This window comes from Tachypleus tridentatus, chromosome 7 (assembly GCF_004210375.1).
Source record: "Tachypleus tridentatus isolate NWPU-2018 chromosome 7, ASM421037v1, whole genome shotgun sequence".
NCBI lineage: Eukaryota > Metazoa > Arthropoda > Merostomata > Xiphosura > Limulidae > Tachypleus > Tachypleus tridentatus.
Window position 1 is genome coordinate 51,682,768 of NC_134831.1, and position 144,179 is coordinate 51,826,946.

The 144,179-nt window shown below is 31.9% G+C and overlaps 1 pseudogene across 1 annotated transcript; it reads right to left on the reverse strand.

Moving 5' to 3' along the window:
• Positions 1–50,022: 50,022 nt before the first annotated feature.
• On the reverse strand, positions 50,023–70,786 carry LOC143255644 (octopamine receptor beta-2R pseudogene; annotated as a pseudogene). Its single transcript, XR_013030775.1, has 2 exons — positions 69,259–70,786; positions 50,023–52,679 (listed from the first exon to the last, which is right to left on the reverse strand). The product of XR_013030775.1 is annotated as an octopamine receptor beta-2R pseudogene (transcript).
• Positions 70,787–144,179: the final 73,393 nt, after the last annotated feature.

A 144,179-nucleotide genomic window follows, 5' to 3' on the forward strand; every position in this document is an offset into this window, starting at 1 on the left:
TTCTAATACCACGAAGGTTTTTCTACTTCCTTACTGCTCTTGATCTGTGACAGAATGTTCAAGAGTGACCTAACTAATATCTGCAGAATACATTAATATCTCATATTTATTTTGTTTCGTGTTTGAGTATTTCATCAGGGGAAGTGAGTGATACGTTAGAATTAACAGACATGTACAGATGCAAACATATAAGTATACACACACACATATATATATTACATAATATAAACCAAATAAAAGAGCAAATATGAAAGAAAAGGCATACGAGTTTCCAATATATGTGTATTCTCCAATGTTTATATTTCATAAAAGTTAAGTCTGCACCGACAGTAATCAATTAAAGGAAACGTATGTGTCCACTATCATGGTTTCGTAATGAATTATATCGTTCTGTGCTTTTTCGTCAATGATCGAGCAAAGAAATATTTACCTGAATACTAATCCCAACGTATCGACTTGAAATCATCAGTATGGAGAACTTTCTATAAAAAGATATTAGTAATTTATACACGGAGACAGACAACTACTGGTATTTTCATGCATGTACACCGATGCTGAAGTCGCTTTCTCGTGAAGGTAAATCGATCTTTAGCAAAGCCGGAGAGGAAGAAATACGTTCTACACCCACCTACATCAACAAAGAGAATCTATGCATAAAATCAGACAGCGGATCATATAACGATAACACGGCATAAAGCTTCAAAATGTGTTGTTCTCTGCATTACATTGTGAAGAGACCACTCGAATCTTTCTTCCTGCTTAAAATGTCATACGAGGCTAAAAACTTTGCACAGTGCGTAAAGACAGCAGAGAAAAAGAACATGTGACAATCTAACAGTTTACTAACACGAACAGTTTTGAAACTTCCAACATGAAAATTATAATGTTACCGCTATATTATTCTAATAAATAAAGAAATTATGAAAGGAAGTTTATTATAATCACAGAAAAAACTTTTAGAAAGCATGATATTTTACTAAAGAGATATATTTGAAACTTAAATATATTTCTTCCTCAAGACATGCGCTACTGTGTATTTGTTTCTTTGTTTTTGAATTTCGCGCAAAGCTAAGCGAAAGTTATCTGCGCTAGCCTTCCATAATTTAGCAGTGTAAGACTAGAGGGAAGGCAGCTAGTCATCACTACCCACCGCCAACTCCTAGGCTACTGATTCACCAACGAATAGCGGAATTGACCGTTACTTTATAACGCTCCCACTGCTGAAAAGGCGAGCATGTTTGGTGTGACGGGGACTCGAACCCGTGACCCTCGGATTACGAGTCAAACGCCTTAACCCATTTAGTCATGCCGGGACTCGTTGCTGTAGAAGTAATGGTTTGTTAAAGCGAAAAGTTGAATGACAAAGAGCTCTTTTTGTAGTGTGAGAAAAATATCAGAAATAATGAACTTTCAAAGAAAAATGTGATATTAAATCCTTAATCGAATATGGCTTAACTTTAAGGTTATTAGGCTTAAATAGAATGATTGAGTGGCGACATTTTACCAAAATATAGAGAGCTAACAATATGATATTTTCATAATTAAATATGTATTTTCGTTTTCTTATAGCAAAGCCACAACGGGCTATCTGCTGAGTCCACTGATTCATTATTAAAACAAAATGTTAAAGAATTTTATTTTTCAAAATGAAATTACTTTTATTATAAAGCAATTCTTTAAAGCAATTACAGGAGAAAAACTTTATCGGCAAAAATAATTTTGTATGCGAAACAGTTACTTACGAAAAAGAAAAAAACAACAACATATTACATTTTATTACGTTAGGTCGCTATAATGGACAGACATTTTTGTATATATAGTAAAAAGTGTGATGATAAGAAGGTAATTTTATGAAAGTAGAAACTTTGACGATATCATGCTACTTGGAGTAGTAAATGGCGCAAAAATTTCATATAAATAAAAATCAGTTTACAGGAGTGTGTGAGTGTTTTCTTATAGCAAAGCCACATCAGACTATCTACTGAGCTCACTGAGGGGAATCGAACCGCTGATTTTAGCGTTGTAAATCCGTAAACATACCGTTGTACCGGTGATAGTTTACAGGAATAGAGTATTTTATGTTTTTTGAAAGAAAAGAACTCTTGTGATTGCATCAGTAAATAATTTAATTTCAAATTTAATGTTTTTGGTAATGTTTAATTGAGACACGAATTTCCAGGATCTATTCAAACAACTAAACACTAATTAATAGTAATGTGAAACAGTTTTAATAAATTGGAAATAATAAAAAACTTATCCAAATTAATATTAAAAGCAAAAATGTCTTGCGCTAATATGTTGATTTCTAGTCTTATTAACTAATTTATATGAATTATTTTAGTGCTCAAATGTCGTAACTATTTTATTAAGAGGATTGTTGACACATTTGATTGGTGATGCAATACTTTGCCAAAATATTTGTATCAGTCGAAGAATAATTGAGCCGTTGTATTCTAAGTACTCTATGCTGGTTACACTAAGATGATGTGATTTTTTTTTCTTACCAGATTGACCCTTATATAAACTTTTGTTACTGCTTTGATGTCATATTCTCAACAGTTTTATTTTTATTAAATAATGTTAAGCGTTTAAATTAGGATTGCAATTTTATTTTAATGGTTTCGATTTTTTGTGAGCTATAAGATGTTATTTTTAACATTGTTTCAGAATCTTAACAATGCATTGAAATAAAAGTTGAAATATAGTTTTTTCACAATTACTAGCACAAATTCAGCATATATTTTGTTATTAAATTACATTAAATTTTATACAGAGGAGGAAAAATAATTTTTAAAACATTACGAAAACTACAGAGATATAAATATCGTAGCTCATTTTACACTATAAATCTTCATAGAAAAGTAAACCCAATGCATGAACTATAGCTAGAAACCATACGACACTTAATTCTTCTAGAATTCCGTTAGTTTTTGGATATATTGAAGCACGTAAAGACAAAAGAGTAAGATGCTGTAAGGGATTCTGATGATGATGTGTGGGATTAGTACTATTTTACCAGAAGAGCTAGAAAATCTGGTTAATCCAAAATAAATCTTCTTAATGACACGTTAACCAACTACTTCAAGATTTTCTGAACGTATGGATAAAGAAGGTAAACAGCAATATATGTGGGAAACACCTTTTTTATAGCAAAAAAAAAGAAATTCGAGACCGTAATCTACAGACTAGTAACGGGTGGAAATGATGAAAACACCACCCACACACAGATGTTTTGCGACACACACACAGCTGAAAAACTCGTTGCTGTAAACGCCAAATACGTGAAATATTACCTTAATATACTGACAGATCGAAGGCACTTCTTAAAGTTTAAGATTATATCAACATTGTATCAAAGTTATTAGTGTTTTCAACATAAGCAACAAGCAATTGATGTCAGTAAACGTCACGAGTTGGAGAAAAACTCCATTTTGCCAGTAAGTGTAACTTTCTTGTCAAGAAGAAGAATTGTTTTGTTGGGTGTGTTAATGCAAAGTTAAAAACGGGTTATTTACATTCTGTTAACAGCATATGAAATGTTTTCTTGTGTAATAGTGGTTTGATACAAACCATACATACTGTTCAAATTACTTCTTTAAGAGAACCATAAATTGTCTCTCTGACTTGTAGTTAAAAATAGTAGATCTTAAAGCCAGCATGAGTTTTTAAAACTGCCTCTGGACAACAGTGTAACATAATGGATATACTGTATGTACATTGCGTACATAGGATTGTATTGCACTAGTTTACGTAGCAATATTACATGTTGTTACCCTGATTTTCTATTATTTTATCCATGACACTGGATGATACACCGGGTATTATCTTCCCAGAAAGTGCCCTAACATTTGTCGCAAAGGAATTCATGGGAGAAGTTTGCAGCAAATGTTTTGCTTCTGTACACTAATCAGAACCCCCTGACATTGAACGATCAGCTATGCATGCTGACACTTTAAACATTCCAGTCAACCAACTAACATCAATTGTATATGGCCTATATCTAATGTTAGCTTGCAGCGTTCAGGCTGGAGTGTTGTATGAGTATTACTGCTATTTGAATGGTACTTCTTTATCAAGAAAATTGGTTGTTCCAAAATTAACATCGTAATGCGCCTTTCATTTTGTGTTTATATAAAATCCTAATTTCTATATAACTAAGAATCAATCATCTAGTAGTAAATTTATGAGAACAACAAGAACGAAATATATTTGCTATGAATCTTAAAAACTTATTTCGTCCTTATGTTATGCAGTCTGTTTCAAACCTCCAAAATGGATATGTAACATTCTCTGCCTATACTATGGGAAATAATAGTGATACGTGATACAAATTGAAATGTACATAGCTTATACTGTTAAATCCGTATTGCGAAATTCCTGCCCATTCACTAAAGTTGTAGAAGCTTCTCGAGTGTAAAAATCAACAATGTATATATGTATGTAAACGCTAATGTAGGATTTTTATTGCTCCCTAAACTAAAGTTAAAGGGAAACTATCCTCACGCCTATAAATATAAGCAATGCGACATGCCAAAATATAGTATATATAACTGATTTGCTACGTTTGATATACTACAAACATTGGAAGTTATAACTATGATTAACGTTTCTTAATCGTGAACTTCAATTATTTTATCAGAACTATTTATACATTTCAAACATAACAAATCATTTAACTTCGGCAGATTCACATTGGACAGTAGTATCTTACGAATAAATTATATAAATTAAGCGGTGAAAAACTCAACGTGAGATTAGAGAAGAACGCAAAGTAGGCTAGGTAGCTCCCTATTAAGTGAATTGTACTTATATCAACTCGAAATTAACTCAGTCCTCATGAACCCCGAAAAATACACGAAAGAGGTTCCCCGAGCAGAAAAAAGACTCGATATTATTGTTTAACTTTGTAAAACTTTCGTACATAGATTATTATTTATAATAATCTTTATTATTGTAATTGCTTTATTGTTTATATACTAAAATATATTTGAATTAAAAAAGAAAACTGCGTGGATGTTGTTGGTACTTATCGTAATTAGGATACATATCAACATGTATTCAACTTCTAAATATAAATTACAATTTAATTCAGTTATAGCCTATTTTAAATTGTAATACGTAACAGCTACGTTCAACTAATCGAAAGTGAGAAAAATCACTATAATGGAAAACCTTAAGATTTATCATTACGAACATAATCTTATGATTTAATATCAATCCATTACGATTTATCGAATTAGAGAATAAAGAAAGTAGATAATTTGATTATTAATGGGATAGAGAAATAATCAAACATTGTAAATATAATTTATTCTCTACGTTAGGAGTCTTTTCAGGAAAGTGACAAGAATGAACTAGTATATTAAGCTCTTACAGCCTCCCACTGTATTTGTAGAAAGTGTGAGAGCAAACTCCAATGAATATGTTCTACACTTTTGAATATTTTTTTAATAATTTACTGGCTAAAATAATTGTGTTACAAATGGAAATTAAATTCATGTACTGTGATTATTCTGAAATAAAGTATATAGTGATACCTTTACTAAAGTTTTAAACTTACAAGTAATAGCAAAAAAAAGTGTTTATTAAAATCTAAAATATTTGTTTGAGACCTTAACTATTGCAAGATGAAAGTAGACTTGCTTGTGAATATCATGTAGTTTCATGTTCATTTTAGTGCTTATTGAAAATATGCTAAATGATTTTAATTGTACTAGCTATTGACTTAAACATAATCTTCTAGAAACTGAATATCACACCAAAACACATTTGGTATTAAGGAACAAAGACATTATCATTAGTGAGATGAAAAATCGAATCAAATTTGTTTTTGCCTCTCGGTTTAACTATAATACATCCAATCGTCAACTCGTGAGCTTCTTTAACTGAATAGTGGATTCGACCACCATTCTAATAATGTACCCACTCCCCAAAGTACGCAGCAAAATTATTTTGTGGATGTATTTTTGTGGTAACGGGGCGCGAATCACGGAACCTTGAATCGGCTGTCTGGTATTTCAACCATTCGATTACGCTCGACCAGTTATTAAGCTACAGTGAGTAATTTGCAGTAAATCAAATTCTGGCAAGGTCTGGTTCTTAGGGCGTTCGGGTTGAAATTAGTCGCTCGAGCGAGTAAAACCTGGATACGATCATACTTGCCTTTTAAGCCAATGAAGTGTTATGATGTGCTAGCCGATCTCACTATTTGTTGGTAAAGATTAACCCAAGAGTTGGCTGTGGGTGCTGCTAGATCATTGCTCCTTATTTGGTGAGAGCTCAGAGTTAGGGACAACGCACTATAGCCTTAAACCTTTTCTATAAAACTAGACAAACAAACAAGCAAGCATCAAATCAAAGATCAGAAACCTTTGCCATTAAAGGTATTTAAAAATGAACAATAGATCAATATATTTATCGTATCTTTAGTATACAAAAATGATATAATTACAGTTAACACATAAGAACTACAATAGAATTAGTTGTCCAAATATAAAGTACTGCAATATTGAAGAAAAATGTTAAGAATCTAAATGATAAATATGAAATTTAAATGCGTGAGAGAACAAATGAAATATGATACAGTCCCGAAAAAGTAACAACAATACATTTTTTAGCGAATTAAGATGATGTTAAAACAAGGTTAATTGAAAAACAGTGGAGTTATTATTTGACGTAAGTAGGTATACTCTGTTTAATCATTCAACTCTTTTAGTAGAAGTTTTAAGTGTGTGCAACCAAAAGACAGAGCATTAGAAAATTACTGACAAAATTACAATCACAATAGTTTGATTTTGTATGTGGACAACAAAAGTTCAGGAAACCGATGGGTCGCCATTTCTGAACAAATTACTCACAGGTTCCTGAAAATGATCAAATAAAAATGTTTGTTTTTACTAATGTATGAATCAATAATTTAAAACGAAATGAAGTCAACTTACAATTCTTCAATAGAAAAAAAAATTCTGGACATCGAAGGTTAAAGAAAATATTCAGTTAAATTTGCCAAAATATTCAGTAATAGTTCAGTGTATTGATTTTTAAAAATTAATCTACCTAAGTAGATTTTGATTTAAAAGATAAATAATAATGGTTTCAGGGAAATAATGGATATTTATTTTATTTTAAATAATACTTTAAAATTTATACTTCAATGTATAAAAAGTAGTACTAATAGAAACACCAAACACCGTATTAACTAAGCATACTATAAAGTAACTTTAGTAATTAGGAGGAAATAAAATAGAAGTTCCATTAATGTCTTTTATAGAGAATGGGTTTCAGTTTTTTCGGAGATATGTCAACTCATAATATAATGTCCATTTACCAGTAAAATGAGTTATCTATACTTTATTACAACGAATTTTATACATTTATAGTCTTGCCGCAGATGTGAGATGGGGTATTATGAACAACATGTTTAGCTGTTGCAAATTTAAATCACAGTAAATTCCAAATCATTCAACAGTGCAATAGAATCAGGTCCTTTTGTGATGTATAGCCCAACAATAATAATATTTCGCATTAGAAACTCTTCAATATTCTCTAGCCAAATACAAAACTGACTCAGGATAGGTTTTAGAAACAGCAAACATGCTTTAAAACCAATACCCCACACAATTTAGAGCAACATTATTATCATCACTCGAAGTAAGAAATTTGGTTACAAAAAACAACAAAAACATTGTGATAAAACTGGACACACTTTCTGGTAGAATTTAAAAGAATGTAAACAATATTCCATGTTAAAGTAGGCATAAGTCAAAATTCTTAAGTTTTAGTCACAACTCGAATTAAAAGTATGTGTTGAAAGAAAGGTACTTGGAGAAACTCCATAAATCACAGCATTTTCATTCAATCACACGTATGTCACGATTTTTTTTCACCCAATTCTAATGAATGTTCATCTTTTACGTCTGGTTAAGAATGATTTTTGAAAATCGATGCTCATATAACATAGAAGGTCTGCGAATTTGTCAAGATTTATGCCAAACTGTCTTTTCCATTCTCTATTAAAACAGTATGAAATTTGGGATATTTTCCCTACAAAGCGCATTTAACCTAGAAACCAATAAAAAAACTTATTACTGCTTATTAAGATATATTTAACTTCAGTCAGAAGTAATAATAAATTTAAGCCACATTTATTAGGAAATACTGTTTTGTTGTTAAACCTTTATAATATACACTATATATCTCAAGCAAAAGTTGAACAAGTGTTAAGTTTCATATGTTGACAAATATTAAATAAAGTTATATGCAACTAGATTCTAATTCGTGATAAAACAAATTCTGATATAAGTTAGCATAAGCTTTTGTTAGAAGACTAGTACAGAAATAAGAACTTTCTGCCATAAATTTTAGAATACGGTAAATATCGTCAACATTTTTGCTATTTAGGAAATCAGTCACTCTTTCATGAATTTAAACTTTTTCTAAATATCTGTTTATACATGCTAGTTAAAAAGCGGTTAGAAAGCAGTAATTTCTACAATATATATATATATCTACAATCCAGAAGGAAAACTATTAATAGAACATCCACTTGTAATTAAAATCAAACAGTTTTCTTCAGCTTCTACAACCCCCAACTTTAAGAAATTTTTATTCTGTGTCCATATAGATTTGTAATAGGGGTCACGTTTTGCCTCCGTCACGAAGAATTTTATTTTTATCCATTCCCAGGGTGCAGATATGACGTAATTAAAACGTCACAACCGGATCTAATCCACTGACGCCATCTATATAAATATAACAATACTGTCTGTTGTATGTCCTTCTAAATACTTCGGAGGATGTGGATGGGTTTTCACCAAAACTGGTGTGGAGTTTTATTAGATCCATAGAGAATTACCTATACATTTCCAATTTTGTATTTTTCAGTTTTTAGGAATGTTTCTGCGTGTTTTTTTTATCGCTACTTCGCTCTTTTTGATGGATATTCACCATATTTGGCATGAAGATTTGTTGGGTCCATGAAGAGATACATACAAATTTACGGTTTCACATTTTATGTTTTGCTGTTTTAATGGGCGTTTTGGTTTTTTAAAATTATATATAAAGAAAACAATTTTTCATATACTGAGATAACCTTTCATTAGTCATGAATTTACATAACGGTCCCGGGTTCCCCAGCTAGTTATGATAAATATTTATTTTAACTTCAAAACGCGCTCTTTTATTAAGATAATCTTGAAAAATCAATATGCTACTATAAATTATCTTTACTTGCAGTAATATTTTAAAAACTGTTAATTCAAAATGTTGTAATTTGTTAAAGGCAGGATATTTTGTCACAATATCCTTCTTAGTGATTTGTAGTGTAAATCTTTCCTGGCTACGATTAGAGCATTCTTAAGATCACTTTACAACTGTAGTTCTATTATACTTACACAACAGAGCACAGATCTTTCCTTGCGTATTATGAAACAAACATTTACGTGCTGAATGGTTTTTCTAGTAGAAAATCGAAACTTATAATATTTGGTATTAATTGAGTAAATAACTAACTAAGTTCTACAATATCTAGGGATACACTTTGCTGTAAGAGGTAAAGTGTTTTAGTGTTGGTACTTGTATATAAAATTATGGCATGTAATTCACATTTCAAAGTCATAAAACGAATATCAGTATGAACTGATATCTAAAGAACAGGACTGTAAAAGTCCATCAAATGAGAAACTGTTAATATTTATTGTACTTTCAGCACAAATGACAGAAAAATGAAGACTTTAAAATAATTATATCAATTTTAATTGATTCTACACGCTTGAATGGTTTGTATCATATTCCAAAAGACCAAAAGATAAATTCAAATAAATTGAATATATTAAGAGTGTACAAGTTTAAATCATACCCCCTTTTTTGAACTTTACAAGGACAGGTTTCATAATATGCGAGTTTTTTTAAAAAAATGTAAAATTGAAAGAAATAAACACATGGAATATTACTCAATATCTATAAAACACAAGCCTGCTATAAAGAGACATTTCGTTCAGTACTAAATCGACTGAGTAATAACACAAAGCTTTGAACGAAACACTATTTCTACTAGTTACGTACAATATATCAATTATTAAGGTACGAAGCAGCTTATGCTGGAGAAGGGTAATAACAAACAATTAATAATTTTAACACGTCGACTGCGCATAGCGTGAAAACAAACCAGTGATGAGAACAGCTATTTAAATATAATTTTATCAAGTTCTTATAAAGATTAGAATCAATTGAGCACATATACTGCTATTTATATCTTCAATGTTATCTCAATAACATATAAAACGCCAATATCCGAATTCAACTGATGTGTTTTGTTTTTAGTGAAAGAGTATTTTCCGTGACTGGATAATTAGTTTCGAGCTGTTTCAAGAAAATCTGAGTTTGATTTAAATTTCGCGCAAAGCTACACGAGAGCTATCTGCGCTAACTGCCTCTGATTTAGCATTAGTTAGGCTATACGGAATAGTTTACATCACCCATCGCCAACTTTTTGGTTACTCTATTGCAAACGAATAAAGAAATTGAACCGTCACATTATAACTCATCACGGCTAAAAGGGCAAACATGTTCGGTGTGACCGCTATTCGATCCCTCGACCCACAAATTGCGAGTCGAGAGTCACCAGACAATGATAAACCCAGAAATATAATTAGCTAAAATAAAAAAAAAACATTTTATCGTTTCTTGCTATGATCTGTTACGAACGAAAATTCCAGTCCAAAAATATATAAATCTTCAACTTTTGGGCTGAAGTTACCTCCAATATATATTTCTTGCATTGATAACATATTCAATAGACGGAAATAAAAGTTTCTTGTGAATAAAAGCAAAAGACAAGAGCAAAAAAAGTATTTAAAACTTGAGAAACGGCTACAGACATTTAATACTTAAAAGTTAATACACATATTCGATCTTTAACAAGCTATATTGGATAAGTAAGATGTAAATATTTCTAAATTTATAAAGATACAAAAATTTTCGGAATGTACACTACATTATCATAAAACTGTAATGTGTTTCTGTAAGACACATTCTTTACCAGTCATGTTACACGAAGATTTTAAAAGTTTTCATAAATAGATTCTCGTTGTTGAATGAAAACAAAATTTTGACTGCTTCATCGGGGGGAAATGATGACGTATCTAATATAAAAACAACAAATTATTCATCATCAGTGATGTCGAGAAAACCCACTTGTAGAAAAATATATATGTAAAAACGGCTCGTTTGGGTTGAGAAAATATTTCACGTAGAGGAGCGAACAACGTTTCGACTTTCTTCGGTCATCGTCAGGTTCACAAAGAAAGGATAAGGTAACTGACCGGAAGCTGACCACATGTTTGAAAGGGGTTGTGTAACTAAGTGTCGGAATGTAGAGGGCGTGCTTAGATTTTTCAATATATAATTTTATATTATTTATTTTATTATTTTTAATATAGGTATAAAGATGTGTTTCTTTTGTATTGGCTTATTTTGGGTTTAAGTTGTTGTATAAATAAGGCTTCTTTAATTTTGCGTTTGTTTATGTTTGTTTCTTTATTTAGTATTTGAGTGTTTTCTATGGTTATATTGTGTTTATTTGACTTGCAGTGTTCCAAAACGTGTGAAGGTGACATTTTATGTTCTTTGAATCTGGTTTCCATTTTTCTACTTGTTTCGCCAATATAGAAGTCGTGGCAGTTATCACATTGTATTTTATAAATAATGTTGGTGTGGTGTTTGTCAGTGTAGTTTTTACATAGTATAGACCTCAGTTTTGTGCCTGGTTTTTGAATAAATTTGGTATTAACTGGAATGTCATATTTTGTTACTAGTTTTTGCCAAATGTTGGTTATTTTTCTGCTGATGTCAGGAATATATGGTATACAGCAGTATATGGTTTCGTGGTTTATTGATTCGTGAGCTGTATTTACTTTAGTTGGTTGATTTTGCTTTCTGTCTAGGTGTGTGCGTATAATGTTTTCTACGGTTTGTGGAGGAAACTTATTGATGTTGATGAAGTATTGTTTTATTTTGTCTAATTCATCGTTAATTTTATCTGGTGAGCATAGTTTTATGGCTGTGTTTATTTGGTTTCTTAGTATGTTGAGTTTTTGTTTTGTTTCATGTGCTGAGTCCCAAGGAATGTATAGTCCAGTATGGGTGATTTTTCGGTGGATTTCTGTTTTAAATTGTTTATCGGTTTTTGTAATTTTGAGGTTAAGAAATGATATTTGATTGCTCTCTTCCTGTTCACATATGAAGTTAATGTTGCGATGTATAGAGTCAATGTGATTGAAAAAAAATATGTGTGTGTTCTGTAGATGTGAATCCCACATATCTGTACCAATTTAGTGGTAGATGTAATGCTGTATTAATTGCTTGTGCTTTAACTTGCGTCATAAAAATATTGGCTAGAACTGGTGATACTGGGTTGCCCATGTTTAGGTCATTTGTTTGTTTATAGTTGTGGTTGTTGTACATGAAGTTTGTTTGCATCGTGGTGAATTCTATGAGGGTTGCTAATTGGTTGCTGGGAATGTCTATAGATGAGTTAGGGTCTCGGATATAAAGTTCTAAGGGTATCTTGCAGGCTTCAGTGGTTGGAACTTCTGTAAAGAGGGATATAACATCGAAACTGGCCATTAAGATTTTATGATTAAGTTGATTTAGATTAGACTTGAAATTAAAAAAGTCTTTGATGAATGAGCTGGCTGCTGTTACATATTTGGAGAATGCCCATGCTATGTATTTACCAAGATTGTAATTAAACGATTCATATGTGGACATTATTGGTCGTAATGGACAATCTGGTTTATGAGGTTTGGGGATGCCGTATATTTGTGGTGTGCGTGAGTCGGTTTTATGTATATACGTATATACCATGTAAAAACTACACTGACAAACACCACACCAACATTATTTATAAAATACAATATGATAACTGCCACGACTTCTATACTGGTGAAACAAGTAGAAAAAATGGAAACCAGATTCAAAGAACATAAAAAGTCACCTTCACACGTTTTTGAACACTGCAAGTCAAATAAACACAGCATAACCATAGAAAACACTCAAATACTAAATAAAGAAACAAACATAAACAAACGCAAAAGTAAAGAAGCCTTACTTATACAACAATTTAAACCCAAAATAAATCAATGCAAAGGAACACCTTTATACCTATATTATAAAATAATAAAATAAATAATATAAAATTATATATTCAAACATCTCACACTGCCCTCTATATTACGACACTCAGTTACACAACCCCTATCAAACATGTGGTCAGCTTCTGGTCAGTTACCTCTTTCTTTCTTTGTGAACCTGACAATGACTGAAGAAGGTCGAAACGTTGTTCGCTCCTCTACGTAAAATATTTTCTCAACTCAAACGAGCAGTTTTTACATATAAATTATTCATCAAATTTAGACCTATCATAATATATTTATTGCTGTTAAACCTTAATTTCCTTAAATATGGTATAGTATTTATGGACTACGTGTTGAACTCATTTTTGAAACAGCACAATTTTTACATTCTCTTATTTTACTCCGTATACGTAGAGTTTTATTGCATGATTTACCAGTAACTTGTTTAGTTCATTTTCAATTAATTTTGGAATGTTTTAAAAATTCCGATTCGTGCTTATTTACATATATGCCAAGTTTACCGTCAGCAAGGAGTTCTATTATTTAATACATTTTTATTGTTGTATGTGTGTGTTTACTTATAGCAAAACCCTATCGAGCTATCTGCTGAGCCCACCAAGGGGCTTCGAATCCTAAATTTTAGCGTTGTAAATTCGTAGACTTACCACTGTACTAGGGGGGTTGGTTTTTTATTGTTAAATATTCTGCTGCCAATAGATATTTTTCAAGAAAAGCTAATAATTAAGTGTTTAATTTTCCAAGTTTTAAGTGGTGTGTGTTTTTCTTATAGCAAAGCCACATCAGTTATCTGTTCAGCCCACCAAGGGAATCGATTTTAGTATTGTAAATCCGGAGACATACCGCTGTACTAGCAGGGTGCTTTGAGGAGTAGTTAATAACTGTTATACAGAAAGGTCTTTGACTTGTATAATCCAATATAATTAGTTGTATACTTTTGTCAATAAAGGAAACTATAAAGTAAACTTTATTTTATGTTCATTAGCTGTTTTTTGTTGGTTATTTTGGCTCTTCTTACTAGAAACTAATAAAGGAAAATTTTGTTTAAAACTATTATTTGTTTTATTGTGATGTAATGTGACAGAAGTTATCAAACTATACATTACACTTCGTTGGTGAAAAAGTTGGTCTGATGATCCCTGATATGAAGGAAAAGACCTTGTATGCACTGATTACAGCAGTAACATTTTATTTTGGATATTATGACACATTCTATTTTGCTTTCGTTCGTTGTTTCTTAGAATTATTAATACAATATTTTCCAGTTTCTGCTGTGCTTGCATGATCTGTCCCAGGAACAAACAAACTAACCTGCTGGTTCGTCAGTTCTTGTGAATAGTAATGAAGTTGATTCAAATAAAACAGTAATAAATAAATAGTGTCAAAATAAAATAAATAACACTATGATTATTTTTATGTAAAATCTAGATTGTAAATGACTCAAATAAAATTTTATAATTACCATGCACATCCTTAATCTAAATCACATTCAAATAGTTGTTCTGCACGGAAGTTGATGATACAGATAAAGACCTAGACTACTACTGTGTCTGTCATATCCCACCTGGCTTGATAAATGCTAGTATTAGAAGAAAGGCCTCATCGGAAGTGGATATAGTAGATTTACATAGCTTAAATATCATAAGTTATTATAATTTTCTTTTATTCGTGAGTTCTTAGAAATAATAACATAGGTTAGCTTTAACTGTAGCATAATCATGTTTTCTGTTAGGTTGCTCAGAAATAAATGTCGGAATTCTTACGATGACGTTTAGAAGCTAAATATTGAGTAACTTATCGTTGGTGTAGTCGCTAACAAGGTGTCTTAACTGTCTGCTGTTTCAACTCTACTCAGAATAACTTTCGCAATCCCTAAGGCAGCATGGACAAGAAGGACTTTCGTCTGATTTTCCTTCATGATTTCAAACTTGGACGAAAAGCTACCAAAATTACCCAGAACATCAACCAGGCATGGATCTGTTACTGAACATAAAGTTCAGTGTTGGTTCAAGAGGTTTCGACATGAAAGACTTGAAGACAACGAAGGTCGTGGAAGGAAGCCATTCTTAGATGAAAACACATTAAGGGAAGCAGTTTATACAGACCCTCGCACAACAGTACGTTAACTTGCAGAAAAGTTAGGCACAAACAAATCAAGCATTACCAACCATCTGAGCGCGATTGGAAAGAAGAAGAGGTTGGATAAGTGGGTTCCGTATGAATTGACTGAAGATCAACAACATGGTCTTATGAGACCTGTGAAGGATGAAGCTCCAAAAAACTGAACATATTGGGAATCGAGGTTCTGCCTCATCCATCTTTTTCTCCATCTCTTTTCCCTGCAGATTTTTATTTTTTCAAGCACTTTGACAACTTTTTGAACAATAAACACTTTCAAAACTAGATTGCTGCAGAGAAAGCTTTCAGGGAGTTCACTGACCATAGAAACCCTGATTTCTACAGCAGGAGCATAAACAGCATCGTTACACGTTGGTAAAAGTGTGTTCAAGCAAATGGCGCTTAATTTGATTGAAGCATGTTGTACAACACTGGTTTATATTATACTTTTCCAAACTTCGCAGTTCAAAAACGACATTTATTCCTAAACAACCTACTATTAAGTTATATTTTTCTATTTTTAAGGTCATAAAATTGACATAATCACAGCTATCTAGCATATAATTAAAATATACTCTTGAAAACAAGAAACGCAAAAGGGATATTTTTGCTATTTTAAAGAGAAATATATCTAATAACGTTACAAGCTCACAGTATGTGATGTTACACGTGTTAAGGCACTGATTAACAGACCAAAATGACAATAAAAGTTGTGTACTTTGAAAACGGAGGAAAACATCGTATTTTTCGCCAAAACGCATGCGTGTCCAATAAATTTGTTTGAGAGATCTGCATGTTCTGCAAGTGCAACATGTGCAAAATCCCTATAAAAGTGACGGGTTCTCGGTTTCCATAGCTCAGTGTTAAGCCACCGACACGCAATACAGTTACGCCAAGACTGACTGAAGCACAACGCAACAACGCCATTGATCGCTTGGAAGCAGGCGAATCTCGATCAGATGTTGCCAGAGCTGTGAATGTCCACCCAAGCACCATCACAAGGCTATGGAATCGTCACCAACAACATGGATCAACTCGTGACCGTCCACGATCTGGCAGACCTCGTGTGACCACGCCCGCACAAGATCGCAACATCCGGTTACGTCACCTTCGGGATAGGACCACCACTGCGACGTCTACTGCCTCAACCATACCAGGGCTGCGTAGGATTTCCGATCAGACCGTATGCAACCGTCTACGAGATGCAGGAATCCGACCTCGACGTCCAGTCAGAGGCGTCATCCTCACCCAGCAACATCGTCAAGCACGGCTGCAGTGGACTCGGGCACATCGGGTATGGCCTCATTGACGATGGAGGCATGATTGGTTCAGCGATGAATCACGTTTTATGCTTCGTAAGCAGGATGGAAGGACCCGTGTTTACCGTCGCCGAGGTGAATGTTTTGCAGCAAATGTGTGCAGGATGTTGACAGATATGGTGGTGGCAGCGTCATGATGTGGGCTGCCACCGCCTACAATGCCAGAACAGACCTTTTGCACATTCGAGGGAATCTTACGGCTCAACGATACGTCGACGAGATTCTTACGCCCCATGTGCAACCCATCATGGCGAACGTCAACGACGTTTTTTCAACATGACAACGCCCGTCCTCACACAGCCCGACTCACCACTGTCTTCTTGAGACACCACAACATCAACGTTCTTCCCTGGCTTTCCAGATCACCAGATTTAAACCCCATCGAACATCTCTGGGACGAGTTGGACCGACGTCTGCGATGGCGACAATCTCAATCGCAGACTCTACCTCAGCTTGCAGCAGCTTTGCAGGCTGAGTGGACAGCCATTTTACAGGATGTGATTCGTCATCTCATCGCTTCCATGGGCAGGAGATGCCAAGCAGTTATTGATGCTCACGGGGGGGCATACTAGTTATTGATGTTGAGTGACGTTAAACTTCATTTAGTGAGCGTGGACTTCGCCTTTGCAGACTTTGGATGTTCAGAAGTGAATGTGCAAAGTTTCACACATGTCATACAGAACTACCCGGAATAAACTTGTTAACAATTTGTCTCATATTTTGCCTTTTGCGTTTCTTTTTAAGAGTATACTTTTAATACCAAAAATATCTTTTTTCTAAGCTTTTATTTTCCTTACTTATTATGAATAATCTGTGAAAATTCTATTTTTAGTGATTTTATAAAATTTTAACATAGAACTGTATTGCATTTTGACCAACAAGTTTTGTTTAACAATGAACATCATATATTATAGAAATGGACTAAAGGTTAATGGAAATTATAGTAAAGAGCATTACTGCTCAGAAACCTGAACCTGTTGAAAATAATAGTTATAATATGTGTTAAAAGAACCATTTATGTCCTCAAAAATAATGTGGAAAAATTAGACAGACTGTACAAAGCAATTAAAAGATTATTGAAAGTTATGATGTTAAAGCTATGACAAGGAAAAAATACTATTATAAAATATCAATTACTCCTCAGCTTATTTCTATACAAATATGACATCCGTTGAAAAGCCATGTGACTGTTAAGCTTAAGTATGAGATTTTACGTGAATATAGAATATAGTCTAAAATTTAGACTCATACTCTATCAACTACCTGAAGGAGCTGTCTGCAAGGCACATTTAGTTGCAGTTGGCACTTCATATAATGCGATGCATTTCCCAAGAACATTTCCTAAGTGTTCAGTTAGAGTAAAATAATGTACAAACCCCTTTAATCAGTCAATACTACCATATTCGAGTAGAGTGTTTTGTGACTAGTTTAGTTACCACCCAATGCAATCGTAGCACATTTTTATTATGATATGTATAATTCACAGTGTGGTTAAATATGCCTATCAGTGTTTATGTCTGTCCAAAATGAACTTCGATCAACACAATGTTCCATATTCCTGTATGAAACGTTTCTTGGCAGCATGTAAAGCTTGACTCATTTGTATAAAATACTGCACCAAGTAGCGTTGGGAATTCAAACACGTTATTCACACTATTGCAAGCAAACTATATAATCCTTTACTCTCAACGGAACACATCTCATAGGGTGTCTAGCACACAGATTACGCTCATAAATTATGTTTTTAACCACGTGCTCATTTACACGCTGTATAATAGTGGCTGCAATTATATGATTGAGCTTCGACAAAGATATACTGTTACTGTTGTAGTCAGCCTGTAGGGAGAGAAATGGTCTGTTATGTCCAGGTTTCCGAAGAACTGTAAAACTGGTATATAAGCGATTTCACATTTTGTTAAAGATATGTGAAACACTTTTGCTTAATTCGTAAGACATGTCATGGTTAGCCAGCTTCGATTTATTCAATTACTTTTCCCATAATTCAACGAACAATAATTTAAACTATAACATGACCTGGTGGTTAGAACACTCCACTTACAATATGCGTGTAGCGAGATCAAATTACGATACCGAACATGTTCGTCTTTCTGCTTTTGGGGTGTTATAATTAACGGTCAATTCCACTTCTTTCCTTCTAGTCTAGTACTTCTAAGTTTAGAACGGCTATCACAGATATGAACAAATATGTAATTTTTTTTTTTAAATTTGTTCTGCAGACTTAGATATGGTTCACAAAAATTATGAAGAATTTTAAGCTATTGGATTCTCTTCATAGTGATTAGTGAGACAATATTCGTGAGGCTACAACATATCTGTGTTTGTTTGTACATCATGTTGATTTATCAATCGTTTGCATTTTGAATTTTGTCACTGAAAATGACATCCATGATTCGGATAACGTTGAACTGAGGGGAGTGTATGTGCATTTAATTTTTAAATGTTCTATGCAGTATATATGTTGCTAAGGTAAACGTAATGTTAATGTGAAGTGGTTTTTATGAAAAGTTAAGAAGTTTACTGGATTGTGACAAATAGAACAGAAGGAATTTAGGTTTGTACTAAAACATTTATAGGAAAAGGAATGCTGCAATTGTTTGTTAGATTAAGATGTAGTAGCTAAACACAGGTATTGATTTTATAGAAAAAGGAGAGATCAACTATTTAATATAATGTAAAAGATTCAAGAGAGATAATCGTATCTATTCTTTTTACACCATCGAAATTAGCTTGCTTTGATAGATGTTCTTGTAATATGTTAACCAAAGATAAAACATTCCATAGGTGTTAGAAACAACAATAACACAATAAAGGACAAACATTCAGTTTCTTAAAATGAAGTATTTTAGAAAAGGCTACTGATAGACGCTGAAAATCACTACTCGTGATGTCTTTATTTTGATCATGTTTTAGCACTAAAGAAGTTTTGCAACAATTTACTACTAGAATGGCAGGAGCACATGCGTATAAATATATCCAGAAAATCAATGAACAGGAAATTGACCAAACAAGGTTAATTTGCAAGAAGTGGTTATTTGCAAACCAATATTAGATAATTCACTGCTGCCACCTGTTACTTTGGCAAGAAATTAAGCAACATGCAGTTATAACATTAGCGAAATGTCAGTTTTTCAGATGAGTACTGTTTTCGGCTTGTTAAAGCTTAAGGTAAGATTCGTTCGTTGTTTGTCTGGAAATCATATTAGGGACAACTGTCTTTCTTAATGGAAACACACAGTAAGTACGCCAGTTCCTTGTTGGGCAGCTATTCATCATGGGGGAAAACAACTCTTAATATATTTTAGGAAAACGTTAATGACGCTTACAAAAGACATCACATGCAGACGATATTTTTCTCATATCTAAGGAAAGGTTTGGCATATTGTACAGGATTATTTCGATCAGGAGGGCGTTACAATATTTGTCATGGCCAAGACTGTAGCCTCATTGATAACTGTTGTACAGAATTAAACTGGACAAATGCTAATCGCGACACTAAACCAGCTACTATGGCTGTATTGCAAAGCTTTTACGTGAGAAGTTGGTTGAAACCACGGATAATTACATCAGTAACCTCATCGACAGCATACCAAGTTACCTTTGGGAGGTTATTAGTGTACTAGGTGGAACAAACCAGAACTGAACGTTTAGTATGAGCTAAAATAAGGTTAAAGACGCCATTTGTAATAATTTGATGTTATATTCTGTGATGATACATGTTTTGGTAAGTTTTTATTGTGATAGATGAAATGCTTAATTACACTTCTTGTTACAGGTGTCTGATAAAATTGTTTGTTGATGTAATTAAGCATTCATGATGTTCGTAAAACCTGTCTTTTATACAAATTACCATATATAGGTGTTTAATAAAACATGCATTTCCCAGTTAGACAATGTTAAAAGTATTTATATTCCATCTTAATAATAATGATCTTATTTGTTACAAAATATGAGAGATATGGCCAAGACTATATTCTAGTAGTATCAAAAATACGATTATATACATGTATTTTTATGCATAGTTGAAGTTCACAAAACATTTTTATAAACAGAGCGTCAAATAGTTGTTAATGTGAGTTCGACTGTCTGCTAAGATTTTCTATCTTCTAATGTGAAATAACTCAGTTGTCGTTCGAAATAATAAGGCTAAAAAATGAAACTATAACATCAATAAAACTTTGCCTGTTTTAAAACATCTACGTAATCTCCAGTGTGCATCTTGTTTGATTACAAGAGTAATTACAGTTCTTTAATTAGATTCTATGTTTTTCTGCTTACCGTCAACTATTTTACCTTGATATACGTACCTTTATGGAGAGCTAAAGGGAAGAAGTACCACTCAGAAGGTTATATCATGAAAGAAATAAAGATACAAAACTCTTCACGTATATTTCCTTTGGTTATTTATTACATTTACTTTTCGTGTGTGTGTTTTTATTTGCTTTTTATACATAAACACTTTGAAGGAAGTTAGATTTCCAAATTCGTAGGGAATCTAATTACGGATTTTAGCACTGTATGCCCAATATCTTACAGATCATTCAATTACAAGAACCCAGGACGTTAAAAAGATAGAGAACAACATATATTTGTGAAATCATTATAATAATAATGACTGCAAGTTTAGACGAGCGAATAAGATATGATAAAACTTAACTAATTAAATCAAAGTAATATGGACGAACTTGAATTTTCAAGTATTACAGTATGTTTTCTTAAATATTACAGTACCTATCTAAGTTTCGTGTTAGGAAACACTCCGATCACAAACGAGTTACCAATGAAATAATTTGTTTGTCTTTAAAATGTTTAGTGTTTAAAACTTTATTTTTGTATTTATAAAAGATATTGCGTATATTTATCAAATTTTAATATGTGTATGCATTTAAAGAGACAGAGGTTACTTATATTTATGACGTACTAATCTGGTTCGGTGGTTATAAATATAAATAGCGTCAGTTTCTATAAGACCCAGCATAGCCAGGTGGGTTAAGGCGTTCGACTTGTAATCTGAGGGTCACGGGTTCGAATTCCCATAGTACTAAACATGCTCGCCTTTTCAGCTGTGAGGGCGTTATAATGTGACAGTCAATCCAACTATTCGTTGGTAAAAGAGTAACCCAAGAGTTGGCGGTGGGTAGTGATGACGAGCTACCTTCCCTTTAGTCTTACACTGCTAAATGAGGGACGGCTAGTGCAGATAATCTTCGAGTAGCTTTGAGCGAAATTCAAAAACAAACAAACAGTTTCTATAAATATGTACGAATATTACGATTTGGTATTCGTGACACATTAATTATGTTTATATTAAGTCAATAGGATTCATTTATGCTAATGATACTTCAAGAGTTCACAAGAAATAAAAAACGTAAGAATACTGCCAGATACAAATTGAGCCTCAAAATCATTTGTATTTGTTTGTTAAAGAGTTTGAGATAAGTAAAAATGAGTTATAAATATTTGTAGTGTCATAGCGTCTTAGTCCACTATATATATACATATCTACCAGCTCTTGAGAAACTATTGTAGATGCGGAGGTGAAGTTTTATTGTTCGTAGTATTGTATACACGAATACTGTTTCCTTCTTCATCTATACTGGCATAGTCTTTTCTAAAGTTATTGATTATATAATTTCCACCCTATCATGGTTACAGCTCATGATCCGACGTGTCTGACATTATCTTCTTTTAGTCGCATTAACCCTTTATTATTTAGCTAGATGACTTATCCTACTAGGCTGAGTTAAAACTAGATTGAACTGGAATATCGTTTGCTGACTGGATTTCAACGTCAGTTAGATTGATTAGCTGACTAATAAAATTATAGAACAAGGGTCAGAAGTAACGTTGACTGCCGAACAAAGAAAACAAATTATTGTTTGAAATCCATGAGTTTTTGTATCACTATACTTCTGGTTATGTCAGAAAAAGACCTCCTAGAGTTCGTTCAGCCTTTAGTGTTAAGGTAATATGTATTGCAAAATGGTGGACTTCACGACTTAACTTCGCATGACTACATGTGAGGATTGTCTGTTATCATACGTGGATACGAGTTTTCTTTCTGCCAGTAAAGTTTTTCGTTTATTAAAAAAATTATTCAGCCTGTACATTTTCGCAAAAAAAAATCAAACGAACACTCAGTTCAAATACCTTTAATGACTGTAGTCTTGTCGGATTCTGTTATTATTGCGGTTAATTATCCCTGATACTTACAGAAACCGTTTTTTAATTAAAATAACAGAAATAAAACTTCAACAGTTTCAATTACCTTCCAATAGTAGATTGAAACAGAACATGATAATTTTAATGCTTATGGAATAAAAGAATAGTACATGACAATTAAATGCATGAAACTAACTGTTAGTAGACTCTATTAAACTACAATAACAGAAATATAAAACTTCAAAATACTGTTAAATGTTGAAGTTATGAGACGTGATTCAACTAACGCTCTCTCAAAAAGTTTGTAATTTAGATCTAGTTAATTGTATGGATATATTTAGAGCTTCTACCTTATCTAAACTGTCCTGTCTCCTTTGAAAAAAACACATATTTAGATATTTTCTTAATAGTTTTCTTTCTCTGTTTTAATACACCTTCTGGATCACAATGTCGCAACTACTGCCCAAGTTTACATCTTTTATTTTACTGTTACATGTTTATATATATTTGGGAATTCAATATAAGTATTCTATTCATTGTATCGAACATTATTCGCATATGAATAATGTTGTTTTTAGTTGGCAGTGGTTTATGAAACGATATTTGAAATGAAATTATTTGTTCACCCTTGAAATATTTCATATGATATTATCTTTCTAACTCTACCTTTTGATTTTTTTTAAATTATCAACTTATGTGCTTTACAATATTACTTTGTGACAGGTAGTCTGGTAAACTATTTTTTTCCCTAGCTCTAAAAACAAAACGTTCATTGTGCATCCGATTACTTCTGTATCAAGTAGTCAAGCTGTCAAATACAGACGTGTTTTAGTTTAGGATAGTATCACTGCAAATTTGAGAGATCTCTTGAAACTGAAGAGAAAAGTATCCTTTTAATGTGCTAAAGAAAATTTTATGCTTAAAGAAATACCTGTTTTTCTCTGATTTTTTTATAAAAAGAAAATTGCGTATAGCAAGTTATACATGGATTTACTATGAATATTGTTAAAATATGTACATATATAGAATCGTTGGTCTGGACAGTAATTGATAATTTCAGGGTCGGCCCTTATGGCCTCTATTTCATGATAATGAACATCTAACATATTTAGATGTGTATTTGTTTGTTGTTGTTATGAAAAAAGGCTACAGAACTGTCATTACAAGACTTCAAAGTTATCGGTGAGCCAATCTTACTTGGGAGTCGTTTTGGTTTAAGATCTTTCAAGTGCCGAAGGGGCTTGCGAGACAATCAGGGGCTCTCCGAAACTTTTGTTTCTCTTCATCCACACGCGCAGAAAAAATAAACTTTGTGAAGTAGAGACAAATATTACGCTTGCTTAAGGAGAAGATAAGGACATGATTACTTGAGGGAAGTTTAAAGGTATGATAGTATGACAACAAAAGCAACGGGGGGCGCATGAAAAAAGGTATGGAAGAAGCGAACAGGAGAGGTCAGGAAGGAGGGCAGGCTTGGCCGGCAGTCTTACGTGATTGAGTAAATCAGCGAGATCCGGAAAAGACAAAGGCTGTGATGAAGTAACGAGTTCCTGATTTAAAAAAGTGATCGTAAAACATGGCTGGCTGAAAAAATGTAAAGTATACAAATATGAATGACTTTAATTTTTCATTTGGATTTTAAGTGACTGAAATTTACTATTAGATATTAAACGCAACACGGCACCTTTTAGAGCGGGGGGTCATCGGATCCAACAATACGAGGCAAAAATTTAGCTGCGGGGAGAAACGGGAGTCACCTGAGAAAATCCACTTTCATGATCAGGGAACAATATGAGAGACACTGAGAAGCTAACTTTAAATGAATTAATAATTCAATTATGCAGAGTCTAAATTGATACAAACTGTCCGAAAACCTTGCTTTTATTTGCATCACTTTTTAACATAAGTACTATTGTGTGAATAATAGTTACAATTTGCACCATAAGCGAATATCATCATGCTATAATGAGAATCTTGCTTAAATGATACCGAAAAGGTTTTTATTACGCGTGTGCAACCCACAAATTCGTGAAATTTTCATTCTATGTGCATGTAGATTTGCAGTAAGGATCAAAATTTTACTGTTTCGCCTCCGTTTTCCGTCACGGAGAACTTTACTTTTCCCCATTCTCAGGATGCATATATGACGTAATTAGTACGTCACACGTGGATGTATTGCACTGACGCCATGGGTAATTAAAAATAATCTTTCCACTTACGAAATAGTGGAACTGATCTTTCAAAAAAATAACTTTTAGACTAAATAGGTAAATCTAGAAACATTATTAAGATTACTTGAAACTCGCCATGACAAGAATGTGAAGGTTTTGAATCCAAAACGAACGTTATTTACTTTTATTACGTAAGTAGAAAAACGTGAATCTTCTGCTGTCTATAAAAGACAGTAAGAAGAGGATGGTTTTATCGAGGTAGAGCAGAGTTATTAGTTTGTCTTTCTAATTCACTTCTTTTCATAGCTTTCTATTTAGAAAATTGTTGTTGAAGATATAAACTCAAATGTACTTATGATCGTATTCATCAAGTACAGTGTTATAAATGGACTTATAATCGTATTCATGAAGTACAGTGTTACAAGTGTACTTATGATCATATTCATCAAGTATAGTGTTTCAAATATATTGCATATTTTTTTTTATTTTATGTGCAAGAAGTGACCTCGAAATTTTTCGCATGAAAACATGAAATCATTATACTATCTTGTAAAAAGGTAAGTTTTTTTATTTTTAAAATTATCGATGTAAAAGTTTTTGATAGGTTTATTCATAAATGAGCAACGTTATAAGATATCTCGAAAATATAATTAATATAAAATAAGTTAAACTTAATGCACTGGAAAATGAACAAAAATAACCATACAAGTGAAGAGCCTTTATTTTTAACAACATGAGATACTTTTTTTTTTCTCTTCCAGTGGCACAGCGATATGTTAACGGACATACAATGCTGGCAATCAGGTTTCGATACGAGTGGATGGCACAGCACATTATGTTATTTTGTGCTCAGCATTTATTCACAAACTAATCAGACTTTTTTAATAACTTACCTCAAGGAAAGTCTTATTATACAAAATCTCAGTTTTATTTGATTTAGTAGAATTCAAACAAATAATAAAATATCAAATGTTTGTTCTTGAGGTGAATATATTTTTGCTCTCTCCGTTAAAATATAGTTGACAATGAATATACATCACAATGAATGTTACTTGGTGACTGGCGTCTAAATCTTATTAGACTCATTCAATAATTTAGCAATTTTAAGTCTTTTGGTGCGTCTGCATACGTTCTACCAAAACACCTCGTAGCAAACAAATAGCATTGATCATTAAACTTAGAGAGCTTTGAACGGATTACAATAGTCATTAAAGAGTTAATTTTTTATACAATTTATATTTTAATGTCATATATGTGTGTGCGTTTTAAATAAAATGCTCATATAAAAATATAAAAGTTTTCAAGTTCATGTTAATTTTAAGTAAGCCTAACATTAATAATAGAACATATTTCAACAGTGTAGTAACGCTACAAATGAATGAAAGATACTTTTTATTTGTTGAATTTCACTCAAGCTATTCGTTATTAATTTTAAAGTGATAGACTGGAGGAATAGCAAATAATCAACAACACCCATTGCCAACTCATGAGCTAGTGTAATTGAATAGCGAAATTTAACCTACGCTCTTATAACATATCTAAATTTGTAAAATGTTGATATTTAGTGGTAATGGAACGAGAACCACGAATACACAATCAAGCTCTCTGACCTTTCGTCCGCGCTACAGTGTACTATTTGTATTAAATAGGAGCTTAACTGGTATGATAGCTAGAGTGCTCGATTCGCAGTTTACATGATCGAAACCAAGTGCCGAGTACACTCACCCTATAGACAGGACAAGATTATAATGTAATGGTCAATCTGGTACCCTAATAATTGGGCTGCACCCTACCCTTCCTTATTTGAAAAAAAAATATGCATATTTTAAAATATCAGTAAATATGTTATCAGAATTTATAACGTACTGATTATCACATTGTACGTATTAACGCAGCAACCCTATTTACTTAATTCTCTTTCGTTTTCGATGCACTTATTTTTCTCATAAAAATTCGTGGTTTGGAAACACTTAAATATACCTTATACATACTTCGATTTTATGACATCTCCTGACTTCAGTTTAATAACATTCTAACTTGAAAAAATTAGTGTGTTTGGAAATAGTCAGGCCTATAGTGGTTAAATTGGATTATCAAAGAAAATACTAGGAAGAATTATTATAGAAATTTACATCTCTAGATATTAAGGTCGCGATTCATTTTTATACGCTTCAGTTTCTGATAATCCAAACCCACTTTAGTAGCAGCCAGAACATTGTTTTGAAAGATATGTTTTTAAGTTTGCTAATTTGCTGACGTGACTAGAATCCGTTATTCACTGTTACAATGCATTTTCATTTATATTTTAGGGATATATTATATATTCTATATTCCTGTTTTTAGAATTATAAGTCCACAAACTTAACATTGATACAAAGACGATTACTTTTTCATATAAACACAAATTTTTAATTGAAAGACAAAGTTTGTTATTATTTCTGTGAACAAAACTTATTAATGTAAAATACAAATTTTGGTAATAATTTTGAAAATAAAAAGAAGAAGAAATAATTATATTAAACCTAAGGACCAAATTTATACTTTAGAACTCGAATAATGATATTATTTCTAACAACAAAATATTGGTTTAAAAGATACAACAGTTGTCTTAAAAGTGAAAAAGTTTGATTTGAAGTATAAACATGGTACCAACTCTGATAAAAATGTTAATTTACAAACCTATAAACAAGGTGTAATGTGAACGGTTAGAGATGCTGTTAATTGTGACACAACATTTTTTTTTCAATTTGAGAGATAAATGACTGTGTTAAGTGCGAGAAAGAAAATCAAATGTAAAAGACAAACAAAGATGTTAGTTCTGATGACAAAATGTAGCTTTAAGTAAAACAATAGTATTAATCTTAATAAAAATATTCTAAATTTAAAGGTAGACGATGATATATATGCTGGAAATATGTATTTAAGTTGGAAGAAGAGTGACGGTATTACTTCTTGTACTAAAAATGTAATTTGAAGAGCAATCAATGATATTAATTCTGAGAGGAAAAATCTAATTGTAAATATAATCTATAATCTATGACACCATTTCTAAAAATACAAATTATAGTTAAAAATAAATTAATTTGAAAGACAGACGAGGTTATCAGTGCACAGAGCAAAAAATCAAATGTCAAAAACAAATGAAGGTAGACATTCTAAGCATTTTTGCTTGTTGATAAGTAAAATGTTACACTGCCAAATATAGGTATTAAAACCTGACTCATAGTGTGAAAATTCACAAGAAGTCCAAATCTTACAATGCAAATTATAATTACAAAGTTAAACGATACTATGAATTATATCAACAAAATACTAATTCTGGCAGCAAAAATCAAATTTCAAATGTCAATGATGGTATTAATTCTGAGAACAAATATTTAATTTGAAAGACAGCGATTACTATTAACAACATAAGTATAAATTTTGGTAGATAAATCATTGTATTAATTTACAAACCAAAACGTCTTGCTTGATAGACAAACTATGCTGCTGATTCACACAATAAGTGGTACTTTTTAAGACAAACGACTTTATAAATTCTGAAAAAAATATAATTCTAAAGGCGAGGGTTGTTATTTATTCTGAAAACAAAAATTCGTATTCCAAAGGCAAATGCAGTGTTAATTCATAGAATTAAAATTCTAACATGAAAAAATGATGATATTTTATCTGAAAACAAAAATCATAATTAGAAATATATGTTTACTTATTATTAAGCAATAATTTGATATTTAGCATTACAAACTCTCTGATTAGTTTACTAGAAAAGAAATAAATTTTAACTATAAAGCCAGAAATCTGAAAAAAAAAAAAAAAGATAAGACCAAAAAAATTAATTCGAGAGAAAAAAGAGAATACTATTTCTGACCACAAAAATGCTAAAGTAAAAGATATGTAATGGTATAAAGTTTGATCGCTCTAGTGATTAGAACGCTCGACTGGTAATCTGAGAGTCGCGGATTCGATATTCTCTCACACCAAACATACTTGCTTTATCATTCATGTTGGAGTTATAATGTGACAATAACTTCTCATATTCGTTAATAAAATAACATCCAGAAGAGTTCACGGTGGATAATGTTGAATAGTTCAGTTAGTCTTTGTAACTTTGCGCGAAATTAAAAGAAAATCAATTAAAATTATCAATGAAAATTTGAAGGCTTAAGAAATATATTAATTCTGAGAAAAATATTAAAAGACAAAAAACGTTATTATTTCTAACAGCAGAATGAAAAAATAATAACATTATTACTTTTGAAAACAAAATTTATAATTTGAAAAAAACAATAATTATAACTTAAATTATTAGTGATGCTATTAATTATGAAAGGAAAAAGTATAAACTATCTCACTTAAAAGAAATTTAATATGGACAACTCAGATAATATTGATGAAATTAGTAAAAAACTTTATAAAGAGATTATAATTTAATATGTTAGTAAGGTCGCATTTATGGGTGATTTTAATTTCAGTCGTATAGATTACGCATACTAGAGTCAAATCATGGGAGAGAAAGATTTTACGAAACTGTTCAAGGTAATTGTTCTTCACTAATTTGTCAAGGAACCTACGAAAATAACATTATTTTAAATTAATTGTTAGTTTCTAACACATTAGCACTTACAGTATTTATTTGATAAAATATTTAAATTTGAAAGATAAGTGGCATTATTTGTTATATTGATATAATAATTCAAAACTTAAATATAATTTGAAATATAACTTATATTATTAATTCCAAGTTCAAAATAAACACTTATATTTGTTTAATTATTGGAATAAAATTTTTCATTCTAAAAACAAACGACAATTTTAGTTTTTAGAACAAAAATTCTAATATTACACAAAATTAAAGCATTAATTACGACGAAAATCTAATTAAAAAAATTATGTTACATCTGACAAAACTATAATTACATATATATTTTTGCTGTTAAGCACAAAGCTACCCAATAGGCTATCTGTGCTTTACCAATTTTAGGTGCTCAAATAAAATTTTAAGTATTATAAGCTCACCAAAATTACCATTGATACATAGAGGTTTATGCTTTTGATCTATGAAACTGTATTATTTCTGGCAACAGGCTCGGCATGGCCAGGCTGATTTAAGCATTCGACTCGTAATCCGAGGGTCGTGGATTTAGATCCGCGTCACACTGTTTGCCCTTTCAGCCGTGAGGGCGTTTTAAAGTGGCGGTCAATTTGAATTCGAATTTCGAAGTTAATGAAATGTTAATATGTATCAAATTTACGGATTTGAAAACAAGATTGATACACGCAGTTTTTAGTAAAATATATTTTAATATATAAATAAACAAAAATACAATATATAATTATGGTTATTATTGATAGCTATTAGAAATGATAAATTGTATACAAGAATTTTACAAACTTACAAACGATACTGAGTCTTATATCCAGTCTGCAACTGAATATTTTATTGATGATCCATGTCCACGACAAGCAAATTAACACACAGAGCACGACACAGAGTTGATTTTGTTACACCTCGCCTAAGCTAACAATGCCTTTTCTTAGGTAGCCTCATAGCGGGTAAAAGCTGACTCCTTTCAGGGAAAATATCTAATGTTCTTGTTTAAATAATAATTTCTAGGTAATTCACTGAAGTTGAATGATTTGTAATATTTGAAATATATAAATGATTATGGTCCAGTTCTATAGTTCTCCGAATACTAGATGTTAATCACAATTACAACTTTCTAGGCCTATAGCGTTCTACCTGTAGCTGTCCAATAATATTCTTCTTCTTCTATCTCTCATTTAGCTGCTTTTAATAGGAATCACTCGAGTTTTTAGAAATTTCGACAATGTTCTAGCATGCTTTCGTCAAACAAGTATTGTTGATTTTTACACTCAAGCACGTTCTACAAATTTCGAGAACTGGCGGGATTTGCGCAATACACTCAAGAATATAAGTCACATAAAAAATAAAACTATACTAAAACAAGCGAAGGTGTTAAAATAAATATACAATGGTAAATTGTAACAGACAAAACACACTATTACGTCACTGAACAAAAAGAAAATTAATATGAAAAGTATATTTGGTGATAATTCTGAAAACAAGTTTTACTTTGTAGAATTAATAAATGTATTAAACTAGAGAAAAATAATTATAATTTCAAATACAAACAACGATATTATATCTAACAACATAAACTACTATTAAAAGAGAAATAATGGTGTTATATGAGTAAGAAAATGGTATAATTGAAACTACGTTTAACAGAAGTAATCATAAGCATAAAACTGTTAACTTTAAGAAAAAATTACATTATAGGTAAAAATATAGTATAAATAAAAATTATATTTATTAATAGAAATAATTAATTTTAATTTGAAACACGATACGAACATTTGTTCGGACATAACAAAATTCAATTAAAAAACAAGTAAGGGCAATACTTTTTTGGAGTAAAAATTTTGATCAAAAAGACAACTTATGAGAACAATCAAATATAAAGTAATAAAAAATCAAACGTTAAAGTTAAATAAAATTTTATTTCTGATAATAAAAATCTTAGTTTGTAGGATAAATGATAGCATTACTTCTGAGAACCAAAATTCTAATATTAATACCAAACCATGATAATAGAAACCCTAAATTAAAACATAAATAATAATATTTATTCTAAGATAAAAATTCAGATTTAAAAGACAAACTATGGTATTATATTGAGAAAATGTTAATTTGGAATATAAAGATCATTATTAATTCTGACAGCAAAGATAGTAATTTGAAAGGTAAACAATGGTGTCAATTAATTTGAAATGCGAATTATTTTATTAATTTAAACATATTGTAGCACTACGGATAAGGGTTGTTATTAATACTGAGAAAAAAAATTGTTTTGTCAATTACAAACAATATTATTAATTTTAGTGTAAAATTTTAACATGATACAGGAGAAGAGAGTGTTAATTCCCTTAGAAAAAAATTGTAGTTTGAAAAATTAACAATTATATCACTTCTTATACCACATATGTTTTTATTTCAAATATAAATGATTGTATTAAGAATGAAAAGAAAATTTTTCATTTGAAATTGAAACAGTTACATTGTTTATCAGAATAAAAAATAATTTGAAAGACAGTTGGCAGAATCAATGCTGAGAACGTAATTTCTTATTTCAAAAACAAGCAACATCATTATAGAACTAAAATTCTAATGTAAACGAAAAATTATCACATTAATTCTGAGTATGAAAATGTAAACTTTATTGACAAACACTAGTATCAAATCTGAATAAAAACTGTAATTTTAAGGATAATTAAAATGCGAAAACAGAAAACAAAGCTTCTAATTAGAAAGATAAATGGAGATATTAGATATAAAGAAATATATATAATATAAACAATAGGATTACTTGTGGCAAAAAGAATTCTAACGATGCTATTTTTCACAAAAGAAACTATTATGTGAAAGACAAACGGTGATATTAACATATACATGTTTTTAAGAGGTTTCAGTATAGTTTTTTTTGCCATATCTTCAATAACTTTCTCAGGTAATGAAAATCAGAAATAAATTTCAAAACGTAGTTGTAGATTATAATTTTTTGTAAACGTTAATCCAAGTCCATTTCACATATTTGAAATAATTGTTTTGTCATTGCAAATCAGGAGAGTAATAAAATATGTGAAATATAATTAACAATTATTTTACAAATTATTGTTTTGTGTAATTTAAATTCAAGCATTTCTAAGTTGAGAAATTCCTATTTATATCTGTCTCTACACACACCCATCATGTATATAACAGAAATTTTCAAATATGATTTGTCACTTTCACACATCATTGACCAATCAGGAACATTGCATCGACTGCATAATTAATGTTCTTTTCAGAGTGATTGAGGATTGATATTATAACAAAGTAAGTTGGTTGAAGGTCTTCTTATTAATTTCGTTATTCCATACTTTGCTATCACCATTATTGATTTCAAAACAATGTAATATAACAAGTAACAACGTTATATATTTATTAACTGATTACATCAACATGCCTTCTTCGTGGATGTACAATAATGATGATGTGACAGATATGATGATGCAAAATGTTTCTTAGAAATTTCATAGTTTTATGTTAATATATAGAATTTTCAAAAGGTTCAAGTATTAAAGTTATGTCGTAGGTACTTTAAGATGTTTCGTATATATAAAAGTAGTTTAAATTTAAAAGTTGACTTGATTTATATAACATATTTAAATACTTTTTTAAGTTTTATGTTCTATAAGACTACATTTAAATTTCTTAAATTATATTTTTTACAAACTATTTGTATTTTATTCAAAACTAAAAATAAAAGTCCTACAAAAACACATTAATGTTTTAGGTAACTGTAGTCGTTGTTATATAAAAAGTCTTATATTAAAATGATTAAAAGCATTGGAAAGAAGACACCATTATTGGACCAAATTTCATATCATAGAAAATATGTCGTAACTTATGTAAGAAAGTATATATAATTTGTCAGTTTAGTTGGCATCTTGCATCTTGAATGAATTACGTGACCTACTGGAAATTACGCTACAGAACAGAATATTTTGATATAAAAAAAACTTTACTAAGTAGAAAGGTTAAAGTTCCGTTATAACAGGAAAAAGTGTGAGGCAAAATTTATAAGTTGTTGTATGAAGGAATCGTAAAAATATTCTATCGTATTTGACAACTTGAATGTTTGCTATAGCTTTACTCTCTCAGAAAGACAATAATAGATAAATTAGTATTTTTAAGCAACAAATCTAGCATGTCTCAGTGAAGTAATTATAGTAACAAAAACAATAAATTTTAATGTACTTTTTTCTCTTCTAAACATTAACATATTTACTCAAATTGTGAAATTATATTTTATAACAATAAACAATGGGTATTTTTATTATTTCGAATAGCAATGTGTGCTATAATTAACAAAAATACAAATGGTATTGTACCTGATTCAGAAAGCGCGGATAGGCCCTCTAGTACACCTCTGTATTTCGGAACTGGCGAACTGGACTCAAGCCCATGTAACACCATAAAGTATTATCCGCACTTTAAGTGTTATGCGTCATGAGAAATACCCAACACGACTAAAGTGAAAAAAAGAGTGAAGCTCAATCTCTTAACTTTTGAGTTGGGTAAATAGGGAACCAATAACTGGCTGCCCTCCGTCTGGTCAGTAGTTCAAAATTAAGGTAGGCAGTAACTAGTCTTATCTTGTAACTTTGTCATAACTAAAAAAATAGAAAAGGCAACATTTTGATCAGGATTACGTACGACGTCATAGATGTGCTTCACAAGATTATAACGATTCTTTACGCCTCTTCTATTAATAGCCCTTCTAGACATCTAAAGAAACATAGCTAAAGAAATAATTCCTTAAGAAAAACATGTCTGTATCTACCTGAATAGGTAGACAATTAGATAAATTGGTGGAAAGATGAAACTGGCACCAATTCGGATAAATATTTCTATTTGTGTTTTATTTCCTACACCTGCATTTAAGAAACGCACACTTGTTAAGTAATTATTCAACTACACAAGTAAAATGTATGTCTATTAAATATAAAGGCATTGGTGAAATTAATGGATAAATAAACAAATCTTGTGTGTTTGTGTTTTACTTGTAGCAAAACCACCTCGGGTTATCTGTTGTGTCCACCGAGGAGAATTAAACTCCTGATTTAACGTTCTAAATCGATAGACTTACCGCTGTCCCAGCTGGTGACAAATAAACAAATAACAATTATTATAGGAGCATTTAGAAAGACATTTATCTAAATATTTCAGAAATTGCTTGCTTTACCTATTTTTTAATATGTATTCAGAAAAGAAGGTTATTTAACTGTCCATTCACTAATATACACATTATGCAATTATTTCAGTTCATCACTGCAGAGACACCTTTCTAAACACGTGACACAAATAAGGACTCCAGCTAATACACTATCTGTTTGATAAAAATGTCAAATTCGTTTCCAGCATATTTGATGTAACTGAATTTTCTGTTGTTTTTCGTGTTGTTTTTTTTATTTTAGAACTTTCCTCTTACGTATATGGTAGTAAACCAACTTCTTTTGTATCCATTATAGCACATGAAAATCTCCTACGTTATTCTGGATGTATCGAGTGTAAGAAGTGAATGTGTACTCTATAGTTTAGTAGGGAAAACCACTTAATCGTATTTTATTAAGCAGAATTGGTATTTTAAGTGTGGTAGTATGATAGAGTATTTTGTCGCAAAATAGTAGTCTTTATAATAAGACCGCAAGGAAACTGAGTTGTTTGTGAAATCAAAACAAGGGGTTTTTCTTGCAGTAGTAGAAACGGCTGTTAAAATTAAAACAGGAGCAAGGCATTAATGTTCTTATAACAGCAGTATAAAGAAGGTAATGTGTATAAGTGAAAAAGTATTGTTACATAGAAGATAGTTTAATAGGAAATACTATGTTGTGTGTAGTATTAGTAAAGGGAACATTTTCTGAAGCATTGAAATAGCCTGTTTATATTAATAGAAGACACAATATTTTGTTGTAATCCATTATAAGATTGTGTTGTCTGCAGGATACTAGCAACCTTTATCTTTTTTAAAAACTTCAAATTAGACAATTTGTTTTGTAATATAGCAAAAGTGTCAGAAGTGAGTATTATTTTTATGGTCGTAAAATATATTATATTGTTTTCCTAGGACAGTGAAAGACATATTTTCTAGTAGATAGCCGAAAAATAAATTATGCTTGGAGAGAGACATTGTATTACAAAAATATTATATTATTGTAGAATAATAAATAGAAATGTTGTAATTTTGTCTTTAAATTACTATGATAGATTCACTTTGAGTAATGGTGTCATTAATTTCGGAAAATATGGTGCTATAAATGAGAATAAAAGTGAATCTCTGTTGATTTAGTATGCCAGAAGAAACAGTATTGTCTATGTTACAGAAGTGATGATAATAAATAGGCAAACAGCGATTTGTAAGAATATACTACAATGCTCTGTTGAAACATGTAGTATGATCCCTAACATGGAGTCACTTTATTATGATTAGAAACTATTATATGCCAATTTACCATTATATTAGCATAATATGCTTCCTTAGACCAATATAGAAGTACAAACTGTGGTTCGTAAACTGGAAGTTTATATTATTATTCATTGACCGTGAGAAAATATTATCCTAACTATAAAACTGTTTGAACGAATATATTTCTGTAGGTCAGTATCATCTCACATACTACACAAACATATGGGCACCAAATATCCTACAAACAATATGCCCTCAAAACCTGTACAAGATAATACCGGCACCTACTGTCCACATATTTTACAGTTTATGCGATCGTGTTGATCGTAGGATATTAAACGTTCGCACTCTTGCAAAGTTTCGAAGGTAATGTTATCTGTGGAATATATGTAGAGCGTGGACATTTAAATTTGCCCGTAAAAGGAGATTTTGGTGTGATAAATACACATATTACACGTACACACACATATATGTATATATAACACATCAAAACACGTGCGTACGTGTTTAATTCTGCACCTGCTTGCTTGAGATACGAGACGGGTGACTGGGAATATAGTAGAAACAACATGTATGCACGTGCTTTGTGTCGCTTTTCTTAATGGAGGTCTTTCTTTAATATCTGTTTCTTAGAGCACATGAACAGTTATTGTCACTGACCTTAGTGTTGTATTATAATATGTTAGAAAACTGCTGTACAACTTGTTACATGAACCTTTCAGAATTGTCCTTTTTCCCCTTTTGATCCACGTCTCTCTGTTTTTCAATAGCAGTAAGTAAAAAAAAAAAAGTATCCGTCTTGAAAATACTAAATACCTGATCTTTTTTTCCCACCAAAGGCAAAATTTAAATGTATTCTGCGATGTGAAACTTTATATATTCTTTGACGTGCCGTCCCTCCTGATGTAGACTGTTCTTTAATCTATTAAAATATCATCAGTATAGCAACGTTATTTACTGTGCAATACCACAAAATTATTCACATGACTATATTAATTTAAGTTACTAAATAGTGAGTTAAAAGGGCTTAACATTCACCTAAATACTATATGAACATGTGTTCACAATCCGATTGTATAAATATGTTGCTTCACAATCGACTGTTATATACCCTTCACAAAAGCAATCAATTTTAGGTAGTATTACACTACCTACGCAACGCCAAGCATTGTAAAAATCTAGTTCTGATACATGCGTTCTTCCGCGATATTAAATCGGTTGTGTTTGTCACGTAACTTTAATATGATGTATTCAACCATTTGCACAACCAGTGCTAAATACATAAATACTGATGTGTGAACCGAAAGGAATTGTACGTTGATAACTTTTTAGCTATATTTGTTTTATTATTTCTAAAATGGAGAATCCAAACACAATATAACGTTTTACTTAATGATCAGAAGTAGATAGTCGAAAAGTGAAGTTGCTCGATTTTGCAAGTTAAAACTATGTAAAAATCATAAATGTTTTACTGCAGATGAAGTTTTCTCGTAAAATAACGTTTCCAGAAAAAATACTTTCATATAATTTTATGCTTTGCTGTAAACATGGTTTACAAACTGTTATTTTAAACGACTATCATTTGAGTGACTTTCGATTAACCAAGTTATTTCGATCAACCAAGAATTGTGAAATCTAGTTTATCAGAGTTCGGACAGAAAACGGTCTGATATTCGATTGAGAATACCCGGATGATGTTGTTATTTGGTTGCTTTCCTTCTGGTCATAAGTTATAAATTAGGGAGAGCTATATTTGAGTTCTAGGGAAGAATTACACTCAAAATATTAACTATCACATTGTGAAATGTTATGATTATTTTAATTTCTCTCTCTTTTGCCTCCCAGTGGCTCAGCGATATGTCTGCGGACTTACAACGCTACCATCCGGGTTTCGATACCTGTAGTGGGCAGAGCACAGATAACCCATTGTGAAGATTTGTGCTTAATTCAAAAACAGCAACTCTCTCTATATATATATATATGGCGAAGTGGTTAGAGCGCTCGAATCGTAATCTGAGTGTCGCAGATTCGAATCCCTGAGGGCGTTATAAAGTGTCGGTCAATCCTACTCTTCGTTTATAAAAGAGTAGCACAAAACTTCGCGGTGGGTGGTGATGACTAGCTGCCTTCCCTCTAGTCTTGCACTGTTAAATTAGGGACAGCTAGCGCAGATAGCACCCGTGTAGCTTTGCGCGAAATTAAAAAAACTATATTATATTGTAATGATTTACTTGACTTATCTATCTTACTTCTTGTGTTACTGATAATTAGTATTTTGTGATGTCTTTGTTAACTTTTCTTTGAATATTCATGATACTTGAAACTCTAAAAGCTTCTTTGTTTGTTTGTTTTTGAATTTCGCACAAAGCTATTCGAGGGCTATCTGCGCTAGCCGTCCCCAATTTAGCAGTGTAAGACTAGAGGGAAGGCAACTAGTCATCACTACCCACTGCCAACTCTTGGGCTACTCTTTTTACCAACGAACAGTGGGATTGACTGTTACATTATAACGTCACCACGGCTGAAAGGGCGAGCATATTTGGTGAGACGGGGATTCGAACTCACGACCCTCAGATTACGAGTTAAACGCCTTAACCCACTTGGCCATGCCCGGCCAACTCTAAAAGCAACTCTACTTGTGTTCTGCACAATATATATCTGGTGTTTTGATGGCTATAACACAAGTTCAAATTGTAAACAATGCGTTTGTTTCTTTTGAAATCCAAAAGTACACAATAGGTAATCTGTCTGTGACCACCGCAAATATCAATACTCCTCGGACTTATTGCTGAGCCAGTAGGGGTGGGGTAGAAAAACAGAGAAAAAAAGAAACAAAAACGGAATCAGTGTGAATTAGTGAAAAAGAAAGTTACGTTGTCCAATATTAAACCTTTGTGTTCAATTGTGCACAATCTAAATACGTATTATGACGTTTATACTTAAACAAACATTACAAAAGTTAAAATTCAAACGTTACATAAAAGTAAGTATCTTTAAAACCACCAAAGACGCAGATTGGTTCATTTCCACCAAGTGATACTCCTGAACAGTTCATTAAAATGTCACTTCACAACGTAATACTATTCTTAAATAAACACAATTTTGAATTGAAAACCATACCGTAATTTCTGTTGTCATCAAACGCAAAACTCTGTTTTCTGGCATGACTTAGAGATTAGGGCACTGGATCCACAATCTGAAAGTTCAAGTCTTTTCACCAAGCATACTCACCATTACAGCCGTGGGAGCGTTATTATGTGCAGTCAACCACAAAATTTGTTATTAAAAACTAGCCTAAGAGTTAGTGATAGGTTGAGTTTACTAACCGTTTTTCACCGTCTGCACATCTAAATTAGGGAAGGCTAGCGAAGATGGTTTTAGAATGGCTAAGCTCGAAATTGAAACAAACAAAAAATCTTATGTCTATACCGCTATTACAATAATTTATGTTACTGCCCACATAAGATGATGTTTTGGAAGCAATTTTAATTGACAAACCTAATGTCTAAATCACATTCTTGTAAGTGTAATTTGCATCATCGCTAAGGTTGTTTAATTATTTAATCTATCTAGCTTTTTAATTTTATAAAGAAGTTTAAAATTGTGCCCCCCGTTAGTACGGCGGTAACTCTACGGATTTACAACGCTAAAATCAGAGGCTCGTTCCCCTCGGTGGGCTCAGCAGATAGCCCGATGTGGCTTTGCTATAAGAAAACACACAAACACACTCTTTGCCAGATAATATTATTAATAAAATGTTATTTTATTACTATTGATAACTATTCAGTAATTTATAAAACGTATTGATAAAGGTATCGTATAGCCAATCAAAACATATTTGCAATTTTAACAAGAAAATAGCCTTGCAATACCTCACCACTTTTGTAAGTGATAATGAATATATTTTTTCTTAAGTCTCGAACTCAAAAACATCCAAGTACGAGTCCAGACCACAAAGCAAAATCACTTCCATGTTCAGTGGAGTGAACTTATTATTATTATGTCCCCGTTATAATTGTGAGAAGAGTGCCCTAATCAGTATACCATGTCAATTCTTCATCCAAGGTAAATAACACTTTTATAAGATAATTTAAGTTACCTTTTCAGCTCATTTTTATGCAAACTAGGCATTCATGATTTGTTATTTAAGCTGAAATACAAATGGATGGCTTTTTTTGTAAATGAATATGTGATTATAGAAGTGTTTTTATATCGTTAAAGTGCATGAAATTTTACTTAAATTCTTGTTATTGTTATAACAAAGAGAAAATATAGACTAGCACAATGAAGCAAATTTAAAATCAGACTCTCGATTACCACTGAGAAAGAGCTGTTTCCAGGCATCTTTAGCATCTGGAATAAACTGACGGGATGAAACTCGTCTGTCAAGAACATCCATCCATGCTCAGTATAGGTTATGTCATTCAATCAATTCAGTCTTCTTCAAGAAATATGTCGAACAGCTTAACACGGCTGCTATCATCCATTTGATTGAAATCCGGACCAGTGACACCAGTACACGACCGCACAACCGGTTGTAGGGGAAAATGTTTGATGTTACTTGTAACATTCTACAGTGTAAAGATTTAAACATTTACCAAAGTTTCACGTTACTATATAAACATTAGGTACAATACGATCACATATTCTCTCCAAATGAGTGTAAGCGTGTTATCTAAGTGAAGGATCAAACATTAAATGAATATTATTCCTGTTGCCTTTGGCTCACTGGGTGTGTTATTTACTCTTTCAAAATGGGTGTCTGATTTTCAGGTCGAATTTGTGAAATATATTTCTGACAGTCCACACGCTATTAAAGGGTACATTTGAGGCTACAAATATTTTAGTCTCAGAGGAAAGGCTACTAAAATCGAATGATAACGGTCGTCTGCTTGCGTTTTTATTGTGACTGATAGTTCTCTATTCGTATGACGTCTTTCCTCATTGGTCAACTTTCGTTCTAATATCGGTTCATGGATACTGTATGCATCTCTTCAAAGTAGCGGTTTATACAACATCGCATAAGATCTCTCTATATATATACATACAACATCGTATGATATCTTTCTCTCTCTGTATGTATATGTATATACCATATATATATTATGGGTTGAACGATCACTTACCTACACTGCTGGGGCTGGAGAAGGATATACCTTAAAACAATGGTTTTGTCTTATTGTGATTGTAAGCTCGTACTAATTTCAGCTTTATAGTGGCTCAGCAGTAAGTGTGGGAACTGAAGGGAATAACAAACACAGAAACAAAGAGCTTTAACTTCAACTATTTTACGCAGCGTACATTTAGTACATGAGTCATGCATCTTTGCCACTCATTAACATGAGTATGATCTATATTCAGACTAAATAGAATTTTAGTAATTATTTAATGTTTAAAGAGTTCGTTGTCACTTAGCTTGATTCTGAGCCCAAAACTCGTGAAACTCTCTGTACCTTGACTCGAGTTACCAATAATTATCTTTCATTCATGACCCCTGGAAGATTTTAGTTTCATTATTTAAGATCATTTGAAGCAAAGGAAACACGTTTTACTTTGTTACAGACCCAGGTCTGTTTCCAGAATTATTATTCTGTTACGTATTCTTATATACGTTAAATATGTTTTCTTGTACTCTTGATTTATTTATTTCTGTTTCTGCCTTGTTATTATTATTTGTCTATAAGGTGTAATTAACTATAGTTTTTGGTTAATTTAATGGTAACTACTTTTATTTTGCAATGATATGGCTATAACTTAATATATGATTTACTGTTTGATTGCAGATCCTATAGTATTTCTATGTAGATTTTGTAATCAGGATTTATTAGTGTTTCATTGGTGCTTATCAGTTACACGATATTTTTAATGTACAATACGATCTGTATCTGTGCGCTCTAAATCATTTGAATGTTTACCTTTGAATACGAGTTAGCGATGTCATATATACATAAATATGTCAATCACTTACATGTTCCGGATTTAACTCTATTTCTCACATGAATATCAACTAAACTAAAACATATTGAAATTATTGTTTACCAACGGTATTTTTAAGATATTTGGTTAATCCCATAATGACTGTTATTCGTATTTTATTAATGCACTCTGCCATAACGTATAAATTGGCAAACAATAGCTAGGGTTCAGTCATAATAAAGAAAAATATGTTTCTAATATTTTGTCGGCTTGTGTCATATGTTGAACACTAACGCGCATTAACCCCATTAAATCCCGCTTCAGGTAATACTATACTGAACTTTGTTTTTATTAAATAATAATCAACTGATCAAAAATTACTACAATACTTTACAGCTGCATAAACACTCTTTGTGTTATACTTAGTTTAGCAACTTTAACTTACATTGACTGGTGGTTAATAAAGTTAGTTTGAACCAATATTCTTAAGAAATACATCTATTTCTTTTATGTTATGTGTGTTTTCATGTAGTAAAGCCACATTGGGCTATCTGCTGAATCTACCGAGGGGAATCGAATCGCTGATTTTAGATTTGTAAATCCGTAGACTTACCACTGTACTAGTGGGAGACTTTATGTTATGTAATACAGCAACACTATTTTATAACTATTATTGTACACGTCTCTATCTGAACACCTGAGTAACATAGCGTGACCACCAAGTATATAGTTTGCCTTATTTATAAACCTGAGAAGACAGCTCTATGGAACGTTTGAGTCAGAGAAACAATATCCCTGACCTTAATCTTCTAGAAAAACATGGTAATATGCTGTCAGATAGACAAACTGCTTTACAGCACAAACTTTATATACCTCTACCAAAGAGAAGTTATACAATAACTTTCGGAATCCGACAACCAAGCACACGATCCTCCGGCATAATAACACCATCGTAGAGAAAATGTGAAACACTCAATACCTTCACACTTGTAATCTAGCGTGTTTTGCAGTCCGGACGTTTATTGATCGAAGAGTAAGTTAAAGGAAAAGGAAAACACCATCAAGATCTCTATATTTTAATTCAGCTGTATAATTTTCATTTTTAAAAGCTAAACCTTTCTTACTCTTAGGAAAATACTATTTGAAACAGGTCAGATACATAGTTATTATACTTTACATCCATAAAGCATCTGGTCCTGACAGACAAAAACATACGCCTTATGTAGTTGTCAACAGAATCCTTATGGAAAATAACAGCTTAGCCACTTAAATGTCAGAGTTAAATTGCTATTATTTTTAATTTACAACATCTTGTCGTGTAATTGAAGGTGTATGTTGTGTACTTAACATATGTTTACGCAATTTCCGCACTCACATTGTATATTTTCAGTTTCTCGTGGTCTCTCTTGCTAGTTTGCTATACATGTGCAAATCTCTAAATTTTGTATTAATCAACATCATGCTAAATCAAAGCATTAAATCTTTCTGAAATGTGTTTTATAGACTTGTGAATAACTATACCGTCCTTGATTACCTTACGAATCTTCTAGCACGAATTATAATTTTGCTGTTTCTAAAGTTTCAAATACTTAGTTTCCTCTGCATTTTTCTGCAACCGAAGCCAGCATTGTTTGTAGATCGCATCTTGTTAAGAAAACTGAGTTCTTTCTTTCTACACTTCTGATCACAAGGATTAAATTGTTATTCGGTTAGAAACACGTGATGCTTTTCTTTAAGACGATTTTAATTAGAAAAGAATGCATATTTTATCACTTTTATTACATTTTAATCTTTTACGGTTTAATAACTTCTAAAATGTTTGATATGCATCCATATTTTATTTTATTTCCTTATAACTTTTCGATGATAGGAAACTTAAGAATGAAGATAAAAATATAAATTCTGCATGTTATATTTATTTTAAGTTACTAAACATTATCATAACTTAAAAAATTCTCTATAAAGTACAAAGGTTTCAAGAAACTACTTGTAAGTATTATATTTCAGATAAATACAAGTAATTGGAATTGCTAATAATATCTAATACAATATAGAAGTTTCTCTTTTTTTTTTGCTTACTGCACGAGTGTGGCGGGAGCGGAAGAATGGACGTATTATGCAGTTCTTTTCGTTATAATAGTCTTATATACATATACAGTACTTTATTTTCTGATATTTTATGCTACATAGGTTGTTTTTTGTATTCAAAATATCATTACAAGGATTCCATATGCTTGTTAAAACATTAAAGACGTTATGTGTAATTTTATGATAAAGATTACATGGTTGAAAATTTCTTATACAACACTCGGTAACCAGAAATATTTTTTTCTTTAAATATTCCTTATTAACTTGATATCCTGAAATTTTATTAAAAGATAATCTTTAATAAAGTTTTGTTTGTATCCGTCCAAACAATAATACTCTCTCCAGGAGTTAGTGAAATTGCATTAGTGTGACAGAAAAACAAATATATGCAACTAAACAATGAATAAATTTTCTTTTTTATTAAAAATATTATTAACAAGTGTGTGGGGGCTGGCATAGCCAAGCGCGTTAAGGCGTGCGCTTCGTAATCTGAGGGTCGCGGGTTCGGGCCCGAGTCGCGCCAAACATGCTCGCCCTCCCAGCCGTGGGGGCGTTATAATGTGACGGTCAATCCCACTATTCGTTGGTAAAAGAGTAGCTTAAGAGTTGGCGGTGGATGGTGATGACTAGCTGCCTTCCCTCTAGTCTTACACTGCTAAATTAGGGACGGCTAGCACAGATAGCCCTCGAGTAGCTTTGTGCGAAATTCCAAAACAAACAATTAACAAGTGTTTAAATTACAGAGTACATTTACGAGATATTTCTTTTTTTTCATTTGGAGAAAATCTTAGAAACTATCCCTCTTTGCTAATTGAAACAAAAACAAGAAAAGATTTACCTATTGGGTTTGACCAGATGATGCATGCAACATAGAAATATATTTTCTTATTTACAAACATACATGTAATTTGATTTTAAGATAAGATAATCCTAAACAAATGAGTGTTAATCATTAAAACTAAAAGATGATCAGGATTTCACGTGGGGTTTTAAAAGCTATGAACGACATTTTTATAATATATATTGGAAAGACAATTTAGTTAGAAATGTTTTGATATTTTCACGTTCGTTATGTACAATACATACTTACTGATTAATTCGTACTAATTTTATTTTTGAGATTTTCTTACATGAAATTGATGTAAAATTATCAAAATTAAAATATAAACCTGTGATTTTTTAATGAAATAGTTCACATTTATACTTATCTTTTTTATCTAAATAAATATGTCAAGAAATGGAAGTTAATTATCTAGTTGTGTTTCAACCTTGAACTTGATACTAGCCTGTTGGTTGTTGAATTAGCAGCAAGGGATTGCAAAGGAACAAGTTAGCGAGTTAAACTTTTATCTACATGTCTATTTGATAATACAAATTATTATAGAATTAAAAATAGGGTTATTTTGTTACAAAAGTCATAAATCTTTAAAACATGCTTAGAAAATGTAATCTCATTATTTCTATTTTGATGTAAAATCTCTGTACATAAATTTATAAGAATCCCTGTAACACGAGCGCTTTCGAAAGGTCCACTTTTCTATCTTTATTTTTTTATGATTTTCTTTATACTTCCAAATTAGCAAATCAACTTATATACGTTATATTTTTAAACCAGATAACTGTTTAGTTTAAACGTGTCTATCTTACAGGTTAATATTGGAATTTAAGTGTTGTTGCTTGAACACAATTGCGTAATTATATCACAGTTGATACAACCAATGATAACATGAGAGTAACCTTGAAGTACAGATAAGGTGATGAAAAATTATTAGTAAGGTTTTTCATGTTGTTTGTTGTTAAGAAATAAAAGGAAATTTCATATTAACTCTATAATTTTGCACGATCAACTTGTTACGGATTGGAATGGCGTAAGCTACCACAGTTATTTTGTAGAATAATATAAAAGTAAGTAGTAAATTTTCTACTTATGATAAAAACTGGAATTGATTGGCAGCTAAAATACTTTGAATACATTTTTTTCTAGTGTTAAACAGAAAATTGTTGACGCTATATAATAAATTATTATTTCTTCATATCATTTACTTAGCAGCTCCAGCAAAGATGTAAATAAAAACAAGTTTCACTAAGATAAACCTTCCTGTTTGTAGGGTCCTCAAACTAAGAGCAAATCGTGTTTCAAGTACAAAATAAACCTTAATCTTAAATAGTTTAAGCAAGTTGAAAAAGAAATAACCAAATTTTTTTGTATATAAAATGTGATGTAAGGATGACAAGATGGAACTATTAACACTGTTTCGAAATTATCACTGTATAATCAGCTTCATATTTGAAGAAAACTCAAAACATTAACCAATTTATATGCAAAAACGCCTCGTTTGGGTTGAGAAAATATTTTACATAGAAGAGCGAACAACGTTTCGACCTTCTATGTAAAATATTTTCTCAACCCAAACGAGCCGTTTTTGCATATAAATTTCTCAAAAAGTGGGTTTCTCGACATCACTGATTATTAAAACATTAACCACTTTTCAGGAACACTTTGCTAATATGAGATTTAAGCTCAGAAATTGTTATTTGACAAAGGTCGTTGTTATTGTTTAGAATTTTAGAATAAAGCTATGCAAAGGCTATCAGCTTTTAACTGTCTCACTGATTTTTAGGTTACTCTTGTTTGATTGACTAATGCAATTTAAACGTCGTTCTTATAGAGAGCGCACTCATGGGCGCAAAGTGCACTGCACTAGACATCGCAAGCTCGCGTAATTCCAAAATTATTATTTTTTTAATGAAAGAACATTTTGCTCTTTTTATGTATATACGCTTTGAACCTCATTTTCTGCCAAAATTAAAACTAATTGCCAAATTAATCATACTACGATAAAAATAAAAGAGCTCTAGAACATATATATGAGATTCCAAACGTAACACCCCTGTGACACAGGTAAACCTACGGAATTACAACGCTAGAAACCATGTTTCGATACCCGTGGTGGGAATAGCAAAGATAACCCATTGTGGAGTTTTCTGTTGACTTCAAATAATCCAAATGTAGTTATATTCTTTCATGATTTTCTTCTAACGAGTGTTTGCTTACAATGTTTATTTTTTATATAATAGAACATTCAGGACAATAAAGGAAAAAAGTAAACACGCCGGTATCCACTTACGTAACTTTTTTTCAAATATTAAATAAGAATGGTATAAGAAATTCGAATGATATATAATTACCAAATTACAAATGATGTTGTTGTTTTGAATTAAGCACAAAGCTACACAATGGGCTACATGTGCTCTGCCCACCACGGGTATCGAAACCCGGTTTGTAGCGTTGTAAGTCCACAAACATACCTCTGAGCCACTGGGGGGAAATTACAAATCAATAATTCTAATTATTAACCTTAGTAGCACTGCTGAAAATATATAAAATTGCTCAGACAAATCCATACATTTTCAGTCAGACGGCAGCACAATAATTATATCGATCTGTTAAAACGAAGTTAAAATGTATCAGAGAGTTAGTTTGGAGCAGTAAAGATGACAATGCAAACAGAATAGTAAATTTATCCATGTTAGGTTGTTATAGCACAACTTAAGATGATTGTTAAATAAACAGTTAAAGGATTTATTTAGTGATAGTATTTGTAAGTAATTATTGAAATTATTCTGCTAGTAATAATATAGTATAGTGCATGAAAGTTTTCGAAAGTAGTAACGGTAGTAGACCAACTTGAAAATCGTTAAACCGTGATGTTAAAAAATTGATAAAACATATTTGAGCCTTAGTGTATAACAACGACAAAAGGCGCATTTAACTTTTATCGATATAGCTGGCCTCACAGTAAAAGAAAAAGGTGTCTATAATTTAAAAGAAAAATAGATAGTATTTATTTTCAGAATAGATGGTAAGTCATCCACAAACAACAAATCTTAACATCGGTCTGGCCGGCTGTTACTATTGATTTTTACTGGTGCTGGGTGACGCAGTGCGGTCTTTCAGCTGGAAATGGAGACTGAGAAGTAATACTTAGTACATGTATTTTACTGATCTTGTTTTATGTTTTCATAGATTTTGTATTGTTTTTGAGATGAGGTGACCATTCCATCTTGTTCTTATGTCACCCTTAAAGAGAATAACCTTAGAATACACTACTAAATGATAGTGATTTTGATTTTTAAAAAGTTTCATTTTACCGATATTATCGTGATTTTGTAATATTCTTCTACTTAGTTCACACAGCTCATAGTAACATGAGACAATTTTTGTCTAGATTATGAGAGATATGTGCGTACACTTTTCGAGTATGTCTTTCAAGCAGTCTTTAAAGTCAATAATGTAATTCTATGAGCCACGTAATAGAGGAATATATAGTTATACATTACTTGACCTTTTTTCTTACTGGTGTTTAAACATAAATTTTTTCACTATTTGGAATGTATGAATAGAGCACACACAAAAAATACCTCCAACAAATTATATGTTTTAAAAACAGTTTAATGTAGAGCAATGTTATTTTGTAATGTTTTTTTCTCTGTTTTTGTTTTCTCCTTGTTAACACGAAATAGTATTTTTTATGAATCATTCTGTTCGGCTACGTTACTTGATCACTACTGTACGTAGAATATTTGTAACACTACATGACGACTAGAGTATATATAATGGTTATAACATTTCTTGACGACTAGGAGATATACACTAGTTATAAGGTTACTTGATGACTAGGAGATATACACTAGTTATAAGGTTACTTGATAACTATGGTATAGATAGCATTTATAGCGTTACTTGATGGTTAGATTATATACAGTATTTATAACGTTACTTGATCACTAGGGTACATACAGTATTTATAACGTTTCTTGATTACTAGGTTATATACAGTAGTTATAAGATAACTTGATGAATAGGGTATATATAACATTTATAGCGTTACTTGATGATTAGATTATATATAGTATTTATAACTTTACTTGATGATTATGGTATATACAGTATGTATAACTATACATTCTCCATACTACTGTGAAAATTAAGAGAAAACTGTTGCGCTCTTGTGACTATAACATGCTGTACAGTAAGTACAGCTTCCCAGTAAAGTAAGATAGACCAAAACGTTATCATTTTCTGTATTTTGATAAAGAATACACTGTAGGCTTCTGAAAATGTCGAGACCTGATATGTAAATGAGCCGTAACACTTGCTCACTTGCGATATTCTAAGCATGAAATGATGTTGTGGCACTGAAGAGATGATTTACAAACTTTTTAGATCATCTAAAAGTAAGTTTCGGGAATGATAAAGGCTGACTTTTTAGATTTATAAGGAAATGTGTTAAAAGGCATCGTTTAACATTTTCATCACTACTGCAATGTAAAAACGTGTGAACAATCACCACAGGTAAGGTATGCGCAACCTACACTTCATTAACCTGATTACTGAAGAAGAACTGAGATGAGGAAATTGCAGAAATAATAATAATAAATAACGTAAGAATCATTTCACAGGTAAAGAAACTAATAAGAAATAGAATCTTGACGATTGTCGCTAAGTTCACAAATTGATGAGAACTGTCAAATTTAATTTTAAAGTAGTTAGCGAGTTTAACACTGAAGGTTAACAACTGGACTGTAATTGACCCGCATCAATTGTCGAATATTGTGGTGTTTTAGTGTAGGCTGCATTTTACACATTCTGAAATTTAATACATATATTTTCAGTTAAGAAAAAAATCAATACAGGAAGGCTAATATGAGAATACTGTAAATATCAAATACCTTTACACGTACAATTTAGACCACGTTTGTATGTAGCAACATCATTTCGCTAATTAACCAGCCTTTAGGAGACAACGTAGCATCAGTTAAACTCTGAAATCCTTTGCTTTTGAAAAGGAGTGTTGATTGAAAGAAATTACATACAGTTAATCAGTACTGAATATAGCATCTTTAATATCGCATTACATAAATTTATATATACATGATATATAATAACATTTTATATATATATATATAATCACATCAATCAGATAATCTTCATTCAATATAAATATAAATCCAAACACATATAAGGACTGTTTATCATTCTGCAATTTATTTGTTGAAGAATAAGATGTAATCGCTTTAAATTAGGAGTAATTTAGTATGTTAGTAATTTACTAATTAAAGTAACCACAATACATTACAAGATCAAAGACTCCAGAAGGAAAAACAACCTTTCCAAGAAAAATAAAATTATTATTACTATTACGCTTTCCATATACAGTTTCACTCAAAACACTCATCATTTCAAACATTAAAAATCATGCTACACATGAAAAAATACTACAGAAAGTTGCTTATCACAAAAACGAAAACTTGTTTTAAAGAAGAGTTTTAAATAATATAGTATTTTCTACTTTTTGATCCAACATCCATTTTAGTACAATATTAATTTAAACTTTTATCTAAAAATTAACCTCAAACTACAGAAGCCTTTGTGATATTAGAGTTTGATGTGATCTACAAATGTAACCATAGTTCAGACATACTTCATTATAAAAGACTTTTGTTGCTCACAAGCAAGATTTTGACTGTATGCCTACTAAAAGAAAAATGAAATAATCATCGCCTGGCAGATTTTGATTCCAGTAATTATTTATGCTTTATATTTTATTTCAATGACGTTGCGAATGATAATACTGAATAACCGAACAAATTCTGGGGGAAACGTGAAATATGTAACTTAAAATATAGATTCAGATTTTTAAGTATCACATTTTCATCACAATGTGAACAGCGTGAAAGATATAACATTCAACCAAGAAACTTTGTTATCAGCTCCCTAAGTACCATATATATATGCCATCATCTACCAAACATTTACCAAGCAGTCTCTTTGTGGCTGGGAAAACAGTCTAATAGCTTTTTGAAATTTACCATTTAAGGAGTTTGAGATTGCAAGGAAACATTAGAATTCGCTTAAGGTGTTCACAGTGATTCCAATGTCACATATATATCTATATACATATACTCAACTTGTCTTTTGATTCATCAAATTACACAAAAATAAGTGATAACACATCTTTACTAGCTATTAATTCACCAATTACTGTCTGAATATCAGATATCTAACGCATAACCGTTTTTTTTTTTCCGGAAGTTAAAAATATTTTGGTTTCCTACTACCCGAAAGATTCAAAAATCAGGTACTTGAGTGTACACGTATATTGAGTGCACATATATACTTTTAAATAACTTTTGAATTACAAAGCAGCAAGTATTTTTTATTCAGGTTTTGTTAATATATCTTTATTAGCAATTCAACTACGCCAAATTCAATTTAAGCAATTATCTTTAGCTCTGTAGTGTTCTAAGTTAACAAATATCAAATTTCATGCACACAACATGTTATATTTGATTTCTGTTAAGAATAACTGTATTACATTATTTATTAATAAGCATATACTAACTTTTGTTGTCTTTCTTAGCAATTTCATCTCAACTACCATTAACCTGAGTAGGTTTATATAAAACTAACTAAACATTTTTAATTCTAGCTCATGGGTTTTCAATTACTGCTAAAGTTTTAAACTATTCAGGTATGTTGAAATTTCAATTTATTCGAAGGATTTTCAAACATAAACAGTAGTAAGATTTATTTTACCCTATAAGGTAGTGTAGTAGTATGCGGGTCTACGTATTGCGAGCTATATAACCTAAAAGCAACCATTCAATAACCGTAAATATGTAATCAAAATTGTCGTGAAATGTCAGAGCCATAATAACCGGCGGTTGGCAAACACAGCAGTAAGAGCAACAGAGTTGACGATTCGCATTCTGTGACTTAAATATGTTTAAACCTCGATATTATTTAGTTTTGCTATTTTCTCTTAAAGTACTTGGAGCTAGTGGCAGTCGTCGGCCCTACTTAAGGATAAAATGAGTAGCAGAAGGGAAAGAGAAGTTAATTGGCTTTAAAGCTCGGACCTGCAATATGTTTAGATCATTTACTTTTTTATAACTGCTAAAGATTTAAATCCCTTTTTATTGAAAATAATGGAATCAAAAACGCATGGCACTTGTTGAGTTTTACAACTCGCTGGTTGAAATTCAGTTAAAATATTTGAGTATTATTACTTTGAGAATCTACAGCACGAATGAAACGGCACATCAGAAGAACATTTTCTGTGAACAAAAATTACTTGAACAACCAATTAACATTTATTATGATTTAGGAAGAGCACTGCTGTATATAATTTTGTGGGCAGTTAAAGTAACCTTATTTGAGTTAGCTCAGCAAATGCAGAAAAGATGGGATAACCCAAAGAGTTCAAACTTTTACGTATTTATACACGATTGTAATATAATAATGCATTAAGGTGAAAGATTCATAGCTGTATTTTCGACGTCTTACTACAACAATATAATATTGGCTATCTCCTTGGAATAAGAGTATGAAATATCTAAGATTGACTTGTTTTGATTTCAATTCAATAGAATAATTAAAGTGATTTTGACTCATAGGTTATTTTTTATTGAATTTTATGCATTTTTGATGATAAAACGCGAAACGAATATTTTCTAAACTATTTCTATAACGTTATAACTGTTGCTTGAAACCATCACGTGATTAAACATCTCACCAATTAGAACAACAATACAATACAATGATTTTTAGGAACAAGTCCTCCCTGATTTAGGCTTACATAGGTTGAAGATTCACATTTTTCTGACACAGAATCACATGGATTAAACGTGGTATCCGACGTCCTAAATAAAACAAAATGATAATTATTATTATTTTATTATTATATTTTATAATATTATAAAAGTGATTATTATATTTTAACTGATATAAAAAAAACAATGTCAAATCTGGTCAGTTTCAAACATATTACATAATGTCCGTACATAATTGTCATAATAAAAATGTAAGATGTTTACAGCAATCATGAGATGTACAGCAAACAGTTGATGTCAACGTTTAGATCCTACATGAAATACAACTGAATTTATTTCATCCAAATATGATAAGTACCTTAATTAAAAGAGTAATGTAAATTGATTTACATAAAATATAATTTTAGTTAAATATTTTTTTTCTCTGATTTAGTCATCCACGTTGTTATTTTACAAGTACACATACACTGCTGGCCAAAATCTTAAGGCCAATGAACATAAAGAAAAAATAAGCATTTTGCGTTGTTAGACTAAATCACTTATTGGAGTAAGCCTTCGAAACATGAAATTAAGAAAAGGGAAAATAAAAATAAAAAGCTTTTTAACATTTAATAGGGAAAATGTGAACACTATGAAATTAGCCTAAACACTGGCTGGTCAAAAGTTTAAGCGTTAATCGGTAAACACGTAATGAAATTTAGTCATTTGTGTTCAAGCATTAGCGTTGCCAACATATCCCCCTGACATCTCTTGTGTTACATTGAGTAAAAATATGGCAAAGGCTTAAAAGTTGACAGTGTTTGAACGTGGCAGATTTGTCGAGCTGTAAAATCAAGGTATCTCTCAACGTGCCATCGCTAGTGAGATTGGGCGCAGAAAAACTGCTGTTGTAAATTTCTTAAAATACCCTGAGGGATACGGAACGAGAATTTTAAGAGAATTTCGTCGGTGTTGAGCAGGAGAATTCAACGGGTTGTCCGGCAAGACTCCAGCCGATCGTTGAACCAGAGTAAGGCCTTTACGGACGCAGAATGCAGATCGAAAACAATAAGACGGCATCTACGAGAGAAATGCTTTAAAAATCGTAAACGTCTTCAAATGCCACGCCTCCTTCCACACCACGAAACAGCTCGGTTAAACTTTGCTGATGGTTTTCTACATATATGTGTGTAACAAACTGGATAGCAATGTATTCTTTTCGCACATTTTGCTATAGAAGTGATTTATGAAATTCACATTTTTCTTCGTTTACAAGTTTGTGAAAGAGACATTCTACACTGGCATACATATTTCTTCATATCAAAAAAGCTAACATTAAGTCAAAAGCAATGTTAAATATTAGTAAACCAATAATAAATAAATGAAAGAGAAAAAAACAACAATAAATAAATGAAAGAGAAAAACATCAATAAATCTACAAAGATTCTTAATTTAACTGGAAATATATTTCTAGCTAGATGTCATTCTTTTGGATAACTGACCATAAAACTAGGATAATGGAGCTACTATTTCTCCATGCTCGAGTCAGACCAATACAGTAAAGGTATGTTTGCTTGTTTTGAATTTCGCGCAAAGCTACTCGAGGGCTATCTGCGTTAGCTGTCCCTAATTTAGCAGTGTAAGACTAGAGGGAAGGCAGCTAGTCATCACTATCCACCGCCAACTCTTGGGCTACTCATTTACCAACGAATTGTGGAATTGACTGTCACATTATAACGCTTCCACGGCTAAAAGGGCGAGCATGTTTGGTGCGACCGGGATTCGAACCCGCAGCCCTCGAATCAGGAGTCGAACGCCTTAACACACTTGGCCAAGCCGGGCCCAGAAAAGGTATAAAGTAATTGTTCATAAGATTTTCTCGTCAATAGCAAAATCATTCTCCATTTTTTCACTCTTTATGGACTTCTGGCAATTGATTGGAATTATCTTTTATCCTTTACATGTGCATTAGGAAAAATTTAATGTGGGTTGAGAACTAACACATATTAGTGTAATTGGTATTCATGATGTGCTAAAAACACGTAGGTCCAAGAAGTTTTGAAAAACTGAAATAGAAACCCTTATAACCCGAGCGCTTTTGGTAGCCATTTTTAGTTTTGTTTCTAGTACTTCTCGAGTCACATTTAATGCATTAATTTGTCTACATATTCGATTCAAGACAAGAAACTTAACATTAACTTGTGCGAATCTTCTACAAAATAAATTAAAATCTCAAGAAAATTAAAAAAAATTAATCGATGCTACATCTGAGAAAGATTGCTTAGTCTTTTTGCAGCTTTCTATCGTAGGGCCTATGACATTATATATGTTTATACGTGTATGTATACGCGGCGTTGTAGAATCTACGGTGAACAATGACAGTAACTTAAGTACAAAAATGTAATACTGAAGCGACACAGCTATTGAGCTCATGGTTGCTTTAAATCAATGCTTCTACATAAGAAATAAAACCGTTAAACTTTTCACTCATCATTATTTTCCGTTGACAAGTACAATATATTTTACAGAGTATAAGACTTTGATTTTTGTATTATCTCCCAAGCTATATCTATTAATTTAATTAAATAAGAAGACTTGGGCTCCTAAGAAACATTTTTTTCACATGACTTTCATGTCAAAACCAGTTATTGAGTAAGTAGATTTTCAAACGCACACAACTATATAATATTTTAAATTTATACTTTGAATAAGCATTATTTGCAAATATAAACGAGGTTATATAATCTAAAATGAACGTAATCAAAAAGAGATTGTATTTTAAAATAAAACGTGTCAAAACGAGATGTTTCATATGTTATGTAGAACTAATGTAGTAAAAACGAGGCTATGTTACAAAAAACAAATCTAGTAAGAAATAGGTTTAAAACTGTGAAAAGGTTAGACAATACTGACATTCAAAATTAATGTTTGTTTGTTGACTCATTAAACTTTTATTATTTACATTTTCATTTGGTGACATTTCAGAGTTTTATGAAATAAAAAATGAATATAATCTATTAACTTTTTTCCTAATTCTATGTGTCTTCGTTTCTACGACATGAAACTGTTAATACCTTATAGTAATGAGATTAGGAAAAGCATAAGTCTGTATCTCTCTGAAAGTTTTTAATGTTTTCTCTGCCCATGTGTGTCAGAAACTACTGTTTTTGTTTTCAGATGTGAAGGTAAAAGTCAATAAGATATACTAGCGTAGAATGCTTGTAGTAACAAGTGCTGTGTATGTTGATTTTTAAATTTTGAACGTTAAGCCTGAAATATCAACTCATAGCACTAGATACAAATTTCTCATTCACTTGTTAAATTTCAATGAAGTAAGTTTTGAGAATTACTAAAATACATCAAAAGAACAACTGAATACGAAATATTTGTTAGAAATCTAAACACGTTAACTTATATGTCAGCTTCTTATTTCTTAGCAAAGCTGAATCATTTGAAGCTTATAATTAGTTAAAGATTAGTGTTTCTTTTCTTTTAATACCATCAACGCCAGTAGGATTAAGATCGAATTAAGATAAAACGTACAATGAATAAGTACTCTACACGATAATTCTACTTCCAGCATAAAATAATATTGTTCACCTCTATTGTTGTCACCTATTTAAATAGTCATTTTTACAGACTTGAAAGATACAAAATGAAACTGTGTAATAATAATATAATATAAATACGTGAGGCAGATCAAAATTTAAAATATTTTTTGCAACGATCCAAGTTATAATACTTATTGATTGCATGTATTCCATTACCTTATTAGTTAATCAGTTTTATACAATTTCTTTAGACCTGCAGACACAAAAACATTATCATTATATTAAAACCTTGGGAGTGTTTTAATTATGTTCATTGACGTGTTAACTCGTACCCTCAACAACATAAAGTGATAATAAGAAACACAAAATACTGTCATTTTAAGCAGTTTCTTTGATTAGTTATATTATAATGTTTTATTACAGTAATAATGTTGAAAATAAATAATTTGAGACCTTATCATTTAACTTGTGTTTGGTACATTTAAAAAAATTTCATAAAACAAATATAAAAAATATTAGCTGTTAACCTAATTAATATGTAGAACCAAGACAATGTTTATGCAACTAAAAATAGTTCAAAGCATGTGATTGTATAACATTTTCAAAAATGCAATGTCACTTCTAACTCTCGATTTTATTTTGATTATCAGTCGAGAATATGAAGTCAGCACCATTGTAATACTTAATAACCTTGTATTGTGGTAATATGCATTCTAATATGAGTTGTTCTTGCTTATCAAACATGTTTATATCAAATATAAAACATAAATCTTTTTGTTTAACTTTCATTCTAATTGGGCATTTTTATTCGCTACTTTCATAAACGGAAATGAAAAGAACTCTCAGTTAGCGAGGTAGTACTGAACAGCACTAGTAGTTGTTGATAGTGATACGAGTCTCTGGATTGTTCTGAATGTTTACCTGGAAACTGGATTGATTATTTCTATTCACTTGATGAAGTGATAAGTGACTTAAAGATAAAATGTATACTCTAAGTATATAAAAGATTAAAGATGCTAGGAGTTAAACATTATTTCCATATGTGTATTATTTTACTAACACGAAACAGGATATTGACAAGAGAGTATTGTCTTGTGCTGTTTATGATATATATTATATGTTATGGATATTGACAAAGGAGTATTGTTATATGACGTTTAGCATATATATACATAGTGTATGTTGTGAACATACTGAAATTGATTAATACAATTATTTGCTATACAACGTAGGCAGAAACTTCTTATTTCTACTTACATATCTAATGAAAAGTAAACAATACAATGGAGCTGTTAGTATGATGGAATGATGGCGTATCGCTGTCTTAAACACCTACTCTTAGTTATGTGTAACAAAATAACATTTTAAACGTGGGTGATTTTTTTATCCTATGTTCTCTTAAAATGGCTAGTGCGCTTTGGGCTTTCTCTGTTACAATATAAACATTTCCTGTCCTTACAATTTTATGGTTTTAACAGAATCTCTTCTCTTTGAAGCCACGCTTTAATCAAAAATCGTATGTTACTGTAATATTGTACTAATATTGTAATTTATCTTTTGAAACTAATATCTTTAACTTATCATAATATTATAATATAACTTAATATAAACTTTAGTTTTTTATAGAATACTGGTGCTTAATTTTGAAGTTTTGTTTAAACAATTACCATTACCATAACTTAATACTTACTTTTTCAGCAGTCTGTGTGGCTATAATCACGTTAATATAATCCTCTAAGAAATCATTCATTCAACATTATTGACGGTTAGTCCATTTTCTGTTTTAAAACAATAGTGACTTATTTTTTAATTAAAAAACACCAACCATTAACCCATCTATTATTGTAATTCGATAAATAATAATTAGTGAAGATCAAACTTGATCTTCCTCCAAACTAGCATTAATCGCTATACATACTTTCTGTTTGTAATCAAATTGTAATTAACATGATTATTTTAAATTTGAAAATATTTCAAAACTGCTTATCTATTGCTATATTTTTCACGCCATAAAAAATGAAGAAATATAGTATCCAGTTAACAAAACTGTACTTAAAATAATCGTACTGTGGAGAAAAGTTACTTTTTGTATTTTTTACAGAAATATAATTTTTGGTTTATCACGTGACTAGGTTAATTTCGAAGTGATGTGCATGAATCGTTCAGCAAACCACTACGAGAGAAATCAGTCAATACTGCGTACATATTTTCTAAGAATTTTACTTAACTGGTTTTTCGCAGTTTTTGTAATACGTACATGTTAATTTAAATCATTGGAAAGAGTCTTCAACTTTTTAGACACGAGTGATTCTATTTTGTGCCATACTTATTTTCCACTTTTTAGAAAATTAATCCATATTTTCAGTAATATAAAATGTAAATAAATTGCTGATATTGAATGAAAAAAATGAACATAAACAATAGGAATACTTAATTGAAATATATAATATTTGTTGAAATGTAATTTATATCAAAACCTCTTATAAAATTGTTTAAATTACATAATAAAAAATCCATATTTGATATCTGTAATATTCTTTTCATCTCCACAAATAACTACAAGCAACAACAACAAAAAACATAATTTTTCCTTTTTAATTAATTAATTTATCAACAGCACACGAAGTGCCAGTACCAAAATACTCTATACCTTTATGCTCTTTAATGAAAAACTTGCTGAATCAGGCTTTAATAACATGAGTTATGAAATATTCTTGTATTATTATTATTATTAAGCAGTCGTAGGATAAAATAATAAACACACACTTACTCTCTAGTCCATTATTTAAGGTGATAGCTCAAAAAAATGAGTACAATTTAATAAAACTAAATCTACAGACTTAATTAGCAAACTTATGACAATCTTATACAGTTCAAACATAAAAAAAAACAACACAAGCGCCAGAATCTTTTTTCCTGTACAGGTATGAACAAATATGCAATATATTAAAAAAAGTAGTTGGGAATATATTTTTAAAGTATCATCAGAAAAAAAGTGTTAAATTACGGAAAAAAAGTTCAAGAATTAATTAATAATAATACAGTTGTATGATTAATAAGGATATAGATACATATTGTGACGGATTTCCTATTATATTTTAACATCGATATTTGTTTCACTTAGGGGCCGGCACGGTCAAACATGCTCGCCCTTTCAGGCGTGAGGGCGTTATAATGTGACGGTCAATCCCGTATTCTTTTGGTAAAGGAGTAGCCCAACAGTTGGCGATGTATGATGATGACTAACTGCCTTCCCTCTGGTCTTACACTGTTAAATTAGGGACGGCTTGCGCAGATAGTCCTCGAGTAGCTTTACGCGAAATTACAAACAAACAAACACAGTTGTTCAGTTAAATATATTTAGAAATGCTTTTAACTTATATTGTTAAATCTGTATTGCAAAAATCCTGCTTACTCACTAAAGTTGTAGCAGATTCTCTGGAGTAAGAATCAACGATTCACATACACTACGAGTGTATCTAAGTGCTGAAGATTGCCAATATTATTTATTCCCTTAGGTGAAATTCCTGTAAAGTTTCCTCTTAAGCTTATTTATAACAAGAAACTTAAGGAACGCGAAGAAACAGTATATATTGTTGGTTTGCTACAGTTGGTATGGTATAAACCTCGGAAGCTATAACTGTGATTAACGCTTATTAATGGGGAAACTACATATGAAAACCGTGTAACTTCAGTAAAGTTAGCAAATTAACGTCGGACGTAATACTTATACGAAAGCATTATATAACTTCAGCTGTGAAAACTCACATGTTATTATCAGAGAAGTGCATGTAATAATCATCTTGAGACCGAATCAGTCCGTATCGAAGCCTCAAATCAGAAAAAAATATGTTTGCATCGAAGCCGAAAGAGAAAAATGCAAAAAGAAAGTATACTCAACTCCAATTGGACAACATGACAAAATTCATTCTAAATAACTTGGGAGGGCGTGTACAAGATTTGAATCATATCATTACAAAGTGTTTTAACAGGTAAAGCACAAAAAGCTTGTGTCTCCCTCTAAATGATTACACAAATTATGATACAGTTAAAACAGATATTTTCAAAGTTTACAAGTTAGCACTGGAGGCTTATCACAAAAATATTCAAGGTTATCACAAACAAAAAAATCAAACTTATATGAAATTCGCCCACGAAAAAGAGGTTTATGAGTTACTGCTGGAGGATTATCATTGAAATATTGGAGGATATAGAAAGCAATAGAATAAACCTATATGGGATTTGCCCACGTAAAATAAATTTATTTTGATCAATGGTGTAATTCTATGCGTAGTGGCAACCGTTTCGACAAACTAAGGCAATTATGTCTAATTAAGGAATTTAAATGTTATGCACGTGACAACGTCAAAGCTTACTTGGACGAAAAGAAAGTTAAAACACTACAAGAAATATCTGCTCTTTCCTATGATTACGTTTTAACACATAAATAATATTTTTATTAAAAGAAAGTGCTACTATTTCAACAAAAACTGTATCTGTTCACTCCAATACAGTTCAGAATTCTTATAAAAATCAAGCTCTTCTATTTCGAAATCTTCTGACAGTCAGGATAAAAGTTCATCAAAATCATAAAGACCTACCTGCCATTTTTGTAAAACTTGGACATGTTTTGTCCGATTGTTGACGTTTGAAAAAAGAAAAGAAAGCAACCTCCAGTAAGATTGTGCCCACATATGGACGTAGTGTCACCAGATCACACGATGTTATTGATTTGGTCACTGATAAAAAGGTTAATGTAATTAGGTAAGAATTTAGACCTTTTGTGTCTGTTGGTTCTGTGTCTTTGACAAATGACACTGTTAATACCATATGCATACATATTCTATACAATACTAGAGCGACTCCATTATTGTTGTTAGAAGGTATATTACTTTTAGATTCGAGTTCTACTACTGGCGAGTCCCTAATTGCTTGGAGTGGCTTTATTAATGTTTCTCTTGATAACATTTATTAAATATCGGACTAGGTTTTAGGACCAGTTGTGGCTGGAGTAATATCTACTCTGCCAATTAATGGTGTATCATTGTTATTGGGAAACGATTTGACTGGGAAAAAAGCTGTTGACGTATCCGAAATGACTAGCTAGCCAGCTTATCACTGTTTCATCTAAGAATGATTTTGTTGTTGCCGAGTATCCAGATATCTTTCCCTCCTGTGCAGTGATTTGAGCTCAAACTAAAAAATTAAGCCAAAATCAAACGATAGGTACCTGTTGAGAGGATGACATTATAGATTTGTCCCAGACATTTTTTGGATCTGATGAAGATCTTGTGAATAATTGCCCTACTGTCAATTTCTTGGTGAGTGGCAATGATAGACGAGAGGAATCTGGTTCACCTTGTAAAGATCTGTTTGCCAAAAGTAAACTACTCGTCGAGCAGGAAAAGTATTCTCAAATTTCCTCGCCATTTAAATATGTACTCCAAAAATTAACTGGAGAAAGTTCCAAAAGCGTTTATGAAAAATGGAGAAAAACAAGATGTGCCAGTTTCAGAATACTCGGCTGTACTTTACTAGATCATTGTTCCAAAAGAATATCATTATAAAACATTGAGAGTTTTCCTTGAACTCCCCACGGGAGGTTTCTATATGTCAATCAGACGTGTGACAAAACTGTGAGATATTTCCTTTGGCCCAACATTAGACAAGATCTTTCTCTGTCTTATGAAACTTGTCATACCTGTCAATTAGTTCTTTGAAACTCATCCCAGCTTTTGAAGAACCCTTCAATCGTGTTATTCTTCACTATGCTTTGCCATTATCGAAAACTTGATCAGGGAACCAGTATTTTTTGACTATTATATGTTCATCCACTCGATTCTTTGAAGCTATCTTCTTAAGAAACATTTCAGCCTAAAATTTTCTAAAGATTTTATTAATTTCTTTACTTTATGGCTTGACCAAAAAATCCAGTGTAATCACTGACCAAATTTTATATCTGGGCAATTTCAACAAGTTGTTTACCAGCTAGATCTAAACAGATAAAATCTAGTGTGTACCATCCAGAATCGCAAGGTGTTATTGAGAAATTCTATTCTACCTTCAGAAATACGATGTGGACTTACCATTTTAATAACGAGGATTGGGATGAAAGAGTTAATTGATTATTATTTGCTGTTCTTGAGTCAGACAAGGAATCGTTAGAGTTTAGCCCATTTGAGTTGGTGTTTGGCCATTCAGTGCGTGGTCCTTTGAAGTTTCTGAAGAAGCAATGGTTAGAAGATGACACAAAAGAAATTAATTTACTGGATTACGTTTACAGGTTTTGGTTTAGACTGTTGGTTGCTTGTGAATTGGTTCAAGAAAATTTTAAGACATCCCAAACTAGAATGAAAAACTTTTATGATTACAAGGTTGAAGAGTATAAGTTCCGTCCTGGTGACATGATATTAGTATATACCCACTATGATACATTCACTCAAAATTAAGTACCATGATCCCTATGAGGTTGTTCGGAAAGGTAGTAAGACAGACTATATTGTAAAAACAATCACTCATCGAAAGGCAACCCATTTGTTGCCTATCAATTTGTTGAAACCCTATCACATCCAAGATGCACACGAAAATATTTCGGTTATCGAGTGTTGTTTTCTGATACTATTAACATTTGCTTTAGCTCAGAAACTCGTAAATTTAAAAATATTGGAAATGAATGTAATATAAATCTGAGTAATTCTGACATTCTGGCCATTCGTGATTCAATACTCGACCACTTTCCTCCTGAATATAAAAATCAACTTACCAGTTTATTGATTGAATACAAATGTATATTTCCAATGTTTCCTGATCAATCCATCATTGCTGTTAGTGATGTAGATGAAGGTGATATTCTTCAGTGAAACAGCCCTATCGTGTGAATCAAATCAAGGCCAATAAAATACGGAAATAAATATATCTAATGTGCTGGAAAACGGCATTATAGAGCCCAGTAAAAGTTATTGGTCTTCACTTAGTATACTGGTACAAAAATATGATGGTTAAGTTAGGTTCTGTACAGGCGTTCATAAAGTAAATGCTTTAACAAAGACTAATTTCTATCCCATTCCAAGATTGGAAGATTGTGTTGATAAAATTGGAAAAACAGATATATTACAAAGTGTGACCTACAAAAGAGATGGCCTGGCATGGCCAAGCGCGTTAAGGCGTGCGACTCGTAATCCAAAGGTCGCGGGTTCGCATCCCCGTCGCGCCAAACATGCTCGCCTTTTCAGCCGTGGGGGCGTTATCATGTGACGGTCAATCCCACTATTCGTGGGTAAAAGAGTAGCCCAAGAGTTGGCGGTGGGTGGTCATGACTAGCTGCCTTTCCTCTAGTCTTACACTGCTAAATTAGGGACGGCTAGCACAGATAGCTCTCGAGTAGCTTTGTGCGAAATTCAAAAACAAACAAACAAAAAACTAAAGAGATACTGGGCTGTTCATCTAACTGACAGGGCAAAATACATTTCTGCTTTTCTTACTCCTGATGGATCATAGCAGTACAATTTAATGTCATTTGAGATGGAAAATTCTCAAGCAACTTTTCAACAAATGACGAATCGAAATGACGATTCAACAATTTGTCAGCTGTTACAATTTTAATGTTAACGATTTTATAATTTACAGTTACATCTGGAAAGAGCAATTATGTATATTTTGTAGTGTTTTTGAAAGGCTTAAAAAACCAATATCATTGTAAATTTGGTGAAACATTGCTTTTGTAAAACCAGATTTGTTTATTTAGGTCATGTGGTAGTTCACGAGCCAAGTTTCTTCAATTCAAGCCAAAGTTGAATGCATTGTGATTTATTCAAATCCTAAAAACAAGAAAAGTTTAATGATATTTTTGGGGATGGCTGGTTATCACAAAAAGTTTTGTAAAAAAGTTGCTGGTTACTTTAACTATTAACAAATTTATTGAAGAAAAATCAAAAGTTCAAGTATATATACATATAATATATTAGTTTAAAATTGTTTAACACCAATTTTTAATTTTCTAAGTAAAGAGGTGTGTTAGATTAACTATTATATATTTATTTTAATGTCTATGTTTTTAGCTGAAAATACATTTTAAAAGGCGCATAACTTATATTGTTAAATCTGTATTGTTAGTCCCGCCTGTTCAATAAACTTGTAGAAGATTCTCGAGTGTAGAAATCAACAATGCACTGTAACCGTATGTATATACTAGTGATTTCCAGTATTTATGCTTTAGCTGAAATTTTTAGAAACTCTCTTTTAAGTTTACAAAAGGTGATCAACGCAAAAGACATTATATATTGTTGGTTTGTTACAGTTAGAGTGCAATAAACCTCAGAAACTATTACCGTGAATAAAGCTTATTAATCGGAAAACTACAGATATTTGGCCAAGAACATTTATAAATTTCACACATTATAAACCAGGTAACTTCAGCAAAATAACTTCGAACGTTGGCATTTTTACGAAGACATTGTATAACTTAAGCGGTGAAAAATTTACATGTATTCAGCGAAGAACTAGTTAGCTTCCTTTTAAGTAAAATGTATTTATATCAACTCAGAAATAATTTGCTCGTTGTAAAACCTCGATAGGATCTCAAGGAGTTTCCGGATCAACATTGTTTGTAAGTGTGTAAAACTTGTGTATATAAATCATTATTTGTAATAACCGTTATTATAAACTGTATTATTGTTTGTATATCAAAATATATTTGTATTCAGAAAGAAAATTGGGTATATTAATTTTATTCGCAACCATGTTTGTTTTTAATTTCGTGCAAAACTACACAAGAGCTATTTTGCTAGCGGTCCCTAATTTAGCAGTTTAAGACTAGAGAAAAGGCACATAGTCATCATCACACATCGCCAACTCTTAGGCTACTCTTTTACCAATGAATAGTGAGACTGACCGTGACGTTATAACACCCCCACGGCTGAAACGGCGAGCATGTTTGGTGTGACGAAGATTCAATTCTTCGACTCTCATCAGATAGCGAGTCTAGTTCTCTAATCACGTGTCTATGCCTAGTCTTGATATATCTCTAAATTCAATTAACTTCTAAATTAAAATTACATAAAATAATAAATTGGAGGCTTTTAATGAAATTTTATTGCACTTTTGTTCTGTGAGTGTACTATAGGTGCGACGATTATATTTCACCATTGAGTCAGAAAAGAGCAAACTAGGAGTTGCAGACTGTGTTGTTACCTTGCTACTTTCTGGTTTATCATTTGAAAATTATGGATAGTTGTGCGCAGATAGTTCTTGTGTATCTATGAAATATTCTGTACAAAACAACTACAAACGTACATTAAATGTGTAATATCTTTCAGAGCAATATTCATGTGTGTTTTACAGAATATACATTACACACAAAATATGTATAGGTGTTTCCTAAATATTCTAACTGAACTTAAAATAAAGAATGTCAAAATAAAGTTAAGGGATTTAAATTAGTATTACCAATAAATATGATCTGAGTTGAATATGTAGAGTATAAAATGTATGTTATCTAGAGTACGACTAACTTATCAGCTCAGCTTCCTTACTATCACATACATTTTGGCTATACTTTTCATTAAATTGTATCTGAATTTAAGATAGTTGAACTAAATAATTATTGTCATCTACCCTAAAGTATATAACTAATTAAACATTATCACGGATATCTAAGATATCTTACTAATTACACTATATAACAAAATTTTTACTTTTTCTTGTTCTTGGGCAGAAAGCGTTATTTCCCAATTGCTTATCCCTAAAGTAAATGGAAAATACGTATTTTTTCTTCAAACTTTGCTTTTGTAATCTGGATAATGAAATTTTCAAATTTACCCATTTTCCAGAACATTCCAGGTAGATTCAGTGCTGAGTAGCTGATAGAGAATTTCCTCGAACTTACAAGAATTTTCAAGAACTTTCGAGAATGTTCTAGAACTTACAAAAATTTTCAAAAGTGTTGTAGAACTTACGAGAATTTTTAGAACTTTTCGTAGTAATATATATATACAGGAGCTCACCACTCACCACTTCAGTTTAGTTCTAGCTACCTAAGTGAACACAAAGATTTATCTGATTTTATTAGAGATGGCATCAAGAAGCTGCAAGCATTCTCCGGACGCATTCTGCTATGTATGTGACCAATTTATTAAGACAAAAGCGAAAACGTACTCTGTGACAGCATCTGCTAAAATGTGTGAATCCTACAAGGCATATTTCGGCATGCCTGTCGGGGATCAAGACAAACCCTAAGACGGACAACTTTTGCTTGCTCGAATAGTAAGATTTTATATTATACACATGTTAGACCTTTTAAAATTTAAATATCTTTTATTCTATATTTTAACTTCCAATAGTATAGAAAAAATATCACATTTAAAATATTTTGCATGATTCTCTTACACATTAGATGTGGAAGAAATAAATTTAATCTTCATAATAACAATTTTATTTTGTTTTTTTTTGTAGGCTAGTGCAGAAGGGAAAATGAAGTTCGCTGTTCCAAGAATTTGGCGTGAACTTACTGACCACTCAAATAATTGCTACTTCTGCATGGTGGACCCTTCCAAACGTCGAGCTGATAAGGATGCATCTGCTATCATGTATCCGGACCTTCTACCATCCATCGCACTAGTGCCACGCTTCCCTGATCTCCCTGTACCCACTCTGCTAGAGAGAAAGCAGTCATTCTCAGAAGAGAGCAGCAAATCAGAACAGGAGGCAGACGTTGAAGATCCAGATTACAATTTCAGAGTTGCAGCTGGTGGGAGAAACCCATACTACCCCAACCAAAGAGACCTCAATGATCTTGGTCTAACAAAGTCGAATGCCAAGACTATATTTGGGGGCTGATACGTAAAGTGACTAACATTACAGTCGCAAATCTCGAAAAACTACTCACTTCTAAACATTTATGTATAACTTTTGTATACATATAAGTAAAATTTGATTTGTATGTTGTTTTATTCATATCTTATGTAAATGAAAATGTACAAATTTGCTCGTTTTTACATAGAAAATAGGTTAATTTTTAAATTTCATTATCCAGGTAACAAAAACGAAGTTTGAAGAGAATAACGTCCATTTTCTGTACTTCTACAACATAAGCAATTAAGAAATAGCACATACTATCCAGGAACAAAATATGTGTTACATAGTGTTATTGTCACGGGCCTCTTTTCTTTGTTTGTTTTAGTACAAAGCCATACATATAACTATATGTTGTGTCCACATCGAGGCATCGAACCCCGGTTTTTAGCGTTGTACGTTTGTAAACTTAATGCTGTTCCACCGAGAGACCTGTAATGTTTTGTTCATTTGAATTTATAAATATGATTTACAAATCTCTCTTTTTTTAAAGGATTTAAAATTAACTTTAAAAAAAATGTTATCCTTTCTATTAGACACTCTGTTATCAGATGTTATTCTTGTGAAGCATTTTTATAATATGTATATTTTGTCTTCTTACAGGATGTTTAGAAGATTTATCAATGAATATGAATATCAAATTGCGCAATAATATTTATAACCAGCGTATTATATATAGAATAGTTTCTTCAGCTTAACCCAAGCTATTCAGAAAAAATTAGGAAAAGACTAAATTTTTGTTGAAGAATTGTTAACCGAAGTCGAATGATATTAAAACCAAGGTTCTTGGTATTCGAATAGGAACTGAAGATCGAGTATAATCACAAGACTCAGTTATCAGTTTACTGATTTTGTGAGTAACAGAAATTAATGGTGTCTTCGAGATTATATCAAATGAAGTTTAAAAAGATTTCATTTTAACTAGAAAAATATTAAGGATGGCATTATATGAGGTTTTCTTATTTTAAGAACTTTGCGCTACCCTTAAATTATTTAGCTAAAACCATCACTTCAACAGTAAAATTGTAATAAGTAACCTAAGCTTTACAAACCACTAGCATTATATCAAGAGTTCTGCCAAGTTCCATCCTTAATAATAAATGAAATGAAAACTGAAAAGTGCCAAGTTTCATCCTTAATAACCAAGTGAAAACTCTAATTTCCTATATTACATCCTTAATAATCAGTGGAAAGAAAACTGTGAGTCTCATCAGCCGAGACGTGATACTTCAGTTGGCAAAATTATATGCCTTCAATTTTTATTACTTCAGAAATATGAGAAAACAGGATATTTGTTGATATGTACTTGGTACATTGTCAAAATTATGAACTGATCAATCAGCTCTTAAATTTAGCACCACAAAAATAAATAGTCGTTACGTCAGTGTTTCATTGTCATAAGAAATAATCATCTCCCGAAACTGGCCTTGCTTGCTATTTTGAGAGAGTAAAATGTGTGCTTTGTTGGAAAAATTCAACGTAATGACTACTACAATGATGGGTATCATTTATTTACATGGTAAATAACAGCGGCTGATTTTATTAGAGCATAGGCACCATTTACTATTCAAACAAACGTGAATAGTAAATCGTTTCAGAAATATTTTCATGGATTATAAAGGAGTGGAGGGCATGCTATTTAGTTAAATAATTTGTCTTAATAAGAAAAAAGTCAACTTTTCATTTTTTCAGCTTCATAAATACCCATAAGAAATAACATTAGAAAAAAGTTGCATTTTTATATTACTGATATCAAAATTATCAATAAAAGGATAGTCTTCGTAAATAAATATATATAGGTGTGTGCGTCGTTTTTGTTTTTTCACCAATGAATATTCTGTAAATATAATTATTTTTTAAAGTACTTTGTCATTATAAAAATCCTGTACGAAAGAACTGTTCTTACAAACCTTTTTGCTGTTTAATATATGTGTTTAATTCATTCTCTGATATAAACTTATCTTTAAGGAAAACATTAAATCTCTTTTATTTAAATATATTAAATTTACTGGAATACGTACATCACTGGTAATTCTAGATAGCTAGTCCTAACTGTACGTGTAAATAGGTGTTACAATTGAGAAAATGTGAGCATAGCTACTGCGCAGGAATATGATGAGCGACAACTAAGCAAAGCTTACGAAAGCACGCTTGTTTAATGGTATTCTAGACACTGCTTGTCAATAAAACAAATACACAGTTCTCTGTAAATGCGTTTTAAAGAAAGACTCGTGTCATGTAGAAAAACATACAAGGTTACAAAAAGAAAACTGAAAACTTTTCATGCTTACCTGAGCTTGGTGTACAAACTTGTCCTCAAACCTATGGACAGAAAGAAAAGAAACCCCCCGAAAACTGGCAAAATTAAACCATTAAACATTTCATTATCACAAACTCTTGTCTTGTTTATTTACTTGGTATAAAACTGCAGCATATACAGTCAACATTGAACAGAAGTTAAATAAATTGTGCATAATCAAAGCTTTCATACATGAGTGCAGTCGACATTGCTTGCATTACTAGGCCTATGGATATATTCCCATTTCGGGGAACAACATCTACAACAAATAGTACGAAGTGTCTCCTTAAAGGCTTCTCTGAATTCCAGATTAAAATAAGCATAGATAATGGGATTCAAACAGGAGTTAAAATACCCGATCCAGAAAAGAGTGTCAACGACAATCCCTGGGGTAGGACAGGGGTCTCCACACAGGGTTACTGACACATACCACAAGAAGAACGGTAGCCAGCACAAAACAAAGGCTCCCATGATAATTCCCAATGTTTTAGCAGCTTTATATTCTCTTTTCATTTTGCTAATAGCCTTTTTAGTAGGTGTGGAACGACCACTCTCAGGGTCCTCAGTACATGAGCTACGATGTCCTGGCGGAACTAACAAATTGACAGTGGCACTGTGGTCTGCACTGTTGCGTGCCGTCATATCGGCGCTGTTTCGGGCACTTGGCGGTGGCAATATCCCCGGTCCGAGTTGAGACTTATAAAGCAACTGTTCTTGTCTGCTTGCCTCAAGGTATATCTTCCAATAAGTGAACACCATAATAAAACATGGTATCCAAAACGAAACACAGGAAGAAATTATGGCATATGTTTTATTAACTACAAACTCACAAGTTTCTGGATTATGGAGTCTAAACTGCATGTGTTGTTTAGTAGTGTACCATCCCAGGAAGATAGGGATGAAAGAGATAAAGCCAGACGACAGCCAAACACATCCTAACATAGCAAAGACAGTAGCTTCTGTCATCTTTAAAGGATACTCTAATGGCTTGATGATGGCATAGTAGCGATCAACGCTGATACAGCAGAGATGCATGATGGACGCTGTACTGAAAAGAACATCACAAGAGTTGTAGAAGTCGCACGTGGTTTGGTTAAAAACCCATCGTCCTGCTATAGTAACACTGGCGTTGAATGTCATGGCCAGTAGAGCAACCAAAGTGTCAGCAAGAGCTAGAGATACTATAAAGTAATTTGTTGTGATATGGAGTTTTCGATGCCGCAGGACACTTGAAATAACTAACACATTTCCGAATACGGCACATACCATAATCAAACACATGACAGTGGATTTCAATACCAGCTTAAACAGTTCATCTAACGGCTGCGAGTCCATCAATGCCGTCCTATTGCTATCATGTTCGACGGACAAATAGTTCAGGGAGTCATTGTCCACCATGCTGACGAAGTCTGTCATGCTTCGGAAAGATGAACTGTGGCTCAGACAGATTTCTGGTAGCTGAATCCACGCCCCAGCAGTGCAGACAGCAGGTTGCTGCAACTGTCGCTGCCTCCCGCTAAAAGCTCCGATTATCTGCGTTGTGAAGAGCCTACATAAACAAGCTGCTCTGAAGCGCCCTCGATGGTAAAAACTTGAAACCACGGCAGCTGCAAAGTAGACTCTGTTTGTCGACTGCTTAGGGAGTTAGATTATTATTAAATCGCAGCATGAAGTCACACTTAAAAATCCACGCGGATCTTTACTGTTAAAGTAGCTTGCCTAGTTTAATTTAGGAAACGACTGTGCTGAAATAGCTAAACTAGCTTGTTCCGTCTTATCAGTTGATCAAAAATGAAAAATAGAACTCGATAGGTATATTGATTAATCATATTTATGAACAAATTAGTTAATATAAAGAAAAATCAGTTTTTGCAAAATTATTGACACAGTTTATTTATTTACTGATTACTAAAATTTAGAAATATGTAATCAAATATTCTAGTTGCAAAGGATAAAGTAGATACCTTATCTACAAACAGCAATGAGCTGCATTAATCAGCTTTAATAAAAATGTTATCTCCAAGAATGATGTAAAATTCTTGTTTTCTAGTAACGTATGTTTATCTGTGGACCTAATAATGGATCTCGTTTTTAATTTTCTGTAAAATAACTTACATCAATTATTTACTCATAAAATGGTGAAAGTTCTATAAATGTAATGTAAAAGAAAAAACAACCAACAACATCTTGGTGAAACTCATAGAATTTGATATGAATTCTCATAGTACAGCTGGTTGCTTCACCCATATTAGGTAGTTGTTAAATACGCTAAATGATTATCCGATATCCGAATATCCATTTATTAATTTATTTTATCTTACACCTTCTACATATGGATTAGATTCACTGCCTGATAACGGATAGTTTTGCAATAGCAGGTAAAACCAATTTTAATGAATATTTCAGAATAACCTTGCTAATATAACCCACACCATACACTGCTTCTTAAATGACTTGTATAATGTTAATCCATTGATTGGTTCTATGGACAAATATTTGTTATTCAGAGCAAGAGATCAACAACTATTTTTTGTTTCAACAGATTTCTATGTCGTTTTATTTCAAGCTGTGACACATAATTAGTAACTAAATGAAAATACTGTTTACCTACCTCAGATGATGTTTATCTATCTAGGTGACTGATAACCACTCTATTTATGTAGAGTAATAATGTATGGTTAAAGTATGTTTTGGGTGAATAGAAGATAATAAGTATCACTGCAAGAACCTAATACAGATATAATAATTAATTCCATGTAATTTAGCTTTATGTTTATATATAGAGAGAGTGGACCATAGCGAATATCCGATAAGGGAAAACGAGTCTGCAAAGGTAACAACACAACATAACTTCCTTCGTAATTAAGTTGTACTTGCATTGATCACCATGGAGAAGTTTAACAACACTAACTAATGGGTGTTAGGTTCAAAAATAAATAAATATTGCAATGTTATTAATCTTTGCATTGAAATCTCATTTTTAAATGACTCAACAAAACATGTACAATAGTTACAGTTCACTTGCTTAACCTGGTACACACCACAACAGTTGCTGTTAATCAAAACTAATGTTGTAAATAGACCAGAGACCTCTACTATATCAGTTGTATTCCAGCCGGTCTTGTAAGTTCTGTTTTGGGACTCGACTCTACATATGACATATGGGATGTGATTGACGTATTACAGCATATTCTCTTTTGCTTTCACTCACAGGTTCTTATAATTACTAATTATTAAAATGTCCCCACATTTCATCAAATATATATCACCTACATAAAAATATCACAAGAAAAACAGATCTAGGATCATTAGTACCTAAACTGAGGATTTCCAGTAACTTATCTTATGGTTTTATTATCAAGAGTCTCTAAACATCGAACATACACTACTAAACCCATTCGGTGTATTTCAGATTAAATTACCGACTATGATTTCGCCAGATATTTTACAATCTTATTACAAAAATAATTTCAGGCTACAAATGCTATTTGATGTACAAGGTCCTTTTTGTACTCTATGTCATACAGTAAGAACTGAAAAGGTAATGTATTATGATAACTGTATGACGGACTAAGCTTTTCAAAAGGCACATCTACTGGTAAGTTGTATCTTTGAGAGTGAATTTCTCCTATTTGTCTGTATTAAATAATACGATGGTCTCAAGCAATATTTTTTATTATATATATATTAAATACAAGAGTAATTTATTTCTATTTATTCCAACCATATGTTACATACCTTTCGGTTTCAAAGTATATTACATTATCTGTCTACTGAAAAATCCACTTAGTTAATGAAGTGTCTGTTCTACCATAGGTTTCAGTCTGTCATGCTCACACGGCTAATTAAAATTCACTTGTGATCAAAATAAACTACCAACACAGGTCAAAACTAAAAATCAATTCAGTAAAGAGCATAGTTAATTAAGAAGTACTATTCTTACTTGTAAGGAATGAAATGCAGTATTCACCAGTTGGATACCCATGCTATTAGCAGTATTTTCGTTTTAAAACTCCAGAGTACTTCACTACATTCAGCCAGCTTGGAGATTTGTGTTTGTTCTAATCCATATACTTAGCTAACGAGGCAAAACAATCTTTACAATAAATAAAATAAAAACAGTTGATCTTTTAATGAAAGTAACACTAATGGAAAATAATGTATAAGTTACAGAACACATGAACACGAATGGTCTTTTTTATGCGTGGTCAGCGGTTTCATGTTTCTTTAAGAAAGGATATTATCAGTACTTAATATAATCCTCACTAACTCCGTCTTATGTCTAATGAAAGTTCATTAAACGACTTTACAAAAGTTTGATATCTGAGATAAATTACTACGTTACACATTACTGATTAGTCATATAATTGCGTAGCAGAACAGTACAAATAATGCAGTAAAAACCAATTTTTATTGCAATAAAAATAACAAATTAACTGAAAAACAGACTTATACAATAAGCTGTAAGAATATTTACACTAAACTGAAATATAACAAAGTTAAATGCTATAAAAAGAAGAAGAATATGTTAATCATACTATGAGGTAAGTCTAAGACAAGTAATCCGACTTTATTTGACCTTTGTCATTTTACGAACATATGAAGGGGTCGCCGGACTGATATGTAAAGTTAAACCTTAAAACAGTAGTCGAAAAGTGTATACGGGTTAGGTTTGGGAAAGCTCAAAATAATAAGATTTAGTAAGAGAAGCAACAACACTGGTAAATATGACAATGAAATGAATTAACATTAATTAATGGTACTTACCGAATTACGTAAAATTATGTCATTTAGATAACTGTTACGGAACTGCTAAAGTAAAACTAAACTAACAGAAGGTGAAAACCAATGGTGGTGATTATAATATAATTGTTAGCTATTATATTAAACTTGTTTTCGAGAAATTAATGTGTAGACCTGAAAGTTAAGAAAAGTTTATGATATTCTGTAAAAATATTATTTTCGTAATTTTACGCAAAAATGAATTAACTTGATGTTTAAAACTCTGTAGAAAAAAAACAACTTTCATGTGTAAAATAATAGTTTTGTGTACAAAATATTGTAATGTTGAACAAATTATGTTGTATCTAAAAATTTACAGCGTTTAAGAAAAGGAAAAAAATATAACTTTAAATTTATAAGTTTGTATTTTATTAAAAACTTTGAAGCATAATACGATACTGATATCTAATTTTCAGGCACACGTCTTCTAGTAAACTAAATTTTTTTGGAGTAAGTTCTGGGGATAAATCTGTTTGTCTACGTTACAAACACTGATACTGGTAAACATTTACATCGGCCCAGCATACCCAGGTGGTTAAGGTACTGGACTCGTAATCTGAGGGTCGTGGGTTCGAATCCCCGTCACATGAAACATGCTCGATCTTTCAGCCGTGGGGACGTTATATAGTGACGTTAAATCCAACTATTTGTTGGTAAGAGAGTAGCTCAAGAGTTGTCTGTGAATGGTGATGACGAGCTGTCTTACACTTCTAAATCGGGGACGGCTAACACAGATAGACCTCGTGTAGCTTTGCGCGAAATTGAAAACAAAACAATTATATCAACAATAAACCTTCAAGCCCGAATTATATGCAAAGAAACCTTTCTTATTACTAAAATTAGCTATCAACTTCGAGTAAACATAAATTTGCAACTTATGAGCTGACGTTTCTTCTCAAATTGTTATTGAAAATTGGTTTTGAGGAAAGAAAAATACTTTTTTATAATTAACAGAGTTTTGTAAAGAAGAAAGTTAATTCACGATTGGTAGTATATAGATGATTTTATATGTAAATTAAATTATTTAAATAGTTCTTTATATCTTTGTATATCTCTTGTGAAAGTTTTTGACTTGTACTGAATGAGTGAAATATATCGACATTATTTTCAAATGTTAAAATGAATGGTGACCTTAGAACAAGTCACCGGAAGATAAGTGCTTTAACTTGATGCAGAAAATTATGATTTCACTTTGTTTAATCAGCTCTAAATGCATCGGTACTAGAAGTAAACAGGGAGCAAAACATACACATGTGAGTATAATCCTCAGCCTGCTCGTGCAAGAAATGCTTTCAAATGTAAATAGGAAGCTTTTTATGAACTCTCTCACACGAACGCTCGCGCTTGTGTACGAGGTAACTCTGGGTAGACGGTAATCGCTATTGATTAATACCTACAAATATAAACATTTAGCAAAAATATTGTCAAAAAGAGGAAAAAGGTTTAATTGAAGACGTTTTTAATTGAAACTCTGTCTTTGATTACACGATGTATTGTGTGTAAATATGCACACTCCTCAATTTACACAATCATACATATGTTTGATATCCACGAAAGAAAGTTTGTATTTTATCTTTCAATTTTTCATAAAAAAGCAGTACAAGCTGGACGTGGCATAGTTGTTAGTGTACTGGACCGTATACCCGAAGGTTTATGATTCTCGATCCACTGCCGCAAAATTGCACTACGTATTTTGGAATGTTATAATAGCAACAGTCAGATCCTCCTATCAATTAGAATAACCCAAGAGTTAGTGGTGTGTGCTGTTAACAAACTAACTTCTCCTCAGTCTATCATTTCAAAGTTAGGGACAGCTAGCACAGATAGACCTTGTGTTACTTCTCACGAATATCCAAAACGAACAATGAATGATAGGTTTACATGTGAAAACAACTGTAATTAATATTCTGACTCTCCATGTGGGTGCAAGTCATACCAAACTAAATTACAAGAGTATAAATATTTTTAAAACATTTAGACTAGATTAAACTGTCAGCACTTGACGGATGAGAGCATTCAAGATGCGTCTGTTTCACCATGTTTTTGTTGCCATCGGGATTTTAAAGGTAAAATGTTTTCAAATGACAGTTTCACAGATTTGAAAGCGGCTTTTATGATAACCCTGCTGTCCAACACCTATGAGTATTTAATCACACCAAGGAAACTATTTGGCTCACTCCGAATTAGTTTATTTCAGAAATTATTTTGGAAAAGTTGCACAAACGACTATTTAAAGAAATATCTTCTTAATTTTTAATTAATAAACACACGAGTACTAACCTACCCTTTTATCTAAGAAAACAGTTGGAATAAATGCTTGCTTCTATAGCACAGCCACAGTCCTTAAATGCTGGGCCTGACATGGCCAAGCGCGTAAGGCGTGCGACTCGTAATCCGAGGGTCGCGGGTTCGCGCCCGCGTCGCGCTAAACATGCTCGCCCTCCCAGCCGTGGGGGCGTATAATGTGATGGTCAATCCCACTATTCGTTGGTAAAAGAGTAGCCCAAGAGTTGGCGGTGGGTGGTGATGACTAGCTGCCTTCCCTCTAGTCTTACACTGCTAAATTAGGGACGGCTAGCACAGATAGCCCTCGAGTAGCTTTGTGCGAAATTCCAAAAACAAACAAACTTCAATGCTGAGCACGGGTTCACCACCAGGGGAAGGGAATCACAAATTATGGGACTCACAGCCAGGGAACGTTACCATATATATGAACTCTTAAATACCACTTTTCAATTGCTTATATTCATTTCTCTATCTAGGTGTAAACCTCAAGTAAAAATTACTTTTATAATATAAACAAAGTCACTGACCTCTAAATTCACTCACCTGATGAATTCTCCCTGATTGTTATTGTTTTAATTTTCATCAAAAAAGTATTTTCTATATTCCTATTTTCCCCATAATTAAGATCTAAAAATAGTATCAATAATGTATCTTTTATCGTGTTACAAAACTTGGAAATCATATGCGCGGAATAAGTTATTTACTTAAGTTTCTAAAGCATAAGGCATTTTCATGTCAGGTAATACCTGGTATTTACAGTGAAGAACTTCAAACAATTCACTTTTATGAGAAAACAGTAAAAGGCTTAAGACATTGTTTTTAAAATTATTTTTGTTGGGTTTTAGTTATATAGAAAGCAAGCGTATGAAAAGTAGAAGCCATAGGTTTATTTTAAAGAATGCAAATTAAAATTTTGTTTTCAGTAATTTCCTCTAACAACATGTATGCGGCGCCTATTTACTTTCTCTCTCAGTTAACTACTATTAAACAAAATATGTATTCTTTTGAGACATAAAAAACGTACTCTTCTATCATTTTATGATACAGTTATTAAAAGATGATAAAATTTAAAGAGGCAGGCCTAGTTCTTTAGTTTTTGAATTTACTAATATATTAGCTTCATAATATTTCGTCATTATTTAAATACCATTGACAAACGTGGTATAAATACAACTATTACTTTTACTAAGTTTATTTTTATCTTATCTACTTTTTAACCTTAAAATACTCAGGATATTTTTACTATCATTGTCATTCAAAAGAAACAAAATAGTCTAGAATTGACTTTTCAATCATTATCCTTGTGTACCTTTAAAAACCAAGTTCTCATCCAATCCTCATCTTGCTTATACATGCCTGAAAATTGAAATTGGATGAAGACACGTTATTTTCTATCATCAAAAAATTATTTTTATTTTAGTTATAAGAATAGAAAACCTTAACTAACAAAATCGTTAAGATTATGAATAAGAACATTTATTCCTTATGAGAATGTCAAGAGTTCCGGATTAGTGTTATAATGTTTCTCTCTAGAAACATTTTGAAATATTATACTGAGTCTTTCACAAATAGAATAAACATTAAATTTTCATAAAGTCAGACATAATTATTTTTATTTTTTATAGTGTCAATGACTTAATTGTTAGTACTCGGATATGAACTCGTAATTGAAAGGTTATGAGTTAGAAGCTAGCCCACGACATGTAATTGTGTCCATGAACGAGACACTATCCCAATAGCGTCAATCTACCCAGCTGTAAAATAGGTATCAGCAGTAGCTTTGGGCTTAACCACGACGGACTGGCATCTTATTCAGGAAGGTTGTATTACCATTTTCGTCCATTTGTGCGACAAAAAAAAATGTAAATAAATACCGACCTTATGTGCTTTCCAGACAGAAAATAAATTAACTTAATTGTTTATTTCCTTAGTTTATACATAAAAAAAAGAAGACCGGTTCAGTGAATTATGGCTATTATGCACAAAATACTAAATACAACTCATCGCTACAATTACTAATATAGTCCTAATTGTTTTTAGCCTGTTGCTTGCTATAAAATTGAATGAATCTGAGAAGCAAGACAGTTGTAAAACTGTTTGACAAGATAAACTTTTGTTCAAGCACACCGATGCTGTTCTATTTTAACGCGTTCACAAAAGTTTTATTTGTTTGTTACTACATGCAAAGCTACACAATGGGCTATGTGTCTTATGCCCACTACGATAGTCGACCCTCAAATTTTAGCTTTATAAACGATCCAGCTTATCACTGAACCACTATGAAACAGAGCACAAGCCAGAATTCATTTTACATTTATTTCATCCGCCAAACTATTGGTCACATAAATTTACCTTTTAAAGTTAAAATATACCAGGTGCCTCTCCGCACGTCACTCTTATGGTTAACCGGCTCTCGTGAATATTAACATACTGAGTGTAGAGTCAATAGCAGATCGATCATTCGCTCTAGGCAATAACTAGGTCAGGGATAGGGCTGTACTCTCTAAACCAGATTTCAAATATGTATTTCGGTTTGTTTGAGTCACTAAACTTCATAAAGATATCATATCTACCGTTTATAAATATATTGAGCTTTTTGCATGTAAAAAAAAGGAGAGAAAGAACTATGTTAGATTTCTTACTCCGAAATAAATATTCTCAGAACTATATAATTTTATAGAACATTAAAAATGTTGTTTGTTTGTTAGCAAGTAGCTGGTAGCATTATACTTAAATGTGCAGTATTACTGATACCCAAAATATGTAAATTATGAAAGGTAATTTTTTCGAACCACAGTTCATATCCTGAAATGTGTATTTCTCTGTCTGTTTTCCTGAATTTCTACTTTCCCGTACATTTGAAAATGTTAAACTTATTTTCTGTCTATCCGCAATTAGAATAATTAGTTAACAACCAACAAACTTCTGTACTGGAAAGTTTAAATAACTAATGGTAAAGCTTTTTAGCGTCCAAGGAATATATTTCGTTCATTATAAACCAAATAGTGATCAATATTTCTTTAACTTAGCTTTCTTTGAGGCTGATTCATTTCAAGCAAAGTTTATGAACTGGACTAAAGTCACTAACAAGGCAATCAGTGAGGTTTTAGTAAATATTAATACATACTTATGAACTGTCAGAATATTATTAAAGCTCCTGAGATGCTTAACAAAATGTATTTATAATATTGAAAAATATGTATAAAATGGTTGGCAGTGTTTTGTATACTGGGGATCAGATGTGGAAACTACATACTTTTAAGTATAAAAGTCAATTTAACCCTAAGTAGAGAACTGACTGATTCAAAACAAAACGTTTCATAGTTTAACCTGTGTAAGTGTAAAAGTTGTTTGTTACTAAGATTGGTTTATATTCATAACATGAATGGGATTCATGAAATAACAGAATACTGGTTGTGGCCTGGTAGTTTCTGTCTAAAAAAATTCCATGTGTTCATTGCTTTCATATTGTTTCAAAAACGCACTCTGCAGCTTGGGTTGTGAATGAACTATAAAAGAAACGAGAAAATGCAACTATTCGACACGAAAATAATAGCCTAAGAGTTCGCGATATATGGTAATTATTAGCTCCCTTCCCTCTAGTTTGTACCTTTAAAATTATAAACGGGTATGCTATGTAGGTCTTGTGTACATGTGCATTTTAATTGTAAAGTAAAATAAGTAGGTAATTTAACGATTTTTTTGGTTTGTACTTATAATTATTATGTCCCAAAATGTCAGAGAAATTATGAGAAAGCGTATTAACAAGCTGGAATTTGAGTTATGAAACGAACAACTGCAATATTAAAGTTAAAGCTGCAGATTTCAATTGTATGGATTAATCATTTAATCACACACAAAATATTTCACATGTTATTTGTGTGGTTTCGAATTTCACGCAAAGCCTCATGAGAGCTATCAGCGCTAGCTGTCCCTAATTTAGCAGTGTAAGGCTAGAGGGAAGGCAACTAGTCATCACTACCCACCGCCAACTCTTGGGCTACTCTTTAACCAACGAATACTGGGACTGACCTCACATTATAACACCCCCACGGCTGAAAGGGCCTGCACGCTTGGTGCAACGGAGATTCGAATCTGTGACCCTCAGATTACAAGTCGAGTGCCTTAACAACCTGGCCACGCCAGGCCTTATGTGTTTACGAATGGTTATTCTTTGCATTTACACAGTGACAACAAGAAATGGAGTGATTTTTTTTCTCATATAACAAATGCTGTATTTGGCTGAGTTGTCTTCACCAAAATATTCAAAAAATAAATTGTGTTTTTTCTTCCATTTTCGATGGTTCTTCAACGGTTAAGCAACACATCATTAGACTTAAGACACTAAAAATACCCGTTAAATGGAAGAACACAGATAGCCAGTTTTGTATATTTGTGCTTAATAATACGGTATGACCAGTTGGTTAGGACACTCGACTCGCAATCTGTGGATCGCAGGTGCGAATCCCTGTCACACCAAACATGTTCACCCTTTCAGCCGAGGGGGCGTTATAACGTGACGGTCAATCCCACTAACAGTTGGTAAAAGAGTAGTTCAAGAGTTGGCGATGGGTGGTGATGACTAGCGGCTTTCGTTTTAGTCCTTCACTGCTAAATTAGGGACAACTAGCGCACATAGCTCTCGTTTGCCTTTGCGCGAAATTTAGAATTCAACAAAGAAATCTAATCACCATCTTTACAAATCACGTTTTCTATTCTGTTGAACGTTTCACAACAAACAGAAACCTCATATTACATACCTAGTTGTCTGTATAAACACGTCGACGACGACGGATGAACAGGTTATCACATGCTCTGGGAATAATATTTATAGTTTTATCCTTCTACTCGTTTGATGTACTGTAACGGATTCACTATTATATATTTATTCTACTACCAACATTCGTGCAAATTAAATATATATTTAGAAATGCACGTAACTCATATTGTTAAATGTGTATTGCGTAAGTCATGTCTATTTTCTAAATTTGTAGAAGATTCTAGAGTGTAAGAATCAACTATACTGTATATATATATATATATATATATATATATATAATTGCCTATCACGTTGCATTGGTTATCTTTTGTAAGCTTGAGAGGATAGTACTTCAATATTTCAGTTGGCAACAATACTGGCAATCACTAGAATTAAATACACACATAGTACATTCATATTGTTATAGTTCGTTTAACGGTTAGCTAGCACCTACTTCACTACAACGATATCAATTCGAAATTCATTCGCTCATCGTAAACCGTTGATAAAATATTTACTTCCAGACCAGATGGATGACTGAATATTGTTTGTAAGTCTGTCAAACTTTTGTACATAATCATTATTTGCAATAACCGTTATTATAAATTGTATTGTTCTTTGTATTATTAAAAAATATATGTGATAACAAAAAAACATGTGTATCAATCTTGTTGGCAAGTGTCATAAATTTTATACATACCGATACTGAATTAATTGCTAAATTAAAGTTAAATTTCCGGCTCTTTGAAATCGTAGTACGGAGACTCGTCTGATATACATAACAATACGAACCATAATAAATTGGACATACGACATACAGGTGTGTATATTAGTAGTTTTGAGAGATTAACAGTTAAAATAACAAAACATTTTAATATTTTTATGCAAACCCAACACCAATCATCCTTGATATCGTTTCAGTTAAGGATCATCTAGTTCCGATGCAAATATTTCACGGACTAATTCATAAATTATTAACTATTTAAAGTAGTTTTATATTACATTGTAAAGCAAAATATTTCAGTATCTAAAATGTAAAACATTTTTTTTCAACTATCTTTCAAACTACCAGCCATTTCTCTGTAAACCGCACTGGTTCATAACCGAAAAGACTAGATGATAACAAATACTACGGGATATTATTATCTAATGGCAATACATTCCTAGTGGCCCGGCATGGCCAGGTGGGTTAAAGCGTTTGACTCGTAATCTGAGGGTTGCTGGTTCGAATCCCCGTCCCATCAAACATGCTCACCCTTTCAGCCGTGGGGGCATTATAATGTGAGGGTAAATCCTTCTAGTCGTTGGTAAAAGAGTAGCCTAAGTGTTGGCGGCGAGTAGTCTTACATTGCTAAATTAGGGACGGCTATCGCAGATAACTCTCGTGAAGCTTTGCGCGAAATTCAAAACATACATTCCTAATCTAGGTATCACTTTACCGCCATCTGATGAGTAGTTCCGAAGCTATTTAAATAACATTTCCTGTTTTAGAAAATTTATAAAAGTGTATGTGTTGATATATATATATAGCATTCAAATTATTTTGAATTATTACTAATTCACATGACTATTTTAAAGTCCGCTCTCTTAAGACAGTCGCAAATATCCATAAATCCAAAATCTACAGTGTGTTATTTACGTATGCTAGTATATACATAGAGTTCCTCATTGCTAAAGCAGGAAAATGCTTATATTTCAGTGCAACTCTGCATTTTTTCTGAGGCAAACAAAAAAAAATTAATGTAATATCTTTGGGAGAGAAAAGAAAAATAGTGCAACTTGGGAAACATGGACTAAGTGAGAATATACGGACACAAAGACTGGTGGCATAAACAATAATATGTAACATAATCGAAAAGGAAAAGTCCAGAAAAGTGACACAAGTTTCATTTATGACATATATTTTAGCTGTTGCAGACGAGTATTCATTCTACTCCGAGTACCATTTTACTTCTTATGGTGAAACGGTCGCCGAGAAACCTTCATCTTTGTTCAATATAGTCAGCTTAGTAAAAGTTCGGAGGAGGCAGTATTATGCCTTTGACATGACGGACTTGCAAAAGAACATTTCGCAATGGAAATTACACCAGAGGCCTATTGTCAAGATTAGTGGGTGTCGTATACAGTATGATCCGACGTAGTGACGTGGACTGTAACGAAGTGGTGAGGCTCCGAAATCGTTTTAACCAGGTTTGGTTTGGTTTTTGGAATTTCGCACAAAGCTACTCCAGGGCTATCTGTGCTAGCCGTCCCTAATTTAGCAGTGTAAGACTAGAGGGAAGGCAGCTAGTCATCACCACTCACCGCCAACTCTTGGGCTACTCTTTTACCAACCAATAGTGGGATTGACCGTCACATTATAACGCCCCCACGGCTGGGAGGGCGAGCATGTTTGGCGCGACAGGATGGCGAACACGCGACCCTCAGATTAGGAGTCGCACGCCTTAACACGCTAGGCCATGCCAACCGACCAATATCTGCATTCCTTTATTAAGTCATGTTGCCTTTTTTAATGTTTTAATTCTATGTCCTTCAGTGGTAGGTTTGAAAGAATACTCAAGTAAACACATTTTTATATCATATTAAACAGTTATATATAGCTACTGAGAGCATTTTAAAGTTGTTGTTTTTCTGAACAGCCTTTATGTTCTGAAAACTAAACGATCAACATTTTCATTCCAGGGAATTCTATTGACATGGCTGAACTATTGTACCTTGTGTGAAAGAAAAAAACTTAAAAAGCACAGTATGGGTTACTAATTAACACTCAAGCATGGATAAACGTCGGAATTTTTATGTATTAAAGGTACTGAATTTCATATATTACATGTATTTATGTTACATTAAAGTGGCTTTCTCACTATTTAGCACTTGATGGTATATATATATATATATGTATAATCTTATTTGTACACACATATTTATATTTGTATGTGTATTGGCTTGGTGGAGTATATTACATTTAGTGATAAAAGGTACTCTAACTTAGAAAAATATACAACTTAATATAACACTAAGCTTAACAATAAAACAATTAAGGGATCAGCGGATTATGTATTTGTTTGTTTGTTTTGAATTTCGCGCAAAGCTACACGAGGGCTATCTGTTCTAGCCTTACCCAATTTAGCAGTGTCAGACTAAAGGGAAGGCAGCTAGTCATCACCACCCATTACCAACTCCTAGGCTACTCTTTTACCAACGAATAGTGGGGCGGATCTTGTATTATAATAGCTAAGAACAGGTAAAGCTGTTTCCAAAAATAATTTAACTGTTATTCTCGTTTCAATATTATGCTGAAATATTATAAATTCAGTTATCATTTCACTGATTCCTCCAGTGTTGTTTTCTTATAGCAAAGCAACCTTGATCTATCTGCTGAGTCCACCGAAGGGAATCGAACAGCTGATTTTAGCGTTGTAAATCCGTAGACTTTCTCCAGTCTAGCAAATACTTTGATAATACAATTTGTAAAATAATTTAGAGCTTATAATTTGTATGCTAAAGTATCATTGATTTATACAGCTGCAAAAAATTAGATAAAATAATTATATTTACTTATTGCACGTAACCATAAAAAAAAAATAATTTCAACATGTGGAAAAGAAAAACCTCAACCAAATCGTTAATTTCTGACACATAAATGTATACGGTTATTTATATTGCCATCTGTTGATGGATTATTAAACTAACTCTTACACAGTATATCTAATAACATTTTAAGTTAAAACTTTATAGGATGTTTAATCATTGATATATCGACTTTGAAAAACGTCTGCGTACGTTATTTCTAAAGAGATTAGTGATTAAATGAGTTTCTGATTAGAAAGACAAGTTCATTAAAGGGTTAAACTCTTAAGACTCAAGTAATGTGCAGAATTTCTGAACTTAATGTTCGTAAAAAGAGTAAGTCATCTCCTTCTGAAACTGAGTTGGATTTATTTTGACTTTAAAAAAATAAACAAGTACCAGTTTTAATAAATTCATTATTCCAACACTCCATACTGAATGATCTTTCTGTTAGCAAAAACCGTAATTTTGGACATTGTTTGATTTGTTGTTCAATTTCACACAAAGCTACTCGTGAACTATGTGCGCTTGACCGTCCCTAATTTTGAAGTGGTAAACTGAAAGGAAGCTGTTAGTTAACAAAATCCACCGTAAGATCTTTGGCTGCTCTCTTACTAAGTAATTGTGGGTTTGACCCTCACTTGTAATGTTCACATGGCTGAACGAGTAATCGTAATCAGCGACAGACTTCGACATCTCACGACTCATGTACAGCGAGTCACGGATCACAAGTACCAGACTTATCTCGAAGAATCACTAAGGGCTGAGAATATAACACTTAATCTTTAAAATCTGAAATAAAGGCCAACTATCACGAAACTTAAATCTTTATAAACATGCCTTGGATAACACAACTTTTATTAAAAACTGTAGTGGTAGTTGAAAATAAAACTATTTATTAAAGTAAAGTTATTAAAATAAATAATACTAAATTTCATTTGCATTTAAAAATATCAAGCATTACATTATTTGTAGTAGCTTATTTAAGTTTGGAATTACATATTTTATAAGTTGCTTTGATACAACTTACACGCTGATGTGTTTGACAGACAGTCAATTTATACAATGAAACATGATTAGTCAACACCATACAGTCGGTTTATATCATTAAACATGATTAGTCAACACCAGACAGATGATTTAGATAATGGAATATGATTAGTCAATATCTATTTTCCAAAGTTTAGGATATTTACTTTTGACATCAAATCGCATAAAATATGATCAATTTTTAAATAAACAATTTGAAAACGAGACAAGTAAGCAGTTCTTATATTTTTATGAATTTTTTAAACAAAACTTTCTACGATAATTTAGTTCTAGTATTTGGTTTCATTCCACTAACAAAATGTGTAACTTAAGTTATTTGCTTATTGGCCACTTACTTATATACGTCTTTGTGCAATTTTATTACATATCATATCAATTCTTATTTAAAATTTAACAAGTATAAATGTAACAATATTTATAAAATTAAAGCTTTTGAAACAATTGGTTTAAGCTTGATTATTCTTTGTAAGTTTTGATATTACAAGATCAGAGAACTCTTTATTTTTATAACCCTTATACATGGTGTTGTTTCACACAGTTTTAAACTATCACAAATTAGTAACGTAAGAGTTCGGTGTTAAGATATTTGCCTATTATTATTTTACCTTTAGAAAGATGGAAATATTACTTTACTTCGTTGTTTTCGAAATTACTTATAACTATCAGTTGGCTGTTTATCTACCTTACACAATGTTTTAATTAGATCAATCCTCCTAAAGGACTAACAGTATGTCTAGTCTACTGACTTATACAGCTAGAAACCGGTTTTAAAACCCGTGGTGGGTAGCGAATAGACTGTCCGTTGTGTAGCTTTGTGATTGACTCTAAACAACAACTATTTAGTAATTTTATTACAAATTATTCTGAGTGAAACATGTAGTATATTACTTTAGATTTGTTCGGTTATCAAACCGCTAAACACCGAAGATATCGAATTAGTTAACCACCTCTAGATATAGAATGATTACAGAATAATGAATAGTTCAGAAATATCAATTAGTAGCATCAGTACTGCATATCCGTGATATTCTATATAAATGTATGTTCACTGGGATGAAGAAATACAGTTCAAACTTCCTTACAAGTGATATGTGTCAATTAGTTGTTGATCCTTATTTCATATTGTACAGTGTATGAATATCGGATTTTTATTCAAAGACATTTTAGATTTAAACTTTAAACTTACATGGTTGTTAAACTCATACACGTCTGTTTGAAGACTTGCAGTGAAATGTAAAGTTGTGGTATTTTCAGGTCTGAATGGGTTCCGTTAGTGAGACAAAACAGATCACTAGAATATCAGGATATTTAGTCGAAATATTTACCTACGTTTGCATGAAAGAAAAAACCGGACCCAATTGCACAAAAACACAATGAATGTTTTTTATTGAAATGCAACACATTGTATATGTTTGTTTGATACGACAAATGATCACTTTTAGTAGATCAAAATAATTTTCTCTCTAGGCTCTATTGATTGAAATTTATTTCTAGTTAATAAATATACGAAATGAAAAATAAATTCTTTACGGAATATTTATACCGATAATCAATAATTTTACATTGCAAGAAAAAATATGTTTCAACATACAATGATTATTATGATACAAAGTCGTTTGTTTGTTTGTTTTTTGCACAAAGCTACACAAGCTATCTGTGTTGTATCCACAACGAGTGTCAGAACCTGATTTTAAGCGTTATAACCAACAGACTGTCTACAATCCCACTGTAGACGTAGGGTTAACATATTATATACCTTATTTCACAAATATTCGAGTTTCGAACACAAACAAATTCCAAAAGTAAAAGTTGTTGTTGTTTTGTTGTTCTGAATTAAGCACAAAACTATACAATAGGCTATCTGTGCTCTGCCCACCACGGGTATCGAAACCTGGTTTTTAGCGTAGTAAGTTCGCAGGCATACCGCTGAGCCACTGGGGGGCAAAAGTAAAAGAATAAATTCACTGATCATATAACAATGATTAAACAACATAAAACTGTAGCATCACAAGTATAATCTTAAATAGCAACTTAACAGTAGTTATATAATCCCAACAGAAAATAAACTTTTTATCATTGTCAAATCAACTCCAATTTTGAAACATTTATATAGCTACTTTAAATAAAATACAAAAAAGATTGCAAAATATACAATAACAATTTCTTAATAACTGATAAAAAGTGCACACAGAAAGAGAAGGAATGAAATAAACCCTTTATAAAAATTTAAAAAACGAAACATAATATTATATTAAATAAAACTAAAACTTACAACATTTGAAATGCACAGTGAATTATGTCTCGAATAATATGTATGTTTATAAATAAACAAATAATAAATTAACAAAAATGCCTATAACTTAAAACACTGAAATGCAAGTATAATTTACATAGTATTTGCATCAGAAATGCAAGTATAATTTACATAGTATTTGCATCAAAACGCAAAATATGCACTTATCCCTCACCTCAACTCTATCAGCAGACTCTTTAAACCAACAATTGACTGATGATTGGCTATGGAAGTGGTATGGATACCATATGAGCATTGAAAGAAGGTTTTCTTGTTCTGAGCCAGCTGAACAAGTGGCTGACAAACCCTATCTTCAAAGAAGGATGGTGGAGAATTTCTCCAAAGTAACAAGTTTTCCTCTCAGTTAAATGCATTAAAGGTCTCGTTTCAGTTTATGGTCACCTCCTGACGATGTTGTTTAAGCATAAGATTCTATTGCAAAGTGAGTTGTATGGTAAGTATTGTAAATTGGGTTGCTGTTAAATCAATTTTTGGATGCCTTTGTACTAACTTACAGGGCATCTTCAACAGCATTTGATTAATTACTGTAGAGATGGGGTCCCTCATATTCTCTTTGACTATTCTGAATAAGCTGTTCTTGTTGGGGTACCAGACTAGTTGTCATGACATGAGTTATCACCCTGATAGTCTGGTAGTGGTGGTCAGCATTCTTCTTTGATGCAATACAGTCTCATTCCCACAGCTTTAAAATACTGCCCTGGAGCCTATTCTCAGGAAATTTTCAACTTTATGAATGCTTGTACATGGTCTTAGGAGGTATTGGTCCTACCTGAGATGGCTGCATAATTGGTGGTGTTTTCTAAATGCTCTCAGTTATCCATCAGTGGAACACATAATAGTCAGTTCTCAGTGTTGTGAACAATGACTTGATTCCTTTCTTGCTAGAGTTGGAGTACATGTAGAGACCAATCTAACCTTTTGAACCACCTGTAGGCTAGGTTCTGCGAGTTGGGTATGTCTGATGACTTCTTAGATGCTGATGTCAATGTGTCCAAAGCTGGCTTTGTGTCAGTTATCTAGTCTACAGTTGATAGATGATGCTGAACTCTGGAAGACTTTAGGACTATCCCATCAATGAACACAGTGAAATAGCTTATATTAGATGTATCACTTTGGAATGTAACTACATTCATGAGCTCTAACATGTCGAATATTAGGCTAAGAACCAAGTGTGAGTAACACTTTGGTTCTCTAAATCTAGATACTTTAAAATTTTGAAGTCTTTGAGGCAACTAGTTGTGACACAGACTAAGACCCATGGCTCAGAGATTGCTAACAATGGTACATCACATCTTTCTACACTCATAACTATTCATACGTGTGCTATGGGTTATTTGAGTCCTCAATATGAGGTGTTTGATCTTACCATGCTACACGGTGAGGAGTGTTCATGCTAACTCTTGGTTTCAAGGTACTATTCTTGCAGCTCCTGGTGTGTTATTTGTAGCATTCATCTATTAGTGGTATATCCTACTGTATGAATGTTCAGTGCTAGGTCAGGAATTGTTTTAACTTCTACACAGTGTCTAATGTCAGGACATTTGATACCGTATGATAAGATAATTCTTCAACGTTTCCATGTTGCAGTTCCATAAAATGTGGTAGGAGTAGATCATACTTCTGTCGCATTTATATCTAATATGCAGTCGTTTTTTCATATTTCAGAAGTCATAAACCATTTTAATGATGTGTGATCTACCAGAATAGTGAGCTATTTGTAAAACAAGTAGTGTAAACTGTGTTTTATGAGGAAAACACTGCAAATTCTTCTTTCTACAGCATCTATAGTTAAGAACCACGAGCACATGACTTGCATATGTGATTGTATTTTTCATATCCATCATGCAACTGCAATAACACTGCTATGGCAGTGGTCAGTTATAAATTCTTTTGTTAACCTGAAGAATACCTAAGATCGAAACGTTGTTCTGTACTTTATTTTAATTAAAGTTTTAATACCCATATCAGTCGTCTTGAGAATATTATTTTACTTCATGTGGGTTTCTTGTCATCACGAAGAACTTGAAAATACTTTCTTATTTTCTAACAGTTATTACTGGAGACTATAAAGCACTTTCTGAAGGCCTTACGATTCCATCCTTTAACAACCGCGTGGAGTTGGGCAATTGTTGTCTGAGCATTAATACTTTGTTTCTAACACATGAAAGGTTGCTGATTGATAACTGAGTAAATAATGCAGACTCAGTGAAGTGACAGCAACTTGAAGAATTACTTGCTGAATTAGTTGATTTATTCGTGACTCAGATGACCAATTGTTTCAAACACAACTGTAACATAATTTACTTACTCTTCACTCCCATGTTGATAACCATTCTGGCAGAAAAATCAACAATATGTAATCCTTCCAAGGGCAGATAAATAATGAAGATAATGTTAGTTGCTCTTTTGGACAGGTGAAGTACATTACATGGCATGTATAACTGTTTCACACAGCACTAATTCACCAAGCTTCATCAGCAGTAAACCATGATACACCATTTGTGTATATGGAGGTACTGTTTCTTCCTGTTTCCCATATACTCATGCATTCCACTGTTACTAAATCCGGTATGATCAACATTGGATAACTTCCACTGAATATCGGTTTGTCAGTTTCACATGGAGAAGTGACTGATAAGCTTCACTATACGTTTATTCCAAGGATACCAAAACTAGAACTGAGATTAATAACTATTATTTTCATTCTATGAGTTACTTCTATGATTATTCAGAGATTCATTTCTCCATTTACGTCTACTTTATCTCCATTAGTTATAATAAGGCTTTCGCCAACTCGCTGAAGTTGTGGTTTTGTTCAGAGTGCTCGATATACTTGGAAATCTAACAGTACTCTGGCCATTCCTATGTCAGCTAGAACGCCTCTGTCGCCTTTGTACTCTTTTTAAGCACATACTTAGATCTGCAAAGCCTCGAATGAGCGAGGTTGTTCACAAAAATATTAATTGATCCATCTGATGACTTTTAACAAATTGGCGACCACGCCCATGTTGGGTTTAATTAGTTTTGTGGAGCTGTAGATGTAGTGTTTGATGTTTATTGTTCACTTTCCTATATTAACTGAGCTTTGGGTTGAAATTAATAGTTTTTTTATATAACTTACTACTCACCTATGCCTAAATAGTTCACTTGAAATTTAACAAATACTTCACATGCAAAGAAATTGTTTTGCTCCTCTTTTCCAAAATAAATTTCAAGTTGAGCCATATTTGGCAATGCATGTGATGTGAAAACCGTAAGAGAACCATAATAGCTCCGCCAAGCGTGATTGAATTACGGTACTTAGGCGAATGGATGGTTAGTTAACCTTCAGTTGAGCTTAAACTTGGTGCAATGCGGTGTTCTAGGTGAAACAGTCTGTTTAAGTTACAATCATTTCATGTTAATGCAGGCTCATCTCTCTCTTTAACCATGATTAAGTTATCACGTTTTCGTTTTTCATGGCATAAGCTGTCTTGATATGGGTGAGAATATTTCTACATCTAGGTAGTACTTTATCATCTCACTGGATAATCCTTTCACAAAAGTGTTTACAAGAGAATCCTCGTGTCCCACTAAAGCCATTGCAGGGCAGTCTTTACTGTGCAAGCTGTGTAGATTGTCCATGTAGGTGGTCAAGCTTTTCCAAGCCTTGAACTTAGCCTAATGGATTATTCAATTTTTCATCAAGTTGAGCCTTTGATGTACATTATAATTACTATCTTGTTGTCTTTAGTGCTGAATGTAGTCTATTTAGTTGAATCATCACATACAATATTGGGTTTGTGTGAACAGTCCTGGTGATATTTCAAGAAGCTACTTGACCTGAAACTTTTCGTGAAACAGGCTTCGTCTTCCTTTGTTGCCGACTTAATCACAGTGTTTTGCTTATAAGGACCCGAATTATGGCCAAACATTTGTGACTTAAATTACTTCAACAATGGACATAAAGCTGGCAGGCATTGGCTGGGGTTTTAATTTTCGTAAGAAAAGTCAGTCCCTTCCGACAAGATGGCAGTGCAGTGAGTTACTCTTGGAAGTTTATTTTTCAATCTGCATGTCTTCAGGCTGTTCTGTGATCCATGCTCCTCCTGACATTCGAGCTTAAAGAGTCTCATTAATGATCTATGATTTTTTGCATTTGTCATTTGATACCTGCTGTGTTTTAGTCGAAACAATAGCTCCTTTTGAAACTCTTTGTTTACCAATGATACCCCATTCTCAAGTAACTCTGAACAGAACTGAACTGGAATTGAATTACTCTGGTTCAAACAACTTAAGCTTCATACAGACCACCCATTCAGTTTTAAACCTGCCAGATGCCACATCATTGTTGGAACATCCAACTTTCCATTTTTCCCTCACACTAAGACTAATATTTAGGATGAAAGCAAGATCAGTCATTCTGGATACATCAGCTGTTGGTGGTTTTCCTTCATGAGTAATTAATTGTAACAAAAGAGAAATCATAGACTTTTACAACACTAGCTTAAGTCCTACACACAGAAGAGGACTTCTCCTACACTGAACAAATCCCTCAGCCAGATACATCTCTTTAATGGCCTCCGTTATTCCTTTCAGTTATCAACAATGTCATATTATCAAGAACAAGGCCTTTTAAAATCTAACAGTTCAACAGAAGTAATAAAAGACAATGCATCTGTAAGAAGAAAACAGAAAAATCTGCAATAATATATCACGTGATCATGACACTAACTTTTTTCCTTCCTATCTACCTGTCGTATTTTCGGATTCAAATGATTTTCTTTGACGAAAAAAAGATATGTCTGCAGAATAACTGAAGATCGACCAAGATATTTAATTCAAAGTATTACCAAGTTCATTAAAAACTGGGTTTGTGAGATAGAAATAAAGACACAAAACCAAACAGTGTTCATGCTTAACACAGTAGAAGGTCATTTTTTACTGGATGTAAACTACTTCCTTTTTAGATTCTCTTTGTTGAAATCGTTTTTAAGACTAACTAAACCTGACTTTAATTGAAATTATTAATGGCAGACGATTTGTCCAGAGTGTGTAGCGTTACCTATAGTATGGTCATGGCCCAGCATGGCCAGGTGGTTAAGGCACTCGACTCGTAATCTGAGGGTCGCGGGTTCGAATCCCCGTTGCACCAAACATGCTCGTCCTTTCAGCTGTGGGGACGTTATAATCCCACTATTTGTAGATAAAAGAGTAGCCTAATACTTGGCGGTGAGTGGTGATGACTAGCTTTCTTCCCTCTAGACTTACATTGCTAAATTAGGGACGGCTAGCGCAGATAACCCTCCTGTAGCTTTGCGCGAAATTCAAAACGAAACAAATCTACTCTACATAATTTAGATAAAGTTTTTAGTTATTATGTCTAACACTTCTAAATTAGAGACGGCTAGCACAGATAGCCCTCGTGTAGCTTTGCACATAATTAAAAAACAAACAAACAAACTGTATGGTCATTCTAATTACACAACATGTAACCATGAAATATCGTATAATTGACTACTAGAGAATATTTCTATAATTTTTATACATAAGATGGAACTTATGTAGACAAGGTATTATTTGGGAAAGATACACAAAAATAGGTAACAAGAGTGGTAGTAACTTAATGATTTTCCTAACCATGTGCACACACATGTGGATAACTTAAAATTTTTGAACAATTTCATATCAAAACAAAGAAATAGAGTAAGCATGTTATGCTTGCATACCAAATACTACAAGGAACGAAGTATGCAAACTCTCTTGGATACATAGTAGCTACAGGTAAATTAAATTTATAAGAAATAAATATATTATATATTCTAATGTCTGCTATGTCTGCTATATCCTAATATGTAACTTTATTGGCTGTTATATCTTACTATATTACTTTAATATGTTTTATATTTTAACAAGATGCTTGAATGACTGTTCCATCCTAATATTTCACTTATATGGTTATCGTGTGGTGTTTGTTAACATGGTACTTTAATGGCTGCTGTATCTTAGGATGTTATTTTAATGGCCGTTGGACTTTAATATTTTACTAAATGGGTTCTGTATAATGTATGCTAATGTACCTTAATACAATATTTTAATAGTTGTTACGCCTTGATATTTTACTTAATGGGTGTGTGTGTGTTCCTTATAGCAAAGCCACAGTGGGCCATCTGCTGAGTCCACCGAAGGGAATCGAGCCCCTGATTTTAGCGTTGTAAACCCGTAGACTTAGTACTTAATGGGTTCTGTATAACGTGTGCTAAATGTATCTTAATACATTTTTTTAATGGCTGTTGTACCTTAATGTTTTGCTTAATGAATTGTGTATAATGTATGCTAATGTGTCTCAATTCATTATTTAAATGGCTGTTGTATCTTAACATGTTGTTTTCGTTCCTATTATACATTAATATTATACTATAATGGTTGTTGTAACCTAATACGTTATCTTAATGGCTTTTAGTGCTATTATTTTAAAAATTATGAAATTAAGTTTGTTTTTTTTTACATTTGTTTATATACACTGGTTAACTGAATATTTCGGATACAAGATTTTCGTTTTAGTTATGTTAATGAATTTTAATGGTTTGAAATTGTCTACAAACTATGTTATGAGTCTTCTTATGCAGATAAATGTACACTCTTAAAACAATATAATGACATGTTTTCTCATTTAATCTAGTAGAGATAAATAAAGTTTTATTTGTTTTCAGATCTACATTATTGGTTGAGCTGAAGGAAAGTTTCATCGATTAGCATCACTTTATTTTAAAGTTGGAAAGACATGTGCATCGGTCTCTATTGCCAAAGTCTAGTATTACACGAGCCTGTTATTTTGACAGTGCGTGTAGCATGTATATTCCTATCACAAAAAGAACATACTGTTTGGTAAAAAGAGAAAGTCCTATGGAATACAGCAATATTTTATACTAGACCAATATTTTCATTAGGGGTAAATAAACATTGAAAAAAGCATCGCAGATTAGTTATTTCGTTAAAGTTATGTATGTTGATTTAGCTTAACTTCAAAAATATAGTACTAACACGATAAATAGTTCCAACTCGTTGGAGATACAGCTAGGAGAAATGCAAGAAATTCTGTAGGTATTAAAATTAGTTTGTGACAACAGATGGCAGGATATGTATACCTTACATAAGTTATTTGAAACATTTCAAATATTTCATTTGAGACTCATGATTTTTACAGATGATAAAACATTCCATGGCTGATTAATTCTGGTTATATAGATATAAATATTTAATTTTGAAATGCTAAAATATCATCATCTTAAATTTAGGCATTACAAATGTTACGAAAGTTTTTGTTTGTTTTTAATTTCGCACAAAGCAACTCGAGGGCTATTCGTTCTTAATTTAGCAGTTTAAGTGTAGAGGGAAAGCAACTGGTCATCACCACCCATCACCAACTCTTGGGCTACTCTTTTACCACCAAATAATGGGATTGACCTTCGCTTTATAACGTCCCACGGCTGAAAAGGCGAGCATTTTTGGTGCGATGGGGATTTGAACCCGCAACCCTCAGATTACGAGTCGAATGCCTTAAGCCACCTGGCCATGCCGGGCCGATTGAGAAAGATATTACAATGTATTAAAATATATTTGACACATAAGATTGAAATATATTCTTAAGAAACCTCACGACATTACCTTATTATCTTTTTATTTTGCTATCAGTAATAATAGTCTCACGAGCTTCAGTAGTCAGTATTTCAACCAAAAATTAGTCAACCTAGTTGATATTTAAAGTGTTTTTAATAGTTTATCATTTTTCAGGAGTCATTATTCAATCTATTTGACAATTACTTTTCTTTTTTTTCTGTCTTTCATCAATCAAGATTTGAAATAAACAAAGTCTTGGATTATTTCTAGTTTTTGAAATAACCGTTTTTATATATTATGTTTCCGTGAAGATTTAAAAGAAGGAACTTTCTAATGTTCTGGTGGTGAATAGATTAATCTGCTACTGTGGTTTCATAATACTTCTTTAAAATGTTTTAAAATTTCACTAACTTTATTTTATATTTATGGAAGCTAATGGTAATGCTTAAAACATTGTATTTATAAATAGTAAAACAAATTAACAGTATTAACGAAACATTAAAACTGGTTAAATAAATTGTTTCAGTGTAACAACATAGAAGTCGCCATTAGTTTGTTTTTGAATTTCGCGCAAAGCTACACGAGGGCTATCTGCGCTAATCGTCCCTAATTTATCAGTGTAAGACTAGAGGGAAGGTAGCTAGTCATCATCACCCACCGCCAACCCTTGGGCTACTCTTTTAACAACAAATAGTGGGATTATAACGTCCCTACTGCTGAAAGAGCGAGCATGTTTGGTGCGACGGGGATTTGAACCCGCGATCCTCGGATTACGAGTTGAACGCCTTAACCCACCTGGCCATGCCGGGCTCGTGGCTATTAATACAGCTAGGATGTGTATTTCTTCGGGAGCAACATATCCAAGTTTGTAATGGCTGTGGTCTTATTGTTTCAAGACAACGGCTGCTATCAGACACCTATTTTACCTAGTTTTATAACTGATTATGTTTTAAGCCAAGACATGAGTGTCGAATTATGCAACCGAAAGTGGATTCGAAAAATTATCCGTGCTAAATTTTTGAAATTATTTGTTACAGTCTAGGTATTTTAAACATATTCCACTTACATCTTGTGAAACAAGAAGTTTGGCTTTTCTTAGTTTTATGCACACAAAAAGAATTAACATGTTTTTATTTTTGCCCTTGTCTTCATATATTTTCCTTTCACCCAGAAGTGATAGATACGGAGGTTGTTAAATTCCTCGAATTTTCTATTAATATATGTCTGTTTACTTGGACCTTGCACCAGTTTAAGTGTTGCTTACCAAATATAGTCCGACTGATTTAGGAAGATAATACCTCTGTGTTCTGCATGAGCTAATACATTTGTTTTTTGTTGACTTTAACCAGTCTTCAATTTGTAAGTACAGCTTACTAAAATTAATCTTATATGAAATTTATCTCCAACTGAGTAATTCCTTTTTTTTTTTTTTTTCACTACACTGGATGGCAAAATCTATGTAAAGAAGAGTTATACCTGTTTCGAATTTACATTAATATACATTTCTTTTTCTTTATTTATTTTTTACTGGATATTTTTGCAGACAAGTGGCGATTGGGGACAATCAATTTATATTGATAAATTGTACGACATAGGTAATCCATTATGAGTATATGTGTGTGTGTGTGTTAGGGTTTCTCACCTCCAGTTGCTTGGCTATATTATTTTAACCTATTTTACAGTAGCTGGGAATTGCCAGCTGGTGCACATGGTCTATTTTGTTATCGGGTTTTTTGCTCGAGAAGGAAAATAGAAAACATTAAAAAAAAGATATATTTACACTATTTATTTTGAGTTTAAAAATGCAGAAGTCCGGCATGGCCACGTGGGTTTAAGCGTGCGACTCGTAATCTAAGGGTTGCGGATTCGCATCCCCGTCGCACCAAACATGCTCGCCTTTTCAACCGTGGGGGCGTTATAATGTGACGGTAAATCCCACAGTTCTTTTGTAAAAGAGTAGCCCAAAAGTTGGCGGTGAGTGGTGATGACTAGCTGCCTTCCCTCTAGTCTTACACTGCTAAATTAGAGAAAACTAGCGCAGATAGTCCTTGAGTAGCTTTGGGCGAAATTCAAAAAACAAACAAACATTAAAAACGCAAGTACTCAACCGATTAAATGAGTCAGTTGGTACCTTACACAAAGCAGAGTTTACAATTAGTATATAATGAAGTCATTAATAATTTAATATCAAAGCACAAAGTTACTTCACACTGTCCTGCATACAATATTTGCTTCGTTAACGGGTACCCTCAGCTGTTTTATGTAAAATATTTAAAATGTGTTTATTTAATAAATGTTAGCACACAGCTAATAGTAATTTTTTTCAAAAAGAAAAAGCTTAAACAGTTTTATAATTTTAAAGTAAAAATATTCTGTAGAAATATCTTATAAAGTGAATTATTGAAACATTATTCGTTATCAAAATAAAAGATGAATTAGGACGGCTTTAGGTTCAATAGCTTTTGGTAGATGGCAGCAAAAGCGTAAATAGATTTAATAGGATCGTAAGATCCATATTGTGAATGTTTTTAAGATCTCTGTTTGCTAGTTTTCATATTGAAGAAATGAATACGAAATATTGGTATCATAAACAGCTGATAACATCAGTTTTATTTATGTACATTCAACTAGGGTCAGTGTTAAAGAATTGTACTGAATATAAGAAAACCCGATTGCTTGGTCTAGTTATTAAGGTAGATACGTATAAGCACTGGATGGTTATGAATTTTTAACACACGTTTATGTGAACTAAATATACACGTCTATCAATTTTTGTTGCTTCAGTTTATGTGTTTTCACCAAAACATAGATACATCACGTTCTCTTATGTTTTATTAACCTGTTTCTTGTTTAGCTCAAAGCTATACAGTTGGTTATTTGTGCTTTGATCACAATGAGTAATGAAAACCAAATGTTAGTGCTCTGAGTCCTCAGATTGGGCCACCCGGGGCACTGAATTACATTTATTTTTTTGAACTCACATAATTAACTCTAAAGTATAAGTTCATCATATTCTTATTGCTATTGGTTTAGAAAATACTTATAAGAACACTGGCTGAATCTACCATACTGTTGGTATGAATGTGCTTTGTAGTCACCATGAAAAAAAACCTATACACTGGATAGGTGAAGCGAAAAAAAAAACTGTCATCGACCACTATTCAGTTCTTTACCTTACATAGCTGCACAATAACAGGTATAATAAGTCAACTGTGTATACTTGAGACTATTTACTCTCAAAACTAAGTTAAAGTGATGTCCAGTACAATCTACACTTTGATCAATTTGTGTTATCAGGTTAAACTTTTTTAAGAATTATATGAATACTAAATTTATTCATTGCTGGATATCGTTGTGTCATTTCCTAGCAATTAATCTTATTTACCTAACTCTAACATTATCAATATTTCCTGAAAGTTTCTGATACTAAATGATAAGAAAATGTATTTTACTGATTTACATTTTTTAAATAGATTTATATTTTCTGTTTCCTTGGTGTAGTTTACCAATTGGTAGAGTAAATATATTTGAGGTCTAAATAACTATCCTAAAGCATGATTCATATTTTTATAATACGAAGGATTTCAATAGTTTGTTAAAAATATAAAATAGGGTAGGATGACTAAACAAAAGATATTCGTGTATTCGTAGTTATTCTGACATTATGTCAGATAAACTGACAGAAGAGTGTCATAGGAAAGTATGCGAGCATTTTTCCTCCATTGTCTGTTTTTATTCATTCTATCCACCGCTTTACAACGCTAAAATCAGGGGTTTGAATCCCCTCGGTGAACACAGCAGAGAGCCCAAAGTGTCTTTTCTATAAGAAAACATACATATATACACACACACACACTGTTCATTCTACTTGTCCTCTCGTGATTATACTGCATAAAAACAACACTGAATTTAGATTTTGTTTCTATCCTGATGGACGCGCTACAAAATCCATAATATACTGTGTAAACTATTATAAATGATAATTTGAAACATAGACAGGAAATGTTAAGTCGAACACAAAGGTAGATATACTAAAGAAAAACATTCTTATTGTGGAGAAAAAAAACTATTGATTCTAAGATTGCAAATATTTTATCTCTAGTGGGATTTTTCTCAGCTAAGAATCAAATATATAGATATTAAAAATACTTTTAAGCATTAATTAATCAAATATAAGTATAATTTGGTTGTTTTATTAGCATAAAAACAAAAAAACAAGAAAACAAAACACAAAAAAAATATTTTAAAAAGTCTATTCCTTTGCTGAGACCAGAAGGTGGTTGCCTTTAAAATCTAACCTTGTGGATACATCAGTGTACAAATATTATCAAACAAAGCTGGTTTAATAAAACTAAGTGTTTAGTTTTTGTTTACAATTCTTTTTTTGAGTTTTATAAAACTGAAATGATCAAAATAGAATTATTTTCAGGGTAACCAGCTTATTTAAACAAACAAACAAAAAGACAAAATTGAAGAATTCATTAAAGAGCAAATTTTATTGCTAACAAAGAAAACAAAGTTAAACTATAACAGTGAGGATAACATATTGTCCTATTTGTTATTTAGTGTGCGACAATTAGGGATAGCACCTATGAAATGAAAGATTTAAAATGCTCAAACAGCATAAAGTTCATTTAAACACTTAAACTTTTTAATAATTCAAAATGGTCTACCAAAAATTAATGTATTATTGTATATTATTGTAGCATAGGACTCTTAATTATAGTGAGCCCCCATTGACAAAACGGTACGACTGCAGATTTACAGAGCTAGATATCTGGTTCGATATCCGTGATGGGCAGAGCAAAATTGTCCATCGTGTAGTTTTGTGCTTATTTCCAGTCAAACAAACAGTAGAGTGACTGTATAAAATAATCATAATATATTATTGCATAATACTTAAATACGTGGTTTATTAACCCAGTAACTGCATAGCATTGTCCGAAAAAGAGAATCCTTTCTATTTTATATTTGGTTACTTAACTATGTATATAAAATATATACTGTTAGCAAGAAAGAACTTGGCAGGAAGACGAAAATAGTTATTTATATAGTAAGACAACCTGTAGTATTACTGATATTAAAGGCGTATTTCGATCTACGTTTTAAAAGTTTTTTTTAACAAATATTTTCCAATATATTTGAAAATTTTGTTACGTTGAATGTTTTTCTTTACAAAAACTGTAAAAAAATTATTTTTGAAAAAAAAACATCAATGTCCCAAGCATTTAAAATAATAATATTCAAACAAATGTAGGTAGAAGTTTGAATCCTATGGAACGGTAAATTTTATTTTAAAAAGTACTTTTAATTTTAATGTTATCGAATGAAAAAAAAATGAAGACATTTATATATGTGATCCGATATGTTCATAAAAAAGAAGAAAGTGGAAATTAGTTCAATCGGTACTTCGTGATACCTAAAACAAACAGAAATAGTAACACGATGGTTTTATTGTCTTGAAATTTCTTCATGTTATACACTGAATCCGGAAAAAAATATCCATTTATGTCCATAAGTGAACCAGTTTCGTGAAAATCAGATGACATTTTGTCATGCTTAAAATGTTGACAATCACTGATTATAGATTTCTCTATGTACATGCAAAAACGGCTCGTTTGGGTTGAGAAAATATTTTACATAGAAGAGCGAACAACGTTTCGACCTTCTTCGGTCATCGCCAAGTTCACAAAGAAAGAGGTAACTGACCGGAAGCTGACCACACGTTTGAAAAGGGTTGTGTAACTGAGTGTCGGGATGTAGAGGGCGGTGTTAGATGTTTGAATATATAATTTTATTTATTTTATTATATTAATATAGGTATAAAGGCGTTCCCTTATATTGGTTTATTTTGGGTTTAAGTTGTTGTATAAGTAAGGCTTCTTTAATTTTGCGTTTGTTTATATTTGTTTCTTTATTTAGTATTTGAGTGTTTTCTATGGTTATGTTGTGTTTATTTGACTTGCAGTGTTCGAAAACGTGTGAAGGTGACTTTTTTTGTTCTTTGAATCTGGTTTCCATTTTTCTACTTGTTTCTCCAATATAGAAGTCGTGGCAGTTATCACATTGTATTTTATAAATAATGTTGGTGTGGTGTTTGTCAGTGTAGTTTTTACATAGTATAGACCTCAGTTTTGTGCCTGGTTTTTGAATAAATTTGGTATTTTACTGAAATTTCATACTTTGTTATTAGTTTTTGCCAAATGTTGGTTATTTGTCTGCTGATGTCAGGAATATATGGTATACACCAGTATATGGTTTCGTGATTTTTTGATTCGTGAGATTTATTTACTTTTGTTGGTTGGTTTTGTTGTGCGTATAATGTTTTCTACGGTTTTTGGAGGAAACTTATTGATGTTGATGAAGTATTGTTTTATTTTGTCTAATTTATCGCTAAAACCCACGAGAAACACACCGCTAGCATATAAATGGTTAATAGGCCGCATTACGTGTCATTTCTGGATAGTATTTGTTTGTGCATGTATTTAAACATTATTTTTTTTCTTTTAAGTATTATTGATTTGTCACTACGTTAACAAGAGGTTATGTAAACGGTCCAAACGCATTTTGTTACATTTGTGGTGAATTTATTGTAAAGAAACAAAGACTAAACGTTACAGAATTCTCTCGAAAGACGTATTACGCGTATTTTGGAATGAAACATGAAAATCAAAACAAATCTCGAGCTCGGCACAAAGTTTGCACCATTTGTGTCGAAGAGTTAAGACAGTGAATTAAGGGTAAGAAAAAGTATTTGGCTTTTGAAATTTCAACGGGCTGGCTTGAGCCTAAAAAGCACAGAGATGGTTGCTATTTTTGCTCTTGTAGGAACCTCAATCTGCTACAAGACCTATTCCACATGGACCTGAAGTACCTGCACCTACTCCATCGGAGACTCTTGATAAAATTTCGTCTGATTCTGAATCTGATGTTAACAGAAATTATGACAGGGATTGTTTTCAAACTGAAACATTTGAGATGATTTGACGAATTATATCCTTTTACACAAGGTGAATTTAATGATATGGTTAAAGATCTTCATAGATTTTGCAGTAAACGAAACAATAATTTGATTTAAGGTTGTTGTTTTTTAAATCCAGATTTGGAAAAAGTCCTTACATGATAGAAAAAACATTATTTTCAAAATCTGAGTATGTGAATTATATAAAATACGTTATTAACACCAAAAAACTTTATGAAGTTCAAATTCGCAGGCTTGTGTAATTCGATTTACCTTATTATACTCCTGGGGAATGGTGGCATTAGAAAGAAATGTTCATTGAAGTCTGTTTGTTAGAACAAGTTCATTTGCTAGTTTTTAATGTTGAATATGATGCAGTTTCAGGACTTGTGGTTAGACCAAATGTTGCAATTTCTACAAAGAAATGTACCTATAAATGAACATTCAGTAAATAAACAGTGAGCTCTCACCTCATTTGAATACCATTTTATTAATACTCACATTAATTTAAAATTATGTTACTTTGATTAAACACTATTGTATGTTTACATTCCTTTTAACGACTATAAAGTTCACTCAACCTCTTTATCAGCCAACATTCAAATTGATAAATATTAATTAATTTGTATCCATTGACAGTACATCTAGTTGCTGTTAATATTCTGATATAGACATCAAAACAAAGTATGTAAAGAAATTAGATGAAGTTCAATCCTTTTCAGTACTCTTGATCTCTTTTTAAAGCAACTGCTGTTTGTTAGTTAAAAACAATCCTGCGCAATAGGCTATCTGTGTTTTGCCCACCACGGGTATTGAATCCCAGTTTCTAGCGCTTTACGTCCGTACACGTACCGTTGGACCACCGGGAGACTATCAAAACAAGCATGAATTTATCTTTTTACACATTACGTCTTTTAGAGCAAAAATAAAATATTTTTAAAGCAATTACGACGTGTGATGATTTTCAAATCCAGAAGCTTTAATGGTAAAAAAGGTTTTAGTATTTCAATTAACATTCAACAGTATTGCAATATATGTACGTTTTAGAAGTGATACACTTATGCATGTGTATGTTAATCTGCGTGAATTGATAGATGATTCATTTACGTTTGAATAAAGAAAACAACTAAATATGAAAACTCCCAACATACAATGCAAAATGTTTGCATAAGAATAAACATGCCGAGGGTAACTGACGATGAAAGACGTACATAGATGTGCCTAAATAGTTGTTAATTTTAGGAATGCTTGATTTTATTTATAAAATGTCTGATTTTTCTAGTGTTAATGTGAGGTTCATGTTTTAGTATGGTGACATTCTGTTCAGAAAAGCTATGTTACCTTTCTGTTCTTATGTTCGTAGATATGAGAAAGAGGTTTCCGATGTTTTTTAATCTGGATCTTCAAGTTATGCGTTGTTTCACACTTTATTTTGTTTCCCAATGAAGTGTGTCCCCCAGTGGCACAGCGGCATGTCTGCGGACTCAGATTGCTAAAATCCGGGTTTCAATACACGTGATGGACAGAGCATAGATATCCCATTGTGTAGCTTTCTGCTTAATTCAAACCAAGTCCTTAAATAATAAATCCAGTTATCAGCAGATAGCCCGATGTGGCTTTGCTATAGAAAAGCACACACACCGGATGAAGTGAGTTCGTTAATTTTCTTAACAGGTGTTTAATTTTAATTCCAGAGGTGAAAATGAATCTAGCAGTTATGTTAGTATTATATTTACATGCTAATCTTTCCCGAATATCTGTTAAAGGTGAGCTAATATTTTTTTTATATGTGAGATGGTGCAAGTGATTAGGTTTCCTTTGTTTTGCGGAGTGTTTTTGTGATCTTTCGTTTGCTAAGTGTTTCTTGTTTGTGTTTTTCTTTTATTCGTCAATAGCTGATGTAATTACTTTAGTAGGAAACTGGTTAACGTTAGAAAGGCATTGAGTCAAATGAGCAACTTCTTCATTAATGCTTTCTGTAGCGCATATAGTGTATGCCAAATCCAGGCGGCTTTTCATAGAGTGCTTAGCTTTTGGTGCATTATGTGGTTAGAAAACTAGTTTATGTCAGTTTTGTATGTATTCTTTCATGATTATTACTGAGAAAGGCTTTGGGAGACTCGTTTAAAATGTTTGTTTTGTAGTTATTATTATATTATTTTGTGAAATGTAACTTTTTATGTCGGTTGTTTATGTATGGAAGGAATTTTATTTGCTTATCTTGACAAGTAAAGCCATAAAAATGTTACCTGCATACCAAAACCAAAATACAGGCTTATATATATACATATGTGTGTAGAAGTGACAATAAAGTGCTGTTCTATACAATATAAGAAAAGAGTGACCAATGTACCTGATAATGAATTTGCCATGGAAAGTCCGTTTATTGAAGGATTTGTTTGTTTTTGAATTTCTCGCAAAGTTATTCGAGGGCTATCTCCCTAGCTGTCCCTATTTCAGCAGTGTACGACTAGAGGGAAAACAGCTAGTAATCACCACCCACCGCCAACTCTTGGGCTACTCTTTTACCAACGAAGAGTGGGATTGACTGTGACACTCTAACGTCCCCATGGCCGAAGGACGAGCATGTTTGATGTGACGAGAATTCGAACCCGCGACCCTCAAATTACGAGTCGAGCGTCTTAACCACCTGCGCATGCCGGTCCCACGAATAATGAGCAGATATGCTCATTTAATTAGTTTTAATCCCAGCAACTTATTTATGAGGGCTGTGTTTTATATAATAGTTCTTTAAATCGAGGTCTGTCGTTAATTGAAAACATAAACTATACCAGTGGTGTGAGTATAGTAGTGTGCTTATATAAGTTTTATTTATATCCTTTAAAAGTCAGAATTTAACTGAAACAGGACATACGGATTATAAATAATACAACAACAATAGCAAACTCTTAACGTAATAGTTTTTCCTTCCTGAAGAAAGGAAAAGTACAAATCTTATTGTCGTTGGCATGTGATAAAATAAATTGTTTAGCACTGTGACCTGTAAACACGAAACAAAATAGTCGATTTCGCTTTCCGCCACCTGTGATAAACAAAGACTAGACTACATGAAATGAAATCAAAACTGTTACATACCTAACCCGAAAATTGAAATAATGTTTGAACAATATACTTTCAGTTACATGCATTTCTAAGATGATGTTAGAGGTAACCCTCAAACCAGAGTATTTTATTTTTGTCTTGTAGCATAGTTTCACAGGCATGGCCATATAAAAAAAGGGACTTTTAATTATGTTGTTCCCTGACACTAGGCTAGAAATACAATGTCAATGTATTTAGCTAAAAAAAGCTGGTTAATTTCTTTCTGTTTTTTATTATTTAGAATTATAGGTATTGAGTAGTTAAAATTGGTGTATGTTGTTCAAAAGCTCTGACAAATTCATTACTTATTGTTCAAAGAAAAAAGAGAAAGAAACGAAATATGTTATGAACTCGTTGTTTTATTACAGTAACTTTCTTCTGTTTACCTTTATCATTTGTTGTTATTTTATGAAATAAATAATGATAATGAAAAAGCCATGAGCCTTCCTGTATTTCTTCAATAGAAAACGAAAACAAAATGTTAAAACGTGTTAATTCTATAGCTTTGTAATTGTGAAAAGTTTAAAAAAATAAAATATTCAAGTAAAGATGTCTTTGAATGTCAAAATTAAGTACCTTTTCTTAAAGCCTTTAAGTCGACATCACTATTTGTTTATCGAGCTGTTATCAAGATAGCTTGGAGTTTTCAGAATAATGGAAGGACAAATTGTTTTCTTTTCTGTCTTTTTTCTTCCTTTTAAAGCGCATCAAAATACCTTTGCTTCCTTTCAAAGCCTTGCGAAAAACAGCATTTCAAGATTTTTATCTCACAAAAGTGTTACGTCTGTTTTTCTTCGATTTCAAAATCTTTGAACGTTGTTGTTGTAATTCAAAGAGAGTTTGCTCTAGTGGTATTAAATCCGTATACAGATTCTGAGAGTCCCTGGTCCAAAACCTGCTACTACAATAAGGTGATCAGGAATTTTGAGTCGTAAATGCACTATTAAATTGACTGAGAAATTCTGCTACTCGATTATAGTACCCAAAAAATTGTTGACTGGTGCTTTGGACTTTTCTATAACTTATAGTATAAAATTAGGGTCAAATAGTGCAGAAGGCACTTGTGTAGCTTTGTGCGAACATCCAAAACTAACAATAAGAATTAGAGTCGGGTATTCACAGACTGTCCTTTTGTAACTTTGGAATAAATCTTGTAACAAACAAAGAAAGTAACACTCTGAGTTAGCGAAAACGTGATAACATGCTTGTATTCTAATATTTGGATATAACTGAATGTTATGAAAAAGAAAAACCCTGTAAACATGTTTCTTATTATTTCAGAAACGTCAATGAAAGCAAACTGTCATACGAATGGAAAGTCATGCTTTCAGAGCGACTAAGTGTTTTTGTATCTTGCTGTTAATACATTAAAACATATATATATATATAGTCTCCCTTAGCTTTGGCCGGCATGAACACGGGGTTAAGGCGCTTGATTCGTAATTTGAAGGTCGCACGTTCGAATCCCCGTTATACTAAAATGCTCACCGTTTCAGCAGCAGGGTGTTATAATGTGTTAATCAATTCCACTATTCATTGGTAAAAAAGTAGCCCAAGAGCTGGCGGTGGGTGGCGATGAGTTGCTGTCTGCCATCTAGTCTTATAGTGTTAACTTTGGGACGGCTAGCGCAGATAGCCCTCGTGTAGCTTTGCGCGAAAGTAAAACCAAACTAGTCATATTGTAAACTCTAAGACAAGTCCCGTGTGGTGTAGTGGCTTGGATACCTGGCTTTCACCCAGGAGTTCCGCATTCGATTCCCGGCAAGGGAATTGTATTGCCATCAGTACTATGAGTTACTCTTACCCTAAAGCACTACAACATTGTAGTAGCCCACATAAACTTAGGGCCGTAGGAAGAGACCTTTTGCACCTGACCATCTGGGTATTTCAACATACCCAAATACTCATAAAGAAGAAAGGAACTATAAGATAATATCTATCTCATATTATATTCTGCTAGGTAATGCCTCATAAACCTTTCAAATTTTTTCATTGGCACAAGTGCTTCAAAAGGCATTCAAAATACAATAAAATTAAAGTATATTAGTTTTTTTCTGTCTTTTTGTTGGATATTGCGCAAATCTATTCAAAGATTGTGTACGCTAGTCGGTCCTAATTTAGAAGAGATTGATAGCTAGTCAGTAACATCTGCAGTGAACTCTTAAAATCCTTTAAGAACGAAAGGAGGAATTGATCATCTCAATGTACTGCCCCAAGATTCAGAGAGTGAGCATTCACTGACAGGATTCGAAATCACAACTCGTAGATTGCATTTTCAGCGTTCTACTCATCAGAACATGAAAACTTAATTTTATTAGAATAACAGTATAACCTCTTGGATGTTACAAAATGCAATTTAACTGATTGTTAAAGAGCAACAGTAATCAAGCTAATGTATATTCTCTAATGATACTTAAATACTATCAGCACAAGACTATTATGTCAGGCCTAATGACAGTTGATCAAAGTAAATTTAAGACTAATTTTTTAGTTTTAATGATGCAGAAATACAGAAAGAATGAGACTCAACTGTTAACGGGGTGATACCGAAACAAAATAGGCTTAAATTAATTTATTAGCCTGCACTGTGTGGTAAATCTGAGGTATTACTGAGCATACCACGAGAAACGAACTGTTAACCCTAGTTACAAGCTGTATATACTCCTTACAAAGTGATAAAAGCACGTCTACCGCGTGAAATGATGAAAGGGAAACAAAAGAAAATTCATATGTTACTGTAGTCTCTTTCATATACGAATTCAGTGAAACTAAAAATACAGAAAATTTTAGTTTAATATGTAACTACTCGGTCATTTCATACTTCTAGGTTAAATAAGGGTACATGTTTGAAATTCATCCTGCAAATCACTAGTAAAATACGCAATTATGTAAAAAATTATCTTTAAATATTTTTTTACGCTTTGATTTTTTTCAAACCACATTTTTGAGAAACAAAAGACAACAATAGGTATGTGTTAATAAATTTACTGCTTGTAATAATGTTGGAATCATAAAGCAAAACTTCAAACTGTATTTGTAGCGAAAGAAAGAACGATATTAGTATACAAAGCGTATACTGTTTGAAATAACCCTAAAGGGTGGATACTTAAATATACGTACAGCGGATAACCAGATACCGAATGCCACTAAATCTTCTTTAGGAGATTACGTGTTCTGGGTTGAACATGTTCACAGGAGACTCCTTATAATTTGATTCCTAATCCGCTTTCCGTCTATAAAAACTGTCAAACAGAACGATAGTCGAGAGTTTAGTGCCTATTGAAACTTGAATCTCTACAGAGACAGGTATGTACAAACACTTAGCAGACCAAGAAACTCTGTGACAAAGTCCTCCAAAGCCGTCTGAGGGTGAGAAGATGAAAGCTTAATAATGAGATTCTCCGGTGGAAATAATATTGATGCAATTGCCAGATATAACAACAAAGTACTTCAGCTATTTTTATTCTTTCATAAACATACAGCATATCTTGCCCTACTTTTTATAAAAGTCCTCTCTTTCTTTACGTTTAAGATCATACAAATACACAAACACAAAATGGCAAATAAAATGAATTGATGCGATTTCCACTTTTCGGTATAGAAACTTGTGATACTTATGTTGTAGTTCAAATGTGAAGATCTCTTAAGATTTGAAAATTAGTAAAAAATAAATAAACATAAAGATATAATTTTCAAAATATTACTGTCTCTTGGCAATCACTTATCGTATTGCTTATAAGTGAAAGCTGCTATTTATCTATTTTCTGCCTGTTTGTTTATCTATCTATATAATAACTAAGATTATAAGTTAATAATGTGAATGTCTTAAAAGTGTGCATGTAAAAGGAATGAAAGACCCAAGAGACGGAAATATGTGTTGCAATGGTTGTTTTGATCTGTTAACGTTGTAATACTTAGTTTTGTTTCTTGGAAAATAACATATTCGATACCACACCTTTATATATCATATCTAGGGTGTTATATATACATATATACAGATAGATAACAGGGTATTCGTCATTCCGTCAACTTCATATTACAAAGCTTTGTAATAAAACGACTCATAACAGGTTTTCAAAGGTTTTGTGAATAAGATCATAAAAATAAAACGACTCGTGTAGCATTAAGAGACATAGCTACAATACAAATTATGTATGTATTAAACCAGGTTATTTCAACCTATGCTATACTGAAATCATAAGGCTAGTAAATGAATAGTAAAATAGTTCAATCGAAATTAATTTTTACGTTTAAAATTTGTGGTTCAAGATTTTATCTGCTCTTTTGCAATCGTCCTTAGCAATGAGATCGATTGAAAGCTTGTTCAATATTTGTTGAGCATCCAGTCAAAAATTTGATTGAATAATTTATTTATTTCAATATTTTGTGAGCGTAAAGAGCATTGATATTTTTTTCTTCTTTAAAACAGTCGTGACGTAGCATGGTATTGTTTGTTTGTTTGTTTTTGAATTTCGCGCAATGTAAGATTAGATAGTAAGCAAGTAGTTATGCCTGTCCACCGCCAATTCTTGGGCTGCTCTTTTGCCAACAAATATTGGGATTCCCCATTATATTATGACGCCTCCACGGCTGAAAGAGCGAGCATGTTTGGTGTGACGGGGATTCGAACCCGTTACCCTCAGATTACGAGTCGAGTACACTAACCACCTAGCTCTGCCGGGTCCTGTATGGTATTTAGCTGTGGAAGCATAGGTGCAGTACAATAATTTACATAATTAAACATAATGTTTTTTGTTTTTTTTTGCTGAATGAGTTGGGGTTCGCGTGGTCTGTTGATTGCGTGGCCAGATGGGTTAAGGCGTTCGAATCGTAATCTAACGCCACGTGTTTGAATCCCTGTCACACCAAACATGCTCGCCCTTTCAGCCATGGGGGCGTTATAAAGTTACGATCAATCCCACTATTTGTTAGTAAATAAGTAGCTTAAGGGTCGGCTGTGAGTGATAATGACTAGCTGTCTTCTCTCCAGTCTTAAAATGCTAAATTATGGACGGCTAGCGCAGATAGCTCTCGAGTAGCTTTGCACGAAATTCAAAAACAAACAAACAATTGGTCACATCTTTTTTACTGGTTTCCAGTAATAAAAGTTTATAATAATAGTTAATTATTTTTGACGGTCTTATAAGGGATCCCATGAGAGATGCGGTTTATAACAGTTCGCTGCACACTTTCGATGAACTGCAAATGATTGATAACAAGTATTATTTCAGTTGATACTTTCCACGTGCAGCCCAGTCGGTCTGATGAACTCTGGTATAGAGTGAGAAAATCTTGCTGCAAAATGACAGTTATTGAAAATACAGGTTTTATATTCATATAAAGGACTGATATTTATCATAAAGTATTGATAAATGAATTAATTTTTGACACTTAGAGTTAGTTTATTATGTGGCTTGGAAAAAGAATATTCGTTGCAGTAGTACGAGTAAAACTACATTAAAATACAATACAAGGAACACGTTGTTCACAGAACAGTTCAAAACAATACTTATTTTAGGTAATAATATATTAAATGGTTATTTATGGAGATATACAAAACTTGACATATTATTCCAAAGCAATATCTATACAGAAAAATATATTTCTATGTTCTCTCTTTTTTGCAGGATAACAACTGTTCTTAGCTTCACTTTATACTATTATATATCTTTCAAACCCTTGTATGAGAATATCATTCCTGCATGCATTTATTTCTACTATGAACGTATGTATTAACTTTCTTCGGTTTTTTGTTTTTTCACGGTGTGCGTGATATATCGTTGTTACCTTTTTGATTGCATTTAAAAAATGATCTTTCATTACGTTCTTGCTTTATTGGCATTTTTTTCTGTGATATTGTTAAATGAGATTTATCTAATTATTATGGCTACCTTACTTTACTAGGTAATGAAGTACATTAAATGTGTATTTATTCTTTAACGGCACTTATTAAACACAGATAAACCTCACTAACGTTATATATTACAGTGAAAACATTGGAAGAATGCACTCGCCAAAAACGTAAAATTTACGAATTAGAATTTCACTTTCATCTAATATTGACGACTAAATTTCTCTTCGCAAACGTTCAATTCTTCCACTTAAAAGGGAAGCTAAACAACAAAGTTGGCTTCTATAAACGTAAATAAAATCACGACCTGTATCTCTAGAATGTTAACTTTATAATGTTATATTCTGGATATGTAAGTCGTGATTTTATTTACGTTTATAGAAATGTTTCATAATAAATTCTAGATTCATTAAACATAGTTAAGAATAATAAACTCGTTGGGGCTTTTTACGATGTTTCTTACCACTAGATTCCGCACTTAATTACAAATGTACAGAGCAACAACAATTATGCCTCGATGATGTTCCTAGGTTATAGATGAATGAATTATGTAGTTACTTAATCAATGCAACAATGAAAGGCCTGCGAATCTAATAAGTGAAATAACAAGTACCGTAATTATTCGTTACAGATGAAAAGGAAGAGAAGAGACAATGTAAGTATTTAAACAATAGAATAAACATTTTACAGGTATCGAGAGAATGTGGAATGCAGGCTGATCGTTTAGCATTAGGAGACTAACGCTTTGTGATAACATGAAGAATAGATCAAACTACTACTGTATTTAAAATAAGAAATAAAGAAAATTAATACAAGGATGTTAAATTAAACTTTAAATAGCTGAAGACTAATGACTGTACTGGTAACAAAAGATTCAGGTGGTTGAATTTAGTTATGAAGTCTAAGACATGGACAACAATTTGACATTAAGTCTTTAAAAATATGTTACAAAACGTTTAAATTCCTTTAGTGGTCCAGGTTTCTTCTGAAACCGAACACCCACAGAATGGAATCAGTAATATCCGGAGCCACCACCCTTCCCTTTTTCATGTGACAGTCATATAGTCCAACATACGCGAAACAACACAGAATAAAATATAATTGTCCTGTGAAATAAAAGTCGTTTTTTCTTGATCAAATTTTGTTAAAGAAAATGGTGTTTAAGTCTGAATTACACGACTTCAAAAATATTTATCATTCTCCGGAATATAGCTAAAAAAAGAAAAAAAAAGAAAATAGGTGTTTGCATACCATACTGCTACCATTTATTTTTCAGTACCTTACTGCGTAAGAGATTTAACGTATTTTTTTGTTTAGAGAGTGGTCTTAAACCAGCCAAGAAAAAGTGGCATTTTTATCTATAAGTGAGACCAAAATTAAGCAGTAATGTTTGTTTGTTTTTCAATTTCACGCAAAGCTACTAGAGGGGTATCTGCTCCAGCCGTTCCTAATTTCGCAATGTCTAGAGGAAAGGCAGTTAGTCATCACCACCAACCACCAACTCTTGGACTACTCTTTTACCAACGATTAGTGGGATTGACAGTCACATTATAACGCCCCCACGGCTGAAACGGCGATTATGTTTGGTGTGATGGTGATTCGAACCTGCGACCCTTGGATTACGAATCGAGTGCCTTAACCCACCTGACCATGCCGGGGTAATTAAGTAGTAAAATACTGCATTGTAGGAGAACACTATTCATTGTTTCTTGACACAAATTCGCTCTTCTAATCTCTTCCGTGTAACCCAATGTCGAAACGCACCACTTTACAAATAAGCATACTATTTGGTAGAGTAATGAGAAATACACTTTCTGGTGATCGAAATGTTACTTTTACGGATCTAAAAAAATATTTTTTCTCTTCAAAATATCTTTCAGAATTTATCCACAAAATGTTAGTAGTTTAAACTATATTGTCAGAATCATTTGTGACAAGTGTATATTTAGATTCGAGAACACAAGAAAAGTTCAGTTGCACAAATAAATTTAATTTTATATTTTTGCCATTTACAGTAAATTGTTTTAGGTTCTGCGTTTGTCTCATCAAATTATTCACCAAAACAAATGTGTTTGAGTTAGTTTCTTTTGTGAACAACTCTAAAGACGTAATGTATTACAAATTTGATAAATATTGAAGCCCAATATTAGATGTTGGTAATTTTAGAGCATAGGTTTCTTTTTGAAAGTGACATTGACAAGAAAGCGCGAATCAATACATATATGTAAAAACTGAATATATTTGGCAATATGACAAAAAATAATAATTAATCATATTTAAGACACATTCTTTTTTGTTTCTTAATACTAAAAGTAAAAACAACGTTTAAAATGTACAATAATCACTTCATTTGGGCGACGTCCAACATTAAAAGACTATATGCTGACAGCGCAAAGCATTCGAAACATATAGAGTTTAATGTTGGTCGTCGCCCAAATAAAGTGGTTATTGCACATATTAAACGTTATTTTTACTTTTGATTATAACATTTTTGCACAAATTGCCTTTACTGAAGTTTCACCTATATACATATATTGATTTTTAAATATCAACTGAAATCATAGGAATGGATACAATATAGCGTCATATTAGTTACTCTAATGCTCTTTTTAAAGAACATTGCACTAAAAGATTTTTTAAAAGATTTTTCCGTTGTAAGTCCGTGTTTTGATACTCGGGTGGGCAGAGCATGCATAGCCCTTTGTGTAGCTTTGTGTTGCATTTCGAAACATTTCTGTGATTAACGTTAACCGACAGGTTTATTTTTGGCTTGAAAATTAGTGTTTTCTCGAACCGTTGTAAGTAATTAAATTACTTCGATAGTTTTTAAGGTAACTCTTTTTAAAAGTCTAATTTCTTTAAACAGTTATATTTTATGTATTAACATGGAGGTTTTTGTTTTGTCAGAATTACTTCTCGTGTATCATCGACTGTATAATGTATAGTACGTATGCTCTCTTCACTTACTATAAGAATCCTATTATAACAAATGAGCTGTTTTTCTTAATATTCTAAATGTTTACGTAGAATTTTATGTATTCGTCAGAATTACTTATGTGTATCATCGACCATATAGTAATATCCTAATTACTGACATAAAATTTTATGTAATGGAGATTTTTATAAGAAGTTTATTATTTTGTAGTTGAAATTCAAATATTAAAAAGGCACCTTCAAATTGTATTTTAAGCACTGGCAACTTACTTCTTAGACATACAAGCTGCTCAAAAGTTATTATAGCTGTAATCAGCATACATGTGTACTTATATGATTATTTTATTACTTGATACCTAGATATGTTTTATAACATTCTATTCTTTAAAATGTTCAGTAATCCTGCAATTTATATGTCTGTTTTTGGTATTATTATGTTTAATTGCATCATAGGATCTAAATTTCTTAAGAACGTTCTTTATTGAATTTCATAATTGTGTTACTTCTATCATGTTGGTTTACAACAAGTGTTATTCATTTTACCTGTGAAGCGATTGAACTATTGAATCTTTTACCGAGACTAACAATCTCCTCACGTTTATTCAATCTACAACCTCATCCTCTATAAACCTGTCAAGAACAGATACGCATCACAAGCTCTGATTGTGTCTCACCAACTGACTACTCATTTTTCGTAGGAAAACCTAATTTTTGTGGTAAAAACTTTGCACAACATAAAGAATAGAAAGGTCACCGCGTGAAACCTTTGGCATAATCTACTTTCAATAGAACAGTGTTGTTTATGGATGAAAGAGCCGACAATGCCACAGCTGGAGGCACATAGGATAGCAACGTGTAAGTCGAAAGATATAATTACCTGAAGAAACATCTATGATAAGAAAACATGAGAATGATGTTTGACTGAGGCGTACTTCGAAACTCCATCGAATAGACCCATACTTTCTGGATCGATAGAACTGTGTTCATTGTTATATTTATCAGAAAATTGTATTCCTTGGGAAAAGGCATCTGCGGTACGAGAAGACACTGAAATGCCGAAGAACTTGTTTTATCTAAAATGTTTTTAAGGGTATACTAATGAACACTTTCATCAATGACTACAACTCTGACAATGACTACTTGGAATTTATTAGTATGAACTCAATACAAAATACATGGGAAGACCTTAAAAGCAAAGTAGATGAAATGTGCTTAAATTGAAATGTTTCTTTTGAGCAACAGAAGAAAATAAAATTGGATTCAGGATGAACATAAAAGTTTTTATTCAATCTCTTTTCGTCCATCTAAAGAAAGTACAATACATTTGTTAAATATTTGAAGATTTCTTAGGAAATGTAGTTTATTATTGTTTGAGGACCTTTGTGTTTTTATGGAACAGTAAACGAGATTTGGTCGTAATAGATAAAGGTTTGTGTTTCATTTTGATTATTTTGTTTAAAGGTCAGTGTAATATTATCTTTTCCAGTTGCGTTGCAACAACAATTCTTTCTTTAATAAATGATGTAAATAAAGACAGCCTTATTTACCATAATCGAATAAAATTTTCAATAGTCACTTGCTTTTTGAGAATAAACTATTATAACATTTTTCTCTAATTATTTTTTCTTTATTTATTCAAAATCCCCAAGTGGAGCAGCAGTAAGTCTTCCTATTTACAAGGATTCGATTTTCCTCGGTGAACACAGCAGGCATCCCAGTGTGGCTTTCCTTTAAGAAAACATACATTCACACACATTTCTTTAAGAAAGACATGTTCATAGACTAATTCGATTACTTGTCATCAACCAAGGTGTTTTTATTGTTGTTATATGAAGCTATAAGAATAACATTAAGTGTTTTAGTTTGTTATTGATATATTGTTTTTTTTCCTAAACGCTCGAAATATGGTTAGTTTTTTTTTTTTAAATTTCGTACAAAGCTATACGAGGGTTATCTGCGCTAGCCGTCCCTAAGTTAACAGTGTTAGGCATAATAACTAAGACGTTATCTAAATTATGTAGAATAGATTTGTTTTGTTTTGAATTTTGTGCAAAGCTACACGAGGTTTATCTGCACTAGCCGTCTCTAATTTAGCAGTGTAAGAGAAGAGGGAAGGCAGCTAGTCATCATCACCCACCGTAAAATATTTTACCAACAAATAATAAGATTGACTGTTACATTATAACGCCCCGACGACTTAAAGGGAGAGCATATTTGATGGGAGGAGGATTAGAACACTCGACCTTGAGATCACTAGTTGCGCACCCTGACAACCTAGCTTTGCAGTGCCAATATAACCATATTGTAAGTTCTTTATAAGTTTCAACCATGTTAAACTTGTAGGAATCACCAGAGCTTTCAGTTTTGTCGTACTGAAACAAAGTGTCATGTTCCTAATTATGTGTTTATCTATTTTCTAGTTTCCTTATCTATTAATATAGGATTTCATTTATTTTTCTTATTTGCTGCGGCATATCGCCTCATATAATAGCTCCAAGATTTTCTTATTTTATTTTTTCAAGTGTAAACTTTTAGCTCCTACCTCCGTTTTATGACCAATTTGAGATTTAATTTTGGATTCACACTGTTTCGACTGAGGTATTTTCAATGCTTATTGTCTCATAGGCTAATTTACTCTAATTCTGCCTAAAAGAATTTTAACCGAGGATAGGATGGTAGAGATGTTGATGAGTAATACAAATTGAATCGTGTATACGCGCCCCAGGCTTGATATTTTTGGGGTATAAAAATATAATTATTAAAAGGAAAAAGAACGTATCACAGATTAATTTCATTAATCTTGCCTCAAAGGATTTCGATTGCTACGGCTATTGAGGATTCTCTCTTGTATTTTATATAAAAACACTGGACAAGACAAATTTGCGGCTGGTGAAACCTCAAAAGTAATTTGATGGTGCTAATTTAAAAAAAAAATGTAGTCAGACGTTATTCATCACTTCTATATTGTAAGTTATTGCAATATCTCGATACTTTACCCCCATTGTGTGAAATACCATGAAATCAGCTTAATGCAATATATTTATACTGTGAAATTAAATTTACTTGGACAGTTCAACGGATGAAAGGCATACATTTTTGATAATTTCTAACATTGACTGTATTGTACAGGTGTAAAAGTTCACATATGCAATTTCATCTTTATATCATTATTGCAATTTAATATGTATGAAATATATATTATTTGCCAACAAGATTTATAAATACAATTTCATTTTAAACACAAATATATTTTAGTATACAAAAAAAAAAACGTTACAGTTTATAATAACGATTATTACTAATAGTTATTATAAACGATTGTTTATATACAAGATTTTTACAAACTTACAAACAACGCTGATTCTAAAATCCGTTCTAGAATTGAATGTTTATCGACGATTCAGGTCCACGACGAACAAATTAATTTTCAGTTGATACTGACTGTCACGCCTCGCTTAAGCTTGCTAGCTTGGTTGATCTTGCACTGGTTAAAAGCTGACTTATTTTCGGACAAAATAGATATTTAAGTCCTCATAGAAATAGTAACATCCGAATTTAATTCACTGAAAATGAACTATTTGTAATGTTCGAAATCTGTAAGCATTGCTGGTCCAATTTTTAGATTTATGATTAATAGGCGTTAATCACAATATAACATTCGATGCCTATAGTCGTTTTTATATGAATCATGCGAGTTTCTCGAAGTGTCAACAAAGTTCGAAAACGCTTATACGTTTTCGTAACACGAAAATTGTTTAATCTTACTCACAAGAAACGTCTACAAATTTCGAGAACAAAGAAGAATGTACGTCACATACAAAAAACAAAGCTATATTGAAACAGATGTATGTATTTAAATAAATGTATCACGCTAAATCCGTTACAATATATAATAAGAATAAATCTGCCATAACTTGAAAACTGGAAGTGATAAGTGGTTTCAACATGATGTATTCAATCACAATCGTCGAATTATTCAGAAATAGTTGCATTTTTTTCTATTAACAGAAAGAAATGTTCCTTTAAAATCAGCTGTGTATTTGATAATGGTATTCTCTATCAGAAAATAAACAATTCTGTTTCATTTAACAATAAAAATATTTGTTTTGAATTTCGCGCAAAGCTACTCAAGGGCTATTTGCACTAGCCGTCCCTAATTAAGCGGTGTAAAACTATATGAAGGCAGCTAGTCATCACCACCCACCGCCAACTTTTGAGATGCTCATTTACCAACGAATAGTGAGATTCGCCGCACATTACAATGCCCCCATGGCTGAAAAGGCGAACATGTTTGGTGTGACAAGGATTTGAACCCGTGACCCTTAGATTACGAGTCGAACGCCTTAACCCACCTGGTCATGCTGGGCCCAATGAAAAATACTTACAAGTTTTAGTTTAATATTTTTAATGGAACAGCTATATGTGAATTACTTTTTGTAAAAAAAACTAACGCTTTTCACTCCATAATAGACACTAACAGGTCTAAATCTTATAGTATATTCTCCATTAATTAAATACTTCAACTCTCATTTTGTTGTACTTATTTCGAAATTACAGATATGTGTGAATGTTTTCTTATAGCAAAACCACATCTGGCTATCTGCTATGTTCACCGAGGGGAATCGAACCCCTGATTTTAGTGTTTTAAGTCCGTAAACTTACCGCAGTGCCAGCGAAGTACAAGATACGTACACCATTACATTTTGTGTAAATCCATGTTTGTATGTATATATATTTATAGCTCTTTAGAAAAGCCAAGGTAAAGCCATAGTAACCATTTGATTTAATTAACTAATACATTATTTTATCACATAAAGCTGGAAAGTTAAAACTGAGGTAATGTACTGCATTGATTATTTTCGTATTTATCAGTTAGGTTAATATTTCACCGAGACCGGTAGTCAAATAATATTACACCACATTCGGCGTTAAGATAGATATAACAACATGACACTTTCTTTTGTGAAAGACATTCTCTTGTTAAGAGGAACTATTTAAGCTTATGCTTAATCAGCTCAAGGGAGAGACGTCTGGAATCACTTGAAACGCAAAAAAAAGGTCATTACAGACATTATCGTATAGAATACTGACAATGCAAAAGAATAAATTTTATTTTCACAATGTATTGAATTACTTCCTTCAGAAAAACTAGTTAAAATTGTCTCGTTGCCATAAAAAATTAGATTGTAAGCATTACCGTAAAGAATATTGATAATGTACAAATGTAAATTGAACCACTACAGGATTACTCCAATCAGAAACACAATTTGAAACTGTCTAGTTCCACAGCAATCCATAAATGTGAACTATGGCAAAGAGTCCTTTTGCTTTAAAGTTTAAATTTCTTAATATCATATTAGCGACAAAAATATATTTTCCTTATTAATTACTTTGAACTTAAAGTTATTGCTATGATTAACAACACATTAATTTTCTGGGCAATCCCAGTTATTCTTCAAATAACATTTTTGTCACCTTAGACTGTCACCAAGTGGCTCAGCTGTATATGTCTGTTGACTTATAACGTTAAGAGACCAGTTTTCGATACTCCTGGTGGGCACAGTACAGATAGCCCTTGTGTGGCTTTGCCCTTAACTACAAACAAACAAACTATTTGCGGCTTTTAGATCGCTCAGATATATCGATCCCTCAACAGCAATATTAGTATTACTTGATTTTTACGTACATTTTTTTCTAAGAAGTATAATAAGTTTTATATATGCAAAAACGGCTCGTTTGGGTTGAGAAAATATTTTACGTAGAAGAGCGAACAACGTTTCGACCTTCTTCGGTCATACGTAAAATATTTTCTCAACTCAGACGAGCCGTTTTTGCATATATATTTCTCTACAAGTGGGTTTTCTCGACATCACTGATTATAATAAGTTTTATTATCAGTTGAATCAATGTTCGTTTCTTGTAAACATTAACAGTGTTTTGTATTTACAAAATGATACGAACAAACGTCTGTCGCTCACGAAATGTTTATTTAAAGTATGCAATTACAAATGACAAGTTGATCAGTATATCCTCTGAAGTATAAAACATCTGTAATTCGGACTAACCAGGTTTACCGAAAGTAAGTTATGTATGCTTTGAAAATAATGTTTTATTCTCGTCTCAGTTATTCGGTTATCTGATATAAAATCGAATCATTTACATTAAGAAAAAGTTTTTATTGCTTATCTACACGATAATTGTTTATTTATAACAATAATTTCTTCAATCACATTACAATTCACTATAATTCATATTTTTTCTTTTGTATTGTACTGGTAGTTTTTTATATATTTTCTTCAACCTTTTGTTTGGTATTATTTCTAAATTTCTGATTTTACATAACTATTCCTATCAATATATCTATGTTTTCTGATTACATAAGTTTTAAAACGACTGGTAATATATCTACATAGTTTTGTACCTGTAAACATAAATATCACATCTCTATGTTAAATGCAGAAATACAGTTTTAATTAAAATAATAAACTGAAAACATACATAGATATTTAACACCATCTCTATCATCCACTCGCCTTTGTTTTCAAAAATATTTTACTTTCACTGAAATCAGTTGTTGTTGTTTTAAATTTCTTCCTAATTGACCTATTCATTTATTATTTTATGTTCTTTGCATTTCATCACAGTGACAATCTTTAATCCTTTTTGGTTTATTTTTGCACATTCAAGATCTTATTTTTGTTGTTTAACGTTCTTATATTAATAATATTGGTTTCATGCTGTTTGTGAAGTGTCAGTAAAAAGAAGGAGTAATGTATTACAATGAAATCGGAAATGTTATACATGCTGTTTCATGTTTACTGTTGAATCATGGAAGTCACAATGCCAAAATCATAGAATCTTAGTTCTCAAGATACGAAGTAGAAATATGTAAATTTTCAAATATATGAATGCTATGTTTACAACAGTTTAACTAAGACGATGTTTCTTATTAAGATTGTTATCTAGAAGGTTAAAACATTTTTCTATAGGAATATATAAAACTCAATACTTGAGTCTTAGTAAAACTAAGCGTGGAAACTGAATACAAAGTTTTGAGTAGATATTTTAGTTCAAATATACATTGATTGCTGTCTTATGTTTAGTAAAGCTTCAGTATTTAATTTTCAAATCACTCTTAAGAAATGTTTAATGCATTGTATATTCAATAACTTTGGAAATACTGAGTAGAATGCAAATACAATGAAACCGCTCCCTTATAGTATTTAAAAATAGCACATCAATGTACACTTGTATTTTGACAGTTTACAAAGTAGTCACCTCTCATCCAACGAACCAGACAATGATGTGTTAAGCTGCTAATTCATATTTCGACAGGGAGTTTAGGGAAACTGAACAACGCAGGTGAAAACTATTCTACTGATAATGTGAGAGATCGAGGTAGAAAGCTCAAACTCTTCAAAAGTGATGTTAAGTAACTCAAAGTATGCTCTTTACGTAACACACGTTATCCAATAAATATCTTGTCAATGTCGTAGTTATAAGTACAAGCGTGAATGTTACAACTCAAACAGAAAGATATGTATCAGTACAAATTTGTTTTAATGAATCTGTGACTACTCAAAAAATAACTTTAACAAAACCAAATGTGTGAAACTGGTGTAAGGCACTAAACATTTGGATAACTGAAGGGCGTTAGTTAAAGATGAATCTAAATTCAGATTGTTTGACGATAATCAATGATAATTATTTTTTTCCAATGCTATAGAAGCGAATGCTGTCGCGGTCAAGTAAAAACCAATAGTAAAGCATGCTATGAGTCCAACATAAGCGTATGCTGTATCGCTATCAGTGATGTCAGAATTCTTCGCAAAACTGATAGCACCCTGACTGCAAGAAGTTAGGTGAAAATTGATAAAGGTAAATAATAATCAGTCAACTTGAGTGAATTATAGGGGCTAATACATGACATTGGGAAAAAATTCACATCATGCCGATAAACAAGGTACACTACTCTGTTTAAAACAACAACTACAAAATACTAATTAATTGTAAAGCTTATTATCACTTGTTTTGCATTTTCTGCAGTGATATATTTTACTAATTATACATTGGACATTTATTTACAACTACTCACTGTTTTTGACTTCTGTATGCTTATCATAAATACTTTTCCACAATTATTTGCAATACTGTATATTCAAGGAAAATCGATATAAAACATCATTTATAAAAATATATTTAAGGGGATCACATTTGCGTATTTATATTATTTAAAAGAATGTACTTTTAGTAAATTCACCTTGTTAGTAGTAAACACATTCTTACCTATGAAGTGAAATATAATAACTTTCTTTAATTTTTGGTCTTAATGTTATAATACTCATTAATGTATTTATTTCCTTAAAATCCAAAATGGTCCAGCATAGCCAGGTAGTTAAGACACTCGACTGTAACCTGAGGTCGCGGGTTCGAATTCCGTCACACCAAACATGCTCGTCATTTCAGCCGTGGGGGCGTTATAATGTAAGTTCAATCCCACTATTCGTTGCTAAAAGAGTAGCCCAAGAGTTGACAGTGGGTGGTGATGACTAGCTGCCTTTCTTCTAGTCTTACGCTGCTAAATTAGCGATGGCTATCGCAGATAGCCCTTGTGTAGCTTTGCGCAAAATTCAAAACAAAACCTAATGCTGGAGTAATAGGGTACCTGTAACCCAATTAATTTAATTCAACATTTTTCATCCTTCATTTAACGAGTTTCCCGCTAGTACAACGGTAAGACTACGGATTTATAACGCTAAAATCATGGGTTCAATTCCACTCGGTAAACTCAGTAGACAGCCAGATGTGGCTTTGCTAAAAGAAAACACACACTCATTTATAATACGATTTAATACCTTTTGAGACTGATTACTACCTACTCTTATTTATAAACTGTTTTCTGATAAATGTTGAGTGATTGCTAACTTTGGTCATTATGCAATTTGCATATTCACTCTATTACGTTAATTCCAAGCTCCCTGAGCACTCTATTACATTATCTTGAATATTGTAAATGCTAGGTCAGAGTAAAGACCCTTTATTGTGAGCTCCTGAGAAACTAGAGTTTAAACTGATGTAAAATTAAGTTTGTTTCTTGAGAATTCTCTATAAACAGAAAGGTGGAAAGATACAAATTACTCCTGTGTACTCAATCGCATTTATAAAGTTTCTTTTTAATGAAATATCTAGCTCACAAAATTAACTCTTAAAACACGTTTGTTAGTTTTCAAGGTTAGTATTTCAGATACACTTTCAAATAGCTGTAGCTCTTTCTCTATTAAAAGCAATAAATGTATCATAGAGCATGTTCTAAAGTTTGATTTTTATTAAAAATATTCCTTTCTACAATATTTATCTGAATGATTTGGGGCATCATTTTTTTTCACTCCTCAGTGGTTTCGTTTATTCCAGCTTTTTTCTGCTCTGCATTGTGAAAATTTTCGATTCATGCTCTGAATCAGATATTATAAATGAAGTCTCCACGGCTTCAAGGGTGGCTTAAAGAACCTATGATGAGTCAGCGAAATTTTATTTTACTTTTGATTAAACAGACCTCTGTGAACAGAGTCAAATACTTTCCAAAACTTTTATATGAGGAATATGTAAGCGTCTGAAAGCTGACTTTAATCCACACATTTCAATGTTAAATGAAAAAGCTGATATTACGTAAATAAGCAAGAATGATATTTAAATATACATACTGAAAGCCAAGTTAAACATCAAGAGGCGGTCGATTCGACTGACTGACTTAAAGATGAAGATGTAAATATTTAGCAAGTTCCCAGTTTGTATGTTTCTAAATAAATAAGTGTGAGAGAAAATGCTCCAGGTTTATTTCATACTGGCCCGGCATGGCCAGGTGGTTAAGGCGCTCGCCTTGTAATCCGAGGGTCGCGGGTTCGAATCTCCGTCACACCAAACATGTTCGCCCCTTCAGCCGTGGGGGCGTCATATCTTCACTGTCAATCCCACTATTTGTTGGTAAAAGAGTAGCCGAAGAGTTGGCAATGATGACTAGCTGCCTTCCCTCTAGTCGTAACCGCTAAATTAGGGACGGCTAGCGCAGGCAGACCTCGTGTAGCTTTGTGCGAAATTGAAACCAAACAAATTATTTCATACTTATCTCCCATTTATATAACCCAGTAAAAGTGATGTAATGAAAAAGGTATTTTAATTTTTATGGGTTATATTGGGAATATTGTACCCAAACTTACGAGGCAAAACAACTTCCAACCAGAATATGAGCATTTTTGTCACTCTCTTAAAAAAGGTCTGTGAACAATCTTTGTTTAAAGTAATACCGAATTTTACAATAAAAATAGGTTTACTTGAATTTTAATTTGTGAAAAACTGCATTCAAACTTATAGCTGTCCTACTTCACTTTTCCCTGCATTACACTCTAAACAAAAAATATATTGCAAGCGACTCATTTGTTCTAGTAATTTTGCAAAACAAATCATCCATCTCTGTTGAACTAACAAAAAATATGGATTATTTGTATGTTTGGAAATGAAATATCACCATCCTGTGTAAACAGATAAGCTGTTTTCTCCTCAGTACAAATTATTATTAAAAGAAAAGAATGCCACCCAGTGGCAGAGAGGTATGTCTGCAGACTCACACCGCTAAAACCCGGGTACCGATATCCATGGTAGGCATAGCACAGATAGCTCATTCTGTAGTTTTGTGCGTAATTCTAAACAAACAAAAGAAGAGAGCAAGCATAGTATATGAACAAGTTCCCCAAACGTTTTAATTCTATATGTTTTAAAAAGGAATCGTATATGTAAGAAAGTGTTTGAAATTAAAACAAAAAATTACAGAAGACATTCTGGGGATGAAGAATTTATATTTCATTGTGGCGAGGTGTGTTTTTTTTATTAACGTAAACGAATAAAAACTACACAAAAACTGAAATACCTGAAACGATTTGAAAATTTCAACTGTACATACTTACTGCCCCAAAATAACTTCTATTACACTTTCGTATAATTCGTTTTGCAATTCCTTTATTATTATCTTATTTCTATAAAAGTAGTAACGCTGTAGAAGTGGAAGTGATTAATATTGTGCAAACCATCTGAGCATGATTCTTATTAATTGGTTCGTGTCTCTCAAAAGACATTAAATAATGCTTGAATACTGGTTTAAACGTATGTGGTATGATATATTTACATTTAAAGTGTAATTGCTGTAGATATGTGCACATAAATTTTTGTATAACAGGTTAACTTCAGTTAAAGGTAATATCACGTGAATAAATATGTTGAAGTTAATAACTATAATTTTATTACAATTTAAATACTTTGTTATAGCTTTGTGTGGCACTCTCAAATCTAATATATGTAAACTATCGAAAAGTCCTATTAAATATTTTCTTTAGACAACTACATTCTTTCAGGTATCAGAACCCACTCAAATATTACGCCAGATATGTACCAATAGATAATCTGAATTAGTTTTACTGAAGAACGGAATACCATGAACAGTTTACTATGTAGATTTTCTTTGATACTCTTAATAAAAAATTAATCATTCGCATTTGTCAGTTCAGCCTTACTTTTCCAGTACTTAATGTTGTCATACATAGAAACGCATAGATAGAGAAAATACCAATAATTCATACCTACTTATATCCATTCAGCTCGTTTTATTCTGATTTACGAGTTAAAAGAGCTTAATATCGTATCAGCTATTGTCGGGTGTCTTTTAAATATTATATATGTAGAGCTCCGTGAAAAATTTACTCTGAGATCATAATACTATTCATTTCCTTGAGAACCATATAAAGATATTATAATGTACTATGTAAGATGCATAGAAGAATAGTGGAAAAAGTTTGAAGTTAGATAGAGTGAGAACCAGGTTTAAATCTTCGAAATACTAATTCTTGTTCAGACAAATATTTTAATGCGAGTATGAAATATTTTATTTAATCATTGCAATAAATATAGTGTCTACCTTTCTTTTGCGCTGTCATTTACACACAAAAACCTGCTATCATCCACAAGGAATGTATTTTATCTTTATGTATGTTTATGCATTTGCTTGAATAAATTCTTGAAAGGTTAATCCTCTGATATATGAAGGAATACCTGAATAGCGTTTCATTGAGTGCCTCTGATTTTATTACCTCGTTAAAACTGATTTTAAGAAATGATATAACATATGATAATATCTCTGATAGTTCAGAAATGAACTTTGAAAGGTGAAAATTTTTTCGTTCATAGCTAATATTGAACTAAAACAGCGAAACAAATATTTGATGCAAATACTTAAAACAATTAATAATAAACTACAGTTTACTTGATATTTAATTGTAATTATCAATGTTTCAGCTCACACAAGAGGCATTTATTAAGGTTCGGCATGGCCAGATGGTTCAGAAGCTCGACTCTCCTTCACACTAAACATTCTCGCCCTTTCAACTGGGGGAGCGTTATACTGTAACAGTTAATCACACTATTGGTTGGTAAAAGAGGAGCCGAAAAGTTAGCGGTGGATGGTGTTGACTAATTGTATTTTCCCTCTAGTCTTATATTACCAAATCAGGGACGTATAGCGCGGATAACCTTGTTTTTGAATAGCTGTAATTTTTTTCTGAACGTTTGACGAAACTACTGCGTGTATTCAGAAGTAAAATTTAAATAAAAATTTATTATTCGTAATAACAAAACAATATGTATATTTGAATTAGAGTCCAAACTATTTTTATGGTAACACAAACAGCTTTATGTATTAATGCCTGAAGGAAGTTTTATCTAAGCCTCTAAACAAGACTTTAGAATATCCTCAACATATTATTTCAAGGACTTAGCTTTTTTTCTATCTAATTTCAAGTAAACAGATAAAAAATGCTATCTTACGCACGTATCGCGGCGAACAATGAAAAGCTTTTTCGCGTAGTTCACTAATAACAATGGAAACATAATTACTTTCTATATCAATTCTGACTTGAGATGAGAAACAACACTAAAATATGTACCTATTGTAAAGATTAAACTTCAGAAAATGTAGATGATTTATTAAAAACACCAGAGTGAAAATTAATATCTATTCAACAAAACACGCAATTTTATTTTTTGTTATTTTGGTATCAACCTTGTTATTTTCACCTTTAATACTTTAGTAATGACAAATTTTTAAACATTTTTTACTGTTTAAATAATCAAAATTATATTAAAAATTCTATTTTTATAGCAAAATAAAAGATTAGCAGCAAAAAACTATATATATATAACTAACAAGACATTAACTGAATATTATAGTACGAATGTGATTTTAGCTTTTAAACCCTAACTGGCCTAACAAGTGTGAAATACATAAGGTTAGTTTCATACATCCACTCTAAAAATATGTTCTTGATAGTTTTTGCTGATTTACTCTTAAACTATTTTCCTTCATCACTGAGAAACGCCTGTTGAGAAAGTGTTTGTATTATTCTTAAAGAGTGATCAAATGTATTTGAATAATAAATCAGAACTTGTAGAAAACGTAAATAACACGCCACACGTCTTCCCACACCCGTATCTAATCCGTAACTCCATCACCTTGGAAACAAATTACGTTAGCATTTCCAATTTTTTGACCAAACAGTAAGCCTCTTACACAATGACAAGCTTACAATAATATGAAGCTAAGTTACCTAACAACATAACATTATTGTTTCAAAATATAAGGAAAAAAATATTTGCTGCTACTATCTTAGTCAATATATTTATTATGTTCCAGGTCCAAGACTAAGAGATTTTAAATAAATCTCATGTCGTTTCCAAAAACAAACAACAAAAAAACACTTAATTGCTAATAAACTAAATCTTTAAATCCTGAATCGATGCAATATTAATTTATTAACTAGAAGCCTTTGAGTCATAACCTGAAAGAATGATTAACGTTTACAAAAAAAAACAATAAATGTGAAATGTTCTCACACAAGAAGCGAAAAAAGTTCAGGCTAAAACTAATGTGAAAGTTTAATCATATTAGTTAAATGTAAAACAGGTTAACCTACATTCATTTAAGTATAAACGCCACAAAAAAATAAGGAATTTATAAAATAATGATAAAAAGAATGAGACTACGTACGGTTATACAAAATTTTATTAAAAAACAGAAAACGGAGCTGAAATATTGTTAGAACATTTTGATTGATTTTCTTTCATACAATTAAAAAATCAAATGTTAGGTGACAGTAGTTTTCTTTGTTGACAAAAATCAACACGTTTTCGTTACAGAAATTCGTGTATTCGGCCCGGCATGGCCAAGTGATTAGAACGTTTAAGTCTAATCTGAGGGTCGCGGGTTCGAATCCCCATACTATCAAACATGATTGCTCTTTTAGCACTTGGGCATTATAATGTGACGGTCAACTCACTATTCGTTGGTAGAGTAGACCAAGTGTTGGCGATGGGTGGTAATGACCACCTGACTTTTCTCTAGACACACAGTGCTAAATCACGGACGGCTAGCGCAAATAGCCGTCGTGGAGTTTGCATGATCTTCAAAACAAACTAACTTGTATTTTCTTCGTGGAAGTTTTGTAAATAAATAACCTTGTCATATATATAACTAATAATTGCTGTTTACGTCTGTGGCTGTGTATATACATACACACACATACTCTTATTTCTATATAATTTCTTCACAGTGTCTCACCTGAAAACTTAAGGATTTGTAACATTCTGGGTTTGATCATTGCAGTGAGTACATCAGACAGTCTGTTGCATAACTTTGCGCTTGACAACAAAACAGATCTATATGCGTTAAATTAAAAATTAATAAGAGAATTTTCGACTACAATCACAACATTTTTTTGAATAACACTTGAGCTATCATTCGGTATGTTTTTCCTGAAAAGTGAGAGGAACTAAACTGATAACACAGGCCTGCAGTTGTTTTATTGTCTTAAAACTTTTACATGTACTGCAGTAATTTCTGTATGCTGAATCCGAAAGTGATATCATTTTTTTCCATACATACATATTTTTCACAATATGCCATGTTGGAATCGGGTCATATTTTGTTATGCTTAAAATGTTGACAACCACTGACTATAACTTTCTCTAAACCAATTACGACTTGAGATTCTTATCGAAAAACACACCACTAATATATAAACAGTTAACACACCACATTTTGTGTAATTTATGGAAAGTATCTGTTTGTACTTCCACTTTAACATTTTCTTTTCTTTTCAATATTATTTATTCGTCGTTATGACAATAAGAGGTCGTGTAAACGACCCAAACATATTCTTTTATATATGTGATACATTTGTCACATGGAAAGAAAGGAAAACTTTACAGAATTCGTAAAGTAAAAAAACGTATTACGCGTATTTTGGAGTAAAACTTGAGAACCAAGAAAAATCATGGGCTCTGCACAAAGTTTGCACCATTTGTGATGAAGAGTTTCAGACAATGGACTAAAGATAAGAAAAAAGACTTTGTCACTTTGAATTACGATAGTTTGGCGTTAGATTAGACTTATGTGAAACTTTACTCTGGTATAAGACTTTATTCTTATGGATCTGTACCTACCCCATTGGAAACTCTTGATATAGTTTCATCTGATTATGAATCAGATGCCAACAGAAATTATGACATGGATTGTTTTCAACCTGAAACGTGTAGAGAACTACAGCTTTTCAAACAAGATGAACATAATGATTTGGTAAAAGATTTGGACATTCCAAAGAATTCTTCAGACATTTTGAGATCCACACCTTGAGCTAAGAACCTACTTTTCCAGGGATATTATTTTACTGGTACAGAAATAGAGAGAAGGAGTTTATTCCATATCTTTCTCAAGAAGGTTCACTGATTTATTGCAACAACGCCACTGAATTAATATCAATGCTAGGATCTGCAGCTTATGAACAAAGAGAATGGCGATTGTTCATTCATTGCTCCAAAGGAAATCTAAAAGTGTTCTTCTTCACAATGGTAACATATATGCACCTGCTCCTATTGCTCGTACGGTTCACTTATAGTACATATACGAAAAGTTCGAACTCCCCACTAAAGTCAAGTACAAATAAAGTTGTTAGCTACTATGTGAATGCTTAAAAGTACTTTGTATTTTGTTGGTCAAGAATTCAGTTATAAAAAATGTTTCCGTGTTTTTGTGTGACTGGGACAGTAGAGCACGAAATCAGCACTGGATAAAAAACATGTAACATGTAGAGTGAACCAGATACAAGGATCGTAAAACATTGAACGTGAAAGTTTGGTTAACACAAAGAATGTCCTATTACCTTCACTTCACAGAAAACTGGGCTTGATGGAACAGTTTGTACAGGCTTTCAATAAAAATGGAGATTGTTTCAAGTATCTTGTGGGCAGTTTCAATCTCTTTTAGAAGCGAAACCTAAAGAAAGGATTTTTGTTGGGTGTCAGATAAAAATAAACAGCTGAAAAGGACAATGAAGAAAGTTGAAAGCAAGCGTGGATTGCCTTGAAAGACGTTAGTGACAAACATTTAGAAAACAACAAAGACCCAAATTACGAAAATATTATCAATTACATGTCTGATAAAGTCAGATAATTAGGTTGCAATATAAACTTGGCAGTTCATTTCTCTCTCTCTCTCTCTCTATCACACACACATTAACTATTTTCCTGAACATTTCTGTTCCGTCAGCGAAGAATAAGGAGAAAGGTTTCATCAACGCATCAAGGAAATGGAGAGAAAATATCAGGAAAAGTGGAATATCATCATGAGATGTTCTAATCACACCACTTAAAATAAAGATCACAACACCTAGTTTTGAGACTAAAAGGCTTAGAATTCATTTTAAAAATGATGATGAATGAAAATGTATATTCATTTAACATCAATATTCTTCCATTTACTTCAGTTTGTTTGTATTTTTATTAACAAACATAATGATAAAAAAATGTTCATTGCGGTAAACAAAATATTAATTTTACTTAAGCAAGATTTTTCTTCACTCTCTCTAAAAAAACAACCTTACGTTATAAAAATAATGAATATTATTTTAGAAATCAGCGTAGTTAAGTTATGGAAAATCTGTTACTTAAACCAAAACAAATTTATGAAGTTTAAATTCGCAGGCCTGTGTAATGTCTACACAAATATTTAGCAAAATATAGACACTTGGGATACAGACATCAAATCATAACAAACAATTATATATAAATGTGGACAGTTTAGACTTTTAAAAGATTTTGGAAAAACAATTTTAATAATTTTAGTCGTAATAGCATTTGCTGTGTGAAAGTAGTACTTCTACCGGAATAGAAAATTATTCGTCCAAGGCTAATAGAAAAAATAATAATGAATAAAGTAGCAAATTAAAAACCCATCAGCAAATTAATAATTAATGTTTTCAAAATGTTCTACTTGTTTTCTAATGCACATTTCAGTTTACGTGAAAACATATTTTGTTAAATAAAAGACAACATCTTCTAGAATCTGATGTATTAAATGTAGGTTAAATTTTGTTACGGTTTGGATCAGTCCTAGTACTTCACTAAAGTTTAATTAGACAGACAAATAAAATAAAGTTTATTAACCAAAATTACCTTTATTACCAGTTTATTGGACATTTCTTTTGGACTTTAAGTTTTTTGACAACCAAGTAAAACAATACAAATTCATCAAACACTAAAAGATTTAATTTGTTCGCTGAATGGAATAGTTCAAGTCATGAGATAAGTGTTTTCAGTTTGTACATTCGAAGTAATTAGGTTTTATTTATCCTAATATAAACAAATATACTAAGACATGGCAAGTAAAGAAGGTCAAGTTTATATTGTTACTCAGTTTATAATAATAATAACTTGTATTGAAGAACATGAATTGCTTTTTCACCTTCCTTACAAGAAGGTAGGCATCAACTAGATTTAATTAAGATATAACAGTTGATAACAAGTCTAGCACTAAATAAACAAACACTTTTGCTTAATTGCTGAAGGATTGTTTTTTGAATTTCGCGCAAAGCTACACGAGGGCTATCTGCGCTAGCCGTCCCTAATTTAGCAGTGTAAGACTAGAGAGAAGACAGCTAGTCATCAACGCCCACCGCCAACTCTTGGGCTACTCTTTTATTAAAGAATAATGGCATTGACCGGCACATTATAATGCCCCCACAGCTGAAAGAGCGAGCATGTTTGGTGCTACGGGGATTTGCTGAAGGACTGATGTGAGTGTCGTAGTTACAATAAACAGGCAACTTCCAATCAGCTTCGTTTTACTACTTTAAATAACCTTTCAGTGAAGACAAATGAAAAACGATTATATGTTTCTTATTTTTAACCTTTTAGACATGAGGTAAATATATAGTGTCTCCTTTTATAATTGCTTGATTTAACTTCCTAAAAATACTGGCAACTTTTTGTTTTATATTCCTCAAGAAGAAGCTTGATTATAAACTTGTTTACCTTATTAGTTCAGAAAAATACGACGTTTTGACAGGTTTACTATTATATTAAGATAAAGTTCTAAAATAGCTTAGTTTGTTCAAACAAAAAAGAAACGTCTGAGGTATAGTCTCATTTATAAACTGTCAAATGAAAACACATGTGACGGTTTTATTGGATAGAATACAGCTTCTTGTTTGTAAGCTTGTCCAAGGAACTTGTGTTTTTGACATATGGTACAGTTCCACATGCATTCATGGTATTATATTTGTGAAACAAAGAACATCATAAAAATCTAATAGAATGTTCTATAAGAGTAATGCAGATAATATTTTTGTAGGGACTTTTAAATAGTGCAAAATAACTTCACTTATAATGAAGAGAAACCCTTTTGAAGTAAAAATGTAACCTGAAGCTGACGTAAAAAGGTCGAAACGATATTCTGTATTTTGTTTTAATTAAAGTTTTAATATAGAAAATAAATTCACATTTTATTTAAGCATTTCTTGGACCAGGTATAATGTATGAATAGAAGTCAATAAATATTTAGTTCTGAGGAATTGTTAACATATTGAAATATAATAATGATTTAGATTATCAGTCATTTACATAATGTGTTTCTAACGGTTAATATTTAAAGAGAAGTCTATTATTTAATTACTTTATCTGGTTTTGATATTATAACTGTTGTGATTCATATTAGATGTTGTGAAATTATTTCTCTGAGAAAGTTATAAAGATAAAATTTAACGAATCATTGAAATTAATCTGCAATTTAAATCTCGATTGTTGCATTTTAGATTAAAAGTAATAAAAAAGACAAGAATTTTACACAAAATGCTAATTTTTTCTTAGCTTTAGGAAGGTACATTTTGTTCTATTTCAATAGTCACCCCTACTGGCACAGTGGTGTACCTGTGGACATACACTATTAGAAAACGGATTTCGATCCAGTGATGGGCATGGTTCAGATAGCCCTTAGTGTACCTTTGTGCTTAACAAAATTAATTTATTTTTTTATAAATAGGAAAATAAATCCTTTCAAATATTTCTATTGACAGACATTCCATTGCCTCAAATTATTAAATTTCAAATCAAACTGTTATTGAAATTTATGTAATCTTCGGAAAGGAGTTGTCTGCGAGTTCAAAAACTTGTAACATTGAAAAAATATTATTCGTTTTACACTAAGATATATTAAGGAACGTTGATTTAATATTTGATGTTTTTCAGTTTCACACAACACCAGATATTACCTTAGTGAGATACACCTGCTGCACCCAGGTATGAATTACATATTTCTCTAGTCCTTCGACTAATTGAAATTTAAGATCTTGTAATATTATCAATTCATGAAATTCTTAGTTTTCAAGCGTACTACAATCCACGTAACAAACTCTTTTACCTTAGTTGATCTCTACTAAAATATGGAAATTAGTCACAGCTAATTGTTTTGTCTCTCAGGTTTCTTTAGGATTACAAATTACACAAAGCCTTTGTTCTTCTAAATCGACGAGTTTTGTATAAAATGAAAAATATACTTAATATATGAGCCCTATGTATATGTACCCACATATAATAATATTAATAACATTATACGTATAATATATATTTCTAATTATGTATATTAATAAAGCTGCTGGTAAAGTCTACATTTGATGCTCATAAGATTAAACGGGTTCAATAATAAAATATTATTGATTTTTTTAAAATCTTGTTTAATAATATACAGTACTGTGCAAAAGTATTAGGACGATAGAATATTTTATTAGATTGATTCTTCCAAGCCATTACAGAATGTAAATTTTAACACTGTGATAATGAATGCTTAATTTATTCCTGTTGACAAATAAATGAGAGAGTGTGAAAATATTTATCATCTTTTTAGAAATATCATATACTTGTGCCAAGATTCTGTCATAAGGGTTCTGTTTGGATGAACATAAAAAAATATTGACTCTTTTCAAGCACTTCCACTGAGCTTATTTTGTACTAAATACGAAAATCAATAATATTTTGATGTTGCACCATTGATTTACCTCCAATTGTTCTTTGAAAGTAGTCTGAAATCTAATTATTGAATTTGTTCTAAACTTTTGCATAATACTGTTGTTTCAGCTGCAAGTGTGTTAAAATAATTTTCCTCGTATTAAAAGTGCAAAGAGAAAAAATATTTTTAAACATGTTTTTTAACTTCCCTTCTTTATTTTGTTCCCCGTTGTGATAGTAGTACGTTTACGGACTTACAATGCTAAAATCCAGGGTTCAATACCGTGTGAAGAACACAGAAGCTAGGCCAATGTGACTTTGCGCTAGAACAAAAGAATGTTTCCTTATTACTGCTACTACATTTCTGAAGAAGTTTAATATTCATTCAGGTCATCATTTATTGTCTCAGTTCTACAATCTAATTGTAAGAGGACATATCACTGAGATTTCAGTTTTGTTCACTTACTTATGTAATATTTTTCGTGAAATAATGCTACTTATTTTATCATTTAATCTGTGAACAATAAGGGGTGATTTAATATTACAGCCGGCCCATTGCACGTTTTGAAAATTGAAACACGCAAACGTAAAATCATACTTAACTTTCTCTGCATAGACTACCAACACGGATAATTTAGCTCCCTCAATATCTGAGTTGCTCAATTCAAATGGTTCCAGTTTACTAAAGACTGTTTCAGATAGTGTTAAATAATCACATTTAAAATTCTGGTAACTACATCGAATACACTAAATACCACAATTGTCAGTTTTTTCTGAAAGTGTTTCACATTTTGAATGCTAGAACGCTGTTTAAGCTACAGGGAACTATATGTTGTTGTTTTTTATGTTTGTCAGAAAGAAAATTTTGATTCATAACATAACACGTTCCAGTTTTGCTGTAATTCGTCGTTGAGTAATATGAATTTTATTTATTCTTATCAAAACGTTTCAGTTATGCCTTATTTTCTATAAGTCACTGCCAAGAGAGTGTTCGTACAGTGCCAAACTCGGAAATAGGACTGAAGAGTGAGAAATTAAAGTTAATCTGACATGTTATTTATATATATGCATCTACACATTGTAATTTCTAATAACCAGAAATTTGAATTTAGAGGTTAATTAAATGTTAATATGTATCAAATATATGATATTTGCCTAAAGAATTAAAACACAAAATTTTCTTTTTAACACAAATATTCTTTAATATACACACAAAAGTGAAATTTATATTAACTACTGTCACAAATAGTTAATACAAATAATTATTTATATGCAAAAAAATTACAAACTCACGAACAATATTCAGTCTTTTATCTGATCTGAAACTTAATATTTTTTGGCAGTCCAAGTCCACCAGCGTAAATTTTTTTTATGTTGATTCACAGATATTCTTCACTTGACAGGAATGCTAGCTAGCCCTATTTTTGTTTAGCCTAACGCGGCTTACAAGCGAACTTTTCACCGAAAAAAATAGATATCTAATGTTCTAGTAGAAATATTAACGTCCAAAGTTAATTCTCTAATGTTGAACAGTTGGTAATGCTCAAAATCTACAAACGTTCCTGGTCAAATTCTGTAGTTTTCCGATTAACAAGCGTTAATCACAATTATAGCTTCCGAAGCTTATAGTATACTGACTGTAACTGACAAACAATAGAAAGTGTCTCTTGGCGTCTTGTGATGGCTTGCTTTTATATACTAATCAGGTGATATTCTCGAACATTCAACAATGTTAAAAGATAAGATATTATTTTCGTAAACGACATATTGTTGATTCTTATTCTCGAGAACCTTCTACAAATTTAGAGAACAGATGTACTTGCAAAATGCACCTCAAACAATATACATAAAAACTATACTGAAACAAACATAGGTATTAAAATAAATGTATAATAGTAAATTTGTTACAATGAAAATAAAATAATTTTAAATTTATGGTTTATACGTCGAAACTACAGCCTGAGCATGATTATTTTTTTTTACAAATATTAAGTTGTTTCCTGAACATGATTTTCATTAATCTTAAAGGCTGTAAATGTAAATGTGTTAATGAAATAAGTGTTTATGGTTATTACCTTTTCATGATTTGATTCTTAAAGTTCATAAAGCTTGCACAGAATATAAAAACAACTGATTCGTGTTACACTATTGTACTATTCTACCACCTTAATCTTAGAACCTTGGTAATAGAAATTACGTTTTACTATGTAAAGTACACGTTATGAGTAAGCTTAACCTCTTCTTTTAAATTTTAATTACCAACTTACATGTAATATATGTTCACATCTTCTTTTAGTGAAATGCTTAATTTGCTATTACTTAGACAGAGTAAAATTTCATCACGTTAAGGTCGGTCTACCATAATTAAATAACATTCTTTAGAAATTGTTTGATGAATAAAAAACTGGCATAATTCAAATTCCATGTTAAAATACGTATAACACATGTTTATACGTTTCATACAGGTCTTCAGATCTTTGAATTGTTAATTACTTTCATAAGGCCACGAATATCTTTCTGCCTGAATGAAACTGACTCGTGGGATTTCCTACAGTCCTTATAGTTCCCTTTATATGGATTTTATCTAATTTTGATAGAGGTAATTGCATTAACAGAATTTGAATGTGTTTTGCTTTTGAAGCATTAATATTACCATTTATATAGTTGACTATTCAAAACAAATTATAGTGATATACCTTCTTATCCGATAAATAATATTTAATCGAGTTTAGTCTTTGATGTTCTTTTTTATTTTTTTTCATTTTGTCATATCGTATTACAATAGAAATTATTGATCGTAAAACCAACAAACAAAACAGAACTAATTTACAATAATAATTACTTTAAAATTTATTAAATACCAATATGAATAAGTTTACAGAGACAATATTTACACAATTATTATTTTAACAGTATACACAAAATTATGAAGCAATACTGATACAATCACAAAATTACTAAAAATTACATTTATTTAACCAGATGCAATAAAGTTTTACAATTTATCTTAACAGGTCCAATTTCACCGTCAAATACAATTCCAACATTTCCTTTAACCGTAATACACAATTCCAAGCTTTCTAAAAGCTCGAGCATAACAATTGGATCTTGGTGAAGGTGTTAAATTTACATCATCTTTAGAAACATCTATCTTAGATCTCTGGAAATTTTTACACTGTAAAAGCTTCTGTACGTGAATGTCGTCCCATCCTTTTTGGAAAGTTCTATTGCAGTGAGTTCACTGACCTCCAGTCTGCATTTCAGAAAGTTTCGGCACTTTATAGATTTCTAGTTCTAAGTCACGAATGTTCCAGAATACTTAATATTTTTTCTGTAGTTCAGGAATATTCAATGAGAACCAACTATATTAAGAATTCTGACCAGGTTTATATAATTTTTAAATTCTGATTGTGTATTAAGGTCAATATTAGAAACAGTAGGATTCACGTCTAATCATTACAGCATTATTATTTATTATTAACACTACTATGTAACATATCGCCAAAAGTAGTTCAAATACACAATATACATATATTCGTATTTACTTTTAATAATAAAAGGGCATGTCTTTGGGTCTGTGCGTGTATGTGTGTTTGTGACCGACATTACTCCAAGAGGAAGGTACCAAAAAACTGAAGTGGACCTTAAGGGTGTGCACCTTAGTGTTATTATTTAACCAAGTCAGTGCACATCTTTTACTTTATTAGTTACTAAAATATATCTACCAATAGCATTTAGTCCAAAGTATGATTATAATTCTTTTTTTTTAAATATGCTTGCTTCTCTTTCCATGTAATACAAAAACGAAAATTCCATACATACATTTTTCTATTTCATCTACAAATATTTAGATAACAAAAATAAACTTATTTCAATATACTTAGCTGTCCCCTCTAAAACTTACGCTGATATCAATGTATTCGCATTACTTGATAAGGTTTGATGTGTCTTTTATTTTACTACGAAGCACTGAAGCCCTTTAAAAGGAGATTTTGTGTATGTGTCGCTCAAGTTTAGTTTTCAGTCTTGAGCGTTAGTAATTCTACTGAAACACAACCAATATCTTTACGTACTGCTAGAGCGTATCCATGACAACAGTGGAAATGTAAGAAACGCTTTTAAAGCTAATATCAAAACCTGGTGTTTGCAAGTCTGTAGACTTCCTTGATAAATTTCCTATACATGATGGATTTTTAAAACCGAATATAACAGATAGGAAAGGGTATCTAAAGATAATATAATACTGTATAGTGTTAGACCAACGGGTTATTCCGAAGTAATTCATTACATTCTAGAACTGCAAAGTCTTACTAGAAATATTCTTCTTCTTGTATTTCTGTATTTATTTATATTCTACTTACTTGTAAATCATTTTTCTTAACAATAATGGGATAAGTACATTAACATCTATTCTTCTGTTACTTAGCGCTGTATCTATAGGTTCACAGTGCTAAAATCTGGGTTTCAATACTAAGAGTTGTGACAGCACAGCTAACTCATTGTGCTTCAGAAAAAACAAGCAAACTAAAGAAGCTATTTAGTGATATTTTGTTCCATTCCCGCTGGTTAAGCGATTTTTGATAGATTTAATAGACCTAAATACCCTGGTGTGAGTACAGCATAGATATATATTGTGTAGCTTTGTGTACTTAACAACAAACGAAATTAACCCGTGTGACTGGTTATATAAATGTTATTTGTCGTGGAATAATTCACAGTCCAAATTACTGATGTATCCTGGAATGCAAACCATCTAAATAAACCAGCTCCTTATTTGATAACGCAAGACGTTAACCTTATCTTAAGGAATATTTGTTATATTATATCATGTTTAATAAGCTCAGTTTCACTAGGTAACATTTGCTCAGTTCATAAATCAAGTAACTGACTTATTAAAATGATTTTCCTCTTGTTTGTGTTTGAATTTTGCGCAGAACTACACGAAAACTATCTGCGTAAGCCGTTTCTAATTTAGCAATGTACGACTAGGGAAAAGACAGCTAGTCATCACCATTCACCGCCAACTCTTTGGCTGCTCTTATACCAACGAATAGTGGGAGTGACCGTCACATCATAACGCCTCCACTGCTGGAGGAAGTTTGGTGTCACCGGTATTCGAACCTACGACCCTCAGATTACGAGTATCTTAACCACCTAGTTGGGCCTTGTTTGAAGATTACTAGGTATATTTCAAACACCTTGATTACTGATCTAATGGTAGAATACTTATGAACACTGAAATGTTTCACTTCGTCTGACTAACAAAAGTTTCAAATGTCGGTTTAAAGAACATGCAATCAATCATGTCAATACAATTACATAGCAGAAATTTGAATAACAGTATTTAGTGTTAGCATTGTGTGTATACGGCCTAATGGTGCAAAACATAATTAATTGCTTTGCAGAGGAGAGAGAAAAGCTTACAAATGAATTGATTTTCACATATTCTTTGAGCGGAGTGAAAATTATTTTATGTTATTCAGTTTCGCGACACTATCTTTCACGAGTGTTAATCGTTAATTTCCTGATGTTCTTGTCCGTCTCTTAACTTTTTCTTAAACACAAACTTTGTGATCTTTATCATAAATAGACTTTAATTTCCGCTATCATGTTTTATGAGTCATACTCTCTTAAATACACCGTAATTTAAAATATTTTCAAGTATCTCTTGATACAGAGTCAACATTATGTATATAAAAGAGAATAAAAAACAACAAAACCTCACATTAATCATGTCAAGCACGAATGACCAGTGACGTTTTTTAATACCGCATCTGTCAATGCACGGTTAAAAAATTATGAGAGTATTTATTGATAAGCGCGTAAGTTTAATACAAACAATGAACACGTTCTTCATTACTTAAGTTGGAGTATCAATATCAATTTTCTGAGTGTTTAAATATATTGTTTACGTCTGCCCATAAAATACTTGACAGGATATAAAATGTAAAGTGTCATTACCTGTGAAATTTAGACATTAAGGTAAAAAAGTTAAAGTTCGTAATTAGCGCTGTTGGATATTTCTGAATGTTACATTATCTGCCTATTTAATGCATGCGGTTCTATATATTGCGTGTTTATTTATTTCAGGCTAGAAAAAATAGTACTTCTGTTTTTGCTATTTAGAACAGTTTCAACAAGATTGTAAATACACCAAGTAGAACTTTATGTGTCATATATTTTATTGTCTTAAGCTTTACTATTTGTTTGAATAAATAAATATCAATACACCCAAGTATGTTATTAAACTTTTACCGTATAGCTTAAGAGTTCTCAAAGGAAATACCAAAAATAATATATTTCAAGTACCTCGAACCAAAAATGCACCCATCTTCAAAGCTTTGAGTTTTAAACATATAGTGATATTCCCCAGTCTCCAGGAAAAATAAACAAGAATGTCCTTGAATCACTGCTTTCAAATATGAGCTACAATGAAAATATTTAGGAAATAAATTAAACCTAACATTCAGTGTAATCACAGGTAACATCTTGAGGCTTTGGCACTTTTAGTCAACGAATAACTAGTCCACAGTGCCAATGATAAGTAGAAGAATTAACTGAAATATACGTTACTAAATCATATGATTATTAAGGTGGCCACCACACACGTAATGTATATCATAACTTTTTAGGAGATGTTATTTTATAGAAATCGGTTAGTGAAAAAAAGTAAGGTTTTATCCCATGGGAATAAAAGATCGAAGATTATTTTAAATCCTATTGTTATTTAACGCTATACGTAGGAAAGTTAAAACAATGAATTTGCTTTTAGCAACTAATTAAAAAACGAAATATATATATATATATATATATTTTTTTGAAGGGCTATTGATATAGATTGTATAAAATATTAAAAAGATGTGTTTCATTACTAATTAAATGTTTTGATACAAATTAAGAAATGTTTAAAAATAGATACCTTTAGTCTCGTAGATTGGTAGTTTTTGAATAAATGTTATTTAATACTTTGAAGTGACCGTATCTGTATTTATTTTATAATTACCGCGTTAATCCACGCAAAGAAGTATCTGCCTAGAGGGATGACTAACTAGTCACCAGCGCCTACCAACATTTCTGGTTATTCTTGCTTGATCGAATAATGGTATCTGACAATTACTCTTTTTATGCACTTATGGCCCATGAGTGTTTGTATTTTTAATTTTGCTTAAAGCTACTCAAAAGCTATTTTCGCTACCTGTCTACAATTGTAAAGTGAGAGACAACAGCCAAAATATCTCATCAACATCTCCCACTTACAACTCCTATCAGACGGAAATATTGGTTTGACCGTCACTCTCATAATGCATCCAACGCTCCAACATGCTTAACGAGATTGCTTTTGTTTTCTTTCTATCGGTAGTGGGAAGCAAATCACCGAACTTTAGATCCACAGTTTAGCTCGTATCTAATGGGTCGCGCCCATTCCACCTCAGGATGACGATCGCGTCTCTGCGGCAACAAAGTTGGAACTACAAATCCTCGAATTCACACTTCGAGCACGATAACCATCGGACTATTTATTTAAAAGAGAGAGTGACGGATGATCAAAATTCACGTATACTTCATATGTTAAAATGTCAAGAACCAATAATTATATATATATATATATATATATATACATATATAACAAATACTTTAGTGCAATTAATCGTTAATTTGACCGATATTTCACAAATTTAATGGTTAAACACCAAAGAGCAACAAATCAAAAAGACACTCAGTTTTCACAATTTTTTGTGCAACCTTGTGTTTTATTGAATACATATATTGTATATTATAGACTTCCAAATAGTGAGCAAAACACTTGAAAACTCATTCAATGATTTACTGATGTAGTGGTAAAAAGACTTGTAGCTTTGTTGCGTTATCTAATTTTATAGTCTCTTTACGAATTTGGAACGTATAAAGAAACATTTTGAATATTGTTTGTTACGTCAAAACGTACAGAGAAATAAAGTATTTGAAAAGGAAGATGAAAAATATTTAATTTTCTTCATACATATGTATATGTTTTAAACCTAGAATTAAATGCACTATGTTCTTCATGAATAGAGCTGATTTAATATTGATGCCGTTTACTGTACTAGCTTGCCCAGTGGTTTAGCTCTGGATTTCGAAGCTGGTGAGCCGATTTTGAATCCTAACGATACCTCAATATATTTAGCATGTTGTAAACTGCTCTATAAGAGCGATAGTAAGTCCCTTGGTGCAGATGGTAAGTCAAAGGGTGCTGCTGACTGATTGCCTTCTCACTTGTCGATACTTCAAAATTTAGGAGGGCGGCAGGCAGTAGGCTTACCAAAAATACAACTAGATAATGATAACTTTCTTTAGTGGTACTCCGTCATGTGGAAATGTAATTATCTCCTTCTTTGCAAGCTGTTTTCTTTTCTGAAACTTATTATATTATTGAGGAAACAAATCGTTCTGGCTCATTACCAATAAACACCTAAATATTTCAGAAGAAATATTTCATCATAATAATTGCTTATAACTACTAATGAGAGCGTTGCACTATTCCATGGGTTTTATTTGAAAAGAATTAGAACTTAACAACATGTTCACAATCTCTAAAAGTATGTCGGTCGTATGTAACTTTAGTAAAAAAGAAATATATATATATACTGGTATAATCAGGCCTAAAACTACTGCTTAGTACCTAAACATTATTATAGATCGTAGATTTTGAAAAATTCAGAATACTGATTTATATCAATTTCTGTCTAAGTACAAAACCATACTGATATGACATGCTCTATATTCGACAAATATACAAAGATATAAAAGTATTGGCTATTATATATAGAATGTACAATTACAGTTAGATATAAAATTATATCTGACGAAATATATATTAATCATGTCGTTATTTATCTAATACGTTATAGTATACTTGACATTTTCTACAAAAGTTTAAGTGAAGCATATGGTTACAAATAATACTTACTTCAATTACAACGATATTTTTCTAATATACTATTATGACAAACGATTATAATAATCAACATACACCTATCGATTTATTTATCCATCTGAAATTACTGTCATATAAAAGCAGAACTAAGACAGAGAGATTTCCTTACTTTGTGATAGAATCCTGGAATGTTTCCAAATCTGTTACTATGGCTTAAATAACAAGCTTTTCCAAGCCAACTTGATTACCATTTTTGTAACAAAATGCTCAATAACAAGTATTTTTACATATAATAAGGTTTAACTCCAAACAATGAACTTTTATTTGTCGTTAACACAGAATAAATTAGTCCTATTTTATATCCCTGATCAATGTATTAACTAATGTATCAGCCAGCACAAAAGGAATTATTCTTTTCCAT